This window comes from Meles meles, chromosome 10, assembly GCF_922984935.1.
Source record: "Meles meles chromosome 10, mMelMel3.1 paternal haplotype, whole genome shotgun sequence".
NCBI lineage: Eukaryota > Metazoa > Chordata > Mammalia > Carnivora > Mustelidae > Meles > Meles meles.
The window spans coordinates 18,598,759-18,706,332 of record NC_060075.1 but is presented as its reverse complement, the minus strand read 5'-3'; the positions used below and the strand labels follow the sequence as shown (position 1 = coordinate 18,706,332).

Below are 107,574 nucleotides of genomic sequence, written 5' to 3'. Positions count from 1 at the left end.
TTTTGAGGATTCTCTGTCTGACCTGGTTTCTAATTTTCCCATTATGTAATTCAGTTTTCCATGGGCTCAGCACAACACAACAAGAAAAGAGAATTTCTCTGGAAAGGATGTAACCAGAGCCAAGTGCAATGAGGCCATCACCTTCCTCGATTTTGTCATTCTATTTTTCGTACTATTTCATCTTATGGAATTGCTGGTGGCAAATCCTTCTTTCTTTTTATTCTGAGTTTCTCCAAGAATCAGTGTTCATGCAATAGATTCTTTAAAGCCTAATGCCCTTTCAAACCTCATTGTGTTGGGTTTGGTTCCAAATTTTAGCCTATCATAGTTTTTTAAATCTTCCCTTACATCGGAAGTGGCAACACTTTATTCCATTATCTCCTTCCATTCTTGGAGTAAGGCGTTGGAGTATGAAATTTCAAAGCAAGCGAACAAGCAACAATTTGGTGTTATGTTAAAAACAGAGACATTTGGGCGCCTGGGTGGCTCAGGGGGTTAAGCCTCTGCCTTCGGCTCAGGTCATGATCTCAGGGTCCTAGGATCGAGCCCCACATCCGGTTCTCTGCTCAGCGGGGAGCCTGCTCCCCGCCCCCCGCCCCCGCCTCTCTGCCTACTTGTGATATCTCTCTGTGTGTCAAATAAATAAATAAAATCTTAAAAAAAAAAAAGAGAGAGACATTTAAGGGGCACCTGGGTGGCTCAGTCAGTTAAGCTATCCTGGCCTTCAGATGAATTTATCTCACAGGAAATCTTAATAACTTAAGATAACTTAATAACTTTCAGGTCTCTTGGCTTTGTGGTATCACAGGTGACATTGTTTGGTGCCTCACCTGCCAAGGCAAAGGGTCCAAGCTCTTCAGAGTGTCTAGCAATCGCATGATAGGAGAGCATGGCCATGTGTGTCCCATTCAGGTCATTTTAACACCTCAAATTTTTACGCTGAAAATCCACAATCAATGTGAAAAACTTAGCTACCAAACTGACCAAAGATGCGCAAGATCTATACAATGAAAATTATAAAACACTGCTGATAAATTCACTGGTTAGAAGTCTCGATATTGTTAAGATGCTATTTCTCCCCAATGTGACGTCTAGGTTCAATGGTGTCCTATTCAAAATCCCATCAGATTTTTTAACAAACTGGTGGACTTTAACAAACTGAGTCTAATATTCACATGGAAAAATCTAGAATGGCCCAACAACTGGGAAATCTAATAAAGTTGGAGGATTAACACTGATTTTTTTTTAAGATTTTAATTTTTTTAAGTGATCTCTATACCCAGGGTGGGGCTCGAACTCATAACTCTGAGATCAAGAGTTCCACACTCTATCAACTGAGTCAGCCAGGTGCCCTAACGCCAACTGATTTTAAGATTTATTATGAAACTACAGTAATTAAGACAGGGTGGTATGGTTTCACAAGCTGAAAAAAGAGAACATCTTCTTGACTGCATGTCAGGGAAGGGTTTCTTCTTTTCCTTTTTTTTAAGATTTTATTTATTTGACAGAGAGAGATCACAAGTAGGCAGAGAGGCAGGCAGAGAGAGAGGAGGAGGAAGCCAAGCAGAGAGCCCAATGTGGTACTCGATCCCTGGACCCTGAGATCATGACCTGAGCTGAAGGCAGCGGCTTAACCCACTGAGCCACCCAGGTGCCCCAGGGAAGGGTTTTTTTAGAGAAGATACAAAAGCACTAAATGAAAAGATTGGTATGTTTGATCACATTAGAATTAAGAATGTCTTTTCATATAAACATATTATAAAGAGCACACAAATCCAGGCTTCCAGAGTGTTAGAGGATATTTGCGAAACACACAAAGAACTATTATCCAGAATATAGAAAGGCCTCCTACTAATCATGAGGAAAACAACCACCACATAGAGAAAATGGGCTAAGGCTGGAACAGATAGTTAAGAAAGCTAGAGATCTCAGTGACCAGTAAACATAACAAAAAATACTCAACCCCTTTAGTAATCTGTGAAATCCCAATTAAAATCACAACCAGATACAATCACAAACCTTCCAGATTAGCGACAATGAAAGAACCTGGTGGTATTTACTGTTGTGAACAACGTAAGTTTTCAGAGACAGCTGGAGAAAGCATATTGGTGCAGTCACTTTGGAGAATGACTTGTTATTATCCAGGTAAGTTGAAAACATGTTATATTTGCACCTCAGCAATTCCTGTCCTAGAGGAACTCTTACATATATGCAGTCCAGTGTCTATGTATGCAAAGATGTTCATAGCAGCATTGGACGTAACAGCAGAAACCTAGAAACTCAAATGCGTATCCCAAATAGATTGGAAAAAGCCATTGCAGTGTACTTACACATGGGATACTAAGTCAAAGTGAATATAAAGAAATCAGCCTTACAAGAACATGAATGAAATGAAGCAAGCCAGAAAATGATACATATTTCTTAATATACAAATAAATTCTTAATGCCACTTTTCAAAGCACCCCCTACGGGCATTTTGCTGCTTTTGCAGACCTCATTGATGTCCTCTGGAAGCTTGCTCTCTTGTTGTAACGTTCTCAATGCCATCTGTCTTCAAGGAGCCAGAGGGAAGCTGAGTTCCATGTTGAAATGGACAGAACTTCTCTGCCTACTATCTTGTACTTGTCACTTGGGCCCTGAAGCATCAGTGTATGAGCCCTGAATCTTACAAAGTCTCTCACCAAAATACCTTCAATGTTTACTTCTAACCTCTTCCTCCAAAGGGGCTCAAACCTACCTGCCATGTTCGAGATGGCAGGAACAAGTGAGGGTTGTGGGGGACAGTGGGGAAATGCCACACTCTCTTGGTTGCTTGTGGAAAACAAATACCCTGGGGGCACCTGGGTGGCTCAGTCGGTTAAGCATCTCTCTTGGGCTCAGGCCGTGATCCTGGAGTCCTGGGATCCAGTCCCACATAGGCTCCCCGCTCAGTGGGGCATCTGCTTCTCCCTTCCCTCTGCCTTTCCCCCCTACTTGTGCTCTCTCTCACTCTCTCTCTCAAATAAATAAATAAAAATTTTAAAAAAGTAGAAAAGCAAATAAATAAAATAAGCATATCCTGCCCTCTTCTTTACCTCCAAATAAAAAAATAAAATATCTATAATAATTCCCAAGACCCTAGCTCAGTTGCACAAATACAATTTTCATGGTATCTTATGGAGATAGAGTGATTTTTTACTCCAACTCTTTTTTTTTAATTATTTATTTTATTTGACAGACAGAGACCACAAGTAGACAGAGAGACAGGCAGAGAGAGAGAGGAGGAAGCAGGCTCCCCGCTGAGCAGAGAGCCGGATGCGGGACTGGATCCCAGGACCCTAGGATTATGACCTGAGCTGAAGGCAGAGGCTCTAACCCACTGAGCCACCAGGCGCCCCTACTCCAACTCTTAATCTAGTTTTGTTCATCTAATTTCTGTGCTTATATAAAGACAACTAAAGATAGAGGCTAGAATTACAGAAATGCGCTGCATTGAATGTTTGCTTACTTTTCTGAGGGAGAGAAAATGAGCTGCTTCTTCATTCTGCAATAAACACGGGATTGTTTTGAAATCTCGACTCTACGTTTTCTGCTCACCCCTGTCAGTTTTCTGATGCTGCTCCCAGACTGGGCCTAGCTTGACCTGAGGAGCAGGTGCAGTGAGCTGCAGAGGCAGCTGGGAGGACAGAGAACGTCATTTCCCCTTCCCTGCCCCCTTATCACTCACAGCTGCTGTGGGCTCAAGCTTTAGAAACTTTATTCTGCATCTTAAACAATCCCCAGTGAATGGAACAGGGTTATCTTTGGGGGACAGTGTCTCCCTAGGCCAGCCTAAGCCAGGCTGATCTGTCCCCCTCCCCACCCGCAGCAGGAGATGGCAGTCCGCACTTTCAGGGGTGTCCTGAGGTTTCTATCAGAGTCAGGCTTAGCCTCTGGCATTCTAGCAACGAAGCCTCAGCCTCCCTTGTGCCTGGCTGCAGATTTATGGCGTGCCCAAGGGGGCTCTTCACACCCAGCGGGCACTTTTTTTTTTTTTTTGAAGATTTTATTTATTTATTTGACAGAGAGAGATCACAAGTAGACAGAGAGGCAGGCAGAGAGAGAGAGAGGGAAGCAGGCTCGCTGCTGAGCAGAGAGCCCGATGCGGGACTCGATCCCAGGACCCTGAGATCATGACCTGAGCCGAAGGCAGCGGCTTAACCCACTGAGCCACCCAGGCGCCCACCCAGCGGGCACTTTAAATCCCCAGTAAAACGTACTGATTTGACAAGTCTGGAGGCCATCAGCAGAGTCTGGCTCTAGGTCACCACCTAGCCCCAGGATCACTCTATGGTTCCTTTAAAGAACTCTGGGTAACACCCACCTGGAGGTGGGCGATGGCAGGAGATGTGGAGCGGTTCTTATACATCACGTGCTGTGTTTGACTGATCATGGTGCGCTAATGCTAACCCATAAGAGGAAGGCTATGAAAGTGATCAAGGGGGGCACCTGGGTGGCTCAGTGGGTTAAACCTCTGCCTTCGGCTCAGGTCATGATCTCAGGGTCCCGGGATCGAGCCCCGCATCCCGGCTCTCTGCTCAGCGGGGAGCCTGCTTCCCCCCTCCCTCGCCGCCTCTTTGCCTACTTGTGATCTCTCTCTGTCAAATAAATAAATAAAATCTTAAAAAAAAAAAAAAAAAAAGAAAGTGGGGGTGCCTGGGTGGCTCAGTGGGTTAAAGCCTCTGCCTTTCGCTCAGGTCATGATCCTGGGGTCCTGGGATCGAGCTCCGCGTTGGGCTCTCTGCTTGGCAGGGAGCCTGCTTCCTCCTCTCTCTCTCTCTCTGCCTGCCTCTCTCCCTACTTGTGATCTCTGTCTGTCAAATAAATAAATAAAAGAAAGTGATCAAGGGAGCCATAGAGATGCCATACTGAAGTTCAGACGCTGCCTGCGTCCTGAAGGAAGCACAGATTTTATTAAAAAGCCATGGTTGGGGGCTCCTAGGTGGCTCAGTCATTGAGCGTCTGCCTTCGGCTCAGGTCATGATCCTGGGGTCCTGGGATGAGCCCTGGATGGGGCTCCCTACTCAGCGGGAAGCCTGCTTCTCCCTTTCCCACTCCCCCTGCTTGTGTTCCCTCTCTCACTGTCTCTCTCTCTGTCAAATAAATAAAGAAAAATCTTAAAAAAGAAAAAAAAAAGCCATGGTTGTAGACAGCTCGGGCACTTAAGTTGTTGAAGATTCTGACTCAGTGAGCCCAGAGTGGGGCCTGGAATGCGGCCTCTCCGACAGAATCCCAGTTCTGGCTGATGCCTCCACTCCCCCAACCATACTTTGAGAAGCAAAAGGGGAACAGAGCGGGGAAGCCGTGAGGATTCAAAGACAACATTTTCCAGCTTCTGAACGTGGCCATGGTCTAGCTCTGGGACCTGGGCTTGAGTTGCAGGTTGTGCTCCAAAAGTCCTTCCCCATGGCTGCCCCGGGAGGCTTGTTCAGAGCTCCTGCCACGGAGTCTGCGGGAAAGCCGGGTGCGCGGGCATGTGCTGCCCCCTGCTGGGCCTAGTCGGGCGTGCGCGGTCGGCGCCACCGGGGTGCGACGTGGAGTTTTTAGCCACACCTGAAACTGCGGGGCCAGGTGAGTCCCAGAAAGGCGTTCGGACCATTCCTTCCGCTTTGCAGGTCTGTTCCATACCAGACCCGTAGCCGTGCACGGCAGCTGCTCTCCGGATTGGGGGTCCGGCCTGCGAGGGGCCCTCACGGTCATGGTGTCCTGGGTGGTGGGTGTGGCCGAGCGACTTGGGAGTTCATTTCGCAGGAGACAGGGAAGGACAATGTACGCGCAAACGGCATCCGGAGCCATCCTGAGAGTGACAACCCCCAGGCGGGCAGCATTTACCGAGCCCAGCGTGGTGAGCCACAGGCCGCCCTGACGGTGGGACAGAAGGTGCTGGAACCTCGGTGGTGGCACGTGCCGCCTCACGCAGGGTCCCCAGGTCGTGTCCTTCTCTCAGGAAAGAGGGCAAAAATAATCTGCTCTTTTGATTAGTTCGGGCTTTTTATTTTATGTGTTTATTTACTTCTTAAAGATTTATTTACTTGAGAGAGGGAGAGCGCAAGCAAGAGAGCACAAGGAGGGGGTGGTTGGCTGTGGGAGAAGGAGAGAGACTCTCACCTGAGCCGACTCCTCCTTGAGCACAGAGCCCCCTGCGGGGCGCGATCTCACAACCCTGAGATCATGACCTGAGCGGAAACCAGGAGTCCCGTTCTTAATGGACTGCACTACGCAGACAGCTCAAGTTCTCGCTTTTTATAGAAAAAGTTTCCTACCCCCAGTTTAGTTCCTCAGCTGTGTGGTGAGACCACAAGCATCCTTTATAATTTTCTTTACATCCATTTGTACATTGAGTTTTTTTTTTTAAATATTTTATTTATTTATTTGAGGAAGAGAGAGAGAGAGGAAGACAGAGCACAAGATGAGGGGGAAGAGGCAGAGGGAGAAGCAGGCTCCCCGCTGAGCAGGGACACCATGCAGGACTCCATCCAGGACCCTGGGATCATGACCTGAGCCGAAGGCAGACGCTTAACCAGCTGAGCCACTCAGGCGGCCCTGGGTTTATTCTTTTGTAGGTATGAAATATGATATAAATTTTAAAACTAAAATAAAATATCAAAGAGTACTTTCTATTTCCATGTAATGCAAGATTCTGAGAATGTCCTAAGAGCCCTCTGGACTATTAGAACACACCTTTTGAAAAACGAGTTTTCTTTAGTATTGTTTCTCAGTGTGCTCTGTAGCTTGAGGATGATCTACAGACAAAGAAGGCTAAGAGTGGAAGGATAATGCTCCATGATCAAAAAGTCTTAGAACAACCACATATTATACCTTTTCTTCAAGATTCATAAGCACATGCCTAGTGTATTAAAGACTCTGATAAGTCCTGTAGAAAAGAGACCTATTTAAATTCATTTAACCTAGAATTTTCAAACTTTTTTGAATGCATCCACTGGTTTTGTTTGGTTTTGTTTTTTTTTTTTTCTTTTTCACATAACAGCTATTCCACAGACCACACTTTCAGAAGTCCTCTCACACTATCTGATGGTAGTGGGTAAGAGGAAGAATGAGCCAAAGGGAAGCAAAAGGCCACAGCAATGGTCTTAGGTGATTCCATACCATTCTGAATTGAAGCAGAGTCTTGGAACAAAGGGTATGGATTGAAAGAGAAAACATGTTAAAGGAAGAGTCAACAGTGCTAGAACTATATTTGGATATGAGGTAGGAAGCTGGGAGATAGAGCAGGATCGTTGTACATATGTTTGTATTGGAGTGACTGGGGATGGCTAAAATAGGAAGGATTGTGGGGATATAGTCTGGGCCAGTTCATCAGCCGGGTAGACTACGGCAGACCTGATGAGACTGTCTGCATGTGTTCCTGACATTCACGGAAAGGTGGGGAAGTAGATGACCTAGAATCGTCATAGATCGTTGGCAGCCTATTGAAGAATGAAGCAACCTTGATTCTCCTCATGCAGGAGAGAAGGCAAAACTCATCCTGTCCTTTTTTTTTTTTTTAAAGATTTTATTTATTTATTTGACAGAGAGAAATTACAAGTAGACAGAGAGGCAGGCAGAGAGAGAGAGAGAGGGAAGCAGGCTCGCTGCTGAGCAGAGAGCCCGATGCGGGACTCAATCCCAGGACCCTGAGATCATGACCCGAGCTGAAGGCAGCGGCTTAACCCACTGAGCCACCCAGGTGCCCTCATCCTGTCCTTTTGATAAGCTCATCATGCCTATCTCCAAGCATACACTGCTTTGCTTCATGACTTTTTTTTTCTTCTGTTTCAAGACATTTTATAGATTGGTTTTTATTACGTAATGGAATGGCCAAGGAATTTCTCTTAAATATCCCACGTTTTATGCTGTGACCCAAGGTGAAGGGTGGTGTTTGTGCGAAATGTGTAATGAGGGGTTTGCATCTGCTAAGTTTTGTCCTTTGTGTTTGAGCAGAATGTTGAAAGCAAGGCAACATTCTTTGACTATTGGACTCCAGCTTAGTCTTGAGAATGTCAAGTGAGTCAGGTTCACTGAGCAAGGTCAAGCGATAAGATAAGGACAAAACTATGAGAGAGAAAAAAAGTGTATGTGGGCTCTTGGGTCTGGGAGGTGAGCAGAGGGAGCTGCCAGTGCCCTTGGAAATTCCCTGACAGCCTTGCCTTGGGGGCCAGCCCCTGCTGCCCTTGGGATGACCACGACAGTAACACAGTGCAGACTGCTGTTGTGTGGGCAGTCTACTACCTCTTAACCCAGTCCAGTCTCTCCTAAGTACCTGCTTCTGACTTAATGTCTTCTGCTCTTAGGAAGATTTTCCCCGAACCATTTCAGAAGAAGGCCTGCTTTTGAGATTCTTAACAAAACAGTATCTTAGATTCATGCTTTCATTTGACCGACACACATCCCTAGACTGTAACCTATGTCGTACAGTCTGCCTCCCGAGGTCTTACCAGTCTGAGGGTGCACGTGAGCACCAGGACCACCAACACGACCACCCCCTTGCTCCTGTTCTGAGCTTCCCAGACCTGCTCAGCACACACAGCCTGCTTGTCTCCCTCCAGTGGGGTCCTCGGTCCCCTGTCCTGTCCAGGGAAGGGGAAAGGTCCAGCGGGAGTGTGCACACACCAGGCTTGCCCCCTGGCCTTGAAAATTATTAAAAGTGATGATTAAGCACCTCCTCTTTGGCAGTGAAAAGAGCAGCATCCGATTAAATGGAAGTGCCCTGTGAAATTCGATGATCTGAAGGCTGGCATGTAGGAGACCGGCGCTGCAGAACACCCTCAGGCCCACACACCTGTCCCTCTACGGTATCACAAGGTGGGAACTATTGGTAAAGGGGGCAAGGGGACTGGCATCTTCAAAGGAGGCAGTCTTTGTGCTAAGGGCTCTACTTTATTTTATTTCAGAAGAGACTTTCCTTAATTGAACACAGATACTCAGCAAAGAAAATGTTTGATCATTACCAAAAGTGTCGGGGGTGGGGTGAGGTGTGGGTACCACCTTTCTGAGACCCGTCCCCAACAGGTCTTGCTCTTGGTGGGCGACTTCAAGACCAACACTCCTTGACCACTAGGGGGCAGAACAGAGTCGGTAGCGGTTTCCTATTGCCCTGCCTCTGCCCTGTCTCGCATCCTAGTCTTCTCCCGCAATCCTACCACAGCTGCGGAGGGGAGGCTCCTTCTGACCTCTGGCCACGTAGCCCCAGCTCTGGAGTTAACGGTGTTGGGATGGCAGGGTTTGGGAGGAATGTACCAAACCACCAGCATCTAGGTATGGAGCTGCTGCGCTCCTCCTAGGCTGATCTATAATTCTTCATGCATCCAGCCCGCAAGAGGCCTGTTGCCAATTCCCTGTATAACACCGCGGTGCCCTCTGAGGGCTCTGGGAGCCCTGTCGTGGGGCCCAGCCACTCTTTCCAGCCCCTTTCCTGCCAACCACCGGACCATATATTTTTCTCCCCTTGAACCGTTAATACACGATCTAGGAATGGGATTCCTCTGATCATAGGTCAACTTCTTTTAAAAGGGTGTTAGATTCTGCATTTTAATGCCATAAAACCTTGACACCCATATCCATTAGTGTACTGACATATAATTTTTTCCCCTTGCAGTATTTTTTTTAAGATTTCATTTATTCATTTATTTGACAGAGAGAGAGAGAGAGAGAGCATGAGAGAGGGAACACAAGCGGAGGGTGTGGGGGTGGGGGTGGGAGTGGGAGAGGGAGAAACATTCTCCCCGCTGAGTAGGGAGCTCAATGCGGGCTCTATCCCAGAACCCTGGAATCAGGGCCTGAGCTGAAGGCAGATGCTTAACGACTGAGCCACCCAGGTGCCCCTCCCCTTGCAGTTTTATTGAGATATAATTGGCATAAGCTTATGTGCACAGCATAATGACTTGACGTACATATATATTGTGAAATGATGACCGTAATGGGTTTGGTTAACATCTATAACCTTATACAGTTACAAAAACAGTGTTTTGCCTTATGACAAGTGCTTTTAGGATAGACTCTCTTAGCAACTTGCAAAAAGAGCATTGTTAACGACGGCATTGTTAACCACACCATTGTTAACTCTAGTCATCCTGTTGTAAATTACATGCCCAGGACTTATTTATCTTATAACTGAAAATGTGTAGCCTTTGACCTACGTTCCTCCAATTCCCCCTCCGCCCTTTCCCCTCTGCCTCTGGCAACTGATCTTATTTTTTGATGAGCTTGAGGGTTTTTTGGTCTTTTTTTGTTTTAGATTTTTTAGGTTTTTTTAGATTCCACGAGTAGGTGAGAGCATACAGGATTTATCTTTCTCTGTCTGACATATTTCACTTCATGTGTTGCCCTCAAGTTCCGTCCATGTAGAACAGAGCCTGTGGCTTTCTTTTAGTGGTCCGTCTTTGTGAGGTTTTGGTAATAGGGTCTCAATGAATTCTTGGGAGAAACTATGGAGTTTTTCTTCTTTTTATGGTGCTGGAAGCATAAAAACATAAGGGAATTAATTCATTTGTTCAAGGTTGTAAGTGAATTCGCTTATAAAACCCTTTGGACTTGTCGTATTTTAGGGACTGGGAGCAAAGGAGATACTGTTCTTGGACAAATTTCTCATTTTCTCCATAGTTATGTATACAGTATAGGTTAGGTTTCCTATTCCTTTTTAAGTACATTTTAGCAACCTATACCTACATACTTGTCACAACTTAAGTTGGATTAGAATGGAATTGTGTCAAATAATTTCAAAAATTGTACAATTTTTGTACAATTTCTAGGGGTATTTTTTGCTTATTTATTTCTATGTAGGAGTATTTGTAGGAAGTATCACTTCCTTGATAGTGAGAGGTATTGTCCTTTTTTTAATTTTTAAAAAAGATTTATTTTTTGAAAGGTATTGCTCTTTTACCCTTGTTTGTCTCTTAAAAACATATCAAATAGATTTAGATTTTTTTTACTGAATTTGATAGGCCTTGATCATGCACTGAATTAATCATACACATTCAGTAAATAGTTATTAAGTATAATCCTCAAGGGACACCAGAGGATCATTTTGCCGGATTTAGTGACTCACATGCATTAGTACAATTTCAGAAGGATTATAAACTCTCTGTAAGGGTTACTCTGCGTAATAATAAATGGTGAATAAGACAGAGTCCTTGCCCATATAAACACAGCAGTTTACTTTGACTTTTAATAGGTGAGCTCAAAATATTTATATCTATTACAATAAAGATGAGTTTTACCAAATATCTGTTATCTAACCTTATTTTCGTTTTGTCACGCTTTCCTGACGTTTTCCAGATTGACAATGCTTCCTTTCTTCCTGATGGCTTCAATGTTCTATAGTCCATTCATTCACTGAATATTTGCTTAAAGAGCAAAGTGGGTCTCCGTGCAGTCGGCAGTCTTGGACAGCTTTCACCTGCCGTTTATTTAACTGAAGTGAGATTTTGCATGCTTGTGGAGCTCCTTGGCTTAAGGCACATTCTCAGACAGGACTGTTTGAATGGGAAGTTTGCCAAATACTGGGGTCGAATGGGATGTTGTGACTTTTGCTTGGATACTCCCTCCTTCAGCTTTTATCCCAAATTTCTCCTCCAGGGAACTTCCCACTATCGGCCACCCTGGATAGTAGCAGTTGCCTACAAAGAAGAACTAGGAGGCCAAGCTTGGGGGGAGAGGGGTAAGTAACTCCCTCAGGTAAGTAATTCCCTCAGGACATGACAAATAATAGGTACAAAGTAACCAGGAAGACATTGCTATTCGTTACTTTATTTTTTTTTTAAGATTTTATTTACTTATTTGACAGACAGAGATCACAAGTAGGCAGAGAGGCAGGCAGAGAGAGAAAGAAGAAGGCTCCCTGCTGAGCAGAGAGCCCAATACGGGACTCGATCCCAGGATCCTGAGATCATGACCTGAGCCGAAGGCAGAGGCTTAACCCACTGAGCCACCCAGGCGCCTCGCTTAAAAAAAAAAAAAATTTACTGACTTAAACTTTAAAGTAATATTTCAGGCTCTGGAGCCTACTCCGTTGAAGACTCAGGCTTTCACGAACCTCCGTTATTCCTTCATTTGTTCACTCATGAAGTATGTCTCGAGCACCTCCTGTGGACAAGGTCCTCGCTCAGGCAGTGGGGTGATGGTGGCGAGCAAGACAGACAAGATTTCTTCCACATGGTGTTTTCATGTGGCCATGGGAGAAAGAAAGCAACCTGTGAACACACATTAACGCAGATTCTAATACTCTGATGGGAGAAATCCACTGAATGTGAGGTAGAGAGTCTTTGGGGGGAGAGGGTAGGCCTGCCTCTTTGCTCGGGCTGTCAGGGAAGGAGGCCTGTCAGCTCAGGGGAGACATGTGAGGTAAGCCCTGAAGAGAGAAGTCAGCCCTCCAGAGAGTCAGTACGTGATCTCAGGCCGAGGGAAAAGCAACAGCAAAGGCTTTAGGACCCGAAAGAGCTTGGAGTCCTTGAGAAATAACAAGCGAGTGTGGTACATGATGAGCAAAGGGAGCGTGGCCCAAGACGAGGTCAAGAAAGCAGTCAGGGGGCAGAGAACAGAGGCCTTGGAGGCTCAGAAGTCTGTATTTTTCTGTCAGAGCAGTGGGAACTCATTGGATTTTTAAGCAGGGGGGAACATGATCCGTTCTCATTGGGAGACGGGTGGAGGCTGGAGAATGATTTATAGCAGCGGTTTTTCGTCTCTAGCGTGTGTCGGAGCCACGGGGAGGCCCGTGAGAACAGACTGCTGGGCCCCCCATCCAGTGTTTCTGAGTCAGCAGGCAGGTCTGGGGTGGGCCCCCAGAGTGTGCGATTCTAGCAAGCTCCTGGGTGCTCCGGTCTGAACTGGGTCCCTTCCAGATTCCGATGTGGAAGCCCTGACCTCCAATGTGATGGTATTAGGGTCTGGGGCCTTCAGGAGGTACTTAGAGGTTTTGATGAGGTCCTGAGGGTGTGATCCTCATGGCAGGATTAAGGCAAGAGACACCAGAACGTGTGCTCTCTCTTTTTCTCCGCCCTGTAAGGACACAGTGAGAAGTCAGTGGTCTGCCAGCCAGGAAGCGAGCCTTCCCAGAACCCAGCCATGCCAGCACCTTAATCTTGGACTTTGGCCTCCAGAGCTGTGAGAAATCATTTCCGTGGTTTGAGCCCCCTGGTCTGTGATATTTTTTTTCAAGATTTTATTTATTTATTTGACAGAGAGAGATCACAAGCAGGCAGAGAGGCAGGCAAAGGGAGGAGGAAGCAGGCTCTGCGCTGAGCAGAGAGCCCGATGTGGGGCTCAATCCCAGGACCCTGAGATCACGACCTGAGCTGAAGACAGAGGCTTAGCCCAGGTCGGTGGTATTTTTTACCGCCTCTCGAGCTAAGACAGCAGGTAGAGCTGTCCTGGCAGGGCCTTACACTGGGAGAACCAGAGCGGGTCCACAGAGACCAGGGAGGAGCTACTTCAGAGGGGGGGAGGTGGGGGGAGGGGACAGGTGAGGCGATGCAGCATCCGCGGAAAGGGGACGGAGAGTCTGTGAGCTGATCTGTAAAAAGCAATTACAGGCAGCCAAACAAGAAAAGTCAATACACTTCCTAACTAAATTTTACTCTGAAGTTTACAAAGAAATTCTCTCTGCCTTGTTTAAACATTATTGTATTTTTCTTTTAAGTATTTAAAAGTCACGAATTCAAAGGTACGGATAAAGGGGTAGAACGGAGAACTGAGTTTTCTCGGACTTCGGTGACAGTTCTCACAGCAGCATCATGGCAGCATGGACATCCCTCCTTTTGTCGTGCTTTGTGTGACAGCTCATTCGGCATCTGTCCATGCCCAAAAAAGGGCTGGATCCCGCAACTCCTGCAGAGGCATTTTTGGGCATGGACAGATGCCGAATGAGCTGTCACACAAAGCACGACAAAAGGAGGGATGTCCATGCTGCCATGATGCTGCTGTGAGAACTGTCACCGAAGTCCGAGAAAACTCAGTTCTCCGTTCTACCCCTTTATCCGTACCTTTGAATTCGTGACTTTTAAATACTTAAAAGAAAAATACAATAATGTTTAAACAAGGCAGAGAGAAAAGAGGGAAAGGGGGCAGAAAGTTTAAAGAAATAATAGCCGAGAACTTCCCTTTTATACTATTATACGGGTAATCTGGGGCTCTGTAACTTAACCCAGATCTATTTGCAGAAACTTGACTGAACAGAAATAGGCCCTGCTCTTACTTAATGGCTTACTTCTTCCCTGTTTCCATTAGCTAAGAGCTGGCACCGTAGAGCCATAAAGACGCTGAGGAGTGAGAAGCCCCATGACTTGTCAGCAGGCTGGAGAAGGAAAGGAGGGTTCGGGTCGCGGGGTAGGGTGGGGGGTGGGAAATGGGACGCCCTCCCACGGGGGAGCAAACCCACACTTTTCCGAGACATGTACAGAGGAAATCAAGTGGGTTTTTAAATACCTGACCCAGGTGCGCTGGGTGTGTAAAATATAAATGCAACGTTTCGGAAGAAAAATGTGGTCAGAAGAAACCAAGAGCCACTCTTGCCAGGTGATTCCACAATTGTGCTCCTTCATATGTATCCAAATGAGCTGAAAATTTGTGTCTACACGAAAACCTGAATGTGAATGTCGACAGCAGCTTTGTTTGCAATTGCCCAAACTGGGGAGCCACCGAAATGCCTTTCCATGGGCTAATGGAGAGGCAAAGTGTGGTTTGTCCCTACAGTGGGTACTGCTCAGCGGGGGAGGAAAAAAGAGCCACCAAGCCATGAAAATACATGGAGGAAACCTGAGTGCATATCCCTAAGTGCCAAGAAGCCAATCTGAAAAGGCTTTATTCTGCGTGATTCCTACTCTCCTCTGGAGGAGAAACTGTGGAGACAGGAAAGAGATCAGCGTTTGCCAGGGGCTGGGGAGGAGGGGGAGGGATGATTAGCACAGCGGGTCTTCAGGGCAGTGAAAACATGTATGATATTTAATGGTTAACACACGTCATCGTGTGTGTGCAACAGAAAAGGTACAACGCAAAGAGTGGAGTCTAATGCAAACTGTGCATGTGAGTTAATAGTAATGCATCCATACTTTCTGTAAACCCCAAACTGTTCAGAAAATTAAAGTCTATTCATGGAAAGCATGCCCTGAGATGACGGCTGAGGGAGTCCCGCCTGGAAAGGGGCTCCACGCAGGGCCCATCAGAAGCCCAGCAGGTACGGGATACTTTTAGAGACCCACAAAGATGTTTTCATATCTTTCAAACTCAGAAGGAAAACATGAATATATTAACAAATGTACATCATAAATCTAGTCTTTAGAGCAACGCCGTCATAAAATACACTTTTGAATATTTTTATGGAAAAAGGAAGTGGCCGGGGCCAAAAAGGGCAAAACTCTTGGCCCCTGCTGTGGGGCTGGAACCTAACAGCCAGTGAACTTGGGTGTGGACCGACGCCCAAGCTGGGGTTCAGTTGGGAAAACCAAAGAGCTTAGATACAGAGCTGCTATGTGAGGAAGAGATGGGCCCTGGGAGGTTCCAGAAGGATCTCAGGAAAGCCGGCGGCTGCTGGAGAAGAATGAACCCAAGTCAGAAACTGCATGAGCAGGAGGGGTCCTGGGGAGATCCAGGGTCCAGATGCTAAGCTTGGAGGCAATGGTACCAGCGACACAGGGAACTGTGAGGCGGGGGCTGGATTCTTACAGGCAAGGACCAGGTGAGAGAGAAGAGTCCTGTTCTTGGGGTGTGGGGACCCCAGAGGGAGAGACTGGACAGTTCTGGGGTTTGTGTTTCCCAAAGAAGTAGTCAGGAAGGCTTCAGGGCAGAAGGCTGGTGTGCGCTCTTCACCCATTCCTGATACGAAGCTTGGGTCCACGCCTCTCCCGTCCTGTGAGTAACTGAACCTTACGCTGTGCTGCCAGCCCCAGTGATAAGCAACCTGACAACAGAGTGTTTTCTTGAGTGACAACATTTTATAAAAATATGTACATCCTCATGTGTATCTCATATGAATATATGTTCACGTATCTGGCGGGGGGGGGGGTTTACATGGGAATGGAATTGGTGAGCCCAAGCTTTAAGAGTTTGTAAAAAAAATTTTTTTTAATTTACTTATTTATTTGAGAGAGAGCCTGAGAGCACATGGGCAGGGGTAGGAGGGCAGGGGGAGGCAGAGGGAGAATCTCAAGCAGATTCAAGCACGGAGCCCGATCCCAGGACCCTGAGATCATGACCTGAGCGGAAACCAAGAGTTGGACGCTCAACCCACCGAGCCACCCAGGTGCTCTGAATTCGTGAACATTTTTAATTAAACAGTCCCCATTCTTGTAGCAAGCTCAGAGTTAGTAATGCTTGAGAGAAGTTGTTCTCACCTAGAAGTGCTCACTGAAGGCAGAAAACCATCCTTCTCTTCAGTGTCTGCATTTCGTCAGTTTTAAGAGATCTTGGATGGAGAAATACTACTGGGCATGGACTGACTTCATCTTTGCAATGTGGCCTAATGCAGTATTTTTTCAACTCTGGTATAAGGAATCACCTTGGGGGAGGGGCACCTGGGTGGCTCAGTCGTTGAGCATCTGCCCAGGGTCCTGGGATCGAGCCCTGTGTTGGGCTCCCTGCTCAATGAGAGCCTGCTTCTCCCTCTGTCTCTCTCCACTCCTCACCATGGTCTCTTTCTTTCTCTCACTCTCTCCCCCAAAACCCCCCAAAAACAAAAACAAAAAAACAAAAACAAAACCCCCAAACCAAAAAAAAAACAAAAAACAAAATCACCTGGGTGGGCCGTGGTTGTTAACAGCGTAGATTCCCAAAGACCCCCCCATTCTAGTGTAGATGCAGAAATCTGCATTTTAAACAAGGGAGCTGGGGTGGGTGCGGGTGCGTGGTAGACCATATTACGAAAGACATCTGTATGGGGCTTGGTCTACTCTCAAGTCTAGAGAAGGATTTCTCAACCCTGGAGCGCCTTGGATCCCCGGGGGAGCTTTTTACAAATGCCAGCACCTTACTTACCCTTGGACCCAGCAGCTCCACTCCCATGTAAATACCCACCGGGAATGTGAATGTAGATTCACCAAAAAATGCATACAAGAATGGAGAAAGCATCGCTGCTTCCTAAGAGCCCCAGCCTGGAAAGACCCCTCGTGCTTGCTCATCAGGAGTTGGCTGCACATCTCGTGGGCTTCTCGGACAGAGGAGCGCTCTACACCAACAGGAACAAACGAGCTACAGCCCCATTTCACAGCGTGGGTGCCCCTTCCAAACCGCCTCCACAACGAAAGGGGCCAGACACAGAAGAACACACAGTGTTTGGTTTCATGAACCCTTTGTCATGAACCTCTGTGTCTGGACTGCTCAGTTTCTCCTTCCAGGTGTGGTTACGTGGCCATGTTCGCTTTGTGAAATTCACCAGCCTATGCCTGGCTGAGCGCTTGCCTGGGTGTATGCTGTCATTCAACAAATTATCTCCCTAAGTCTCAGTGGGGCCATAGCAATGTGAACCTCTCATGTGAATGTGGGTGTGGCTGGGGGAAGGTCCCCAGCAACAAGGGTCCGCAGTTCCCCACAGGATGGTAATGGGAACATCTGCTCCATCAGAGCTCTTCCCCTTGTGTGCCTATAGGTCTTCTAGAGGTCTATAGGTTTTCTCACCCTGGGGCTACTCTACTCCGCTCCACCCCTGTTTCCTGAGTTGCTTTCTTGATCCAGAAATGCGCGACGATTACATTACATAATGTAATTACATTACATTTCTGAGTGTGAACTCAGAAAGTGCAGGCATCTTAAGCCCTTTGCATAGATCATTTCCGTTAACTCATCAAATGCTCACAAAAGCCCTCAAACTGTTCTATCGTTGTTCCCCACCTCACGCTGCTGTGAGAATAAATACGGGTGATACTTGAAGGCACTTAGCTCCGTGCTGGGGACCGGGCTTCTGGTTAGCTATCATTAGGAGTTCATTCTGGTGCCCTGATCCCTGCTTCCTAGTACACTGGTTGGGGCAGCTGGAGGGAAGGTTGTGTGTGTGTGTGGGGGGGGGGGGGGGGTTCTTGTATCCTTCTAGCATCTTGTGGGGAGGGGTCTGAGGGCACACCAGAGAAGATTGCTTTCTAAACCAGGGTATAATGGCCACATAGTCTCCTTTGTATTTTCTCTGCAGGTTGTCTCATTTGGAAGATCAACTCTTCTCTGCAGAATATTCAAGCTGAGTCCCCTTCTAACATGACCACACAGATTCTCTCCCTTCACTTTATTGAAGTGTAACTCTCTCTGCCTGAGTCTGACTTTGGCCAAGCTTATCTGAAATCACAATGAATCCAGCCTGCCCCCTAGGCCAGGATCTAGGCAGCATATGTTCAACCTGGAGCTGATGATCACAGGGAGATCTTAGATAAGCAAATTACAGGGGTCCCCCCCCCCGCCGCCGCCACCACCCCACTTATTTGATCCCAGCATAGGGGAACTCTCCTAAAACTGAGGATCCAAAGATAAAAAGAATTAAAAATTATAATAGTAACCAAAATAGATTGAGAGTTTACTATGTGCCAATGCTATTTAAAGTGCTTTTCTTTTTTTCAGAGTGCTTTTTTGCATGTGTTAACTTCTTGAAACTTGCAACCACCACATGTTTTCAGAAAAGCAAATGGAGAAATGGAGAGGCCAAGGAACTTGATCAAGGATGTTGGGGTTGTGAGTTGCTGAACCAAGTTTCAAAGGCAGAAAGACGGGGAGAGCTCCCTGTGATTGGTCATCCCTGCTTCCCAAGCCCCTGGTACCTTCCCTCCTTGCCTTTCCCTGCATTTTTCCTTCCTCGTTCTCCCCCTCTGCCTTTAGGATCCCCTCCTGCCCAAGAGTCAACTCCAGTGATCTGCAGAGCCTGTAAGACCCACAGAGGCGCCACTCTCCTTTGAAGAAGAGTCATGGCGAATCCTCAGCAGTGGGGGTGGAAAAGGAAGTGAGTCTGAACAAGGAAAATGTTTGCTCTTGCCGTTAGTCTGGAACATTTTTTTCTATAATAATTTCTTCTTCTGAAATATTCCAATTATGTAGAAATGCACAGAGTAACATAATGAGCATCGGGCCACCCACCTTATCATTTTAACAAATGCTGACATTTTGCCATATTGGCTTCAAACTTTTTTTAATTTAGTAACGAAATAAATGGTTGCCAGTAGAGTGGAGGACCACTCTGTACCCTCCCCTCCCCATTCTCCTGACTCCCTTCCCAGAGGTAGTGCCCATCCTCGGGTTGGTGAAGGGCCACTTGCTCGCCCCCCCCCCACCACTTGCCTGCTTGCTCCCAGCCCTTAGCTTCTTTTATTCCTCACGGGGTGGGGCGCCTAAGGACTACATTTCCCAGGCTTCCCCGTCACTTCCGCTGGGTTTGGTCAGTGGGAGTTAGAGTCAGGTTAGATTAGAAGGCTGGAGGAAAGGAGAAGTCATGTGTTTCTCCTCCCTGTGCTTGGAGTGGCATCCTCTGAAGCACTCCCGTTTCCTCGGTTGTCCCAGCTCTTGCCAGGCAGCCCCAACTTTGATGCCCAGCAGAAGACGCTGCGGCTGGTATTAGGAGCATCACTGACTCCTATGTGCTCCATCCCAAGGACCGAGTCCTTTCCTGCCGCTGTTAATTCCTCAGTCACCTTACCAGCTCGTCTCCCATTTCATATCCCAGCTCTTCCATACCCCGGGTAGCCAATTCTTTGAATTAAATATCCAGTATTCAACAATCTTATATTGCATTCTGTTCTCCTGGCCGGACCCTGACTAGATACACTTCCCATGCACATTTTGATATTTTTACTATTTATTTACACATCCATAAATAATCTATGGGATTATTTTTGTGTGCTTTTAAAATGGTGTAACTTTTTTCCCTTCATGTGATTATGATTTCCTTAATTAAAAAGCTTAGGTTATAAGATAAAAAGATTATATTCCTATTAATGAATTATATGACATTTTCATTTCACTTACATCTTCAAAAAGAGGTAAATAAGTAAGCTGATACAGAAAAAAGAATGTATTCTGCAAAGAGCAACTTCCTGGCTATTCCCGATTTTATTTTCCACATTTGCATCTCGAGAAATGAGAACTTTGGGTCTCAAGGTCCCTGATCTTGGAATTCTAACAAACACAATGAATCCATCCCAAAATCTGTTCCCTGTTTTGGGGTGGCTAGAAATAAAGCTATTGTGGTCATCAATTAAGCCTGAGCCCACCCTTATGGAGAGTCTCATGTATACACTACAGGTGTGTGTTGAATGAACTCTTTCTACTCCATGAGTATGTAGGGAACTTGCCTTTTCTTATGGAGAGAGAGGAAGAGGAGTTGCTGGGGAGGAAGGGATCCAAGGCAGGGTGTGAAAATGAAGGGAGCTTATCATGGAAAGTGGTGGGTCTTCACGTCCTGAGTATGTCTCCCCTCCATCCATTGATATTAGGCTGGAAATCGGGGTACCAGCAAACCTGGAGTTCCAGGAGTCACTGCTGCTGTCCTGCAGTTCCCAGGAAGTCTTGGGACTTGACTTGACCCCTCAGTGTGTGAGTGAGATCTAGCAAACAACCGCCAGCAGATGCCAAGCTACAGCTGGGAGCCAGAGCCCTTGGCCAGACCCTGTAGTGCCCAACTGTCCAGGCTGGCTTTAGTCTTTCATTAAACTTGTAATAATTGCATTTTACACGATTTAAATTTTGGACCATACCTATTGCATTATTGTGGGATTTCACCATACATTGCAGAACAAAAGTGGTACCTATTAGAGTCTCCTGTAGAAAGTAAGTTTCAATTAAATTTGAAAAGACCCTTTTAGTGAACATTGTTGGAAATAAGTATTTTTTTGGCTGTAATATTGAGTATCATGGCTATAAAAATGCAAACTCTGAACATAAAAATTATGCAAAAATAATGGGCAGTAAAGGATCTTGGAAAAAACCATTTACTATGAATATGGCAGAAAATAGATTCGTGATTTTCTTATGATGAAACAGCTTTTTAAAATCAGTAAGAAAAGTTTGAGAGAAAGCAAAGTTGATACACGAAACCTGGCCCATAAACCCTGTGAAGCACTGTTCAGACCAGTACCCAAAAATAACAAATTAAAACAAGCTGTTTTCATTATCAATTCAATAAAGTTTAAAATAAAAGAAAAATCTATCTAGAAAGATATAAATATAAACAGTTCTTTTTCCTACATAGTCACAAGTGAATTTTGTTCTTGTTATGGTTTTACATGATTTTCAAGTTTTCTACAATGGGAAATTCATTTTTACAATCAGGGAATTATTAAGCCTTTGAAAAAATAACAAATAAGGATTCAACTCAATTAAATATTTCATACACCTACACTGTTGCTTGAAATTATTTTCATTCAATTGGCCTTTCAACTTCAGAAAACAAATATTCTGAATGTACTACCCAGTGGAATTTGATCACATATTATTTTAAATTCTACCCAGCTCATTGCTCCTTATTTGTTTTCAGTAGGGTAAAAATGTTTTCCCAGAAATTCCAGGGTAGTGTCTCACCCTTCAGCTTTATGGTGCTGTCTGCTAGTACTTTCATTGTTTCAAAAAGGTCAACCCCCAGATAAGTTGGGGAGAATTGGTAGAGACCAAGAAGGAGACCTCGCCTGGGTGGCTCAGTGGGTTGGGCCGCTGCCTTCAGCTCAGGTCATGATCTCAGGTCCTGGGATCGAGTCCCGCATCGGGCTCTCTGCTCAGCAGGGAGCCTGCTTCCCTCTCTCTCTCTCTGCCTGCCTCTCTATCTACCTGTGATCTCTCTCTGTCAAATAAATAAATAAAATCTTAAAAAAAAAAAAAAAAAAAAAAAAAAAGACCATCATTAAAAAGAACACAAGATACGTGATTTGGACTTATTTACCACAGTGTTTGTGCCCCAGGGCCTTTGCCCTTGTTATTCTCACTGCCTGGGACGTGCTTCTGTCAGATATGGGGCGATTCTCTGCCCGATATTCTTCTGGTCCTTGTTCACTAACCATCTTCACGGTGAGGCCTTCCATCACCATTTTATTTAAAATCACCTCATCTCCTCTGATAATCTCTTTCCCTTCATTTTCTTTCCCACCATACCACTTACTTATCTAATATATTACATATAACACTTAGTGTTTGCTTGCTTGCTCTGTTTCTTCCCAATAGAAGGTAACTTCGATGAGAGCAGGACTCCTGGTTTGTTCTGTTTGTTGCTGTACCCTCTCTGCTCCTTAATCTTATCTCTTGAATAAATGGAGCCCATTTATGCATTTTCTTGAACAGAACTTACTTTTCATATTAAATTGCTAGCCAAATAGCTAAAATAGGGGCACCTGGGTGGGTCAGTTGGTTAAGCATCTTCCTTCAGCTCAGATCGTGATCCCGGGGGTCCTGGGATGGAGCCGCACACCCGGGGATGGAGCCACACATCCAGTTCCATGCTCAGCAGGGAGCCTGCTTCTCCCTCTCCCTCTGCCTGCTGCGCCCCCTGCTTGTGCTCACTCTCTGTCAAATAAATAAATAAAATTAAAAAAAAAAAAAAAGAAATAGCTCAAATAGCATCTCAATGTCATCTGAGTCATATTTAGGCCTTTTTTTTTTTTCCTCAACGGCCTGTTTGTTTCTGTATATATCCATTCTCTGGGCTCTCCACCTGCATTATCTTATCCCAAGTGAAGCCTTTTCAGTGGTGTCATGAACGCTGGCAGCTTCCCCGGTCCCATGCTTTTTCATTGGCAGCCTCTGTACTCGGACAGGAACCTTGTGCCTCAGAAGACAACACGTGCTGCAGAAGAGCCAGTGGCCTGAGACGACGGAAGAGATCTGCTCGCTCTTTCTCCATCCGGCCTGCAAAGTTATTTCCTTCTCCAGAGCCAAGCCCAGCAGGGGCCAGGATAATACTCTGTGATAACAAATGAATTGAACACTTTCCTTGGGGGCTTTAGCCATTATCTATCTATCTTAAAGGAAGGTAGTTGTTCAAGGCAGACTTTTAACGCAGCCTTCAGTGACCCTCTCTTGCATCATCTCCCATCCTGGAGCATGGAACTTGTGAATATGATAAGATAGTAACCAAAATACTGACGTGGTATTGTATGGTAAAGCGGATTTTACAGCTCTAAGGTCCCAAATCAGCGGACTCTTAAGACAGGGAGATCGCGGGGGTGGGCCTGACATAATCACTTGAGTCCTTGTGTTACTTCTGTTTATTAGATGATCACTTGCACAGAAAATGATCTGGAAGAAAGGAAAATATGGGGCAAACCATAGTTTCTTTTCCTTTTAGGACATCCTTACTCATCTGTAAGCCAAATGTAGGGGAAATGCATGCATGTCAAGAAGTGAGATAAAGGGGCGCCTGGGTGGCTCAGTGGATTAAGCCGCTGCCTTCGGCTCAGGTCATGATCTCAGGGTCCTGGGATCGAGCCCCGCATCGGGCTCTCTGCTCTGCAGGGAGACTGCTTCCTCCTCTCTCTCTGCCTGCCTCTCTGCCTACTTGTGATCTCTCTCTCTGTCAAATAAATAAATAAAATCTTAAAAAAAAAAAAAAGAAGTGAGATAAAGACAGTTGAGTTAGTTTTGTGCAGTCTTCCCACTGTTGCGGGGAGCATGACGTACATATGTGTGTATGAGCGCCAAAGTGTAGTTGCGTAACACTGGGTGGTTTTACGTATGAGTTGGGTGCTCTCATATTTGCATTTAAAACGGATATTGTACAATATAAAGATGAAGAGTAAAATGAATACTAATAATTTCTAATTTACATTTTTCACTCTTTAAAATGACATGAAATACCAATAAAAAGAAACCCCATGACGGTTGAGAGTGACCATGAAAAAAAAAAAGAAACTTTATATGAGTACCTTTAACAGCATTCTTTTCCTGCCAGGGGACAAGGACTCTGCATTTGCATTTTCTATTTGGTTCTACAAATTACATAGCCATGGAGTCAGATTTCTCATTGTAAGAGGTTACAACTATGAAAAGACACAAAACCAGAATGAACTCCATGGAACGGGATTAGGATTCGTGTGAACTCATGGTTTTCTAAATAGGCTGGCACAGAAGACGTAAAGATTCATATAGTCATTCATATATGCATATATATGTCGTTCTCCATTAAAACAAACAAACAAACAAACTAGGTTACTTGGAGAACTAGCTGATTCCAAGAGAGCAGCAGGGAACAGCTTTTCCCACCAGAAAGTGAGAGAGTGCTCAATGAATCATGGGATCCTGCCTAAAGGCACAGAGGTCAGCTCAATTAGAGCATAGAATTAATAAGGACACTAATGGATTATGACCCACTGAATAAAAGAGGAATTCACGGGATCACACTGAAACGAATACATGAGGACCCGAAACTCTTCCTCACTGCATATTGTTAACTAATATGAGAAAGAAATAATGGAATTAGAAGGCCACGATTTTAGCACCAGTATTAATAATTAATCCATCCAAGAAAAGTCAGTTCATACTTAGATTAAGAAGTGGGTAAATCTTTGATAAGGAATAGGATATTTGTCTAGTCTTAAAGCACTTCTTTACAAAATGCTTGTTAATTATTATTATGGGTGTCCCCCTACCCCATCCCACCCTGCCCCAAATTCATATGCTGGAATCCTAACCTCCAATGTGATGGTATTAGGAGGTCAGACCTTTGGGAGGTGATTAAGTCATGAAGGTAGAAGCCTTTTGGATAGCATTAGGGCCCTTATAAGAAGAGACAGGAGAGCTTGCTTCCTCTTTCTGCTCCCAGCCACGCAAGGATACAGTGACAAGATGGCCATCTGCAAACCAGGAAGCGGGCTCACCAGACACTGGCCGCCCTCTCCTTAGCTTTGGACCTCCCAGCCTCCAGAACTGCACCTCCTGGTAATTTCTGTTGCAGCTCAAGCTAAGACAATTACTGAGAGGGAAAAAGTTACTTTACTGCCAGTTGAGAAACCTGGCAGATACCTCTTGTATCTGTTTCCTAACGCTGTGTAACAAATTAGCATAAACTTGACACCTTGAAACACACCTACTTATGATCTCATTGTCCTGTAAGTCAGAAGTCCAGGGGGGTGCAACTGGGTTCTCTGATCGGGGTCCACCAAGGCTGAAATCAAGGTGTTGGCCAGGCAGGACTCTTATCTGGAGATGCTGGGGAGGAAACTACCTTCTAAGCTCACTCAGGTTGGCAGGATTCAGTTTCTTGAAGCTATAGGAGTGAGGTCCTCACTTCCTTGCTGGCTGTCAGCTGGGAGCCAGGAAAAGCCCCCTGAACCTGGAGGTTGATCACAGTTCTTTGCCCTGGGTTTTCTCTATCCCATCGAGGCAGACCTTCCTAGAGTTGAATTCAATTCCTGTCACTTTTGAATTTCCCAAACAGAATTGTCCTCTGCTTCTTCTAACAGCCAGAGAAAAGTCTGGTTTTAAAGGACTGATGTCATTGGGTCCACCCGGATAATCTCCCCTTTGCAGTAAAACAGAGCATAATCATGAGAGCAGCACCACGGGCCAAGGTCATAGTACTATCCTACAATTCTGCCTATTACCCCACCTTAATCAAGTGATGAATCTAATATTACCAGTCATATGACAAATGGAAGTCGTGTACCCCCTGATAGGATGCAATGAGAAGAACCCAGCATCACATCTGTGATATTTCTGCCAATGCATAATTAAATAGAAACTTGAGGAAATGTCAGACAATACCACAATGAGAGACATTTGACGCAATAAGTGGTCTGTAATTTTAAAATAGTCAATGTCATGAAAATCAGAAAAAGCTTGAGAGAAATGATTGAGATTGAGAAATACAAAAGGACACAAGAAATAAATGGGGTATTTGATTCTGAACTGGATTCTTTTGCTACAAAAGACATTATTGGGACAACTGGTAAACCTTGAATGGGGTCTGAAATTAAATGACATTAGTAAATTACAGTTAATGTCCTCATTTTGATGGTTGTAATGTAATCATAGGTGTAAGTCCTCATATGTAAGAATTGCCTGCTAAAGTATTCAAGGGTGATGGGGCATCGTGTCAGCAAATTACTCAGAAAGGAAAGCTCTTCCTACTATTTCTACAATTATAACTTAAGTCATTTCAAAAAAAAAAAAAAAGAAAGAAAAGAAAGAAAGAAATCATTAGTTACCTAGTCAAAAAAATAAGAAAAGCAGACTGGATTTCCAACATAATATAAAATAAATGATTTAGAAAAAAAGATTTTGGGGTGCCTGGGTGGCTCGGTGGGTTAAAGCCTCTGCCTTCGGCTCAGGTCATGATCTCAGGGTCCTGGGATTGAGCCCCATATCGGGCTTTCTGCTCAGCAGGGAGCCTGCTTCCCCCTCTCTCTCTGCCTGCTGCTCTGCCTACTAGTGATCTCTCTCTCTCTCTCTGTCAAATGAATAAATAAAATATTTTATTAAAAAAACAAAATAATAAAAAAAGATTTTATTTATTTATTTGTCAGAGGTAGAGACAGAGCACACAACCAGAGGAGTGGCAGGCAGAGGGAGAAGCAGGTTCCTTGCTGAGCAGGGAGCCCAATGTGGGACTCAGTCCCAGTATCCTGGGATCATGACCTGAGCTGAAGGCAGAGGCTTAACCAACTGAGCCACCCAGATGTCCCTAAAACAAATATCGCATGTATTCTTTTTTAGAATCCATTTTGTTTTACTTTGGGTATTTAAAAAAAAAATCAAATGATAACAAAATGAAAAGGTCTGCTCCCTTTAGGATATCTGTTTGTAAAAGTGGAAATTTGCTAACTGGAAGGAAATAGAATTAGAGTCAGTTACAAAACTAGTCAGAGTGGTTGTCAGACTAATCATGTTTTGATATGGAGAAGCTGAAGCTCACAAGGACAGAAAAATGGAGTATTCGTTTCTCCAGTGTGTTGAGAAAATAATTCATTTTTTTTTAAAGGATTTTATCTATTTGGGCACCTGGGTGGCTCAGTCAGTTAAGTGTCTGCCACTCCACTTGGGTCATAATCCCTGGGTCCTGGGATCAAGTCCCACACTGGGGGGGTCCCTGCTCTGCAGGGAGTCTGCTTCTCCCTCTGCCCCTCCCCCCCCACTCATTCTCTCAATCTCTCCATATCACTCTCTCTCTCAAATAAATAAATAAAATCTTAGGGGAAAAAAAAGAAATCTGAATTCTTAGCCTACTAAAATGTACAGATAGTCTTTCAGAAAATTCATTTAAAAAAAAAGATTTTATTTATTTATTTAGAGATTGCAAGCAGTGGCAGGGAGGGGAAAGGAGAGAGAAAATCTCAAGCAGACTCCGTGCTGAATGCAGAGCCTGTGGTGGGGCTCAATCTCATGGCCCTGAGAGCATGACTTGAGTCAAAATCAAGAGTTGGATGCTTAACTGACTGAGTCACCCAGGCACCCCAGTAATTCACATTTTTTTAAGTACAGTTGACCCCTGAACAAGACAGGTTTGAACTAAGAAGGTCCACTTACATGTGAATTTTTTTTTACTGCAAAGTGTTTTCTCTTCCTTATGATTTTCCTGAGAACATTTTCTTTCCTCTGGCTTGCTTTGTTACAATATAGCATATAATATATATAACATACAAAATCTGTGTTCATTGACTGTGTATGTTACTAATAAGGCTTCCCATCAACAGTGGGTTATTAGTAATCAAGCTTTGGGGAAATCAAAAGGTATATGTGGATTTTCAACTGCTCCAGGGGTCAGTGCCCCTAACCCCTGCATTGTTTAGGGGTCAACTTCATACAGAGTGGCAAGAGTTTTGTCACTGTCCTGGGCCACTCCTTGTGGTTACAGAAAGACAATGGCCTTCCTTTATGAAGCAATAAGCAGGGTTTATACTAGTTGCTTTTTTTTTTTTAAACTATTTCATTTATTTATTTGAGAGAGAGAGAGATTGAGAGAGAACATGAGCAGGGGGAGGGGCAGAGGGAGAGGGAGAAGCAGTCACCCCGCTGGACAGGGAACCCAATGTGGGGCTTGAGCCCAGGACCTGGGATCATGACCCGAGCCAAAGGCAGCTGCTTAACCGACTGAGCCACCCAGGCGCCCCATATTCTTTTTTAAATGAATATTTATTGATTATTTTTACACATATCTCCTAGAATTCAGCATATAATAAATATGTAAGGACTACTCTTTGGTTTCTGTGAAAAAAACAAAAACAAAAAAAACCAGTTTGGGTTTTGTTGTTGTTGTTTTTTTCCTTAGCAGTTCTGTTGCCTTCTGCGTGTGTCGGTTTCCGCAGTCTGTGCTCTCACATCCAAACACAATCCTGCCCATTGTTAAGCTGCTGGCTGAGTTCCCCGACACCATGACTCTGCATATACATCTTCCTCATGTCCTTAGGTTGAGGGCTTTTGCCTTCTGTCAGCCCAAGACATAGGGTTGTCACTCTCTTCCCACCAAGGCAATGGCTGTGGGTCAGGGGCAGGGTTCTGAAGATCGAAAATATCCACAGGACCCCAGATCATTCTTTCTCTTAACAACCTCTTTTCCTGATGTTAGTTCTCATAATAAAGCAACATACACATGATCCGTACAGCCTCTTCAGAATAAATCAAATACCAAGTATTTTCCATTGAGGTCCAGAAATTGGTTAGTAAATTGGTGAAGTTAGAACCCATAACTTCTTTTCAAATTTAAATTCAATTTAGTTGACATACAGTGTATTATTAATTCCAGGGGCATAAGTCAGTGATTCATCAGTTGTATATAATACCCAGTTATAATACCCATATAATACTCTTTACAGCAAGTGCCCTCCTTACTGCCCATCACGCAGTTACCCCCTCCCCCAAACACCTCCCACCAGCAACCCTCAGTTTGCTTCCTAGAGTTAAGAGTCTCCTATGATTTGCCTCCCTCTCGGTTTTCATCTTGTTTTATTTTTCCTTCCCTTCCCATGTGTTCATCTGTTTTCTTTCTTTTTTTTTTTGTTAAGATTTTATTTACTTATTTGACAGAGAAAGTGAGAGATCACAAGTAGGCAAAGCAGCAGGCAGAGAGAGAGAGAGGGAAGCAGGCTCCCTACGGAGCAGAGAGCCCGATGTGGCGCTCGATCCCAGGACCCTGAGATCATGACCTGAGCCCAAGGCAGAGGCTTAACCCACTGAACCACCCAGGCGCCCCTGTTTTGTTTCTTATTTTCCACATATGAGTGAAATCATATGGTGTTTGTCTTTCTCTGACTTATTCCACTTAGCATGATACCCTCAAGTTCCATCCATGTCATTGTCAATGACAAGATTTCATTTTTTGATGGCTGAGTCATATTCCACTGTATACACACACCACATCTTCTTTATCCATTCATCTGTCGATGCACCTCTGGGCTCTTCCCATATTTTAGAACCCGCAACTCCTGCTGAAGTATTATTTCCGTATCCACCAAAATTAAGTTCCCTCTCTGCTGTCACTCCAGAAAAGGCTCTTCCTGGACCCCACACTCTCTATTTCCTGGCAACACTATGAAGTTAATTATAAAGGCCCTAGAACTCCTGAATAAATTTCCTTAACTTTTGCTTGAGCCTCAGAGGGAAAAACACAAATGGTCTCAGGAAAATGAATCCCTCTCCTCTTTTCTTCTTCCATCCCGGCACCTTAAGAGTGCGGTTTCTGTCTTTCGGCTTTGCTTGACTTAATTCTAAACCATCAGGTAACATTCTAAAGCAGAAAAGCCTGCTGTAATTGTGTTCTGACACCTTATAACTTAATTCAGTTCTACCTGGAAGCTGGAAGCCAAGAATCCAGACGAGAATTTTAAACACCTGCTTTATCATAATAATCAGCCTCGCAGCATCCTCCTTTGTGAAGCTACTGAAGAAAAGCAGCACTCACAGCCACAAGCTCTCTAACCTCTGATAACCGCGTAGGTGTGTGCCTCGGGCCACGTCCTGCTTCCGTGGAGAAGCTGAGTGAGGGCTGGCAGCCGAGCGGGCCTCAAGGCTTTCATAGAGCTGTGCACGCCGGGCTGCAGCAGAAATGACAGGGCTGACTTCGGGGATCATAGATGATCGGGGTCCGCGGCGCCTCAGGGGGCCACTGAAGGTCTTCCAGGTCTTCAACACCAGAGGTTGGCAAATGCCCAACCGCCTCTCGTGACCAGGAATTCCCTTTTCCCCATGAGTATCTAGAGAAATCTTGTGTTTAGAGAGGTCGTTGTTATGCGAAGCTGAAATGTGCTTTCCTACATCTTCCACCTGTTGTACTCAATTCGTATGCTTTGACCACACAGGACAGGTCTTATCCTTTTTCTCATGCAAACCTGTTAAATATTTGATATAGCTGTTCTGTTCCCATGTTATTATACCCAACTGTTTGTGGTAAACATCGCTAATCCATCGATACGGTTTAAAGTGATTACAGTCATTTAAATAATTCAGTTTATAATCCCATAAATTAATTTATTAATATTAAAGCAGCATGTTAATTAAACCCACTGAATACAGTTTACCATGGACATGACTTTAAGTTAAGAGTGGAAGCTTCAGGAGAAGGAGGATCAGGCTGAGCTTCAGAGGATGCCAGCCAGCAAACTGGTGAGATCATTCTGAGGCCAAGGTCAAGTCTATGGCAGTGTAGATTTAAAAATTCATTCTTTTAGTTCACTCAGGAGTGATGGGGGGGGGTGGCGATGATCCATAATAATCTAGTTCATAACAAACTGATAAAAATGATGGAATTCTCATTGACATCACTGTTCTACAAGATGTGCCCGTCAAGCGGACTAGAACATGTCTCTGGCCACACGTTCTTTTCATTAGATCAAAAGCCTTTGAAAGCTACTTGAATATCAGGAGTAATGATAATAAGAAAGTTCATCCCGGGGCGCCTGGGTGGCTCAGTGGATTAAGCCGCTGCCTTCGGCTCAGGTCATGATCTCAGGGTCCTGGGATCGAGCCCCACATCGGGCTCTCTGCTCCGCAGGGAGCCTGCTTCCTCCTCTCTCTCTGTCTGCCTCTCTGCCTACTTGTGATCTCTCTCTGTCAAATAAATAAATAAAATCTTTAAAAAAAAAAAAAAAAAGAAAGTTCATCCCGAGGCGCTTTACTGTTTCATCTGAGCTCACAGCTGAGCACACTGACATATCTCTCTTTCCATAGTGCTGGAGGGTGATTCTGACAAATTCTGGATGAATGATTCTTCTTTTAAAATATTCTTTATCTGCCACAAAAGTGCTGCATCAACACATTTCTGCGCTTGGCAAGAAGCAGTGGTTAGGAGTCTCGGCTCAAGTCAGTAAGTATTTATTAACTCAATGACTGAATAAATGAATCAGAAATCACTGAAGAGGAAATGAGCTCAATTGAAATTTGCCAGAAGAGAATATATTTTACGTCCGTGTGTTAATTTTTTAGTAAAGGGTTTGCAATCATTATCTTTGCAAATGAGAGCTGTCCAACCTGCCACCCGGGGCTTCCTGTGAGTTAGGAAAGACTTCAGTCATCAACACTTGTAATTGTACTGGGCTCAACGTTTGTGCACCCCCAAATTCATATGTGACGGTGTTTGGAGATGGGGCTTGGGCTAGTTCACAGGGTTAGGTCCTCTTGATGGGATCAGCAGCCTGATGGGAAGAGGAAGAGAGAGATGCATGCCTGAGGAAAGACCCTTGTCAAGGTATAAGAGAAGGTAGTTCTCTGCAAGCCAGGAACATGCTCGCCAGCGACTGAATCGGCTGGTACCTTGATCGGGAACCTCTTGAACAGGCCCCAGAACTGTGAGAAATAAATGCTGATTATTTAAGTCAGCCAGGCTGTCGTGTTCTGTTATGGCGGCCTGAGATGACTGAGACAGTAAAGTGTCTTTCAGAGAAGTACATGGATTCTGAGATGAGATAAAGGATATCGTTTTATTACTTTGCACGGAAGAGGGTGGCATTTCTGACATCTTTCTGAGCCACCTCTAGAAAGGTACCACGGAGGTCTCTGTGGGTCCTGTGCTCTGTCTACAGTGGAGGAGGACTGTGGGGGAAAGGGCGGGATGGATGGTTTCAGTCCTTCAGATAAAGGAGGATGTGAGATTGGGGAGCAGAACTGTGGTAAAGGAGTCTGAGGGAGTGAGGCGGGGTTAGAGTTGTTTCCATGAGCAATGCCCCCCAAAGGGTTAACTGAGGACGTAAAGAAGAATGGTGACCAGCCTTGAGGTCCCCACTGAAGGTTTCATATGGACGGAGAGTTGAGTAATGTGTAGACCCTTCCAACATTCTGTAGGAGCACCTGGCTGCCCAGAAGGAGAGAGACAAGGGAGCTGACTTTGTCACTGGGGAATGACAAGGCAGTTAAGAGCAAAGGATTCCAGGAGGCTTACTGGCATCAAGTAACTAACGATTGAATAGAAAGTACTTCAGATAAGCGGGAGGGGGTGCCTGGGTGACTCAGTCGGTTGGGCATCTGCCTTTGGCTCAGGTCATGATCCCAGGGTCTGGGATGGAGCCCCACGTTGGTCTCTCTATTCAGCGTGCTTCTCCCTCTCCCTGCCACTCTCCATGCTTGTGCACGCTCTTTCTCACTCTCTGTCAAATAAATAAATAAATAAAATTTTTTTTTAAAAAAAGGAAACTGGGCAGTGAATGTTTCAAAGCAAGGGAAGACTATCCACATGGATAGGTATGAAATGCTCAGTCAATGAACTGGGAGTGACTGCCACCTCCCCATTGCTTAGGTCACGCCACTTCTCTGGTTTACACTTATGTGGGGCTCAAGACCTTGTCCCCAGCTGACTGATCTCCCTGTATTCTCTATCTTTTGTTTAATTCCATTTTTGCCCTGCCCCTCCAAACTCGAGGTTCCTGTTACTACCACCAATGATCTTCGTGCCCAAGCCAGCGGACAGTTTAGTTGAGACTCTGCTGCCACCTAGTGGTCCTGGGTGGCTTCATGTGTCCAGGGTAACGAGGCCAGGAAAGAGGAAAGTGAAATCAAGGCAGTTGAATACTTGGATATGAATGTTCAAGGAGTCTGGAGTTCATGCTGAGAGTAAAGAAAAAAAAAATTAATTGGTATGAGAATGACAGAAGAATGAGAGTTGGTGGTCTCAGAGAATTTTAGAGTTTGAAATCTTGATGATGAAGGAATATCTGGTGAGGATAATACCAAAGGAGTGGCTAAGGTCGTGTGCAACTGAAAGGGTCCTGAAGAAAGACATTTAAGTTGAAGGTCAAAGAATTGAGGGCCAGGTTGTTGCAAGGGCCATTTGTATTCTCCACTCAGAGATGACCATCCCTGTGTTAGAGCCTGTGTCTCGGTGACATTTTTCATCTCCCACACTTCCGGACACATTGTTTATAAAATGTTGTTGGAATGGACTTGAACGTTGAAACACCGCTAATGGTGATTGTAGATGACAGAATAGAGGTTTCGACATAAACTGGTTGGCCTATCCTTTTAGATAGGATATCCTTTCAAATATTTGGCTTTCCGGAGCCAAGCGACTATTTTCAACCTTCCAGCGGCTGTGCCAACATATCTCCGCTAGACAGAGGTCCCCATACCTGGTACTTTCCAGCTTCATGTATATGTTCCTAGGGCAGGAAAACATCCTGGTGTTGCTGTGTGCTCATGGCCTGAAGTGGATATACTATGTTCAGCAATTCTCTTCTTACCTTCCCTGACATTTGTTCTCCACTGTGAACTTGCTGTAAACAAGATTTTCCTTGAGGGATTCTTAATCTGGAGTTCATGGGTCCCAGGCTTTGGGGAGCCCCTGAAATCAAATGCAACAATATACTTTGTGAACACTCATTTATTTTCTCTCTCTCTCCCTGTTTTTTAAATTTAGCCCTTAAAGGAACATGTGGCCTGTGAAAGAAGAACTCTTGCTTCCGGCAAGTTGACTTGCTTTGATCTCAGGCAAGTTTCTGAACCTCCCAATTCCATCAGCTTTCCCTCCCTTCTGGGTTTGTAAAAGTTTCTGAGAGTTAATTACTCCACTTTTCCATGCTTGTCCAAGGAAGTCTGGAAATCCTGCATGTCTGCTTACTAGGGAATCTGGCTTTTAGTCATACTGTTCTGAGTTGGCAGGGTCTTTGGCTGACCCAGAGGGCTGCCCTTCTCCACTCCCTAAAGGGTAGAGGATTTCTAGACATTTTTTTCATTCCTCATCAAATGGAGTCTACATTTCTTCCAACTGAGAGCTCACCCAAATGCTATGCTTGACTCATTCTTGCTGACCCTCTGATTCTCCCATGGGGCTCATGAGCTCTAGAGCCCCACCTGGCAGTGGGTCTCTGGGAAACCCAGTGCCTGAAGGGCTAAATACTGTCAGTGGTTTGAATACCTTGATGAATGAACTCTAGTTACCTCTTGATTCTTATGATATCTTTGCAAGCCACTGTATCTATCAGGTGGCTTCTTCGTCAGCTGTGGTAACAGAGATCATTTCTTTTTTTCTAACTTCTTAACTATGGAAAAATTTCAAACATCTACAAAATTAGAGAGAATAGTATCTTGAATGTAATGAACAGATCACTCAGCCTTCTTCATTTCATGACCAATATTATTTCATCTGGTCCCCCTTGCTTTCTGTTCCTCCCCCTGATTATTTTGAAGCAAATACTATCAGCAACCCCTCTCATCTATAAACATACTGGTCACCAGGTCACGAGATTTTGCTTCTATTTCTGACAAAATGCATAGATATTTTGCTTCTATTTCTGACAAAAATGGATAGACTGAAGATAAGCGTAAGTCCACCAGAGTAGTCATTTTTGACACTCTTGGTTCAATAACACAAAGATTCAAGTATTTTCGGCAAAGGATCTGCTGATTAAGAAGACAATAAATAATCACGGGCTTTAGCATTTTTTCCCACAAGTTTTGTGAAAATTTGTCCAATTAAGCCCTTTTTCTGTGCCACAGAAGTTCTTAGCACTAGGCGTTGTTAGAACATCTTAGCAGATTCCACCTCAGGTTATACCGCATTAAAGATTTTCTCAGCTTGTCCCTGTTCTATACAGACTATTCACAGGATCCAAGTCTCCAGTCACTTTAGATGTGGCATTCACACTTCAAGTAAACAATAGTAACTGACCACTATCAGTGGCATCTGGTAACTCATCAAGATACAAAGGAAAAGGGGCGCCTGGGTGACTCAGTGGGTTAAAGCCTCTGCCTTCGGCTCGGGTCATGATCCCAGGGTCCTGGGATCGAGCCCCGCATCGGGCTCTCTGCTCTGCGGGGAGCCTGTTTCCTCCTCTCTCTCTGCCTGCCTCTCTGCCTACTTGTGATCTCTGTCTGTCAAATAAATAAATAAAATCTTTAAAAAAAAAAAGATACAAAGGAAAATACTCAGAATGATTCACCTTGGTTTTTTGGGGTTTTGTTTGTTTGTTTCTTTTAACTCTTGATGTTGTTCTCGACATCTTCAATACTTGGACCTGCTGTTCTTACCAAAAGACTTGTTGTCATAAACAAATTTATTTTCTCTGGACACATTTTCTCAGCTTCTGCAGTCTAACACCATTTAATTCATTTACTCATGGTCAATGGCTTTCCTTGCTTGCTATGAAATGGGCCACATGAAAACTTGGGTTGCAGCCTCATTTCCATTTTTAATTCTTGGGAAGAAATTCTGCTATAATGAGATATGCCATTTTAAATTTCATAATATTATTGACTGTTACTTTTTGGTGAATTGGGAGTATTGTGATGGCTGCTTAATCTGGTAATGCAGACATATATTGTGTTGCTTGAGCACAGTTACTGTATCATTACATAATGAATATAATTCAATAAAAAATAAACCACACTTCACAGTGACTAGAAAGTACAAAATTTGGAGTCCACTTTTCTTGTTTTGACATGAAGGATATGCATTTGTACTATAAAATAAGGTAAAATTAAATTAAATTAGATTAAACATTATGGTACAATGATACGCTTAACACTCTTAACACTGTTTTGAGTGAGTTATGACCCCCTGAGCAGCAGTAGGAAGTGGTGAGAGTTCCACATACAACTTCTCTATTGTTGACACTTGAATGTGGCCACAGATAATACATAAATGGATGAGTGTGGCTGTCTTGCAATAAAACAATAACAACAAAATAGACATTAATCTTTAATTTCAAGTATTTTTCACATGTCACAAAATACTATTCTCCTTTTGATTTTTTTCAACATTTTCAACATTTAAAAATGTAAAACCTTTCTTAATTTGCAGACCATATAAAAACAGGCAGTGGGCCAGACTACGCCCACAGACCATAGTTTGCCAACCCCTGGTCTAGATTGTCGTACCTCTAAAAAATTCCACAGATGTGTCAGGTTCCTGAATCATTTTAGGGTTTATTTCTTATCATCTCTTCCTTAGACATTCAAAGTTCTAGCCACGTTCTGCTACCAGGCCCTACTGGTGTGGTGTCATCAGTGTAGTAGACCAGTGACCAGAATGTCCAGATAACCAAGGTCCATCTGTCTATGAGCTGCGTGTTTTCAGCAAGGACCAGACCGATGAAATGAATGGTCATCATGAAAAGCATCCCTTCTGCACCCTTTCAGTAGCTGAGGGTGACACAAATCACTGCAGGATTCTCTGTTGCCTTCAACTTACTATCTTTGCCTAGGGATAGGGATCAGGGAAGACTTTTAGGGATTTCCACTTAGCCTTTCCCACCATGAAGACTTAACTCGACAGAAAACCAATGTGACCATTCTTCCATTTACTAAGAATACTATGGCCCTCTGACTTGGGCCTGGACTCCATCTATCACTTGGCCTCTAAACATCCCTCTTGAGTAAGGATGCTGATGCTATTTGGGCCACTTGGCTCCAAGACAGCCTATCCACAGCACTCAAAATACCTGAATATTCACTTTCCCAAGTGTATTGTTAATTGGATAAATGTCTGTAGACTCCTTGGAGGAAGGATTTTTAATCCTCCTGTACTGTAACCACTTGCTATGGTGCTTCAGGGCCCTTTCTCAAGGGGACAATGGATGCTGAGACTGAAAACTGTCTGAACTCTTGAAGCTAGACAGGAGACCATGACTTTCCACTGGGAGGACCGACTGACTCAAGGATTTTTGGATATAGAAATCAAGCAATACCTTTCACTGTCTGCCTACATATTGCTCCTATGTTATCATGGCTCATTAGCTTTTGCCACAAATTCCCAAGGGTCGGTTCTTCCAGGCTGTCACTGTTGCCCATTAGGGTAATTGCATCTACCTGGCTTATTATGGCAATTAGCACAGCTGATTAATTCCACCAATCCTGCCTTCACTCTGACAGTTTTGTGCTATCGGCTAGCTTCTGCTATTCCAGAACCCTATCATCCCCATTCAAACCAGGGAGCCCATTTTCCCTGCATATCTCTTACAGTCTGTCAACCCTGGCGTACAGAAACAGACAATATTGAGTTTGTCAAGATGATGGTGCCTCCCTTCCAAAGCATTCCTTTCTAGCTGAGTGAATGAAGAGTGTCCTCTGGGTTTTCCTGAGAGAAGCACTGTCATCTGCTGATTTCATGGTGTCAGACGGTAAGTCAGTCTAACATGCCCACCTCCCTGAGCCTTTCATCCTCTCCTCAGCCAAGGACTTTCCAGAATCTCCACCTCATTTATTATAGTTCATCATTTTTTAAAAATATTTTATTTATTTAACAGAGAGAAATCACAACTAGGCAGAGAGGCAGGCAGAGAGAGAGGAGGAAGCAGGCTCCCTGCGGAGCAGAGAGCCCGACGTGGGGCTCGATCCCAGGACCCTGAGATCATGACCCGAGCCGAAGGCAGTGGCCTAATCCACTGAGCCACCCAGGCGCCCCAGTTCATCATTTTTTACAAGCCTTACTGAAGAGATATTCTGGGGCATCTGGGTGGCTCAGTCCGTTAAGCATCTGCCTTTGGCTCCGGTCATGATCTCAGGATACTGGGATGGAGCCCCACGTTGGGCTCCCTGCTCAGTGGGGAGTCTGCTTCTTCCTCTCACTCACCCTCTATGCTCTCTCTCTCTCAAATAAATAAATTAAATCTTTAAAAAAAATCAAAAAATGAAAAAAAAAGCACAGGGAACAAAATAAGTAAAATCTGCATGCCGTAATAATGTGAACTGGTCTCAGAGACTAGGAAGTAGCACCATAGGTGCCCTACAAAAGTCTTAGCTATGTGTAATTGAGCTCAATGACGGTGACTTCTCATCCATGGTGCTGTGGTTGCAGATCAAAGAAGCTTTCATGAAGGAGCTGATATTTAAAAGGAGTCTGAAGTCCTGAGTATGATTTTGAAAGACATAGGGAAAGAAGTCCTTCCAGGGAGACGGAACAACAGGAAAAGGCATGGCAGAGTGATCCCAGGGATGAGAAATTCAATTTAGATGAAACAAAGAACCCATGTGGAGATGTCATAGAAAACAAAGATAGAAAAACACGTTTCATTTGTATGCAGAAAGTACTGGGCTCCAGGGAGCACTATTTCTATGTCAGAGGGAGGCACAGGAGTGCCTAATTGGAATTCCAATATTCTCCTTAGTGTTTTTCAAATCATTACTTGGGATCTTCAAGTTCTTGTTTGTAAACTACACCTGAAGATAGAGTAAGTAAGACTAAGACTCTAAAAAAAAAAAAAAAAAAAAAAAAGACTAAGACTCTGCTAAGGAGCCCACGGGCCCGGATGTGCTGAGTCAGAGCAGTGACTGGGGGCAGCTATCCCAGACTGCTCCATGGCAGTGATCCAGAGAATAGGGATAGCTCTAGAGTTCTCGTTCTGCCTACCAGCCGGAAGTAGCTGAGGTGGAAGAAGAATCCCTCCAGTGAATCCCTCTTTCCTTAAAGCCCATGTACTGCCTCACTAATCTGGTCCTTGTCTGAATACAGGAAGAGGATGGTATACAACTGTGTTGGACCCGATGAGCAAAATGCCTTTTCCCTCTGAAGTTGATCGCTTCCACTTCGTTTTCAAGGTGGACACTGGAGTCCAATATCAGTATTCTGTATTTACACAAACAAGCTTGTGCTTTCCCCTCACTTGATCTTCAAAGGGAAGAGCATTCTTAGAACACTCCTAAAGTGCTAGAAACACACCTTGAAACCCTGTCCCCCACCCAGGCAGTTGAAAACATATTACATCCCTCATCAGTTATACTCCCCATTGCTGCAGACATTTTTCACAGGAGATGATTTTGGACTTGCACTATCCCAGCCCCTTCTTCTGGACCCCTGTGCTTTGATGCTGTCCCTTGATAATCTGATACCAGGCAGAGTATTCTGTTCCCCAGGTACAGGCTGACAAGGGAAGGAAAAATAAAAGTGTTCCCTCACCTTGGCCCAGATACTAAAATTCTGTTTTTCTAGGTTAAGATTTCCTTTGGGCTTTGTTTTGTTTTGTTTTGTTTTGTTTTGTTAGGCAGCAACGACTTGCTGTTGACTCATATTTGGCTTCCAACCAACAGAAACCAGAGTCTTTTCTTTTTCCCTAGGTGATGCTGTTCAGCCATCTCAACCCCACCCAGGTCTTGGATAGTTGTTTGTTTTTATAGACCTAAGTAAAGGACCTCTCATGTGAGTAAAATTCTATCTTATTGGGTTCATTTCTCCTAGATTCTAGCCTCTGGCACATTAACTCTCCTGTCCTAGATCTTTATTTATTTGAAAGACAGAGAGAGAATGAGAGAGAGCTCACACAAGTGGGGGAGGGGCTGAGGCAGAGAAGAGAGAGAATCCCAAGCAGACCCCCCACTGAGCTCATAAGCTGTACTCAGGGCTCAATCTCACGACCCTGAGATCCTGACCCAAGCTGAAATCAGGAGTCAAAGCTTAACTGATTGAGCCACCCAGGAGTCCCTCAAGGAACAACTTTTTGTCTTCATTCACTTCACTTACAGTTTTTTATTGTCTGTTTCATTTATTATTGCTCTAATTTTTATTAGTCCTTTTCCTTTTGCTAGCTTTGAGTTGTTTGCTTGCCTTTTTCTAAGGCATAAAGTTGAGTCATTGGTTTGAGATCTTATTTATTTATTCAATTATTTTAGAGAGAGAGCGAGAGCACTGATGAACAGGGTGAAGGTCAGAGGGGGAGGGGGAGGGAATCTCAAGCAGACTCCACGATGAGCACAGAGCCCGAGGCAGGGCTCAATCTCATGAACCCGGAGATCATGACCTGAGCTGAACCTAGAGTCAGTGCTTAACTGACTGAGCCACCCATGCAACCCCTTTCTTCCTTTTTAATGTAACTCTTTACTGCTATAAATTTCCTTCTGAGCACTGCCTTCCCTGCATCCCACAGGTTTTAGTATGCTGTGTTTTCATTTCCACTCATCTCAAAGTATTTACTAATTTCTGTTGCAATTCCTTAGTTAGCCCATTGGCTGTTTAAGAGTGTGTTGTTTGATTTCCATACATTTGTAATTATATGCTACTTTAAATCCTACTTCAGAAACTTGTTAAATTCAGAATGTCTATAATATGAGGAATCCATATCCCACCCTAATTTAGGACCTTATTTGAATCCTTGCTAAACCTCATTTTCTTGTATTTATCATGCCATCTAGACAAATTGTTTTTGGATTCTAATTTTATCATTAGATACATTTGGCTTTGAAGTCTTTTATCAAATAAATGCTAAAATGTGGGATAGGATTGGCTAAGGATAAACCTGTCTTTATAATTGAGTTAACAGTTGCAGTTCATTATATTAATTTTTTTACCTTATTAAAAAGGGTTAGGATTGAAGATCTCAGCCTACCTTCTTTAGACTATAAATCCCTAATACAAATTACAAATGTAATTTAATATACTATAATCTTGCTGTGATGGTTAATTTTATGCATCAATTCAGCTGGGCCACAGTGCCCAAATATTTGGTCAAACGTTATTCTAGAGGTTTCTGTGAAACAATTTTTTGGATATGATTAACATTTATTTATTTATTTTAAATATTTTATTTATGTATTTGACAGAGAGAGAGAGAGAAAGATCACAAGTAGGCAGAGCAGCAGGCGGGAGGGGAGGGGGAGGGTAGCAGGCTCCCCGCTGAGCAGAGAGCCAGATGTGGGGCTTGATCCCAGGACCCTGAGATCATGACCTGAACCGAAGGCAGAGGCTTTAACCCACTGAGCCACCCAGGCGCCCTGGATACGATTAACATTTAAATTAGCAGACTTTGAGTAAAGCATACAACCCTTCACAAAGTGGATGGGCCTCATTCAATCAGCTGAAGGCCTTACAGGAAAAGACTAGCTCCAGCAAGGACTCAAATTATACCACTTCGCTGAGTCCCCACTCCATCAGATTTTTGGTTTGCAAAGCCTCCACAATCATGTAAGCCAATTCCTTAAAATAAATCTCTCTTTATACACATACATCCTGTTATTTCTGTTTCTTTGGAAAAGTAACTGATAAACTTGCTATGAAGAACTATTCTGAAACTAAAATATTTTCTTTTAGCCCTGTGATTTGTACTTTGTTTCCAGAGTCAGATTTTACTGCATATCCAGTATATTCTCTCCTGTTGGATTTCATCATTCATTCATTTGACAAATATTTCTGAACATCTACAATGCACCAGGCTCTGAGCATGAGGCAGAGAACAAATAAGGACACAGATAGCAGGTCAAATGGTGGTAAGTGTTACGGAAACACTTTGGAAAAGGGCAGGATGCAGGGGAAGTTTACCAGGAGGCAGGAGTGTTACCACATAGGGTAGTATGCTAGGTACCTTCCATTTGCTTCTCTAGATCTGTTCCCCACCTTTCTCCCCTCCATTATCTGTCATAGGAGGCTAATGTGTATGGACTACACAGTATGCTCTTTTGCACTTGGCTTTCAATTGGATTCAGCTAGTGGGAGCATTGGCAAGAGATCAGAGGGAAGAAAAGAGTAGATTTGGGGTATTTCTTCTTCTGGCTTCTTTCTTACTGTATTACAATGGTTTGGCTATGTCTTTATACTGAAGGTTTGTCTAATTGGATGGCCATCTCACCACACCTGTCTCTCTTGGGATTCTAGGAGCTACCCTTACCTAGTGGCAAGAATTGGGGTGATTCTTTACCCCAAGGGACATTTGGGGATGTGTGGAGGCAATTTGGGTTGTCTCATTGAGGGGAATGCCACTGGCATCTAGTGAGCAGAGGACAGAGATGATGCTACGCATCCTTAAATGTGCAGGATAGCCCTCCCCCCAATCCCATAGAATTATCTGGCTAAAAATGTTGATAGTGCTGAGGTTGAGAAGCCCTGACTTGCCCCCTTAAGCCTGGGAGTTGTGCGTAATGGCTCCCAGCTGTTACTGGCCCAGAGTGACTACACCATCCCTTGTTGTTTTTCCAAAACCAAACCAACACTTATGTAAACAGTCCTTTTATTAAACTCTCCTCAAATTACAAATTTCCTTCTGGGACTGAAACTGAACCCAGTGAATACAAGAGAAATAGATCTGAAGAATAAAAAGAGAGGAATTTATTGGAAAGACTTGGGTACTGGAAGACCTGAGAGGCCAAATAATTAACATTAGAGAAATCTGGAAATCAGCAATGGCTGGAAGCCACTAGCATTCCTAGGCTGAAGGAACAAAGGAAATATATGGTGTTATCAGATCCCAAAGGCTAGAGTTGCCTGCCAGAGGCAAGGAGTTATTTCAAGGGGGACTAGAGCCATGGGGCAGATTCACTGTCGCCTGGAGATGCAGCCTGAGATAGGACAAAATACCCTGTCTCCCCTTCCATCCTCCCACTCTCCAGTATTTTGTTGGCACTCCCACTGACTGAACCCAACCAGACGCCAGCTGATGTAGGAGTCTGAGGAAAGCAGCCTGTAGAAGAAAACAAAGTTGGGCAAGGGAATTATCAGAGAACATGCAGGTTCATGCCCAACAAAGTCCTTCTAAATAAGATGACATTTCAGTAAGGACTTTGAAGAATGAAGAGGCAAACCATGTAGATATCTGGAATAAGAATGTTCTAAACAAAACAAACCCACAGAATGTTCTAGGTTGCAGGAGAAAGTGCAAAGATCCTAGGTGGTAACACGCTTAGTATATTAAGAAGAACATATTGCTAATGATCCTACAATGGAAAGAATGAACAGGAGAATGATGGGAGAAGCGATCAGAAGTTAAGACAGGCAGCAGACCATATGATACTTTATTTGCCATGCTATGAACTTCCCTTTTGCCTCTGAGATGAAATCATTGATGAGTTTTGAGCAAAGGAGTAACATGATGTGACTATGGTTTAGAAGGATCCTTGTGGCTGCTGTGAGGAAAATATACTTTAATGGAGCAAGAGATGAAGAGAGAGAACCACTGGGAAGTTATCTTAATAATCTCTGCAAGGTAGCTTGAGTGAGGGCCCAAGAGACAGATGAGGAGAGGTAGGATTTTGTATATCTGTTGAGTGTAAAACCAACAGATTTTTATGTTGTTGGGTGATATGTGGGTGTGAAAGAAAAGAGTGAAGTCAAAATCGACTTCAACTGGAGAAGTGCTGTTTGGAGGGAGAATCGGGAGCCCACCAGTGGTAACATGACGTTTGAAATGGAGACTGGAACTCCATACAGAGCTGTGAGGGAAGGCCATTGGATATATGGTTCTGGAATTTGGGGGGAGGTTGGGGCAAAAGATATAAATGTGGGGATTACTGGCATATAAATAGTATTTGTCTTCATTTGGGTTCCTCTAGAAGCAGACTCCGATAAGAACTTGAGTGCATACTGGGTATTTACCCCAAAGATACAGATGTAGTGAAAAGAAGGGCTATCTGTACCCCAATGTTCATAGCAGAAATGGCCACAGTCACCATTTGGAAAGAACCAAGATGCCCTTCAACAGACGAATGGATAAGGAAGATGTGATCCATATACACGATGGAGTATTATGCCTCCATCAGAAAGGATGAATACCCAACTTTTGTATCAACATGGACGGGACTGGAAGAGATCATGCTGAGTGAAATAAGTCAAGCAGAGAGAGTCAATTATCATATGGTTTTACTTATTTGTGGAGCATAAGAAATAACACAGAGGACATGGGGAGATGGAGAGGAGAAGGGAGTTGACGGAAATTGGAGGGGGAGATGAACCATGAGAGACTGGACTCTGAAAAACAATCTGAGGGTTTTGAAGGGGCGGGGGTGGGAAGCTGGGTGAGGCTGGTGGGTGGGTATTACGGAGGGCATGTATTGCATGGAGCACTGGGTGTGGTGCATAAACAATAAATTCTGGTACACTGAAAAGAAATTTAAAAAATTACAAATTAAAAAAAAAGAAAGGGAAAAAAACCCTACAAGAATTTGAGTGCAAGCAGTTTATTTGGGAGGCAAGTCCAGGAATTATTGCCCAGAAGAGAAGAAGTGAGACCAAAAGAGGAAGGAAGTCAATAAAAGGTGCATTATGAAGTAAGTGATCCTCGTCGGCAACTGAAATTCATCCCCATTGTGGAATTCTGGGAAAGAGTGTAGAATAGGCCTCAAGGTATCCTGGGGGATCAGAAAGCTAGGTTGTTTATCCACCAGATTGCCATGCATCTTTGTTTGTGGGCTTCTTCTGAGGGACATGAACTCTCCAGCACGTCCAGGTTCTCCACAGGACAGTCCAGTACTGTCGGGGACAATAAAAGGCCAGAGGGCAGAAGGTCAGAAGTGAGGTTCCCAGTAAGCAGCCCTCAGTGTGTAGAGGTCTTGAAGGATAAAGGTGGGACCCCCCCCAACAGCATGAGACGATCTAACATCTCCCCAAGACTGAGTGAGATTAGAGGGAGAAGGCGTCTGGTCACTGAAGCTCTAGAGTGTTCCATCATTCAGAGGTCAAGAAAACGAGAAGGAACCAACAAAGGGGACTGAGGAGAGGCCTGTGAAAAAGAGAGAGTGGAGACCCGAAAGCCAAGTTCAGAAAGTGCTCCTAGCAGTTGGAAGAGATTAATTATCAAATGCTATAAGAAGGCTCATGGAAGTGAGGACTGAGGAAGGGCCATTGGATTTAGCAACTTGGAGGTCACTGATGACCTTGAGGGGATTAATTTTGTAGCTGGGGTTCAAGATAGGGAGTGAGCTCAACAGAAAAGAGAAATCAGAGATAGCCTGTATAGACAACTTTTCAAAAATAGTTTGGTGTAGAGAAGTTGTATGCTAGCCAGAGGGAGATGTGAGAACCAAAAGAGAGGGGTGTGTGTGTGTGTACACATGTACGTGCATGTTTAAGATGGGAAGTGTTCCAGCATGTTTGTTTGTTGATAAGAGTAATCCAGGCAAGAGGGAAAAGCTGATAATGAAGGAAAGATACAGAAAGTCATAGAAGTGATATCCTTGGTACACAAGAGGGAATGGAATCTGGACACAGCAAAACATAGCTTCCTTAGGAGCACAGATGTTCATTGACGGTAACAGAGTTTCGAAAAGCAGAGGGTAGGGCTGTAGATGTGGATAGGTGATGGAGTGTGTGGAAATTCTCTTCTGAATCGCAGTATTTTTCACAGAAGCAAGGACATCCTCTAACATTTGAGGACCAAGGAGAAGTGGTTGAAGATTGAGGAGAGAGGTGTGAGATAGTCATTCAGCGTTGGGAATAGCTCAGAGGACAGTTTAACCCCATTACCTACTCGGTAAATGCTGGGAGCTGGACTTCCTCTCTGGGCTTCTTGACTCTGGTGAGCTCTGCTGCCAGCGAGGAAGGAGTTCGAACACAGCATCCATTTAACTGGCAGAGCTGTGAATAATTTATTCCAGCTTGCAAGAGGCTCAGGATAGTACAACCAGAGGGATTGTAAAAAGCAAGAAAGGTGGGTTTGAAGTAGCCCCACCTTCTTCTATAAAAATGTCTTAACTACTTTTGTAGGTAGGGTTCACATCTTTGATGAGCCTCTGGTCAGAGATTCTACTAAGAAAACTCTTGAGACCTGGAGCTGGATATTCTGGACTTTTCGTTTTACCCCTGGCCCAGGAAGAGTTAAGATACTGTGTCTTTCTGTCCCAGTGTCTAGTTTCTGAAGAAGGTCAAACAGCGCATTTACCAGTGCTCGGAAGACACCCATGGCATAAAGCCTCCAGATGTGGGCAATGGGAGGGCGGGCACAGGGGGTTGAATATCATGTCCCCCCCAAAAATATGTCCAAGTTCTAACTCCTGGCGACTGTGAATGTGACCTTGTTTGAAAACAGGATCTTTAAAAAAGAAAGAAAGAAAGAAAGAAAGGAAGGAAGGAAGGAAGGAAGGAAGGAAACAGGATCTTTGCAGATGTAATTACGGATCTTGAGATGAGATCATCCTGGGTTTTGGGTGGCCCCAAATCTACGACTGGCATCTTTCCAAGAGAGGGGAGAGGAATATTTGAGACACATAGAGAGGCAGAGAAGGACAATGTGAATTTGGAGGCGGATACTGACACGCAGCATCTACATGAGCCAAGGATGGCTGGAAACCACCAGAAGTGAGGAGAGAGCCACAGAACAGTGTCCCCCAGCGTCTCCAGAAGAAACCAACTGTGCTGTCCCCTTGATTTCAGACATCTGGCCTCCTGAACTGAGAGAAGACAAATTTCTGTTGTGTTCAGCCACCAGGTATGTGGTGATTTGTTACAGCAGCCTAAGAAACTGATGCAGAGAGTGAACTCATATTTTAATAAAGTGCAAAGTGCAAGGTCAGGAAAATGATAATGAAGTGTTCTTGGGACTAAGGAAGGAGGCTGGATCCACTTTCATTTCCTAAAACCTTGGGAGTGTTTCCTTTCGTTTCCCTCTACAAGAATATGGCTCCTCCTCCAGAAATCACATTTCCTGACATTCTGAAAAGCCTGCAGACTCCGAGTCCACTGTCTCATCTCCATGAAAGTGTTTGCAAGTATCTTGCTCCCCAGGAAGTCCTACCCTGCTTCTGCAGAAATTTCTGCTTGTAGCAGGTCTGAGCAGAGAAGTCTGCCCTTGGAGAGAGCAGCCTCCTCGACACCTGTCTCTCCCTGGATCCCTGACTTGTCTCATCTGGAATGAGAAGAAATAAGAGCTAGCACCGCATTTTGATGTATCAGAGCTTTTGGTCATTCTGTTCTCTACTTTAAGTGCTCACACTCCACTTAGGGAGCTCCTGCCTCTCCTTGAGGACTTGCCCCAATGCCTTCTGCTCTGGGAAGGCCTCCCTAGAGCCACAGAATCAATTATGTTTCCTTCTACGCTCCCATAGAATTTGTGTACCTCTGTTCAAGGACTTATTAAAGTTCATTACAGCTTATTTTTTATATTTTTTGTCTTACTTGAAACACTCCAGAGGAAGTGTTATTCACAGCTGAATCACCAGCACTTAGTCCAGAAGCCAGCTCAATAAATGCTTCCTGTATAAAAAAGGAAAGCAACATCTTAGAAAATCTGCAACAACCAAATTCAAAGCTTCTCGAAAATATGCAATGCTGTTAATTAACTTCATCTATTTTGGATATCAAGCCGTTAGCATTTGGCAAAAGGACAAAGCAGCATAGAAATTAGCATCTTCTATATGAGTGAAGAGTTCAGTGCAGAATTTTGGAGGTAAGTGTTGGCTGCTTTACCATTATGATCAGAGGGAAACGTCTCTCCTGCAGATAAAAAGGATAATGTTACCCTACAGACGGCAAATTTCTTCAACCCATGGGAGGTAGGTTTTTCCTATTTGGAAGGAGAGTTTAGCAAAAAGTTTCTAGAGTCAACCACTGAAGAAGCACACTGAGCCACATTTCCTTCATCTGGCCGCTGCTGAAGGCTCAAGAGTTCACAGCAGATGGTGTGCAATGCGAAATTATCATTTGGTTTACCCAAATGTCTCCTTGCATCATGTTTTGTTTGTAGTTATACCTGGAGTTTGTTTGTTTGCTTGTTTGTTTGTTAAAGATTTTACTTATTTATTTGACAGACAGAGATCACAAGTAGGCAAGAGAGGCAGGCAGAGAGAAAGGAAGGGAAGCAGGCTCCCTGCTGAGCAGAGAGCCTGATCCGGGGCTTGATCCCAGGACCCTGGGATCATGACCTGAGCCAAAGGCAGAGGCTTTAACCCACTGAGCCACCCAGGCACCCCTATACCTGGAGTTTTATGTATTTGAAAACATCCAGGAGGAATCTTCAGTTGTAGAAGAAAAATAGACTGTGGTCTTAGCTTATACGTGACCATCCTCTGTAGAAAAGATGAAAACATCTAAGTGAACAGAGCTGAGAGTATGAGAGGAAGGTCTGAGTAGGTAAGGATACGTGTTCCCATGGGAACGCACAGTTGCTGCCAACAAAAACCATGGGAAAAGGTTACAGACTCCTTCTATGATTCAGACTAAAATCAAATTTATAAAGGAGTCAAAATACATATGAATCATCTGCTCTTTCATCTGCCATGGTCATTACTATCTCCAAGTCAAAAGCTGGCCAAGAGTCATGATGAAAACCAGCCTGTTGTGATGACTGAAGAAGTTTGTACTAAAAAATCTCCCCACCAAGAAATTCCGACAGCTGCTAGCAGCCACCACACACCATTTAACTTCCTTGGCCCCTGAAGACCCCGATATGCAGGTACTATGGTCTATCTCACCTAATTTGTGACCACTTCCCCATTTTGATCAAGATGTTCTTCTCACTAGCCCCTACATATTCATGTTCATTCATAACTCCAAAATTTTACTCATACTCTTTTTTGCCGTCTCCCAGTGCATTTTCCTTCTTCATCTATTCAAATCAATTCATTCTTAAATTCTAGTCTAGTCTAGTCTAGTCCATTACCATCTGATTAGGGGGGTTTGTCATGATTGCAGACCATACTGTTATCTCCCTGCTCTCAATTCCCCTACTGCCACTTGAGACCTAGAATCCCAAACTAATGCTTCTTTTGAAATCAATCCATCATTCATGGACACTCATTGGGTTCATACACTGCTTGGAGAATAATGAAGATTTCTGGTTGGTCTCCTAGCTATTGTCTTTGCTGGTCACCATTTCAAACAATTATTTCCTTCCCAAAGATGACCAAGATAACAGGGCTTTTCCTCCTTTTAAACCCTATGCAAGAGAAACGTTTCTTCCCCTTCTTGGCAAGAAAGAACCAGTGTGTACTAAACTGGTGAAAACTATTGAACTCTTAACCTTTAACCCCTTCCAAATGGAATAAACCTCAGAGTACAAATCAGTTATTCATCGAAGAAACCCTATGCAGATAAAATATTGGTTTTGGGTCCCACTTGGAGTAGGTGCTCTGAATCCTAGTTTCTGGATATCCAGATAGTATTTGGGTATCTTAGTGGAATCACTGACAGGCATATTCCATGGTCAGGATGCAGAATGAGAGTAATCCTCTCGGGATCTGAACTTGCAGAGAAAAATAAACAAGGCTGGAACTAGGTCTCAGAGTCTGGCAATCCCAGTTTAGTCACGAACAGATAATGGCTCTATTTCTAGGTCAGTGTCATCTCTGTATCAAGAAACTGTTCTTGGACACTGAGAAATTTAGCCTGGTATTTTGAAAAGTCACTCTAGTTCACCTGTGCTGAGTGAGAGGAAAACTGAAAAAAAAAAAAAGGAAAAAAAATTTTTCCTCCCTTTAGTTGAACAAACTGCAGCCTGTACTTGAATGCCTTTCCTATAGCTTATCCATTGTAGAAGGTCACTGTCAAAAATATTTATCCTTTTCCCCTTTACCTCTGTGAAAGGAATATCCTCTCCTACTCCTTTACTTTGGTTTGGCCACTGATGTTCTTTGGCAGTTGGCACACAGACCAGCTTGGAACGTGCTTGAGTGATTGGGCTCGCTCTCTTGCATTTCTGTTATCATCACGAGAAGAACATGTCTTGACTAGCCTCTGGTCTAAGGAGAGTGAAGACATACAGAGCAGCCTCCCAGCTGACCTCCAGCTACGTGAGATGGAGTGATTATTATTTTAATGTACTGAGTTCTGGGGAAAGTTTGTTACACAATGTTTGTGGCGATAGCTAACTGAGGTACACATCAATGACTTCACAGCCAGATTTTCTGGAGTTCTATCTCAGTTTGCAGAAAATACCATTCCTGACCCTTAAAGATGCAAATACAGGGTGCCTGGGTGCCTCAGTGGGTTAAACCTGTCTTCGACTCGGTCATGACTCGGGTCCTGGGATTGGCCCCACATGGGCTCTCTGCTCAGCGGGGAGCCTGCTTCCTCCTCTCTCTCTGCCTGCCTCTCTGCCTACTTGTGACCTCTTTCTGTCAAATAAATAAATAAAATCTTTTTAAAAATGCAAATATAATATTTTCCTATGGGCTTCTAGATCAAATGGCATAGTGTCCTTCAGACAAATGCTTATTTTTTTCTTTTTATTATTTTTTTTCATTGCTGACATCGTGTTTCCTGCTGAGTATTGTGACTGCTCACAGAGAAATGTGGTGTCTTTATGTGCATAGGTACTTGAGTCAATGCTCAGAGCAATCTGATTGTGACCCTTCAATCTATCACTGTGTCGTGGACTGCCAGGAACTTGAAGGTAGGAGGCTCTATTAGTCAGGAGCTCATCAAGAAATACAGAATACTCTCACCTTTGTAGTGCAGAGGCTTTTTTTTTTTTAAGATCTTATTTAGTTATTGATCGAGGGAGACAGCGCAAAGAGTGAGAGCACGCGAGCATGGGGGAGCGGTGCGTGCAGAGGGAGAGGAAGAAGCTGACTCCCCATTGAGCAGGGAGCCCGATGTGCGCCTCGGTCCCAGGACCCCAGGATTATGACCCAAGCTGAAAGCAGATGCTTAACCGACTTAGCCACCTAGGTGCCCCGTGTGGAGGCTTTTTAGTAAAGGAACTATTTATAGAGATATGGGTAGGGTTAGAGGTACCCAGGAGGGAGGAACCGGAGACCAGGGACAGTGAGGAGCAGTTGCAATCCCCATCCTGAGCAGCAGGGGGAGCCGGCCCTGTTATCAGAGCCTGGTTGAGAGCTAGCTGAAGTCAGAGGGACTGACTGGCCCATGGCAGCCGCAGTTTGGTGATGAGGCCATAGACAAAAAGTGAAGCAGTGGGTGGGAGGGAATAAATGCCCTGGCATCTCTTTCCTCCCACATTCTGAACTCCTGCTGGTGACTCTTACTTGCTAGAGAGTGACACAGTCCATAGAGGTCAGCTTCCCAGGGCAAAGAACACAGCAGAGGAAAACAGAGCTGATCTGGGGAGAATCAAAGAATAACGAGAATACAGACATACCTCAGATGTTGCAGATTCGGTTCCAGACCACCACAATAAAGGGAATACTGCAACAATGTGAGTTAAGTGAGTTTTTTGGTTTCCTAGTGCATATAAAAGTTATGTTTATACTTGTCTATTAAGTGTACACTAATAGCATTGTCTACAAAATGCACATACCTTCATTAAAAATACTTTATTGCTGAAAAGTGCTAACGATCAACTGAGCTTTCAGTGAGTCATCATCTTTTTGATGGTGGAGGGTCTTGCCTCAGTGCTAATGGCTGCTCACTGATTGGGATGGGGCTTGCTTAAGGCTGGGGTGGGTGTCGCGATTTCTTAAAATGACACAACAGAGTTAGCCACAGCGACTGCCTCTTCCTTTTACAAATGCTTTCTCTCTAGCATGTGATGCTGTTTGATGCTATTTTACCCTTGGTAGAACTTCTTCCAAAACTGGCAGTCAGGCCTCCATAACCCTGCCATTGCTTTATCAGCTAAGCGTGTGTCATATTCTACATCCTCTGTTGTCATCTCGACAGTCTTCACACCATCTTCATCGGGAGTAAATTCCATCTCAAGAAACCACTTTTTTTTTAATTAACATATAATATATTATTAGCCCCAGGGGTACAGGTCTGTGAATCATCAGGCTTACACACTTCACAGCACTCACCATAGCACATACCTTCCCCAGTGTCCATAACCCAACCACCCTCTCCCTACCCTCCTCCCCTACCCCGGCAACCCTCAGTTTGTTTTATGAGATTAAAAGTCTCTTATGGTTTGTCTCCCTCCCGATCCCATCTTGTTTCATTTGTTCCTTTCCTACCCCCCAAATACCCTCTAGTTCCATCCACATTGTCGCAAATGGCAAGATTTCATTTCTTTTGATGGCTGCATAGTATTCCATTGTGTATATATATCACATCTTCTTTATCCATTCATCTGTTGATGGACATCTAGGTTCTTTCCACAGTTTGTTATCGTGGACATTGCTGCTATAAACATTCGGGTACATGTGCCCCTTCGGATCACTACATTTGTATCTTTAGGGTAAATGCCCAGTAGTGCAATTACTGGGTCGTAGGGTAGCTCTATTTTCAACTTTTTGAGGAACTTTCATGCTGTTTTCCAGAGTGGTTGCACCAGCTTGCATTCCCACCAACAGGGTAGGGGGGTTCCCCTTTCTCTGCATCCTCGCCAGCATGTCATTCCCTGACTTTTTAATTTTAGCCATTCTGACTGGTGTGAGGTGGTATCTCATTGTAAGAAACCACTTTCTTTGCTCATGCACGAGGAGCAACTTACCTATTAAAGTTTTATTATGAATTTACAGCAATTCAAATACAAGAATAATGAAAAAGTTTGAAATATTCCAAAGGACTATCAAAATTTAAGTAAGAGACCTCAAAATGAACAAACATTGGGAAAACGGTGCTGATGACCTTGTGTGACTCAGGGTTGCCACAAACCTTCAAATTGTAAAATAAATAAATAAACACATAAATAAATAAAAAATAAAAATGCGGTACCTGTGAAGCACTTAAACCCAAGCATGACCGCAGAGGTTTACTAACGCCTGACCCAGTTTCCTCAGGAAAGAAAGCATGGCAGGGAGGGAGGGCAAGAAAGTTGTGATGTTTATAAGGATATTGGTTAAGGAAAGTGTACGGTCTTTGTTAATTGATCAGCAAAAAGATGGAGAATTAAATAATCTGTGATCGGACCAGTAGGTTTCTTGGCACTGCTCTAACGTTGACTTCAAGAATTTCTGTAAAGGCATCATGAGATAAGCCTATGGCACTAGAGGGGATCAGTGAAATTAATATTAAAACATCTGCAAGATAATTATTTTGACGAGCACTAGGCTACTTGAAATTTATGGATTTAGAATTGGGATTTCAGAAGAAATATTTTAATGGATAGAGAAGCAAAACATACCTTGGTGCCAGAAGTTTTCTAACACCTTGAGCCATAAAACTCTGACACTGTTTCAATTTTGTGATACTCTTCTGATTCCTGGCCTATAAAAATATTATGTGGAGCTATTTACCAAACTTAACTCATGACAGATCCATAAACCCAACCTTGCCAAAATATTTTAGGTGAGAGAGTGGAAGGCAAGATGCTGAGGACTCCTGGGTCCATATACATTCATGCCTACACATACACCAGCATTGGCGATCTTCCTTCAGCAAAATTACACTTCCTTTCCATTTTTGTTTCCAAAAATGGGCTAAAGTGAGTAAACTCCAAATATCCATGTGTTGAGGGTATCTCCTATTATACACAGAAGTATCTTAATATGCTGGGAAACAATACTATATATTATACCAATTTACTCTGAAAAATCAAGTAGCTGACTCTTCATTTGAGCTCGGATATGTGAGACACATTTCCCTGGTTTTGAGATTATTCCTTAAACTAGATCTTTTCCTAAGAAGAATTCTCGAACAATACTATTTTGGGGCTAACGCTAGGTAAACTCAATGGAAATGAATTCTAGGTCTTTAGGAATGCTGGATGTGAACCATTTCAAGTTATCAGAAGATTTACTAACAATATGTTCATACCAGTATTTTATTAGTGAGTTTGCTTGATATTAAGCTAGCCTACATTGGGTTTCTTCAGAACAGACCCTGAGACTAGGATGGAGACTAGGAGTTTATTTGGAAGGCGATCTCAGGAAACATTGGTGGGGGAGAAGCAATGAGCCAGGGAAGAGAAGGAAGCCAGTAGATGAATTCATGAGTATGTTATAGCTGCGGGGAACTTGGGCTCATTTCTACTTCTACTGTGCAACTCTGGGAAGTGGTGTAGAGCAGACCCAAGAGTTGCCTCACCTAAAGGATGAGAAAGATGGAGGATTTAGCCACTAACTCCCCATCTGTCATGAATTTGAGGCTGCTCCCAGAGATGACAACTCGAGGGCACTTCCGGCCCGCCTGGCCCCCAGAATGCTCCTGTAGTCAGATAACACTCTCAGCCGAAGGGATGCAGGTATTGGCAATAGAAAGCTTATCAGCATGCATAGGAATGTTGAGTGACAAGGGGATATGAATGGTGTGCCCAAGTACCTGCTCAGAGGCATAACTGATTATCAACACACTACTAAAGCTTCCTCTTAATGGGAGGAAACCAAAGGCCAGCAACTGAGCCTGCCAAGATATGAGAAGCACAAACTGTAACCCTTCTGCTATCACTTTCCTACTTTGCTCCCACACAGGATCCTCGTATGCTTCTCCTCGACCCCCAGGCAGTCCCTGGAGGTCAGACCAAGGGAGGCCTGAGAAAATTTTTTGCTTAGCTTCTCAGAAGACACTGGGAGAAGGTCAGGGAAGAAGCTTTACAGAGCACAGCAAAAGCATCCAATGCTTTTCTAATCAATGGTAATTGAGAGCCCATATTCCAAAGAAATAATATTTCTTGCTCATGCCATAAAATCTAATCACCCTATTTTTATACAGGCTTGAATTATATATTCAATATATATATACAGCCATGGGATTATCCCTTCAAAGGGAAATACTGAAGACAAGGTGTTCACTGTTCTTCAATAAGATTTCCAGTGTTACTGGTAATTGGAAATTTGGTTTCCTCCCATTAAGGGGAAGCTTTAGTAGTGTGCTGATAATCAGTTATGCCTCTGAGTATATACCTCGCCACACCATTTACATCTCCTTGTCACTCCACGTCTGATAAGCTTTCTGTTGCCAATAACTGTACTTTCCTTTTAGATTTTATGGTATGTCCCTGTCTTCACATGAGTCCCAGTCTTGCAAGCTTCTTGTACCTGGTAATGTCAAACTGAATGAGCAACTATGACTAGGGCTGTTTGTATTTCTGAAATTGGGAATTAGAGGAGGGTGCAGGAAAGGAGAGTTTCCCCTGCCCTAAGGTTCCAGGGCACCACAAAAAGACAGTGGTTGATGCTGATTCTAGAAAACTGGTTCTCATGGAGCTTTTAGGCTGATTTCCTCATCTCCTAACTTTATGGAAGGAAGGATTCCTTTACTCCTAGATAAGGAGTAAGTAGTTAACTAGAAAGTCATGGTAGGTAGTAAATGTTCTGGGCAAGGGAACCACGTTTGAAAAATACATTAGGCCAAAGGAATATGCTCATGAAAACACTCTCAATATCTTTAGTCATTAGAGAAATGCAAGTTAACGTTAAATTGAGATACTACTTCACCCCCACTAGAATAGCTAAAATTTAAGACTGACAAATACCAAGTGTTGGTGAGGAGCCAGAACAATTAGAACTCATATATACCACTGGCAGGAGTCTACAAGTGTGGTAAAGGGTGTAGTGATTTTTTTTTAAGCGTGTGATAGTTTCTTATAAATTTAAACGTATACCTATCTTAAGAGCCAGCAATTGTAGGTCTAGGTCATTGTCTAAGACAAGTGGAAATATATGTTCACAAAAGGACTTGTATAGAGAGTGTTCATAGCAGTTTTATTCACAGTAGCCCCAAACTGAAAATAACCCATATGTCCACCAACAAGAGTTGGGCAAACAAGTTGTGGTATTATATTTTCACTCTGTATTAAAAGGATGATTTATTGTACTGATACCTGCAACATGACCAAATCTAACAAACCTAATGCGGAGAAAAAGCCAGACACAAAAGAGAATATAAACACTATATGTTTCCATTTAGATGAAGTTCTACAGTAGGCAAAAACTCACCTAGGGTGGAAAAAAAAAATACTGGTTGCTTTTGGGGGATTTGGGAAGTCACCTGGGAAGGGAGGAGGACTCTTTCTCATGAGATGGAACTCTAGTGAGGTCATACGCACACAGGTGTATCTGGTTGTCAAAACGGTTCAATTAATTGTGCATTTCAATGTCTGTAAATTTTATCATAAAAACGCCCCAAAATAATGATAATCAAATAGAGGGGCTGAAGAGTAGGTGGTACAGATAAAATAAGAGGGGTAGAATATTCGTAGTTGAAGTTGAGTGATGAGTAGGTGAGGTTCATTACACAATTCGGTTTATCTATGTTTGAAATTTTCCACACACACAAAAAAAAGTAAAAAAAAACAAACAAGAACAACAAAAACTCAATAAGCAAACAACATCAAAAAGCTTTCAGGCAACTAAAAACAGTGCAGAATGGCTGAAGTGGAGAGTGTCTTTTCTACTCGTTCATCTAGCAGGAAGCTTCCAGACAGTGGTGGACTGAAGACACCAAATCTTAGTCACATTTCACTTGAGAGCATGGATGGTTACAATGCTTAGCTAACATGAACAAAAAGCTGTGGTGGGAAAAACAGACATTTATATCTCATGTGTAAACATAACTCACCAAATATTGCTCCTTGAGATATCTTGCAGCAGCTGGAACAAGCATTTAAACATGAGCCATTTAGCCACCATGGAATATGGACATGTTTACTGGTACAGGCTCAGACCGGTATAATCCCCTTTCTTAACCTGGTAAAACTCCTGCAGTTGCAGTAACTAAAATACACCACACCCAATCAACAACGAATTTTTTAAAAGCTCTACATGTCTTATAAATCAAAAATCATGTCTGAAAATACACACTATGCTCAATAAATCACCACCTTTCATCACTTCCTACCTTAAAAGATTAATGCCGAAGTTGTGAATGTTTCATAAGAGTCTATGTTAAATTTCCTTCACCTTGATGCAGCGCAGTTGTGTGTGTGTGTGTGACAGAGAGAGAGAGAGAGAGAGAGAGAAAGGGAGAGGGAGGGAGAGGGAGAGAGAGAGAAATCCTTTAATTTTGCAGATAAGGGACTTGAAACCAGGACAGATGAAGTCACTTGTCCAAGATAACAAGAGTAAGACCATCATTCAGACCTTCTGATTCCTTCAAACTGAGACACACTATTCTGCCTATGAATATGAATTTGAAATGAATATGAAATTCTTTCCATTAGCTGCATCCATCCTGAGTAACTCAAGAGAACTTTATCTTGGCAATTAACAGAACACTATACAAATTCAGAATTGTTCAAAATGTTTCCAGCGCATTAGTACAAACACACTTTTGCCCCATGGAGATTACCATACTGGAATATGGCGACATCTTCAAAAGATTGTAGAAAATACTGCCAATTCACCATTTGCATTTGCTTGCTGACCCAGAATCAGAGCAGATTCTTGAACAACTCAAGACTTTTTCCTTTTTTTTTTTTTCTGGCCCACATCTTTACATGGGGGTCATCACACCCTCTTTATACCGTGTTTGTTTTTTTTTTAAGTAGCACTTTATAATCCATTAATGGTTTAAGAAATAAACTTAATGGGACCCAATTAGCACTTTTAAAATGAAATTAATTAGATTCGAAAATGGTGTACAACATACATAGTTAGGGCAAGGACTATTTTGTGAAATTTTTGTTTCGGTCATATACAAAGTGTGCACACTGGGTGACAACAGAAGACACTTGCTACTGTCAGTAACAGTCAAAAGCACTTGAGAGCCAATGGCTCTCATAGGGTCTCTCTTTAGGACTTTAATTCTCCGATTATTCCTTTCTCAACTCACATGTTTGTGTTGTCTATGATTTTAATTTTCATTTTTAGAACCACAGAAATGAGACATTATTGTCATCATCACTTATATTACACAATGTCTGGATTTACCTACATGTTTGCTAATTTCTGTGCATCTGTGAAAAAAATTTTTTTTGTAGTGAAGGGGAGAGAGAGAAAGCACATACGTGTGGGTGGGGTGGGGGGAGGGGCAGAGGGAGAATCTTATGGACCGTCTGTGCCTAGGCATGGAGCCTGACACAGGGCTTGATCCCATGACCTTGAAGATCATGACCTGAGCTGAAATCCAGAGCCAGACGCTTAACCAACTGAGCCGCACAGGCACCCCTAATTTTTGTATTGTGGTGAAATTCACAGAACATAAAATTCACAATTTTAGCCATTTTAATGAGTATTACTCAGTGACACCGCGTTTACAACACTGTGCAACCATCACTTCTATCCGGTTCCAGAACAGTTTTATGATCCCAAAAGGAAATTTCATACCAATTAAGCAGTCACTTCACCTTCCTTCCTCTCCCCAGCCATTGGCAACCAGCAATCTTCTGTCTCTATGGCTCTGCCTATTCTGGATATTTCTAATGGACTCATACAATATGTGACCTGTGTCTGGCTTCTTTCACTCAGCATAATGTGGTTATTGTAAATAATGCTGCTATGGACATTTGTGTACAAGTATTTGTTTGAATACCTGCTTTCAATTTGGGGGGGTATATAACTAGATGTGGATTTGCTGGTTCATATGGTAATGCTATGTTTAACCTTTGAAGGAACCACCAAAATTTTTTCCATAGCAGCTGCACCATTTAAAATTCCCACAAGCAATGTACAAGGGTTCTAATTTCCCTGCATTCTCCCCAACACTTGTTATTTTCCATTAAAAAAATTATAGCCATCCCACTGAGCATGAAGTGGGCATCTCACTGCAGTTTTTTTTTTTTTTTAAGATTTTATTTATTTATTTGACAGAGAGAGAGAGATCACAAGTAGGCAGAGAGAGAGGAGGAAGCAGGCTCCCTGCGGAGCAGAGAGCCCGATGCGGGGCTCGATCCCAGGACCCTGAGATCATGACCTGAGCCGAAGGCAGCGGCTTAATCCACTGAGCCACCCAGGCGCCCCTCACTGCAGTTTTGATTTGCATTTCTCATTTGCATCTTTTCATATGTTTGTTGGCCATTTGTGTCTCTTCTTTAGAAAATGTCTATTTGATTATTTGCCCGCACTTTTTAACTGGGTTGTCTTTTTATTGTTGAGTTGTAGAAATTCTTCTTAAATTCTGAATACTAGACACATGATTTATATGATTTACAAATAATAGTTCCCATTCTGTTCTTCCATTTTTGATCATGTCCTTTGATGCACAAAATCTTCAATCTTGAAGGCCAGCATTTTTTTTTCCTTTGGTTGCTTGTGCTCTTGGTGTCATATCTAAGAAACCATCCCCAAATTCAAGATCATGGAAATTTACTCCTATGTTTTCTTCCAAAGGTATTACAGTTTTAGCTCTCACATTTTGGTCTTTCATCCATTTTGGGCTAATTTTTGTATATTTCATTCTTTTGCATGTGGGTATCTGAACTTGCTTTTAGAACCATTCTTCATTTTAAAGCATATTCATTTTTTAAAAAAGATTATTTGAAAGAGAGAGAAAGTGGGGGGCAGGGGCAGAGGGAGAGAAAAAGAGAGTCTTAAGCAGACCTGGGGCCCAGTGTAGAGTTAGATCTCACAACCTGGAGATCATGACCTGAGCCAAAACCAAGAGTTGGATGCTTAGCATCCAACCTGCACCGGGCAGGTGCCTCAAAGAACAGTCTTTAAAAATTCCTTTACTTAAGGTTTCTTGGTTGCAAATGCAATCTATGCTTATCTGAAAGTGTCTTTATTGCCTTTGTCCTTGAAACACAGTTTTGCTAAATCCATGAATCTAGCTCAAAGGTCATCTTCTCTTCAGAACTCTGAAGATATTATTCCGCTGTGTTCTGGTTTCCACTGTTGCTACTGAGAAATTGATATCTACTTGTCTTCCTTTGTAAATTATCTACTTTTTTCCTTTGTCTACTTTTTTTTTAAACTTTATTTATTTATTTGAGAGAGAGAGAGAGCATGAGAGTAGAGAGGTCAGTGGGAGAAGCACACTCCCTGCTGAGCAGGGAGCTCGATGTGGGACTCGATCCTGGGACTCCAGGATCACGACCCGAGCCGAAGGCAGTCGCTTAACCAACTGAGCCACCCAGGTGCCCCTCCTTTGTCTACTACTTTTAAGATCTTCCCTTTGTCTTTGGTATTCTTTGGTTTTACTAACATATATCTGGGTGGGACTTTCTTTTTATTTATCTCTTCCGTTTTTGACTCCTGTTCCCTCTATCTGTGGATTCATGTCAACAGTTTGGGGGAAATCTCAGCCTTTATGTCTTCAAATATTGCTTTTTTTCTATTTCCTCCTTCTGGAACTCAAATTAGATATGTTATACTTATTCATTATACTCTCCATGTAGTTTAACATCTCCTCCATACTTATTTATCTATGTGTTAAAGCATATTTCCTTCAGATTTAACTCTCTTCAGCTGCATATATTCTGCTGTTCAACTCATCCACTAATAATTATATGTTATCCATAAATGTTCTAAGTGTTTTTCATAAGTGTTCTAAGTATTTTTATTAGATTTATATTTTGACTCTTTTCCATCTTTAATTTCCTGAAAAACTTGATCCACAATTATTTTACACTCTTTACACTAGATATTGATAATTTCAATATCTAAATTCTCAGTTATTATTTTCTCCTGACTTGCATTCATGGTAGGTTTGTTAATTTTTTTATTATATTTGATTGTTTTTAATTTCAACAAATCAGGAGGTTTCAACGGAGGATTTATATTTATTCTTTCATGGATCCCCGACAGGGAGGAGACTGATCTGGGACCACTCTAGACCCATTCGAAGACTCTGGCTTAGGGGAAGACTCTCACTCTCCACATCAGAGAAAGCCTACAACTTTAAAGGTCACACAGTTAACATCTTAAATTTACAGACAAATAACCTACATTAGTTTTAAGCAATTTATCCCAAGGTCACACAGCTAGTTTAGTAAATCGTGGGAGTAGACCCAAAGTCTCCTGACTCCAAGCCATGCTTATGTATTACACCACACTGTACCGTTGAATTGACTTGATACGAAGTATTCAAGTATGTGACATTGCATACCAAAAAGAAAGGGGGAAAATGCCCTCTTTGAACTAGTTGTTTTCTTCCTTGCCTTTTACAGAACTGATGACTTCATACATAACCTTGTTTGCTGAAAGAAGCACATTTTCTTGGTGAAAATAAATCCTCTATTGTGTATTTAAAAGAAAATAATTTCTGCCAAAAGGACAAAAATCTTTTCTCTTCTTTCTTCTCTTTTCTTCTTCTTCTTCTTCTCCTTCTCCTTCTTCTTCTTTTCTTCTTCTTTTTTTTAATTTTGGTGATAGTTCAACTCCTAACTTCAGTAGATAAGGATGGATACTACCCAAGAGTAAATGAGAAACGCAGTTCTAGTTAGAGCCCAGGAAAAAGCTCATTTGTGCATCACAGTCAAGGTGTCTCAGAGATATAAATATAAAATATATGATGAAGGAGGTTAAGAGGGAAAGGTTAAGAGGGAAAGGAGGAAATGTACATGTGTGGAGTGGGGCAGGGTGAGATTTGAAGTTCCAGAAGTTGTGTATGCTTAGCTGATTTGGAGTAGTTTTTTCTCCCCCAAGATTTTATTTATTTATTTGATAGACAGAGAAAGAGATCACAAGCAGGCAGGCAGAGAGAGAGGGGGAAGGACCCCCCTGCTTATACTTACACTTATTCATTATACTCTCCATGTAGTTTAACATCTCCTCCATACTTATTTATCTATGTGTTAAAGCATATTTCCTTCAGATTTAACTCTCTTCAGCTGCCCCCCCCCCACCAAACAGAGAGCCTGACTCAGTGCTCTATCCCAGGACCCTGAGATCATGACCCGAGCTGAAGGCAGAGGCTTAACCCACTGAGTCACCCAGGCACCCCGGGGTAGGTTTTAAAGGGGTAAAGACTCAATGTACATGAACATTGTCTACTCTTCTACCTTCCTTCAGGCTGAGGCTGAGTAGAACCAGATTGCAGTTTCTTTAGCGATTTATCATGACCTGAACCGAAGGCTGACGCTTAACCCACTGAGCCACCCAGGTGCCCCAATTTTTTTCTTTTATGTTTTTGAACACTTTGCTATTTTTTTGAAGTATTATTCTATCAGTACAAATATTTCATTCTGTCCTCACAATAACACAGGGAAGCACACAGGGCAAAGTATCATTCCCATTTAACTGGTGTGAAAACTAAGTCTCAGAGAAGTATAGTGATTCGTCCAAAGCCAAACAGATATTTTATGTCAGAATTTGAACTACCACTAACTAGATCTTAAGATACCACATACAGTACACAATGGAATACTATGCAGCCATCAAAAGAAATGAAATTTTGCCATTTGCGACGACATGGATGGAACTAGAGGGTATCATGCTTAGTGAAATAAGTCAATCGGAGAAAGACAACTATCATATGATCTCCCTGATATGAGGACGTGGAGATGCAACATGGGGGTTAGGGGGGTAGGAGAAGAATAAATGAATCAAGATGGGATGGGGAGGGAGACAAAACATAAGTGACTCTTAATCTCACAAAACAAACTGAGGGTTGCTGGGGGGCGGGGGGGTAGGAAGAGGGGATGGAGTTATGGACATTTGGGAGGGTATGTGCTATGGTGAGTGCTGTGAAGTGTGTAAACCTGGCGATTCACAGACCTGTACCCCTGGGGATAAAAATACATTATATGTTTATAAAAAATAAAAATTAAATAAAAAATTAAAAAAAAAAGATACTACAGGAATACTTGTTTTTCTTTCCTTCCCTCCATCCTTCCATCCTTTCTTTTCCTCCTCTCTTCTTTTTCCTTCCTTCCCTACTTTCAGATCCTCCCCACCTTCTTTATGCAATATTTCACACATATAGGCCTGCCTAAATAAAATGAGTGTCCATTAACCCATCTTTCAGCTTAAGAAATGATATTACCAATACCTCTGAAGGCCACGGCCTCCCACCCCCTACCTATAACCACTATCCTGGATTTTGTAGTTATCATTCCCTTTTCTTTTCAGCTTTATCATCTGATCATTTGTGCATCCCTACAAATGCCCACATTATGTCATTTTGCATGTGGATGGATTTTAAGTAAATGGAGTCATACTGCAGATACTCATTTTGGGGCAGTGTTATATGTCCGAGAGTCACTCATGTTGGTGTGTGTAGCTGCATTTCATTTCCACTGCTTTAAAGGATTCTGCTTGATGAATATAACACACTTTATTCATCTTTCCTCTGACCGACAGCCATTGGGTTTCCTCAGTTTTGTGCTATTCTGAACAAAGCTGTGCACACTCCTGTTGCACATGGGCGAGAGTTTTTCCAGTGGAATTACTGGTTCGTGGAATGCACCCCCCTACAACCTTACTAGCTAATGCTAAATTGTTTTCCAAACCAACTGTACAAATTCCCATAAGCATATGAATTCCAATTACTCTGAATCTTCATCAACTTGTAACTGTCAGAAATTTTAGCCGGTGTTACATCTTATGCTCAGATCTTGGTTTCCAAACACCACTCTAAGTAAGACAGGAATCAGAGCTCCTTGCAGAAATAGTTGATTCCAGGGGAGGACGGGTAACATGTGAGATGAACCTGGAATGTCTTGTGGCGCCAGAAAGTAAGAACATGTGTCAAGGCTGGAACAATCTGAATAGTAAGATAAATCATCACAGCTTTAGAGTCTAATCCATAAACATAATAAATATCCAAGAGTCCCTACTGATAAAATTAATTAATTAAGTGGGGAAGATGGGATAGCTCTTCCTTACGGTAGAATGTGAGTGAATAAGTGTAAAAGTTAAGAGAAAAATATAAAATTACCAAGAAATACCCACAATAATAATGCTTGCAAACAAGCTCCATCCGTAGATGACAAAGTTAGTGGGTCAGAGTTTGTGGAGAAAAAAAGTTTGCATCATTTCAAAATAATCTGCCCCAAGATATTTATTAATTACAAAGGGAAATTCAGTAACTTTAAGTGGAGAAACTTGGCAGAAACCACCTTAAACCAAGTGATCAAGGGTAATACCATCGATTATAAGATACGTCAACATCACGAACCCCACGTGAGGCAGTGAGAACACAGTACTCCGTGGTATTCTCACCGAACGTGCATCACCCCAGGTCAGTTATGAGAAAACATCAGGCAACTCAAACTGAGAGACATTTGACAAAATCATCTGTACTCTTCACACACATCAAGGTTGTGAAAGACAAGGAATCACTAAGGAGGGATTACACACTGCAGGGGACTCAGGCCAACTGCCAACTTCTTTGCTCCCTCAGAGCCTCCCCTACACACACTTAAGCATCTTCTAGCCTTCCACCAAAACACCTGAATAACTGCACTGGCATTTATATTTGTTGGGTTATAATTTACAGTTCATGAGTTGGGTCTCTCTCCTATTGGGCCATGCTCCTTAAGGACAAGGAAAATGCTTCATTTAGATTTATACCTCTTGCTCCCAGCACAGTTCATGGTAGGCACTAAAAGCATTGTTAACTCAATTTATTCAAAACTCTTACCACAATTTCTTTTTTTTCTAACTTTTAAAAAAATTTTAATTAATTAATTTATTTTTGACAGAGAGAGAGAGAGAGAGATTGAGAGAGAGAGAGTGCCAGTGCCAGCACACAAGCAGGGGGAGTGGCAGAGGGAGAAGCGGACTCCCTGCTGATCAGGGAACCTGATAGGGGACTCCATCCTAGGACTCTGAGATCAGGACCTGAGCTAAAGGCAGACACTTAATCCATTGAGCCATCCAGGCACCCCCTACCACAATTCCCTTTTTAAAAAAATATTTTATTTATTTATTTGACAGACAGAAATCACAAGTAGGTTGGGGGGGGAGCAGGTTCTCCGCTGAGCAGACAGCTGGAGGCAGGGCGCAATCTCAGGGGCTGAGCCAAAGGCAGAGGCTAAAACCACTGAGCCAACCAGGTGCCTCGTGACCACAATTTCCTAAACATTAGGAGACATTTAATGAATAATTGGTTACTTTTGGTTTTGATTAGCTGGTTGAGAACAGATTCTGTGCATTTCTAAAGTTTTTACCATTTTTTCATTTTTCCTTTTTCTTTTTTGCACTTCTTTCTCCTCTATTTTTAGAGAAGGCAGAGAGATGCTATAAAGCATAAAGAAATATAGGAGTTTGAGTAAAGAGGAATACATATTATATATTTATATATTATATACCTAATATAATAAAGTATGCATGTATTTGTTAAATTTACCCTTTGGGGGACTAAAAAATATAACTTTTTTATAATACTTTGTTAAAAGTTGGTCTGTTGTTAATATTTTGCCCAAAATTATTGGGGTTGGAGCTGAGGACACAGGATCTTTCCTATTAGACTTAAAAATACTTTTCAGGGCAACACCTGCATAGCTCGTTGGTTAAGCATCCACTCTTGATTCTGGCTCAGCTCATGATCTCAGGGTTGTGGATGGAGCCCAGGTCAAGCTCTGCACTGGGTGTGGAGCTTGCTTGGGATTCTCTCTCTCCCTCTCCCTCGCCCCTCTCCCCTCCCACCCTGCTCTTGCATGACTGCTCTCTCTCTCTCTAAAAAAAAGAAAAACCAATAATTTTTTTAAAAAATCCTACAATTTGTATGGAACCAGAAGAGACCCTGAATTGCTAAGGAAATGTTGAAAAAGAAAAACAAAACTGGGGGCATCACGTTGCCTGATTTTAAGCTTTACTACAAAGCTGTCATCACCAAGACAGTATGGTACTGGCACAAACAGACACATAGACCACTGGAACAGAGTAGAGAGCCCAGACATGGACCCTCAACTTTATGGTCAAATAATCTTCGACAAAGCAGGAAAAAATATCCAATGGAAAAAAGAGAGTCTTTCAATAAATGGTGCTGGGAAAATTGGACAGCTATGTATAGAAGAATGAAACTCGATCATTCTCTTACACCATACACAAAGATAAACTCAAAATGGATGAAAGACCTCAACAGGAGGCACGAATCTATCAAAATCCTAGAGAACAAAGGCAGTAACCTCTTCAACACCGGCCACAGCAACTTCTTTCAAGACATGTCTCCAAAGGCAAAGGGAACAAAAGCAAAAATGAACTTTTGGGACTTCATCAAGATCAAAAGCTTCTGCACAGCAAAGGAAACAGTCGACAAAACAAAGAGGCAACGCACGGAATGGGAGAAGATATTCGCAAACGACAAAGGGCTGATATCCAAGATCTATAAAGAACTCCTCAAACTCAACACACACAAAACAGATAACCACATCAAAAAATGGGCAGAAAACATGAACAGACACTTCTCCAAAGAAGACATATAAATGGCTAACAGACACATGAAAAAATGTTCATCATCATTAGCCATCAGGGAGATTCAAATCAAAACCACATTGAGATGCCACCCTACACCAGTTTAGAATGGCCAAAATTAACAAGACAGTAAACAGCATGTGTTGGAGAAGATGTGGAGAAAGGGGAACCCTCTTACGCTGTTGGTGGGAATGCAAGTTAGTGCAGCCACTTTGGAAAACAGTGTGGAGATTCCTTAAGAAACTAAAAATAGAGCTACTCTATGACCCTGCAATTGCACTATTGGGTATTTACCCCAAAGATACAGATGTAGTGAAAAGAAGGGCCATCTGTGCCCCAGTGTTCATAGCAGCAATGGCCACAGCTGCCAAACTGTGGAAAGAACCAAGATGCCCTTCAATGGACGAATGGATAAAGAGGATATGGTGCATATATACAATGGAATATTATGCCTCCATCAGAAAGGATGAATACCCAACTTTTGTAGCAACATGGACGGGACTGGAAGAGATTATGCTGAGTAAAATAAGTCAAGCAGAGAGAGTCAATTATCACATGGTTTCGCTTATTTGTGGAGCACAAGGAATAAAACGGAGGACATGGGGGGATAGAGAGGAGAAGTGAGTTGGGGGAAATTGGAGGGGGAGACAAACCATGAGACCACGAGAGACTGTGGACTCAGAAACAAACTGAGGGTTTTGGAGGGGAGAGAGGAGGGGGGTTGGGTGAGACTGGTGGTGGGTATTATGCATGTATTGCACGGACCACTGGGTGTGGTGCATAAACAATGAATTCTGGAACACTGAAAAGAAATTTTAAAAATTTTTAAAAAGATTGAAAAGACAAAAAAAAATAAGAAACAAAATTTAAAAAACTAATTTTCAATACAAGGGAAATTTTAGCAAGATATAGATGCCTGGCCTTTACACACTTGCTTAGAGTTCCAAGATGAAGACATGTAGGCCATTCGGCACTGCAATTCTCTGCTTCCACTGCCACTGAGTAATCACGGATCACAGTAATCCCAAGTTTCAGCATGTCAAAAATTCTCAGCATTGGTGCCTTTGCCATTATTCACCTTATAAATCATAACTAGTTTACAGAATAACCTTTTTTGCCAACTTTTACAGCCTGTGGTTAGCAACGGGGGATTCCCCTGTTTCTCTTAACTGACAGCTCACTGAGAGATGATGTCAGGGACTAGTTATGGTACTTAACTGGCATAAAAAGACCAATGCTCAGTTGCTGGTACTGACTGACGGTCATAAGACTGCTAACGAATTGCTTAGTCTCATTATTCCATACTTGAAAACTCATGGTAAACAAAGCCAGTCAAGCTATTTTCTAAATTTAAGTAGTAATGATTCTGTGAAGATTCAAATGGGGAATGTGAAGAGCTTCGTCTCACTCACGTTGGAGTCAGAGAGCTATATAGGTAAAGTAGCTTTTCTCTGGACACAAAACAGCACTTAGAAGTAGCTACAGAAGGGGCACCTGGGTGGCTCAGTGGTAAGCATCTGCCTTCAGCTCAGGTCATGATCCCAGGGTCTTGGGATCAAGCCCCACATCAGGCTCCCTGCTTGGTGGGGAGTCTGCTTCTCCCTTCTCCTCTGCTCCACCCCCTGTTCCTGCTCTCTCCTGCCAATAAATTATAAATAAAATCTAAAAAAAAAAAAAAAAAAGTAGCTATAGAAATGACAGCTCTGGAAGCCACCAGAAAACATTCTATTAAAAAATTCTAGGACCTCAGGTAACCTCAAAAACGTCTGTTACATTTCACAAAATACAGCATGCTTTCCTGATTAAAACTCTTCAGAGTATAGGGATAGAGGGAACATTCCTCAATTTCATAAAAACCATCTATGAAAAGCCAACAGTGAATATCATTCTCAATGGGGAAAAGCTGAGGACTCTTCCCTTAAGATCAGGAACACAACAAGGATGCCCACTCTTGGCACTATTGTTCAACATAGTACTAGAAGTCCTAGCATCAGCAATCAGGCAACAAAAAGAAATAAAAGGTATTCAAACTGGCAAAGAAGAAGTCAAACTCTCTCTCTTCGCAGATGACATGACACTTTATGTGGAAAACCCAAAAAGACTCCACCCCCAAATTACTAGAACGCATACTGCAATTCAGTAATGTGGCAGGATACAAAATCAATGCATAGAAATCAGTTGCTTTTCTATATACTAACAATGTAACTGTAGAAAGAGAAATTGGGGGATCAATTCCATTTACAATAGCACCCAAAACCATAAGATTCCTAGGAATAAACCTAACCAAAGAGGTAAAGGATCTATACTCTACAGAGTATAGAGTATACTCTATACTCTATATCTACAGAGTATATCTGTAGATATACTATTGTATATCTATGAGTATATTGCAGAGTATATCTACAGAGTGTAGAGTATATTCTATACTCTACAGAGTATAGAAACTACAGAACACTGATCAAAGAAATTGAGGAAGGCACAAAAAGATGGAAAAACATCCCATGCTCATAGATTGAAAGAATAAACATTGTTAAAATGTCTATGCTGCCTGGAGGAATTTATGCTTTCAATGCCATCCCAATCAACGTATCAATGGCATTTTTTCAAAGTGCTGGAACAAACAATCCTAACATTGGTATGGAACCAGAAAAGAACCTGAAGAGCTAGAGGAATGTTGAAAAACAAAAACAAAGCTGGGGGCATCATGTTGCCTGATTTCATGCTATATTACAATGCTGTGATCACCAAGACAGCATGGTATTGGCACAAAAACAAATACATAGATCGATGGAACAGAATAGAGTCTCCAGAAATGGCCCCTCAACTCTATGGTCAACTAATCTTCGAAAAATCAGGAAAAAATATCCAATGGAAAAAAGACAGTCCCTTCAATAAACGGTGCTGGGAAAATTGAACAGCTATGTACAGAAGAATGAAACGTGACCATTCTCTTACATGATACACAAAGATAAAATGGATGAAAGACCTCAATGCGAGACAGGAATCCATCAAAATCCTAGAGGAGAACATAGGCAGTAACCTCTTTGACACCGGCCACAGCAACTTCTTTCATGACACATCTCCAAAGGCAAGTGAAACAAAAGCAAAAATGAACTTTTGGGACTTCATCAAGATAAATAGCTTCGCACAGCAAAGGTGTGGCAAACCACAGAATGGGAGAAGATATCTGCAAATGACAGTACAGACAAAGGGCTGGTATCCAAGATCTATAAAGAACTCAAACTCAACACCCAAGAACAAATAATCAAGTCAAAAAATGGACAGAAAACATGAATAGACATTTCTCCAAAAAAGACATACAAATGGCTAACAGACGTGAAAAAATGTTCAACATCATTAGTCATCAAGAAAATTCAAATCAAAAGCACATCGAGATACCACCTTACACCAGTTAGAACAGCAAAAATTAACGACTCAGGAAACAACAAATGTTGGAGAGGATGTGGAGAAAGGGGAACCCTCTTACGCTATTGGTGGGAATGCAAGTTGGTACAGCCTCTTTGGAAAACAGTGTGGAGGTTCCTCAAAAAGTTAAAAGTAGAGCTACCCTGTGACCTGGCAATTGCGCTACTGGGTATTTATCCCAAAGATACAGATGTAGTGAAAAGAAAGGCCACATGCTACCCAATGTTCATTACAGCAATGTCCACAACAGCCAAACTGTAAAAGGAGCTGAGATGCTCTTCAACAGATAGATAAAGAAGATACGGTTCATATATACAATGGAGTATTACTCAGCCATCAGAAAGGACGAATATCCACCATTTGCAACAACATGGATGGAATTGGAGGGGATTATGCTAAGGGAAATAAGTCAAGCAGAGAAAGACAATTATCCTATGGTTTCACTCATATGTGGAACATAAGCAATAGCATGGAGGACTTTAGGGGAAGGAAGGGAAAACTGAAGGGGGGTAGAAATCAGAGGGGGAGATGTACCATGAGAGACTATGGACTCTGGGAAACTGAGGATTTCAGAGGAGAGGGGGATAGTGGTAAGGGGTAGGTCAGTGATGGGTATTAAGAAGGGCACATGCTGTAATGAGTACTGGGTATTATACGCAAATAATGAATCATGGAACACTACATCAAAAACTAACGATGTACTATATAGTGACTAACATAACAATAAAAAAAGTCTGTGACACAGGGAAAAGATACTTTACATAACAAGGTTTGGTTTAGAAGCTTATGATAATTTCACTTGTAAACAAGTCTGTTTACAAGTGAAATTACCATAAGCTTCTATGTTTGCTGTTGTGATTTCTTTACCATTTTAGATTTCTTTAGTATTCCCCCCCAACTCTGTATTTTTAAGAACCCCTAGCTTCATGTTATCTCAATACACTGGCATCTGTGGCCTGGCACTTGTTTTCATAAGTAATCATATGCCTTACTCTCCGTAGTGTGGCCCCTGCAACCTTATCTGCTAGGACCAGCCTTCCCCTTCCCAAGGAGGGCCTCCCAGTTGCTTGCTCTGTCTGTTTTTCTCCAGAAGAAAACAAGAGAATATCAGCAAGGTTGATTTTACTCTATACATAAGAAATAATATTGGGCCTTTAATGTATCGTGGAGACATTTTAAAGTGAAAATTTATTGGGCTCCTTTCCATGTGTTAACTTATATAAATAATACAACTTTATAAGGTGGGAACTTTTACTGTGCTCATTATACAACAGAAGAAATGAGGCCAGGATGCTCAACAAGTTGCCCAAGTTTGCATGGTTAGTACAGAACAGAGCCAGGATGGGAACGCAGGCAGACTGGCTCCAAGCCCACACTCTTACACTTCTTTTGAACCTCCAAATCATATTTTCTTCCTACTGGATAATTATTAGTCCCCAGTAATATACTTACATTAGAGAGTCAGCCTGGGAGTTAGGAAACTTGGATTATTGTTCTGTGCTTTAAGTTGGGGGGGAACAGCGTTCTACGGAGGGAAAGTACACATACGAAGGCCTAGTGGTCCTAGGGACAAAGAAGGCAGGCCAACGTTAGGAACAATGGGAAACCAGTGCAGTGTTTTTTGTTTTGTTTTGTTTTAAAGATTTATTTATTTGCAAGGGGGTTAGGGGCAAAGGACAGGGAAAGAGGCAATCTCAAGCAGACTCCTTGTTGAGTGTGGAGCCTGAAAGGGGCTTGGGTTCCATCTGACAACCCCAAGATCATGACCTGAACTGAAATCAAGAGCCAGAGGCTTAATGGGCTGAGCCATCCAGGCACCTTCCTCCAATAAGATTTATTTACTAATGCAGTGTTTTAAATTAGACAGGCTGGGAGGTTAGTTGTCATATGACTACAAAGATACTCTACTCATATCACCTTGGTTGCCTAGAAGAGAGCAACAGTGGAATCAGGAAAATTTGGTTAGGAGTCTCCTGAGAAATTCCAGGCAGGAGGTATGGTAGCTTGGGTTAGGGTGTTGATAGTGTGGGGGTCGGGTGGGAAGAGGAAGAATGGAAAAAAAGTTATTTTAAAACATGTACCCTTGATTGAGACTGATTTTGGTAAGATTGTATAAAGAGACTGTAACAAAATGTTCTAGGAATTACACTTCCAAATAAGCCATATTGGCTTAAAAGTGTCAGATTGGGATGTTGTACACCCATTTCAAGAATGCTTCATGGCTCCAAACAATTCTGGAAAACCTTTTTCAGAATTTCCTCCAGAAACAGTTTATGAGGCAAACCAGAAAAACAGGCTCATTGTTATATACATGCTTCATGTCATATATATCATACTTCAAGTCACATTTCATATCACATATATACATATACAAATATATACATATATGCACACACACACACACACACACAAACAAACATATCCACATGTACAGTCATACTTCAGAACTCCCAAAAGCTAAGGGAACTATGTATAATGTTGTTAAATTGTTGCAGGGTTTTAAGACCTTCCTTTTATGACTCTGACCTTCAAATGTATACAGTAAGGTCACTTACGTAAGAAAATAAGCAATATGTAGGAAAAAAGCGAAGTCATCTGACTCTTCACCAAACATTGAAGATTGGGGCTCCTGGATGGCTCAGTTGGTTAAGCATCTGACTCCTGGCGTTCGATCAGGTCATGCTCTCAGGGTTGTGGTATTGAGTCCCACATCGGACTCTGCGCTCTGCACAGAGTCTGCACGTCCCTCTCCCTCTGCTCCTCCTCCCTTTCCCCTGTTTGAGCTCTTTCTCTTTCTCCAGTAAATAAATAAATAACTCTTTAAAAAACCCAGAAGATATATTCTTCAGGCAAAGAGTTAGCCAACTCAGAATATCCACAGATGGAAGGAATTCTTGGACAGTCGGGGATTTTGTTTTGTTTTGTTTTGTTTTAGGGAGTAGATAACAAATATATCCTAGAAGATTGACAACAAATTCCTCACAGAGAAAGAAAAGAAGGAAGTTGTATCCATCAGCTTTCAGAGACAGTGGGAAGCTCGATGGGAAGAGTCCAAATTTCAGAACCAAGCATGGGAGTCAACCTCTGGTTTGCTAACGAGCTCTTGGGGCTTGGACAAATTCTCTGAGCCTTAGTCTCCTCATCTATAAAATGGACATATCAATGCCAAGAGTCTGGCGAGGTTCTATTATTGGAGACCTGACTCCCACCACCTCCCCCACTTTTCTGCAGGTAAACTCCTTTTCTTCAGGTTAAAGAACTTAAACTGAAACTCCTTTTCTTAAACTCCTTTTCTTCAGGTTAAAGAACTGGAAACCCTGAGGGAAGCAGGGGTCAAATGGCTACCCTCTTTCCTGGAACTTTCAGACTTACATGGCCTCAGTGTTCAGGTTCTACAACACCTGGCAGAGAGAAAAAAAATTCTTGGCCACCTTTATCATTAACCTTGTTGAAAAAGAACTGTGGCCAGAAGGCAGTCCCTTTGGTTCACCAGACATTCCCAGAGAACCGTGTCATTCGGGGACAGAAGCAGCCCATTTAAATCCCTGAATCTTTTCAAGAAAGTGAAAACCCCTCAATGTCCAAGAGTAGCAAATGAGTTGAAGAGTGAGACATAATACTGGAAGGCACACGTACATGATGGAATTACATATTGAAAAGGAGTATTAAATGACAGGGGGACATGTTCATGATAAACGAACTAAATGTGGCTATAAAATAGTATATATATTATAGATTCCTTTTTTAAAAAGATTTTATTTATTTATTTGATAGACGACAAGTAGGCAGAGAAGCAGGCAGAGAGAGAAGAGGAAGCAGGCTCCCCACTGAGCAGAGAGCCCGATGTGGGGCTCGATCCCAGGACCCTGGGATCATGACCTGAGCTGAAGGCAGAGGCTTTAACGCACTGTGCCACCCAGGTGCCCCTATAGATTCCTTTTTTAAAAAATAATTGATTTGTAGGGGAAAACAGAAGGAAATAAAAATTGTCAATGATAAATTCTGAGTGGTAGAGTTACAGGGGTTTTAAATTTTTTCTTTTCTAAACCTTATATGATAAATGTAATATTTTTTCAACATAGAGTTATAATATGTAAATATGACACAGCTATTAAGCAACAATTCCACTGGGCAGAAATTGTGACTTTTTGTTCATCACCACAGAAAAACAAGTGTTTTGAAGAAATGTGGCCTTTTCCTCAGCAGTGAAGTAAAGAATGTGTACAGGGGCAAGGTGCCTCTTGATTATCTACAAGTTTCCTCCCTTTCTCCCTTGTCCCACCTTTTAAAGAGTTTTGGGTTCCCACCCACCCATGGAGAATGAAATAAAAAGAAAAATCAACCTGGCTCTCTTCCTGCCTGATGATGTTCTACGTCGAGACTTAGAATAGGGAAATTGCACATTGTTCACACTTCCCAATACCGGTGGCTCCTGGCTAAGCCAGTAGGTCTGTGTGTACTTCTCCACTTTGCCTCCTGACAGTCACCTCCTGTATCTTCTGCAGGAGTTCAGGTCTCTGCTTGAGAGCAGGAAAGGGGGAGAAAGCACAAGGCCCAAACTTAATCTTCAGTTCTTAAAATAAGAGTACTTCTGAGTAGTTAGAACACTTTACATTTATCATTTACTGTGACTGTTAAGGATAACTACCATTTATTGAACCCCTTCCATGTGCCAGGTAGACACTGTATTATGGCATTGAATCTTGACATAGTCACTTAGGGCTTCTCCCCATTTCACAGATAAAGACGTAGGCTGTGGTCAAGCGTCATGCTCAAGTTCCCAGTGCTCGAAAATGGCTGACATCAGGCGCTTCACAGATTACAAAACTATTTCAAAACTGCCTCTGTTGTTCCTCACAGTACTCTGTGAGAGGAGGATTCTGCGTTTTCACTTGTGAAATGAAGGGACAGATGGCTTTAAAGTCCCTTTGGTGGGTCTACACGACTGATCCATGAGAGCATTTTCAGCTTTTGGTTTCACTAGAGGCCACCTGTACTTAATAGGGCAATGGTGGGAGCCAAACATAAGCCTACTATCCTATTTAGATTTTAATCTGAATCTGAAGAAGGTAGGCTGTGGTGGGACACTAGATACTAGTAGCAAACAAGACTACGATGTGACCCAATAACCATGAAGGCGAAGAGATAGTTGTACATTGGCTACAGGGCCAAAGAATTCTGGAATTTGCTAGTGGGAGGGTGTAGGGGAGGGAACCCATAGCTCTGCCAAGATAGAAAAAGGCAGAATAGCCTAGGTCAGTAGATGCTTTGATGTTTGGTGGACCAGCTCAACCCCACCTCAAAGGCTAGGGCCTCTGCACAAAAAGCTGTGAAATTATTTGGGCCAGGTATGTATGCTATCATAAAGTATTTGATTCAGGTCCTGAGTAAGACGATCCGCTACCAATCTTTAATTACTACATGTGTTAACACTGACTAACACACACACATGACAGAAAAACAAAGAGACAACACAGCTATAATAATTTACTGCATTTTCATTCCTTGCTTGGATGAAAGCAGGACTACACCAAAAGTTGTTGAAAGTAAAGTAATGAACTGAGACACAGTTATTTTCCTATCTATGCTGTTTGCTATATAAGAATTAAATTCCTCCTGATTGGCCTTAATGGAATCTAATTTTAACACTAGTAATCTTGAGTAAACAAACATAAAACTATTGCTTTTGGGGGGGGTGGAGGCAGTGGAAGAGGAGACATTTTCTCAGAATTATGAATTGGTAACCTTGGGTCCTTGTCACAGCTCTGCCCCCCAACCAGCTATGTAATTGTGAATAAATCTCTTAAACTTCAAATTGCTCACCTGTACAACGAGATTCGAAAAGGCAGGTGAGGTCTGATATTGCTAATGTTCTATGTGACAAGCGAGCATTCTGTGGGTATCCACAACAATAAAACCAAATCCAGTGGCAGGTGCCCTTAAGTCCTATGGAAGTATCCCTAAATGGCAAATGCTCCTAAGACTCTGACACATGTATGGTTGTCTTTACCTCCAGAGTAGGGATGGTGGGCACCGAGTAGGGACATTTGATGTGACGCTACAGTAGAAAAGTTTTTGCCTCACTTTGTCCCCATCTGATAGGGAGAAGAGGAAAAACAAATGAGTAAGAGTATAGGATTTGGAAGCCACATTCCTGGGCGTTGAGACTGGAAGCTGCCTCCTCCAGTTGCTCTGACCTGACTCTCTAGTCGATCTTGTGCAAGTTAAAAATTCCAACTATCACAAGGTGGGACCCATCCCCTGATGGGACCTGTTGGGCTTTGGATCTGTGCTCTTCCAGAATCGAAGGTATGTTCTTTGAGATCCCAGGAGGAGCTATTATACTCTAAGACAGATAAATGAGATGAAGAACTAACTACAAACACTTAAGCACTAATGAATTCAATACACAGTATGTCACAGAGTTTAAAACGTGGAAAGATTATCTTTTCAAACTTATGCTTACGTTTATGCTTGGCGGTCACAAAACCTACTGAACTTGTTAAGGGGATGAAACAGGAAAAACTCAAAAGAAGACACTAAACACTAGGCAGGACAGCTTCTAGAAATCAAGAAGGGCGATCTCCCACGTGGTCAGACAAACATACACTTCCTTTTCTCACCCAACCAAGAGTTCTGACACTTGCTTCAAAGTGTTGTGGGATGAGTTCAAGCCTATTTAGATGCGCAAAGGGCCTTGTGCCAGGCTTTGAGTATTTTCATGGGTTTCTCTGGTTCAGTAATTGTGGCCTCTGAGTTTTTACAATTCTCCTCCGCATTCCATTCCATTCTCCTTTCAATTGTTCTATAAGCTTTTAGTGCAATCCACTTACACTTTTCTTCCCCAACCAAAACAGTGTCAGGGAATTGCCCAAGGGGAGTCCCTATAAAAATACTAAAAGAAGGGGGGGGGGCCGAGTGACTGCCCATAAATCGGGCACTTTAAAGCCTTTCGCTTTAATGACGATTTAAGACTGACAACCACAAGGAAAGCAAGAGCTTTCATCTGCGCGAACTCCCGCCTACATCCCCGGGTTGAAATTTCCCAGGAGTAAAAGAAGGTATCACCTCATCACTTCCTGGATTCCGCGGACGCTTCTCTACCCTGGCAGGGATCTCCTCCGCGACCCGAAACGCTTTCTAGCACTTCAACGACTTAAACTCTCCCAGCGCCTGAGGTTCCTCTATGGACCCAGCAAGGCTCCTGGCTTTGTTTTTTTCTACTTCCCCAGGCCCAAGCCCGCCCACCAGCGTCGAAGTCAGTTTCTTACTGGTCCTAGAGTGTGCCCGTTTCCTCAGAAAGCCAATCAGAGCCTTGCCGCCTACCCCCGGGGATTTGGGAAACGGAAAAGACCTCGACCTGTTCCCGGGAGTGGGGCGGGGCCTTAAGTGAGTGACAGCTGGACCTTCCAATGCGCAGAGGGCGAGGACCTCCCCTTCGGGCTCCCGAGCTAGAAAAGAGCGTCGATGCCGGCGGCAGTGATGAGTTGTAGGAGGAGCTGGCTCCTTGGCGGCTCTGAGGAGCGGCTGCTGCTGCTGCCCTCTTTGCAGGTGAGTGGTTTTGTTTTAGAATTTTGCGGTTGCGAACCTTTCTGTTTTTAAGTGATGTGGTGTTTTAATTTGGAGTGCAGGAAGGCCAGTTCTTGACGCCCCCGATTCCGTCTTTGGAGGGAATCTGGTGCTCACTCGTCCGCCGCTCGAGCTCCCACCCTCACTGACTCCCCAGGTCCCTCTCAGGTCCCTTCCTCAGAATAAGCCTTTCTGGGACGCACAGATCTGTCAGCTGAAAGGAGGACTGCGCTTTGATCGTGGTGTCTTGACGGCGACAACAAACAGGAGTTGGAGGGAACGATGACCTGATCTCTCCCGGACGTATGAGGCACAGGGTGGCCGAGTAGGGGTCCTGGAAGCAAACTCGGGTGTTTTCAGGGCCACCGCCACTATATTTAGGGCGATGATAGACCTGGCCCTAAACGTCTAAGTAGATAGAAAAAGCCTGCATGCTGGGAAGGAGAAAGAGGTGAATAACTGCTGGGGTTTCACGTAGCTCTCAAATCGAGCTAAATCACAGGTTCTTAGAACCACTAAAAATTAAAAAAAAAAAAAAAAAGTAAGTCTATTTCTCCTCCATTCAAAGGGATGAGGGCTGTATGAGTAGAGAAGGACAAGAGAAATGCATCATGGAAGTACAGTCCACAGTTACTTTGAAAAAGTAAAGTTAAAGGATAATGAGTTGTTTGCTAACTTCCTATACTCCTCTGCCCCTACCACCTCCCTTCCAAATGACGGAGGCTTTACAGCTTGTGAGCGGTAACCAGAATGTGAACTGACCAAATGCAGCCTCTGGGTGGGGGGAAATCGAATGGCATCTTTCACCAGGAGGTACTACAGTTTTCTGTAATCAAAGCAGAACACATGACAGCTTGTACTTTGGTTTAAAACTCTCTCCCCTGACGCTCCCCTGGCCCCTGGTTTTATCCATCTTTTTTTTTTCCCTTATCCACCATAGATGTCCCTCATATGGTGGTGGGCTTTCTTTTATTATAAGTTTGTTGTTGTTGTTTTTAATTCTAGTTAGTTAACACGCAGTGTTATATTTGTTTCAGGGGTGCGAGGTAGTGATTCAACACTTCCATGCGTCACCCTGTGCTCATCACAAGTGCACTCCTTAAATCCCCAGGGTGGTGGACTTTAGAGAAATGTAATTCAAGCGAATGGTATAGCAGAAGGAGCTCTGAGTTGGAAGTCAGGACCCCCAGGTTTTCGTGTGGAAGCTGTTGTTATTTGTGTAATCTTAAACAAATCATTTCAACCCTCTGGCTTAATTTTTGCATCTTTAAAAAAGCGGAGGTTGCAGCAGATTATTTCGGAGGGGCCATGCTTATGTTAAAAGTCTGTTTTAAAATAGAGATGTTTAGACATTTTCCACGACAAGTACATAAGCAAAAATCTCATAGCAGTAAATTCTGGGCCAATCTGTCAGCAAATAAATGTTCCCATCTACAAAGGGTAGTACTTGTTCTTTTGCGCCCCTCTTTAAGCCACACCCAAAGGATCACTGTAGAAAATTTGGTCATTGTACAGAATGACCATTATACAGAGTATAATGTGGCAGAAAATGTCCTCCTTTATTCTGTCACTCGGAGGTAACTATTAGTCTGCCCAGGGTTTGGGCAGATCTGGCAGTCTCTCTTCCTCTTTTGCCTTCTACGGTTGGTTGAGATTAAGTGGCATATTTCATTTTAAGTAATGACCGATACATCTAAATTCAGCTGTGCGTTCATTTTTGTGGGTCCGGTGCTCAGAGAACAGAGGACACAGATATTTGAACCAACAGGTCTCTTGAACAGCCTTGGAATGAAATCTGGTGTGAGAGAATGTTTACGTGGAGAAATAAGACTAAAAGTATTAATAATAAAACTCTTACACGGAAATTTGGCCACAAATACTGAAAAAAAACTTTATGAAATGTAGAGGAAACCTTAGCCACTTGATTAAAGCATTTGGATTATAGAATACTGCTTAATATTTGGTATGCTTCTAGAGCTGTGTCTTACCATCAACTCTCCACACCCCCAGCCCATACAATATTTGGTTATATTTCTCCTTCCACTACCTAATTTAGCTTGTTCTCTGTATCCCCCTCCTCATTTTACTTTATTCCCAGCTTTTACTTCCACACATACCTCAGCAAGGTAGGATCAATTTCAGGGGCCAGAGGTCTGGGTGAGTTTTCATTAGTCTGCTCCATTCAACCCAGAATACCTCTCACTCTTTGGCAGAGTGTTTTTTTCACCATAATCTCATTTAGTCTCCCTAATAGTCCCTTGAGAACAGCAATTATCCCTGTCTTTATAGATAAGGAACCTGAGGTCCAGAAAGTTTGAATTAATTGGTCAACATCCCACCATCAGTAAGCAGCAGAGCCGGGACTAATGTCCAGGTTTCTTGACCTCAAACTTCTGGGATTTGGTGGCAATAGCTTGTATAGACAAAAGCTATTATCTGGGGGGAAATAAGTAACCAAAGTTAGGAAGGAGGTGTCATGAGTGGGTGTTGGGTTCATCAGTGATGCCGCGCAGGCTGGAACAAGCAACATGCCCTGGGCAAGCGCTTATCTCATGACCCAGTATATCTCTTCCCTATGAATAGGGGTCTACATGCATGGTTTGCTACCCGTGTAACAAGGGATCAGTAGGGGCTGCCTGTAGAGGTAAAGTTGGAGAATGACCATTACGGTGCCTGGAAAGCACCAGGAAGTGATAGAATTTGCTCCTGGTAAAGAGTTGCTCTTAGAACGCGAATGGAAAAGTTACTGTAAAGCTTTAGGGAAAGTAATAGGTGGTGGAATGCAAGGTACTTTTACATACAGTCATGTTCGGACTTCTAAAATTGAGCTTTATTTTGGGGAAAGCGTGTTTTATTAAGACTCTAAGGAACTGAACTCTGGATTTCATTTCCCCTAAGAACTGTTCCTTTTTTAATTTATCCGAAACATGATGAGCCTTTTTTTTCCATCCTCGAATATGCCAGCCTATCTTTTATAGAATTAGATTCCTCTACAGTTAGATTAAGAGTTGTTCAAAGCCATGCAATGAGGATTTGGACTAGGGAAAACATCTGACTGGTGAAGGGTGGTATTTTCTAATATTTAGGGGAAGCTTTTGATCACAGCAACTCTGGCTCTGCATCCCTTATTTTACGTTACTTCAACATTCTATCATTGATCACACTTCTTACTCAGTTTTTAGAAGCAGAAAACGAAGTTTCTATTTTTAGAGTGGTCTTTATCCTGTAATTTTCCTCGCCTGTTCATGAGTCATTATACTAGAGTATTAGATACTACTTTTCAGACACCTGAGGAAGGGAGGCAGCAACATCTCAGGAACATTAGTTTGGAAGATGGGACGAGCTCAGTTATGGTGGGGGGTAGGGAAGGTATGTGAAAGTAAATGGTTTGATGAGGGGCAGGAGTAGGAGGCAGCAGCAAGATCGTCTAGTGCTACATTTACTGAAACTATCTAGAGGTCCTGGAAGTATGGTAGAAGTAACCTCAGTAAATGCAATGCCGTGTATTTGCACCAGTCCTCTCTCCCCCTACCCACCTATTCTCTCCAGCCTTGCCTTGCCAAAAGGATGCTTAAAAAAAAAAATTAACTTCAGTTTTATGGTGACATTTATGGAAAGAATATCTTTTGCTCTGTTGGCAATTGGGATGGAATTTCTATACATAGACATAGCGAGAAATCTTTGAAAATATTTCACCTGCATAGCGTGTTTCCTTTGAATCACCTGTCTCTCTACTGCTCAGCCAGCTGCTCAGCGTGTATGCCTGAGCCAGCCTGCGTTCTCCTGAAGTGCGAGGCACTGTGGCAATTTATGAAGATGATGTCTGAGAGAAGTAAAGCATGTCAGAATGACATATTTTTTTTTAATTTTTTTTTAAAATTTTTTATTTATTTGTCAGAGAGAAGGAGAGAGAGAGAGAGCACACAGGCAGGCAGAGGTGGAGAGAGAAGCAGGCTCCCTGCCGAGCAAGGAGACCATGCGGGACTCGATCCCAGGACCCTGGGATCATGACCCGAGCCGAAGGCAGCGGCTTAACCCACTGAGCCACCCAGGCGTCCCAGAATGACATATTTTTGAAGTTGGTTAACAGCATGAATACTTTTTCTCTATAATTTTACCTTGAACCCATTACTAAACCAATTAAGCAGAAGTAAACAGACTGATTTGAATGTGCTCGGTATTGTCTTTTGTGAGGAATAAAAACAATTATGAATGGGATTCCATTACTCAAGGTACTTGCAGTTCCAGCCGAGAATAAAATCAGGTGATTTAGTAATTCTGAGATTATCCCATGACAGGATGCTTAAAGGTTCAAAATGCTGATGTGATTAGTAGGTCTGAGTATGGTATCCAGCTAGGCCAAGGTTTGCCGAACTAAGACCTTCTGGTCTACTACCTGTGTTTGTACGGCCCACAAGTTATGAATGGTTTTTAAGTTGTTGTTTTGTTTTGTTTTACCGGTTGAAATACATCAAAGAATGACAATACTTCATGGGCATGAAAATTATATGAAATTCTAATTTCAGTGTCCATACATAAAGTTTTATTGAAATAAAACTTCATTTATTCACTTATGTAGTTGCTTTCAGCTACAATGGCAGAGTTGAGCAATTGTAACAGAGACCATAGAGCCTAAAAAATTTACTAATTGTCCTTTTACAGAAAAAGTTGCCAACACCTCAGCTAAACTGTAGTGTTTTTCATATCTGTCTCCTTCATCCCATCTCATCAGCCATTATCTTGGTCCAGGTCTTCATTATGTATTACCAGAATCATTGCAAAAACCTCTCACGTATTCATATCAGTAGTTTTCCCTATCTCATTCTGTGTTTGTAAGTGCTGCCTGACCCTCCTAAAATACACATTATTAAATCTTCAGTGATGGCCCAATACTTATAGAAGAACCTATCTTCTTTGGCACAACGCCTTTCTGGGGCCACTATTCAATCTTATCTTTCTAGGTTTGTCTCCTCCTACTTCCTTGATATACCCTGTACTTTGGATAGAGATCATATAATTTTCCATATGGGACACTGAAGTGTGAAAGGGGCCCTATAATAATAATGTTGGGAAAACAGGCTTACAGCAAGACTATAGCAAGACTGTTCTAGGCAAACATGGAAGTGTGGTCACCCTTTCTATACTCCAGACAGTTTGAATGGCTCATCGTTCTCCATATGCACCTGTTCCCTTGCCTCTACTCAGTATTCCTTTAGGCTAGAATTCCTTTTTCTTTTTCTATAAATCTAAGTCTTGAACATCTTTCCAAATCCAGATTAAATAGTACCATTTTCATGAAGCCTTAGTCAGAAATAATCTCCCCTTTTCCATCTCCCTTATGAATGAAGTGCTTTCTCATGGTATGGATTACTTTCTGCTTTAGTGACACACACACACACACACACACACACACACACACACACACACCCCTTTTCCCCATCAGTTCCTTGAAGACCTAGTTGTTGGATTCAGTACTCCTCACAGTCCTGCATTATACCCCGTTCAATTGACTAGATTGGGGAGACTGATGAATATTTGGGGCTGTCAGTTTGTAAATTGGCCATTTTAATGTGAATAAAGTAGTGAGAAAAGATTCCAAGGACTGAGGACAGACACTTAGGTGCCAATGTGGTGATGTAGCAGTGTGGTTCAAGGCCAAAGGGTAGGCTTGGAGGTCTAGCCTGCCTGAGACTGAACTCCAGCTCCCGCCATTTGCAATCTGTGTCACCTTGGTCAAGTTGACCTTTCCATCTAAGTTTCTGCTTCTGTAAAATGGGAGTAAGACCATAGAACCTTCTCCATAGAATGGTGGTTGAGGATTCAAATAGTCCCAAACATATGGTGAGCCCTCCATGAATATTGGCTGCTATGACATCGTATGCTGTCTTCATCATCATAGATAGTACTGTTAGTGGTGGGTAGGAAAATACGGAGACCCAAGACCAGGATGTAATAATGGAAGAGCTGAGACCCAAGACCAGGAAGTAACAGTAGAATTGCTGAGAGAAACACAGCACCAGAATCTTAGAATAATTCTAACCCCTCCATTGAGGTAGTCAGCTTCAGAGGGATCAAAGAGGCATGAGTCCTGAGAGAAGATGGTCTTTACTTAGTGAGACATAACTAATTGGCGGTCTTTTGAGAGACCATTTCAGTAGAGTGGTTAAGGCTCAGTTTAGGTGTCAGAGGACTGAAAAAATAATGGCTAGAAGGAGGGAAAAACAAAGAGGAAGGGGTGAGAAGATGAGACACAGAGTCATGTAAAAGATATGTTTGTTTAGTCATTTTTTTCTTTGAGCAACACCATACTTTAAAAAGGAAGAAACCCTGGGGCATTGGGTGGCTCGGTCAGTTAAATCTCCAACTCTTGTTTCTGTTCAGGTTTTGATGTCAGGGTAATGAGATTGAGTCCTGCATCGGGCTCTACGCTCAGCAGGGGAGCCTGTTCTACATTCTCTTCCTCTCCCTTTGCCCCTCCTCTCCCTACAAGTGTGCTTTCTCTCTCACTCTCTTTCAAATATATAAATATATCTCTTAAAAAAAGGAAGAAACCCTAGGGTATGCTAATTCAGTGACCTGTGTGGTCTTTTCTGGTATGAAGTAAATCATTGACTAAAATTAGTGCTTAATTCAGGTGCTGGTAACCCCTTGCCAAGGGATAAACGAGGAATCTTGAGAACCAGCTCCAGAGTGCTGAGCTTTACCAAAAACAACACAAAAAACAAAGCTGGATTTAAAAAAAAAAAAAGTTTTAAATTTGAGGTGGGGTGTGTATATTCATAGTGTGGTACCTCTTTGTAAATTGCCCACTTGACTTTGTGCCTTAAGGTTTTTCCCTAGAGCAGTCATAAGCTGAGCCCTCCTTCACACTCACCTTATTTGTGTGCATTTTATGAAACGACTGCCTGGGTTTGGAAGAACAAGTTGTGACTGGAGATGGTCCTGTGAAGTAAAGCCAAGTGAGCCTGGATACTCCAACCCAGACTCTGAAGTCTCCATGGTGAGGAGAAAGAGCATGGGCATGGCGGCGGATGTGGATTGCACTTCCAGTTCGCCACTTAGGGGCTCCCTGTGTTTTGTTGGTTTGACTTTTGGGTTTTGGGTTTTTGTTTTGTTTTGTTTCAAGTATTTATTTAAATTCTAGTTAGTTAACATATGTTAACTATAATGTTGTCAGTCGGAGTCTCTCTTTTCTCTGTGGAGATGTTGGCCATTCGTGAATACGCTAAACTGTGAAAGATCCAGGAATGTAACAGATGATCATGACTGGCTTGGGCTTTGCCATTAAACACACTGCCATGCTCGGATTAAGGCCTCCTAACCTCTCAGGCCTGCCAACCGAGTGTTTTTACTTTGGCAGTTACCACTCACAACTGCCAAGCCTTGGGCTCATTAGCACAATGTAATCACTTCTGTTGACTTCAATTCAGTCAACACACCTTCCTACTAAGTGCCCAGCATGTGTCACATGTCACACTAGGTTTTGGAGAGTGGGCGGTGAGTGAGGCCTGCCGTGATGCAGCTGCCAGTGTAACAGAGCACGTAGATGCTGAACAAGTAATCTGTACAAGTGACCCATCACAACTGTACCCAGTGTTATAGAGCGGGTGCTTCAAGACTGTAGACCAAGCAGGACTGACCACTTCTGGGGGGTGAGAAGGAAGGGCAGAGAAGTTGGCCTAGAGCCGAGGTGGTCTCAAACCAGCAGTATCTCAGCATCACCTGGGACCTTGTTAGAAATCTAGATTCCCAGAGTCTCAGGCCCATGCCTGAGACTTCCTTGGAAGGGAAGCCCAGCACTCTTTCGTAACCACTTCTCTTGGTGATTCTGATGTATGTTCAAGTTTGAGAACCACTGACCTAGAGGAAATAACCTTAAAACTCAGCTTTGAAGCTTTTCCAGTCAACATGGTAGCCACTGGTCACATGAGCCTTTGAAATGTGGCTGGTCCAAGTTGGGCTGGGCTTTATATCTAAAATCCACATCGGGTTTCAAAGACTTACTATGAAAAAAAGAATGTAAAATACCCCATGAAGAATTTTTTTTTTCTTTTTTTACAGAGAGAGAGAGAGATCACAAGTAGGCAGAGAGAGAGGACAAAGCAGGCTCCCTGCTGAGCAGAGAGCCGGATGTGGGGCTCGAACCCAGGAGCCTGAGATCATGACCTGAGCTGAAGGCAGAGGCTTAACCCACTGAGCCACCCAGGCACCCCCCCATGAAGAATTTTATAGAGCTCATAGGTCAGGATAATATTTTGAACCTGTAAGGTTAAATAAAATATATTATTAAAATTAATTTTATTGGGTGCCTGGGTGGCTCAGTTGGTTGAGCGACTGCCTTCGGCTCAGGTGATGATCTTGGAGTCCCAGGATCAAGTCCCGCATCAGGCTCCCTGCTCTGCGGGGAGTCTGCTTCTCCTTCTGAACCTCCCCCTCTCTCATGCTGTCTCTCTCTCATATAATAAATAAATAAAATCTTAAAAAAAATAAATAAAATTAATTTTATTTGTTTTCCCTTTTTAACGTGGCTTTTAAAAGATCTAAAATTACATATGTGGCTAACAGTATATTTTGATTGGACACAGATGATCTAAAGGAAGACTAGAAGTTACCTAAAACTGAGTGGGACTGAGGTGGCGGGGGTGGGGGGGATGCTGGGTGAGGGTTCTGGGTAGGGTACAGGTGTGCAGAGGTCCTGAAGCAAGAAAGAACACGGCATGCTCAAGGAAATGAAAGAAAACCAAAGCCTCACAGGTCACATGAAAGATTTTGGATTTTATCCTAAGACCAACTGAAAGTGATTAGGAATCTTATTTTTTTAATTTATTTTTTTAAAAGGTTTTATTTATTTATTTGAGAGAGAGAGAGAGATCACAAGTAGGCAGAGAGGCAGGCAGAGAGAGAGGAGGAAGCAGGCTCCCTGCTGCGCAGAGAGCCTAATGGCGGGGTTTGATCCTAGGACCCTGGGATCATGACCTGAGCTGAAGGCAGGGCTTTCACCCACTGAGTCACCCAGGTGCCCCTGATTGGGGATTTTAAATAGGGTGCTCACTTTTCAGGATGTTTGCAGCTTATCAGTGAGGGCATGAGAGCTACATCTGAGTATAGCAAGACTCTCAGAATCCAAGCTTCTCCCCTCCCCCAAAAGATGGCAGGGTGGAGGCATTTGGTCAGGACCCAGAGGGAGCCGGACCGTACCCATCACCTGCCTGGGCCCCCGGATCCGAGGACAAACACCCCGGACAAGAGGGGGAAGCAGACACCTGGGAGAGGCAGTTTTGCTTTCAGTTCACTTTCAGCTGGGTTAAAGCTCAGAGCTGGCAGAAGGATTCCAGGAAGAGTTCAAAGTTGAGTAGAAGTTTGATTCCAGAGCTGGGCTCTGCAGGGCCCTGGCCAAGGGATTGGTGAAGGAAGGCCAGGGAGAAGGAGGCCGGCACATGTGGAGGTGAGAGGGTGTTAGACAAAGCAGGGGAAAGCCAGGATTGGAGCCTGGGGGCTGGCGGTCGGACCATCTCCCAGGGTATGGGGGCCTCTCCCTTCATCTGCGGCCTGGAGGAGATTTCTTTGGAAGTCACGGTTCACATGTTAGCAGACTCAATCTAGCCTCCGGACACGTTTCGTTTAGCTCATATTTTTCAAATATATTTAAATTAGTCAGCAGTATTAATATCAGATGTCACATAAAAAAGGTGCATTTCTGGTGTTCTTGAAAATTAGAAGATCCGGGAACCCCAGTTCCTCAGCCTCACAGAGAAATGGGGGAGCTAAATAGTCGCTTCTCCTTTTAGTTTTATATGAACTTTTAGGAGTGGAAATGGCCCTTTTTATGTTTTTTGAAGAAGACACTTTTTTTTAGCCCGGAGACAAAACTGAGTTCATAGGTTCTCTGTGGTCTGACTCGAAGTCTTACATTCTTACATTCTCTCCAGCGTTTACTTTGAGGAGTTCCATCTTCTGTTTGTTTTCCAGAAAGATCCTAAGAATGGGACCCTTGGTTCAGTGAGACCGGCTTATGCAAAAGCTCTGTCCATTTACACAAGAGTCGCGTCCATCAGAGATGCACGTGTGGTCCCCACAGTTCTCCACGGTTCCCATCACCCCTGTGGCCCAGTGTCTCTGCTCTTCCCCTCTGTCTGGCCCCTGTCTCGTGAGAGTTTGCAGCCCCCGCCTGAAACTTTAAATGAGACTGACTGGGCTGCTGTGGGTTTGTTGGTAAACACTTGGTATGCCAGCTCCCATGGTGATTAAAATCTTAAAGATCGCAAACTCTAAACCTCAACACCTCCTCTGTAAATATTCAGCTGTTAATTAAATAGGAAGTCAGTTGATAGCAGCAAGGAGGAGAGAAGGAAGTAACTTTATTTACCCAAGATAGATGCATTAATCTAGTACCTTATCCTGTATCCACCCCTGGAGGCCAGAGTGAGGGAAGGGTATTTGTGTAGTCTTTCTGGCTATGGTATTGTTTCTCTGCTCCAGTGTATGTATTGGGGGGCTGAGTGAGGGGGAAGACTGGAAACAGAAAAATTGTTCTATTTTCAAACAAATTAAGCAAATAGAGCAGATTTAAAATACTGCCAGGCTTGGCAGTAAGTGCCTGGGTGTTCGTGTTCTTGCTTTATTTTGTTCTCTTGATCTAGTTCATAATCAAAGACAATGGAGACATGCTTCTGCTTACAGAATTTGTCCAACATGCCCTTTTCCATTCGAAGGGAAAAGAGCTTCATTAGCACAAGGAGGCTTCCCCCTTGACAAGACAAAGTAAGGGTTGAGGGGGCTTCTCTTTTCTCCATCCCCCTTCTCCACCAGAAGCAAAAACCAAAACAGTAACTGTTACAAGGGGGTGAATCCAGTTTTTGACTGATCAGACGCTTCTACTACTTGGTGAATTGGGCTCTTAAAAGGAAAAAGCAATACAAAAAATGTCTTTCTTTTGCAAATTAAACACACACACGCATACACGCGTGCACACAATCACACACATTATTTGGTTTCTCCCAAGGCCCCAGAAGGAGTTTGTTCAAGTGAAGGAGCCTGAAGCTTGAGCTTCATTAGCTTCGTGGTTATTCTGCTTCAGGGCACCAGTAATCACGCAGCAAAACGCTGCCCCGATGTCTTTCATCCTGTTCTCTGTTCTTCCGCCATCCCCGAAGGAGTGCTGAGGGAGGATAGAAGCATCGCTCTCCCTCCAGGAATTCTCAGCTCTGGGAGGTGGTTTCACCTGAGCCCCGAGCCCAGTCTCTTCCAGATGCTTCCCACTTTTCGTGCAATAAAGCTTCAGGCCTGATGCTTGACAAGAAATGGAAGTCCGGGGGCACCTGGGTGGCTCAGTGGGTTAAGCCTCTGCCTTCAGCTCAGGTCATGATCTTGGGGTCCTGGGATCCAGCCCGGCATCAGGCTCTCCGCTCAGCAGGGAACCTGCTTCCCTCTCTCTCTTCCTACTTGTGATTTCTCGCTGTCAAATAAATAAATTAAATCTTAGAAAGAAAAGAAATGGAAGTCCAGGGGCACCTGGTGGCTCAGTCATTGGGCATCTGCCTTCGGCTCAGGTCAGGATCCCAGAGTCCTGGGATCAACCCCCACGTCGGGCTCCCTGCTTGGTGGGGGGAGCCTGCTTCTCCCTCTCCCACTCTCCCTGCTTGTGTTCCCTCTCTCACTGTCTCTCTGTCAAAAAAAAAAAAAAAAAAAAAAAAAAAAAATCTTAAAAAAAAAAAAGGGAAGTCCAAAGCCCAACCACCCTCACCTTTCACCTACTTGCAGACTACTTCAGTCCGCCTCCTCCCTCAGGTCCTCCTGGGTTGCCCTCACCTGAAATAAGATGAAACCTTATGGTAAAGGCTCTTTTCCCATCAGAATCTCTAGGAATTACTAAAGAAAGGAAGCAGCTAGATACCTAGATTCCAGTTAACTTTGTCGCCGATGTATTATGTAACCGTGGGTGAATCACAGGGTAAGTGGCACAGAACGGGGCTTGCCAAGAATGGCAGAGGACCGGCCCCGATGTTCCTATCATTTTTACTCCCCAGGGTGGAAATGGAAAGCACTGGGCAAGGAAAGGGAGTGGCATCTGTCAGCACAAGTATGTCCACAGCAAGGAGAGTGGAGGCAGCCTGAGGCGGCCGGAGCTCAGCCAGAACTGAACGCAGCAGAATCTCCAGGGGACCGAGTGGGACCAGCAGAGCTTTACGCCCACAGCTTAATTTAGGGAATTCCGAAACACTTTAAAGTCTACCAGACTCTCCTGCTGAGATGCGGCTGGCTTCCATGGGACAGTTTAAGGATCAGGGAGGAGGAGTCTGGGCTTCCTTATCAGCGTGCTTCCTCTCCCTCCTGCAGACCTGCTCCTGCTAATCTGTTTCCACAGGCAGCATCTCTGAGCTGCTTGCATTTGATAGCTTGTTTGGCTTACGGATTTATGCCTGCCAAAAGTTCGATCTTGAGGCTGGTGAGATTATTTCGATGAGTGCCGCGTTCAGCGTTAATGTTGCTTTAAATCACTTTTAGTGGTGTTTGGATGTTGAACCTTAGATTTTCTTCTAGGTCATGGAGCTTATGGTATTGAAGAGCTAGCCGCCCCCAGTTAGTGATTTACATACCGGATCAGTGTGGTGGAGTCATCGAATGAACGTGTTTAACTTCTAAAATAAAGCGAGACTGGTAAATACTTCTTCTTTTTCACCAGAAGAAAAACAAAGTGAGGAGGATGCCTTCAACCCGGAGTCAGCTGCTAGTAGCTGGGAACTCCCAGCTACTAGTCATCCTTTTAGACATCTATAACTCATTCCATTAAATCCTCTCTTCTGTAAGCACGGAAGCCCTTTTTATCTGGCAGAAATGCAGCAAGCCATTACAATGACGTGTTCTGTTGGTTTACATCATGCAATTAACATACTGTCTCGCCATCAGAAAATTTAAGTTGACTAGGTTCCCCATAATGAATTATTTGTAGGATGTGCCTGTATGTGCCATAGTGTATAAGGTGTCTGATCTCTTGATGTCAAATCTGGTCAAAGGAATGACTTCAATTTAGTTCAGACACTGACTGTTGTAAAGTTGTGCTTCTGTTCCCAGGAGTCAGTTGAATGAAGAATATAACAATATACTTTTTGTTCCTTCTCTTTCTAGATGTATTGCTGTCATTGAATATTGGCCTACTTGAAAGTGCTAGGGAAGCTCCGCCATCAGGATGTCCAAGTACAAACTGATTATGTTAAGACATGGAGAGGGCGCTTGGAATAAAGAGAATCGTTTTTGTAGCTGGGTGGATCAGAAACTGAACAGTGAAGGAATGGAGGAGGCTCGGAACTGTGGAAAACAACTCAAAGCGCTAAACTTAGAGTTCGATCTCGTATTCACGTCCATCCTTAATCGGTCCATCCACACGGCCTGGCTGATCCTGGAAGAGCTGGGGCAGGAGTGGGTTCCAGTGGAAAGCTCCTGGCGTCTAAATGAACGTCACTATGGAGCTTTGATCGGCCTCAACAGGGAGCAGATGGCTTTGAATCACGGTGAAGAACAAGTGAGGCTCTGGAGAAGAAGCTACAATGTGACCCCACCACCCATTGAGGAATCGCACCCTTTCTACCACGAAATCTACAATGACCGGAGGTATAAAGTGTGCGACGTCCCTGTGGATCAGCTGCCCCGATCTGAAAGCTTAAAGGATGTTCTAGAGAGACTCCTTCCCTTTTGGAACGAAAGGATTGCTCCTGAAGTATTAAGTGGCAAAACCGTTCTGATATCCGCTCATGGAAATAGCAGTAGAGCTCTCCTGAAGCATCTGGAAGGTACCATCTTTTTGCTACTACTTCCTAAAGGTTGCTAAGTGTTACGCGTGGGCCTTAACCTAGAAGAGATGTGGTTTCTGAGCTTACAATGCACAACTGACATGACAGACTTTCTTTCCTATTCCTTTTTGCCTCTTTAGTCTTTTAAGAATCATTTTGTTCTATAAATCAAAACCCCTGTGCCTTTCACATTCATATTATAGATAGCAGTGATTCTATATCTTTAGCAAGCATCCAAATTACCTAGAGGGAGAGTTTGGTCTCCTACAGATTGCTGGCCCCATCCTTGGAGTTTTGGATATGTAGGCCTGGAGTGAGGCTGGAGACTTTGCATTTCTAAGATGTTTTATGGTAATGCCTATACTGCTACTTGGGGTACTCCACTTTGAGGACTCTTGATCTAAAAGATCATATGGCTTTTGTTGTAACTTTTAGGGAGGCTAGGAAGGGTATATATTTCTATAGAAATGGTATGCAAAGCCAGTTTATTTATTTGAGTCTTTCCAGATAAATAAAATGATCTAGACTTTGGTTTTGCCCATGCTCTTCCAACTTTAAACAGTTATTCTGGTGTTTCAGACCTGGCCTTCTTGAAAAGTTCCTTTGTGCCAGTCCTCTCTTTCCAGACCAGGCTGAGTCATTGCTTGGGAGAAAGTTAGTGGGACAGAAAAGAAAAGGATGGCTTATTGGAGATAATTGGTTGCCTCCATTTTATTTTAACTACTTGATGTTGTATTCTAAACATACTCCAAAATGTACACTATTGTTATCTTCTTCTTGAGTAACATGAACTAAATGAACTCTTGAGGACCCACGCTCACTAGTTTGGGCATCAGTGAGGCCCTGTGACACCTTTAGGGGGTCTCTCCTTCCCCTTTCTCCCTTCACTAAGTAATCCCAGGCAGCTGTGTGTTTTGAGTTATCTGTTCCATCCACCGTTTTCCTGTCTGTCAGCACTCTCAGCTGCCAACCCATGATACTAGAATCATCTCTCCAACATTCCCTTCCCATTCTGCTTTACCTTTCTCTAAGAGCCGGTGAGAAATGAAGGGGTTGACACTGTTTGTGAAATAAGTGAAAGTAGCTTATTAGTAACAAAACAAAGTGATCTTTATGAGATTTCATTGTAAATGTTTTAACATGTGTTTTTACCCCTGATTTTTAAAGTAACGTGGCCAGGAGCCAAATCATGACTCCTGTACCTGCACCCATTAGTTGTGCAGAGATCTACACTCTACAGACTTTACTGGCTATTAAAAACGTTATTGGCTAGACATGGCGCTCAATCTATTGGTGTATGTTTGTGTATATATCTTATTTACTCACCTCTGTAAAGAGTTCTATTCTTCCTCTTTCAGAATAGTCATATACTGGATTAAATGACATATGACTTCATCATTATTGGACTATAGTACTTTATTGTTTGAAGAAGAGTTGAGCCTTCTCTTAGGATAGTGACAAACTGAAATTGAGAGTCTCCAAGTTTCTGCCCAAAGATGTATTCTGTCTCACGACACCAGTTCCTTTTTTCCAAAGGTGGAGCTTAGAGCTCTTCGTGGCCAAGCTCCCTTCCCTAAAGAAAATCCCCTCATCTCCTTTGGGATCCTCTTTTCGTCCCTGTCTTAGCTAGGAAATCCTCCCTTTAAAAGTGATGTCTTACTGCTTAACACCATTTATTTTTCAACTATCTTCAGGCTTAGATGTCTTTAAGATTATTCTGCATCCCCAGCCATAGCTCATCTTAGATACCCCCATTCTATTGCTGCATTGGTGATGTCACGATTTGTTACTGTTCTTTTTTTTTTTAAAGGAAATAAGGAGTTTTACAGATGGTGGTGAGGAAGCCTATCCCCATGGTGGGGATGGAGGCCAAAACACCTGTGGAGGGCAAGGTTACCCATAGAAAGCTTACTTTCTGCATTTGAGGGAGGTTTTGAAACCACTAATAATTTATTTAAAAAACAATCATTTAGGGTAGCTGCTGTGGAAAACAATCTGGCAGCTTCTTGATAGATTAAACATCAGTTACCATATGATCTTCTAATTCTACTCCTAGGTATTTACCTGTATTCATTTCTGAATGCTGCTGAGACAAAGTATCAATCACTGCATGGCTTAAAACAACAGATACTCCTTTTCTCACAGTTCTGGGGGCTGGAAGTCCTAAAGTAAAGTGTTGGCAGGGTCATATTCTCTCTAAAGGCTCAAGGCAAGATTTTTGCCTCTCCTAGCTTCTTGTGTTCTTTGGAAGTCTTTGGCGTTCCCCGGCTTGTAGATGCATCATTGCGGCCCTCAGTCTTCACTTGGTGTTTCCCCCGTGTGTCTCTCTTCTCCTTGTCCAAATTTCCCCTTTTTGTAAGAACACAAATAATAGCAGAGTAGGGCCAGAGACCTCCTCTTAACTTGATTACCTCTATAAAAACCCTATTTCCAAATACGGTCTTCTCGGGTGGGGACTTCAACAAACCTTTTTGGAGGGATACAGTTCAACACATAACAGTACTTAAGAGAAATGAAAACATGTGTCCACATGAAAACTTGGACACAAACCTTCATAGCAGTATTACTGATAAGAGACAAAACATGGGAGCATCTCAAATGCCCATCATCGAGTGACTCGATAAATTAAATTTGGTATATCCATTCAATATAATATTATTTGGCAATGAAAACGAATGGGATAGTCTTATGTGCTACAACATGGGTGAACTTTGAAATCATTGTTACCTAAAAGAAGCCAGTCACAAAGGAGCATATGTTGTACAATTCTACTTAAATGAAACGTCTGTGTGGCCAAATCTTTAGAAACAGAGAACAGACTGTTTCCTAGGCCTGGGGTGGAGGTGGTGGGGCGCGTGGAATGAAGAGTGACTGCAGTTCGGTACAGGTCTTCTTGTTGGGGTGGTGAAAATGTGTTAAAATGGATCGTGGTGATGGTCACACAAGTCTGGATGTACTAAAACCCATCAACCTATATACTTTATGGGGGTAAATGGTATGGTATGTGAATTATCTAATTAAAGCTGCAAAAATAGTTTAATCAATGGGATTAAAAGACGAATGGATTTGATATTGGCCTAGAAAAAAAAGATTTCGGGCAAATATATGGAAATGCTATCAAAGTAGGCATGCATGGATGTGGAGTACAGAATAAAAAATAAAAATAAAATATAATTTTGACCGCTAAAGCAGAAATGGATTTATAGGGATTGCTGAGAAATTAGCAGACATTAGTCCTCAGGCTTCATTTTAACTTTCTTCTGAAGGTCTTTTTTTTTAAGTTGAATGTATAGAACTAAATCACCTTTCAGAGCTTATTGAAACTGAAGCAACCTTAAATTATAATTCCTATCCCTCTCACTATAAACAGGCCTTAGACAAAATGTGTTTATTTGGGAGATAATTAATTTAAAAGAGTGGTGTTCATGCTGGAAGAGGTAACTGGTACGAGGAGATTTTAGTTGGAAGCATGAAAGCGGAAAAGGTGTGGAGTTGGCTGATGCCTGTGGCCGAGGACAGGGGAGATGTAGATGAGGGAGGCGGGGACTGGAAATGGGAAGGCAGGTGACCAGGGAGGATGGCAGACATTCAGAGGAGAAAAATGCAGAAAATCCGGAATGTGCCATTGGCACAGGCCCACAGGTGGGGAACCAAATGGAGTGGATGGGAAATTTGGGGTCTGTCCATACAAGACATAGGCTGGTATGTAATCTTGGCTCACCCATCCTGGGTAGGAGAACAAGTTTGTTCCTTTTTGGCCTGTAGTACCCCCTGGTGGTGGTGGTGGTAAGATTCATGGAGCCCTTTGATGTCGCTGTGATTTCCTATAATGACTTCCACGTCTAACATGGAAGAAATTATTTCATGTGCATGAAATGGACTAAACTAGATTTTAGGATCACTTGGTAAGTTAGTTATCATGTCTTATTTTAGGAGTTCTCTAAGTACCAATCTCCACTAAGAGATACCTGCTCTGGTGTATACTGAAAAATAAGATGCAAGTATTCTATGTCACAGCTCTAAGAATTACATATGTGACTTTCCCAAGATCAGAAGAAATCGTGTGTTATTTCTCCCATGTCATTTCTATTAATGAGATTTTAGGCTTTTTAAAGTTTATCCTGAATGTATATGATCACTGGAATAGGAACATGAGTCCTCTTACCTTGCATGTCTGACCTGACCTTCAGAAGCCAAGCTATAGGGCATAATGTGGTACCTCATAAATTCCCAAACTAAAAGAAAATATTCTTTTGAATTTGGATGCTAACTCTTTAAGACTCCAAAATATTAGGTGACTTTCCTTTACTTTAAGGGGGGGGGTGGAAATAGAGATTTTTATCAGATAGTAAGGACTACTTGCAGTTTACTGGGGATTATATGTGTTTAGTGTGTTAAAAACATATCATAAAATTTACCATCTTGCTTGACAATTTATTCTTACTGTAAAGTTACATGACTATATATATCACCATTAACCGTTTTCTAGTTAATACCTGTCGTCCCAGTATAATTATTAATAGCTTTTCCTTTCACTTTCAGAAGTACCCCCCTTGAATAATAAATGATGTGGTCACTTTACTATAAAGATGTTAGCCTTCATTAGTATTAAGAATGAATCTTTAGGCACCTGGGTGGCTCATTTGATTAAGCAACTCCCTTTGGCTCAGGTCGTGATCCCAGGGCTCTGGGATCAAATCCCTCAGCGGACTCCCTGCTCATCAGTGTGTCTTCTTCTCCCTCTGACCTTCCCTCTCTCATGCTCTCTCTCATTTTCTCTCTCAAACAAATAAAATCTTTAAAAGAAAAAAAAAAGGAATGAATCCTTGAAATGGCTATGCCCAGATTCCATACTTCCTATAAACACAAAAGTTGCTGAATTCTTTGCATTGATTACAAAAGTAAGAATGCTTGTGGTTGTAGATTCATTGGAGTCCTAGTCATGCTTTCTAGATATGCTGATATCAAATTCTCTTCTATAAACAGGATCCTTTGAAAGAACTGGGCAATGTTTCTATGTATTGTCTTTAAACTGTTTGACAGACTTAAAGCTGTTACTTCCTGCTGGGGAGGAGTGTGGTAGTTGGTAGAATCCAACTGACAGCATCCCATCGTATCATACAAATACGTTACGGTTTAAAGATTAGAACTTGGGGGTAGAAAGGATGATGATCCTATTAAATAACCACTCAGAATATTGGTTTACCCTGAAACCTCAAAGTGCCTTGTGATCTTTTTACTTAAAAAGTATCCTAGTGTTCCACATCTACTCCATGTTGTATCTACTTCAATGATGAAGAGTGTTGGTTCTTAAGACGGTATTTTGTTTCTCAGCTATCTGCTGCTATGACTCAACCCTATAAGCAGTCGAGTCCTGACTGACACTTCTTCCATTTGTGAAGAACAACACAGGTGCTGTTGAAGGAAAAGGAAACCCAGACAGATCTCAGATGACTTGGCCATGATCATGATAATTAGTTGGAGTCCTGAACTCCACCCAACCCAGTTCACTGAGTCTCCACACATGATTACCCCCTGGGCTTTTTAAAATTTTTTTTTCTGAAAAGTAGCCCTTCCCTTGATCTATTTCTTGTTTGGAATACTGTATTTTAAGAAGCTGAGACAAGAGTATCCTTGGCAGGTAAACCATTAAAAGTTAATTTGATTCAACTAACTGAGTCTTCAATTATTATTGCTGTTACCCTAACATTGTGGTTTGTGTGTGGTGTTCCCTGGTGCAGCTACAAAGGTGGCTTTATTTGGAGTGCATGCTGTGTGCTAAGTGCAGTTCTAGGCATTTTACCTCATATCCTGTTTAATACAGGAACTAGTACAAGGCTCTGACCCGGCTGGAAAGCTGTGTTTCAACCCTGTGTTTTACTCTGCTCTTTGGTGTATCTAGGTCATATTTTTTTTATTTCATTTGACCAGCCAATCATTGATCACCAAGCTATTTTGCTTAAAGAAACTGCTTTAATAAAAAGGAGCAGACTACTATTTACCTTAACTTCATGGGTCAGTCTCAGCTGTATTATGCCAAGTGAAAGATGCTGAATTCAAAAGGCTGTATATTAAAAAAAAAAAAAAAAAAGGCTGTATATTGTACCTTCTTGCTGAAGTCTTAGCCCTCGGTGGTTCAGAATATGACTGTATTTGGGCATAAGGTCTTTAAAGGGGTAATTAAGTAAAATGAGGCCATTAGGCTGGCCCCAAATCCAACACGATGGTTGTCCCCATAAAAGATCAGGACACAGACATGGAGGGAAGACCACGCAAAGACACAGGGAGATGTACAGACCAAGGAGAGAGGCCACAAACCTTGATATCTCCACAACTGTGAGGAAATACATATCTGTTATTTTTTTTAAAGCAACAAACAAACCAGGCATTATAGATTCTATTTATTTGCCATTGTGGAAAAGGCAATATTATTGGGTCAGAAAATAGATCAGTGGAAAAGAGTAGGCTGCAAAGTGGTACAAGGAAATTTGGAGGGTTCATAGAACTATTCCGTACACCCAGAAGGGTGAATTTCATTGTGCGTAAATTATAACTCAGTTTAAACGTCTTGCTTTTATCCAGCAAAATGGCCATTGCCCTAATGGGGACCGTGCCTTTTGGTGCACAAAATAATAGACTAATTTGACTGTCAGATAGTAGAATTAAAGGAAGGTTGCTACATACACCTACCTTTGCCTTTGAAAACTAACCTGGAGGGCACCGGTATGCTTTCTCAGGAGCAACTCGTTCTGTCTTTACTCAGAACCCAAACCATGGCATAGGGAATTGCCAGTCAAAGCCCATCTTCCTGAATTATCTATAAGCTGTGGGACCACGAAGCTTTGTACTTAGGATTGTGAGTTCCTCTAGTAAAGGTTTTTCTGCCTCAGAATGATTTCTCCTTACTTGCCACCAAATTCTTCAGTCATCATGGAGTCTTCTGACTTTTTTTCCTTCTCACAACCAGGCAGCCCAGTAATAGGTCAACGTAGGAGAACACACAGTAGAGTGAGGCAAGTGTTACCGATTCAGAGCAAAGCAACACTCTCGTACAGGAATTACAAACCCAGGACCCACGTGCCCAGCGCCCAGCATACACTTCTTGCCTGATCGGGACAGCCTCTACCCTGTCAGTTACTTATTTAATATCTCTGCTTTTCAATTGTAGATCATTGGGGGGATTTCATTACCTTTAACTTGAAAGTAGCTCTTAATACTTTCAGAAGAAAGAAGACTTCAGACAGACTTAGGAGATGTTATATGGTAAGAAAATGCCTACCCTAAGAGATGGCTTTACCTATTTTTAGCAGGTGTGAACGATTACCAGTGCTGGGCTAGTAAGTCCAGGCAAAGCATCCAGACCCACTTCTCCCAGAGCAGCACCATAGGAAAGCTCCTGACGCAGGCTTAGTATCTAAGAGCATCCTGTTCTGTAGCGTTCCAGACAGGCGTGTGTTTCTTTCTCTGTGGTTGGCACAGTCACTTCCTGTTTGTTTCCTGCTGGCCCACACTGAAGGAAAAGCCAGGGACTGAACTGGAACGTTGGATGTAGTCTGCCTCTTGCCAGCGGAAGTGGATTGTTTAGTCTGGGTTCAAGCACAGGGCTAGGCAGTTTCAAGTTTGGAATCAGAGTGGCGTGCAGGAGACTCATGAACGACAGGCTTGATCCCTGAAGAATTGTGTGCAGCTGTACACACGGCCAGGCAGAGAAGCCTTGAGGCGAAATTAGAGAACCAGAGAGGGCAGGTCGGCTGGGGCCAGCTGTGGGGGCGGGGCTGAGGAGTGCATCACCTTTGGCATTTTAGCGGGATATTTTCAGAAGCAGCAAATTCGGGCCTCTCTGGTGGAGCAAATGTTTGCCTGGTGGTACGGTTAAGCTTTCTCTTATTAGAAGAAGCATCATTAATTTACAAAAACCTTCACTTTTAAAAGCGGTAGGCTATTTTCACTATAAAATTCAATGTGGAGTGGATTCTGCCCTCTGCCTTATTCTAAATTAGAGGCTGTGATCCTATCATCACGTTACAATATTCAAATAACCCCTTTCCAGTTGCTCCCCAGCCTATCTTTAAGTTGCACATAATAGCCTCCAACCCTAAAGGAATTCTAATTAAAATAGGCAGATCATCTATGAAACTGAGAGTCTCTTATATCAGCTATTTTTTGCAACAGAATACAGACCCTCCCTGCAAATCGCCCATCGGTGGGCTTTGAATTGTGACTTACTTGCCTGGGAGAGGTACCTTGGGCCGGCGTGGCATCTCCCGGTCCAATGAGCTGATTGAAGTGGTTTCCCTCTTTTCCTAGATTCCAAAAATATGCACTATGTATTTGGGGTTTACTCTCGTCCTGTGACAGATTTGCCTCCCTGGACATCTTCCCTCCTATTTCCCAAGATTCAAAGGATTTAAGCAAACCTTTTGGAGGAAATCAAAGGAACTATATGGAGGACAAATTTAATTTGAGCTGTTTATTAGCTCTAAATATAAACAACCTTTTCTTCAAGGCTAAGAACCTTCTCAGCTCTCTTCTTTTCTTAGTAAGGTTATAAAGGAAACATAATTTTTCACCAAGGTTCTTGGTGCAGGATACAGCCTCTAGGATTGGACACAAGAAATCTTTACTTTTGAGGAGCTTTTGTCTCCGTTTTGACCTCGTTCTGAAATTCGGCCAATACCATACCTCTGGCAAAGTCTTCAGAGTGCTTTCGTGTATAGGCTTTATGCAGTAGAGTTTTTAGTTAATATTTTATTCCTTATTGCTTTTATATATATATTAAGAAGTAGATTCATATAATGTATACAGTTGTAATAGTGGATCTTAGAGCTAAATGATTTCTGGATCCTGGCACCCAACACATAATAGGGTTCTTTACGGTCGAACAAACCATTTACTAAATTCTCACAGTGACCAAGGCACTGTTCTAAGATCACAGGTGACACAGGGATCGATGAGACATGGTCCCTGTTCTCAAGGAAGTTTGCAACCCTGATAGGAGAAGCAAGCATTTGCACAGCCACCTCTCACAGAAGGTCAGGTGTGAGTGCTGTCGTACATGTACAGTGATCTTAATATCTGGCTGTGTTTCCTGTTCTCACTGTATTGCCTTGGGGGCTGGGGCTCATAGATGCAGATTTGACTTCCTGAAGTTAATCCTGTATGCAGAAAATGAAATTGTTTGAATTTCTCTCCATAGTGGCATTGAATTACTCCTTTGACTTACCATAAATGTTCATTATTTCTTACTTGAAATGTCCCAGTCATGTAGACTGATTGCAGCATCCTGGATGCTCCTATGTGAAGGGTCAAGAATTAAAGACAGGGACACCTGGGTGGCTCAGTCAGCCAAGTGTCCTATTCTTGACCTCAGCTCAGGTCTTGATCTCAGGGTCATGAGTTCAAGCCCTGCGCTGGGCTTCATGCTGGGCATGGAGCCTACTTCAAAGCAAGAAAAGAAAAGAATTAAAGACAGTGGTTGGGGATTCAGGAAGGGGTGGTTGTGGAGGGAGAGTGACAGAGAGGGGTAGTTGCAGAGTGAGGACTCCAGTGATTCCCTTCAATACATTCTTGGATGCCAGATAAAAAATCTAGGCCAGTTATCAGACAGGGCTTGTGCTGTTTGTCCACTCATTTTAACCTTCATATGATGTTCCAGTTAATGAATTTATAATACGGTATTGCATAATGTAGTATTGATTCAGTTTGGCTTAATTCAGTGCAGATGCATTGTTCTAGCCTTAGGACCTCTGCTTGCTTAACTTTCTCAGGACAAAGAGTGGCTTATGCCAAAATCAAGTAATGAGTAATGGCTTCACTGTGGTTTTTCCTAATTTGCTATTTTAAAATTTCAGTCCTTAAGTCTCATGGACTGATTATTAACCAGTCTAGGTATTTTAAATATGTGTAAGTAATTAGTCTGCCGTGTGAATGATCTGAATAGTCATTAAAGTGGAATGTCAACTTTATTTATTGGAAACGTTTCTATTTCTGTTGAGCTCTCCTTCCTTTGTAGGGGAAATATTCTAGTACTCGTGGCTTTTATTGAGTTGACTCTTTGATTTGGTCCTACACAAAACTGGGTTATCTAAGCATAGGCATGAGCTCGAGGGCAGTGCTACTAAGAGAGGACCTGTCGAGATCTGGCTAGATCTGGGGCCATGGTCAAACAAGAGAACCCCATGTGTGCTCCAGCCCCTTGCCAGAGAGCTAGAACTCTTTAATAAGGTCACAGACCACAACCCCTAAACCTGCCCACCCATCATGAGCCCAGTGTGTTAGCTGTTTCAAAGAGCTCAGATGAATCTGTTCATGCCCTTCACCAGTCCCCAAAACAGGAGAACACTAGCTGCTACAGTTAGTACCCAGCCCTTCACAGGGGCACAGCAGGGATACAGACATTCTTCTCTCTCCCTAGACTGTCATGGAAGTAGCCTTAGACAACCAGGGTTGAAGTTCTGGGATTTGGAAATAAAAAAACCCAGGTCCAATTTTATTGTCTTAACAGTCTTGTGATTTGAGAAGCTTTGTTTAACTTCTTTGGATCTGTTTAGTATTTTTTAACAACTCTATTGAGGTATAATTTACATAATATACAGCTCACCCATTTAAAAAGTACAGTTCAGTGACTTTTTGTGTGTGGACAGAATTGTCCATCTATCACCACAGTTAATTTTGGAACAATTTCATTATTCCCAAAAGTAACCCTATACATGGCTGTCACTTCCAACTTTCTCTATTCCCTCTAGCCCTAGGCAACCACTAATCTCTTTGTCTCACTCTAGATTTTCCTATATAAATGCAATCATCCAACATGCAGTCGGTGGTGACTGGCTTCTTTCATTAGCATAATGTTTTCAAGATTCATCAATGTTTAGCATGTATCAGCACTCAATTATTTTTCATTACCAAATAATATTCCACTGCATGGCTACACCACAGTTAATTTCTCCCTTCATCCTTTGAGGAACATTTAGGCTGCTTCCACTTTTTGGCTGTTATGACTGATGCTATTATGAAGGTTCACCTACAAGAGTTAGATAGGAAACATGAAGGAATAACAGGTTGCCCCAAAGGGTATCTGTTATCCTACAATTTGATGTGATGCAACTCTCTGTCTAAGGTGTTTTATTCTAATTTCTGGGAAGTTTTTTCCTTCCAGGACCTATAGCTGGAATCCCTCCCAGTATCTGGTATATTTCCAGACATGCAGCTAGTATGGGACTCAATAAAGGTGCAGTGGGGCACCTGGGTGGCTCCATCAGTTAAGTGTCCGACTGTTGATTTTCACTCAGGTCTTGATCTCAGGGTTGAGGGATCAAACCCTACATCAGGTTCTGTACTTGGTGTGGAGTCTGCTTGAGATCATCTTCCTCTGCCCCCCACCAAATACATAAATAAATAAAATCTTAAGGAAAAAAAGTGCAGTTACACAAGTGAAGAGAAATTCCTCTTACATTGCCTTCAATGTCTTGTCTGTTTCTCTCCTGATCTACAGGTATCTCTGATGAAGACATTATCAATATTACTCTACCCACTGGAGTCCCCATTCTCCTGGAACTGGATGAGAACCTGCATGCTGTTGGGCCCCACCAGTTCCTGGGCGACCAAGAAGCTATCCAAGCTGCCATTAAGAAAATAGATGATCAAGGAAAAGTGAAAAAACAAGCTGCAAAATGAAGGCTTTCCCATTTGCTGGCTAGGAATGGCTGCAAAAGAAGTGGCATGCAGTGTTTTATGGGTGCTGATCTCTCTCTCTTTTTTTCCCCCCTGTTTTTCCAGAACTGGGCTATGGGGTAGAGTTTATATAGGTAACTACGTAACTTACGTTGCTCAGATAAAGGCTTTAGGATGCCTGAGTAGGCATGAGTACTCACTAGGCATGAGTAGGATGAACTCTCCTGCTAGTCTTATTTGAGTTAGTCATTTGTGGGGCTAAATTAGTAACCAGCAGGGCTTAATCAATGTCCTAAATATCCAAGATAAGAGAGTAACAAGTCGAGGTGAAGTTTAAGGTATTCGTCATTCAATACATCATTACTGAGTCACTATTGAGAGACACTACTTATTCTAGTGAGTAGTTCACGTTTATATTTACTAAGACTTTCTGGGATGAGAGTAAGGTATATTAGAAATAGACTCTACTTAAGTATTTATTATTAGGCTTCTCCTCTGGGAAAAGGGATGCTTTTCCAGTTAAAACCAGAGGCCCATTACATGGGGGAAATCATAGATGGGTTTCTTCAAGAAAGCCAACAACAAACGATAAGGCCCTTTGCCTTGTCTTTAGTCCAGAGACATCCCTGCTTTGACATTTGGAAGGATGCCCTTTGGCTGCTAGAATTAGCAGCATGGACACAGCCCTAGCTGTTTGTGTTCTCCTTTTGGTTCGTTCTGTTAAACTTCAATCTTTGGGTACTTAAAATTGGTTTAAAAATAAAGGTCTGTGACCAAAAAATGAATATCCCCAAAGCATCTCCATATATGTGATAAACATTAAGCAAAGGCCTCTGAACTAGTCTTTGGCTCAGAACCTTCCTGGGACACTCACAGAGTTGCATGGACACTCACAATTCTCTACAAATTGAACATCCAGGTCCGAGGGAAGGTAGAATATAGTGCATGTAATTTTTATTCACGTGAGGAGGGAAAATATGATACATTGGGGCTTGTTGTATACATGTATTGTTCACCAGCTGAGAGCAAACAATTATGGTACATAACGTAGAGCAGCATGGGTAGGCCATGAGCAGACGGGATTACTTCTCAATCTCAATGACCCTGTTTTCTAGATCATATTTTTAAACATCATGGGCACGCAAGTCCTCTTTCTTTAAACTCTTGCCTTATTTCAAGGCAGGTGACCTGTATTTCAGTGATAAAGTCATGTGGGAAAAATTGTAGCTACTGATCAGTTTGTCATGGTTTTTTCCTTTGGCAGACTAATCTGTTTGTATCCGTTTGATGGTAAATGGCCATAGAAGAAAACTAATTTAGAACCCTCGCTACTGCTTGGTCTTCGTTTAGTCCTTACTGTAGGATTCTTCCCGCACTGGCAATGAACATGGCTGGGAAGGAGAGCTGGACTGTGGATGCTTTACGTTTCTGACCGACCCGTGGTGTCTACTGTAGCCCTTCATTTTAGTCCAGTTGCTTAACCAGTGATACTCTTTAGAATTCAGAGATCAGATCTTCCTAGAATACCATTCTTTCACAGTTTCGTCTCTGGAATTGACCTCTCAATTTTCTAACATGATCGGTGACCATATCTTAATGCAGGGCAAGACCCTAGAGTTGGAGTCCTCCCGTGTCCTGCAGCGAGATGTTCACTCCCAGGTTACCCCCTGGCCCGCTGATAGACTTCTACACACAAAGCTACACTCACAACCACGCAGTTTGGAATCTTGCCGATTTCCTCCGATAGGGTTTATTTTTGCCGACACTTTTCTGCTATAATTTGGCTTATTGTTTTTGAGATCTTGGCTGAAATAAATGAGACATTTCTGAAAACCTCATGTAAAATTATTATTTTTTTTTTAAAGATTCAGTTTTTTAAGTAATCTCTACTTCCTGCATGGCCCTGGAACTCACAACCTCAAGTCACACACTCTACCAACGGAGCCAGCCAGGCACCTCTTTTTTTTTTTTTTAAACATGAAAAATAATTTCTAACAATTCCAACAGTTCAACCTTAGACCACCTAATTTACCTGTTTTCTTCATATGGCTTACAAGATATCCAGAATTTTTGAGATAGAAATCTTGAAGACTGAAACCTGCATCTTAATCTTGGCATCCTTCTGTTCTCTGTGAAGTTGGGGGGCAAAAAGAGGGGGAATTTTTTTCTTTTTCTTTTTTTTTTTTTAGAGAAAGTGGTAGACAGCCTGTCTAGAAATTTGGCCATTAGAGAGGGCACGCTGTCCTGCTGCCCAGCTGGGCTAGTCCTAGAGCCAGTGAGACATGTCCTCTGCCCACGCGGAAGTAATTGTCCCAGTATGGAACAAGTGTGGTAAGATGAGGGCAAGAGCAAGCTGCTCCTCCTGGAGTTTTAACTTTTAAATATCTCAGACGTGTACCATATCCCAGTACACCACGAATTTCTTTTTCCGAAAGAGCAGGAGTTCTCCAGAAAAATGGAGGTTTGCGCGTCATCTAACACTGGAGTCCCGACAACAAGGCGTCCCTGGAGGGGAATACGTCCGTGTCATACATTTTTTTCGCTAAGATGTGCAAGAAAGAGGTCTAAATGCAATCTCAACGCGATTGTTTCACCCAAGACTTGTAGGCCATTTCTCGTGTGGGAGCATGATCGCTTTTATTTGAATGCTGTTACTGCACGTGCACAGGAATGCGGTGGTTATTTGTCCTCTGGGGTGGGAGGGATGGGTGGGATTTATTTATGTATTTATGTATTTGTTTATTTTGGGGTCAGTGCATGAGCCTGTTAAAACCAACCCCCAGGGGCAGCACTTGGCCAGCTTGGTGGCCAAACGCAGAAACCTGACTGGTCATGTTGCTGCCCCAAGGGAAGAGAGAAGAAAAAGGTCAAATATTTCCCCACTCCTTCTTTCGTTGTAGTTACAGTTCTTTTTTTTTTTTTCCTAACCCTTCACCGCTGTTGACAGAATAGGCTAGGGGAAGCATTTTTCCTAGATAGAGATTTCATCATTCCCTGGTGTCATTTTTAATTCATTTGCTTGCTTTTGCAAGCAATAGTCTCTTCAAAGGTTCAGCTTCCCTGATACCTGACAAGCCTTTCTTAGGTTCGTCTTCTCTCAGAAACATACTCAAATTGCCTCAATGTTGCAGTTCCTGATTATGTTTCATGCTTTTGTGTTTTGCATAATTGAATTTTGCAAGGTTTTGGCTGACTTGTATAATACCGTTTGTAGTATTAAATCATGGCTCACCTCACAAGCAGATGGGGCTATGGCCTGAGAGTCTAACACACTGGACTATGAAGAGAATTTAAACCACCGATTCCAAGAGGAAAAATGAAACATCTAAAATATTAGAATACTTTAATCCTCCAATCTCCCTCTTCTGACAATGTTAGTTGGCCAAGTGACAGGGAGAATGAAAGTCACTCTTCTTCCACAGGTTGTCCCGTTTTATTTACTGGAGGATAATCTGGCTGTATAGTCTAGCCTTTAAGACCCTGGGATCTTAAGTTGCCAAAATAAATTTTAACTTTCTTGGACAATGTTCTAGAGGTAAGCTAGGGTGACACCCTCTCCTCCTGCGTATCCATGATACAGCCACATAGCTCGTGCTTTTGAAGTCAGAGCTGGCCATTTAAGCTTACACTTACTCTGATTTGGCAGGAATACATTTTTAAAAAGTCACCTAAAAAATCTTTTTATTATAAAAAGCTTTAAAGAGCCACAAAAACAGAGACTATAAATAGCACGAAAAACACTCCGATGCCCGTCTGGCCCCCAACTGCCACCTCATTCACTTATGACCCCTGTTCTGTATAGCTCCCCTCCCTCTTCCCCGGCCTGCACTGGATTATTCTGGAATAAATGCCAAACATCAAGCGGGATAGATTCCAAAAAGGAAAACAGCTTAAACAGTCCTTGCACAGTTAGAATGGAAGCATCAGTATTCTGTTTTGAACTTTGCCTTTTCTCGGTACTTCAGAGAAACCTCATGGCAGCCTTTGCTAAGTTGTCCAGTCTGAGTCTTGGCTGGTATACAGTCTGTATTCCCTCTGGTTGCTATCTGGAGACCTGTTAGTCTGTTACATGTGATTTCTACTGAATAATGCGAGATGATTTGGTGATTCTGATGTTAAATTCAACTGTTTTAAAGATGAAAATGTTCCTGAGACTATTTTATTCTGAAACCAATTGCATAGGTTTAAGAAATGAGTAAATTTGTTGTTCTTGTAAATCAGGTTACTCACTATGGGAGAAGGGAGATAGAACCAGGAAGCAGATAAAGAAGAATGCTGTTTCATCAGTTTTGAACTGGAGCTATTTATATGAACGTGTGTGTGTGTGTGTGTGTGTGTGTGTGTTTTCTCTCCCTAACAACACCTCCTACCCCCTGCTCTGTCCCTGTCCTCTGAAAGGGCCTAGAAGCAGTAACGTACTGATAATGAGCACACCTACAGTCCTATTCCACAGAACCAAGGGTGTTTGGGAAAATGGTCATTTCCAGGTTTGGGACAGATACAGTAGAAGGGGGAGCTTGGAACATCTTGAGTCAGAAAAGAAGAAAATGCCCGAAGACTGATGGGACACAAAAATTGGCTTCAAGTGCCAAATTTGGGACAATTTGCCATTAAAGAAAAGAGTGATGATCATGGATTATGGGACATTTGTCTCAATCTGCTCAAACTGCAGTAACGGAAAACCACAGGCAAGGTGGCTTAAATGACAGACATATGTCACAGTGCCAGAGACTGGGCACCAAAGATCAAGGAACTGGGCGATTTAGTGCCTGATGAGAGTCCTCCTGGTTTTCAGACATGTCTTTTGCTCTAGAGTGGGAGGGCGCTGGTCTCTTCCTCTTATGAAGACCTTAATCTCATCATGGGGCAGATCGACCCTCATGACCTCATGTAAATCTAAGTAACTCCCAAAGGCCTTCCCTCCAAATACCATCACGTTGGGGATCAGGGCCTCAATATTTGAACCCTAACTGAATATTTTAATGAAAAGTCATAAAGGACATTTGGGGGCTGCAGAATTGAAGGGCGACGTGTCATGTCTGCAGCTCACATTCAAATGGTTTGGACAACACAATGTCGCTGTATATTTAGAGAGCGACAGAAG

The 107,574-nt window shown here is 42.8% G+C and overlaps 1 protein-coding gene and 1 long non-coding RNA gene across 5 annotated transcripts; one reads left to right on the top strand and one right to left on the bottom strand.

The window, feature by feature from the left end:
* Positions 1-11,896: 11,896 nt before the first annotated feature.
* On the bottom strand, positions 11,897-76,645 carry LOC123951343. Of its 4 annotated transcripts, XR_006820457.1 has the most exons (6): positions 76,510-76,645; positions 75,265-75,536; positions 73,785-73,958; positions 47,120-47,197; positions 45,477-45,614; positions 44,192-44,479 (listed from the first exon to the last, which is right to left on the bottom strand). It is a non-coding gene; the product is annotated as an uncharacterized LOC123951343 (long non-coding RNA). The 4 variants fall into 4 exon arrangements; XR_006820458.1 differs by lacking the exons at positions 44,192-44,479; positions 45,477-45,614 and adding an exon at positions 11,897-12,206; XR_006820459.1 differs by lacking the exon at positions 45,477-45,614.
* A 220-nt stretch (positions 76,646-76,865) lies between these two features.
* Positions 76,866-104,303, top strand: BPGM (bisphosphoglycerate mutase). Its single transcript, XM_046019969.1, has 3 exons — positions 76,866-76,992; positions 90,136-90,797; positions 102,292-104,303. The coding sequence occupies exons 2-3, from the start codon at positions 90,197-90,199 to the stop codon at positions 102,471-102,473; spliced, it is 783 nt and encodes a 260-aa protein (XP_045875925.1). The 5' UTR covers positions 76,866-76,992; positions 90,136-90,196; the 3' UTR covers positions 102,474-104,303.
* Positions 104,304-107,574: the final 3,271 nt, after the last annotated feature.

Excerpts from the sequence above, each read along its gene's own strand:
- BPGM (XM_046019969.1), top strand. The coding sequence starts at position 90,197 with ATGTCCAAGTACAAACTGATTATGTTAAGACATGGAGAGGGCGCTTGG. Across the intron at positions 90,798-102,291 it reads TCTCCTGAAGCATCTGGAAG|GTATCTCTGATGAAGACATT; the intron begins GTACCATCTTTT and ends CCTGATCTACAG.